The sequence below is a fragment of the Lathamus discolor genome, chromosome 2 (genome assembly GCF_037157495.1).
Source record: "Lathamus discolor isolate bLatDis1 chromosome 2, bLatDis1.hap1, whole genome shotgun sequence".
Classification (NCBI taxonomy): domain Eukaryota; kingdom Metazoa; phylum Chordata; class Aves; order Psittaciformes; family Psittacidae; genus Lathamus; species Lathamus discolor.
In genome coordinates, this window is record NC_088885.1 from 148,147,737 (window position 1) to 148,253,244 (window position 105,508).

General features: G+C 46.2%; 1 protein-coding gene across 9 annotated transcripts; it reads left to right on the forward strand.

The window, feature by feature from the left end:
- Nucleotides 1-19,762: 19,762 nt before the first annotated feature.
- Nucleotides 19,763-94,083, forward strand: ZHX2 (zinc fingers and homeoboxes 2). 9 transcript variants are annotated; one of them, XR_010610279.1, is made up of 5 exons: nucleotides 19,765-19,866; nucleotides 50,906-50,977; nucleotides 84,883-87,574; nucleotides 91,940-92,015; nucleotides 92,804-94,083. XR_010610279.1 is itself a non-coding variant. In XM_065668885.1 (4 exons), exon 3 carries the CDS (start codon nucleotides 85,072-85,074, stop codon nucleotides 87,568-87,570), a length of 2,499 nt encoding a protein of 832 aa, XP_065524957.1. In that variant the 5' UTR covers nucleotides 19,765-19,866; nucleotides 50,906-50,977; nucleotides 84,883-85,071; the 3' UTR covers nucleotides 87,571-87,574; nucleotides 91,940-94,083. The 9 variants fall into 9 exon arrangements, 7 of the variants coding, with proteins under 7 accessions (XP_065524956.1, XP_065524957.1, XP_065524954.1 ...); XR_010610278.1 differs by lacking the exon at nucleotides 91,940-92,015 and having other exon boundaries at nucleotides 84,883-87,751; XM_065668885.1 differs by having other exon boundaries at nucleotides 91,940-94,083.
- Nucleotides 94,084-105,508: the final 11,425 nt, after the last annotated feature.

Sequence of the window (105,508 nt, forward strand, 5' to 3'; positions counted from 1 at the left end):
AGAGTCTGGGGAATTCATCATACAACATGTTGAGCAGCATCCAGTCAATTATATAGGGGACAGCTCAGTGTAGACACAGTGTCTTTATGGGATGAACACTGCACCTATCTGTCCTGGCCCAGTAAAACCGGAGCTGCCGTATTGCTTTCTGGGGAGCAAGTTGAGCAAAAATCCCTGCCACTCAGTAAAACCACTCTGAAGCTCAAGAGAAGCCAGTGAGCTAATCCTGGCCCGAGATGTGCAAGACAGCTGCTCCACAAGAGGGCCCCCAGGCAACAGCACAGCCTGGGAAACACCTCTGCCCCCTTGTACTGCCCACCCAGCGCTGAGATGGAGACCCACCTACCCGTTCCCTTTTCACAGCCCTTGACCCTGTGGCAGTCCCAGAAACTGCCTCTCGATCTGGTGAGAAATGATAAGGGAAAGGAGATCCCGACAGCACCGAGTCTGTGATGGCAAAATTAGTGACTTGCTCCTGAGGACACCCGCACTTCAAACTAGCCCATAAGAAAGTGGGATAAACCAACCAGTAGCCCCATTCATTAGCTGGATTCAGTGCCCGATGCCTCGAGAGATGCAAAAACCAGCCAAGAAAAGAAGTATTTAGCCATGGTTTTCCTACAGCACAAGGATTGCCTCTATGATTGCCAGGGCTCCAGGCTAGAGACAACAGAGCTAGACATGCATATCCAAAGCCTGAGTGGCAGCTTGACTGAAAGACATGCCCCAACGGGAATTGCTTGGCAGCCCTAAACGGATATAACATTAACGTTGGCAATGTTGTGGGTTAAGTCCATCAAACTCTGTTGAGTTTCTGCTTTCAGGTGAGTTTATTCTATTCTAATTCTTGTGTTTACCTTTCTCTACTGAAGTTGCTTTATTCTAAGACGGTTTAACGTTCTTGCAGCTTCTGTCCCTGGGGTAAGACTTGGATCTCTTTGTGTATGGTAATACACCTATTGTAAAAGTCAAAGTGCAAACAGCTAAGGAAGCGAGTGCTACTTCTCTCTCCTCTGATGGCTGGAGAGCTGAGGTCCAAAGAGACTAGCTAGCCAGTGTCACATGTTAACTCTCTAGCAGCAGATATAACTCATTCTTCCTGAGCTTTACCCTTATGATATCCTAACTAGAGCATGGGTTCTACTCAGTTTACAAGGTTTCATGGCTGTTAGTGAAAGAGATGAACCTCGTGGTACCTGTGATGCCAGCTTGGGCTGAACTGGAGTTATGGTGCTCTAATCAGACGTGGATGTGCCTATGCTGTGTCCACTAGAAACTGGTTCCATCCTGGTTATAAGACTTTTCATCAAGTCGTGCTGAATACCCTCAATGCAGATTATGTAATAGCTGCTGGGTTTAGATGTAATCTAGCTCAGAGGCTGTGGAGATGCTGTCCAAAAAGTTCACAAAGCTTGTGCAGGGAAGCAGATACTGTGCTATCCTCAGGTTAGTGCAGCTTTTACTCCTTATCCCAAATAGCTGCAAACAGAGGTGCTGAAAGACTTCTGGAGAGCAAGTGCTCCACTGACGACTTCCAGGTATGTCCCCAGTGAGCAGGGAGGCCCATATCAAGCATCAAGAGCACATGTGAACAGCTGCCATGGGAGAAAACCATTCAAGTTATAAAGTTTGTTTTCAGTTCTTTCCCCAAACTCAGCTCCATATGTTGCTACATTTTTCCAGCCTCTGAAAAGTGATTCATGTGGCATGTTGCCTAACATTGCACAAAGTGTGCCCATACGAGGCCTCACAAGTGTGGGAAGAGCTCTGCACTGAGGTAGGTCCCACCTCTGCAAGGGCAGGCAAGGCTGCCATCACTGCCCATAATGCTCCTGCTCTTCTCCAGCTAAATCCCACAGAGCTCCTGCATTTCCCAATCTGCAGTGCCTCATGGCAAACCCTGTTCGAAGTTCCTGTCCCTTCCTGTCCCTGGTCGTGCTGTTGCATGCAGCTGAGGGAAGACACTGTAACTCTGGCAGCTAACTCTGTCCTCTTGGCCACAACTCTCCGGTATCTTTGGCCCAGCCCCGTGCCTGATGCTCCCACACAGATCTCTTTGTCCAAGATTTACAGAGCAACACAATGTAAACAGCATCTTCCATCCGGAAATGTAATTGCAGACTCTCAATTGATTTTGTGCCAAAAAGATCTACCATAAAACTCAAGCAAGCTATTAATGAGAAAGACATTGCAATAAAAACCTATATAAGTCTGCACATAAACATGAGTGAGCATTATGAGAGTGGGAGATGGACATGCAGACCCTGCATGCTGTTTACTAGGGGTGATTTTGCTAACATTTGGAGGTCTGGTGTAATAACCCTTCACACAAATACTGCAAGATTCTACTACGTAATTATTGCATCTTGAATGTCATCATCTGTACTTTCTCCCAGACTACAAGTGGTTTGGATAATTGGAGGGAATATCTGGGACTCGATTGCTCAGTACTACATTCGATTGCTTTTACAGCAGCATGAGCATATGTTGAAGGTATGTCAGCTCCAAGGGGAGGCAGGGAGACTGAATGAATTTGATCCCCACTAACATCACAGCCTGGAGGGTGGAGAGAATGCAGCGCAAAGCTGGCTGATGCTGTGCCTAAGTTAAACCATGCCTGAGCTAGTAAAAACCTGCTTTCTGCAGTGAGGTGGCAGGCACTCTGGACAAAGAGAAGGAAGTGGATGCTGTACCCTTCGACTTTTGCAAGGTTTTTGGTGCATTCTCCTGTAGTGCTCTTAGCATCAAATTGGTGCAATATGGGCTGGGTAAGAGGACATAAGCTGTGTGGAAAATTGGCTGTGACAACAGGTTGAAGGAGGTGTCACCAGCAATGCAAAGTCCAGCTGGAAGCCAGGAACTGGCAGTGTCCCCCAGACCAGCCCTAGGACCGGTGCTGCTTCTTGTCTCCCCTTATGGCCTTTGTGACCAAACCGAGAGCAAGCTCCAAAGGCTGTGGACACCAGACCAGGCAGTCAGATACACTGGAGGGTGGGATGATGTTCAGAGGGACCTAGAGAGGCTGGAAATTTGGTCTGACCTGTGGGACTTGAAGGGGCTTTCTCATCTCATCTTTTCTCAGCTTTTCAATGGGAAATGGCTGAAAATTATGTTCTGCAGATTAACTGGACACCTTATAACGGGCTTACGGAGGGATCCAGGCACAGTTTAGGAACATTAAATGGGTGCCAAGAACAAATTGTATGGACAGCCACAGCTGTCAAATGTCCCTGTATTTCATAGGATCATAAAAGCTGCCAGGTTGGAAAAGACCTTTAAGATCACCAAGTCCAACCTTTACCTCAGCACTGCCAAAGCCACCACTAAACCATGTCACTGAGGGCCTCATCTACACAGTTTGTGAACACTTCCAGGGATGGACAACACTTCCACCATTGCCCTGGGCAGCCTGTTCCAATGCCTGACCACCCTTTCAGTGAGGAAATTTTTCCTAATCTAATTTTTCCAATCTAAACCTCCTCTGGTGCAGTTTGAGGCCATTACCTCTTGTCCTATAGCTTGTTATTTGAGAAAAAAGATCAGCCACCTCCTCTCTCCATCTTCCTTTCAGGTAATTGTTCTACTACGTTCTCCTGCCCTTGTTGAATACTTTGAGAAAGAAGCTCTGAGAGGATAATAATTGCAAGAATCACCCAATGTATTTCACTACAAGGCTGCACTGATAATGTTTTAGTGAAGCATCAAAACCTGCTTAAATCAGCTGCTTCACTGTGCAGGTAAGACAAGTTGCAACCTAAGCAAAGAGCTAGCAGAGACATTCATCAAGTGCACTCACCAGACATACCACATAGCTCTATCGACCAGCTATCAAGCTCTGCCTTAGAAACTGATAAAAGTTCACAGCCCCTCACTCCTCTGGACAGGTAGGACCTATGTAATCCCTGGCTCCAGGGCCTGGTGGCACAGCAGTTTCGGAAGCAGCAGTAGTAGCCCAGGATGGCACCCCTCTTGTTTGCAATCCCCACTATAGAGAGAAGATGTTCAGGTAGCAAGAAGCTAAGAGTGATTTGCCACAGACATGTAAGATAAGGTTATTTTCAGAGCCTAGTTCTCTGAAGTCCTGTCCCAAGACTTTATCTTCACAGTTAAGCTGCAAAGGAAGCTAAAAAGCCACTGATCTTCACCAGCATTACCCCTACACCGCCACGGCTGTGACATACCTGTAAAAAGAGTATTGTCCTTTAATAAGCATATCTTGACCAACTAAAAATACTTGTCTTTGAGAAGCATCTTCAAAACCTGGCATTTTTAAGGGCCTCCTAGAGGGATGTGCTCAAGCTGTAGTATGATTTGAAAGTTTAGAGAGGTATAAACAAAGAAGATATAAGATCCGCCCCTCAAATTCAAGCAGCAAAAGACAGCTGGGTTGGCCACTGCTTACTGGGACTGTGTACAGCTCACAGAAGCCAGAATTTCACCCTCAGCAGCAGGACTGCTTAGTGAACATATACTCTGGGAAACATGCACTGAAAAGTCCAAGTCAAAGATCAGCTATTTTGGAACTGCTAAAGTGAAAAGTAATGCTTTATTATAGGAAAAGTCCTAGGAGACTTCCTCACACACATTCATCACTCAGAGCAGCTACAAGGAGGTTATTCAAATTTTCCATCCTCACATTAAGCGTAGCAGCACCTGTAGTCCCAGCAAAAAGGAAAGCCAGATTGCAGCAGGCGCTCTGCATGCATTCAGTAAAGGAGACAGTCGGTTTTCTGGGAGTTTACAATGAATCAGATAAGAGAAATAAATAGATCAGCTTTGAAACAGAAAGCAGCATGGAAAGCATCAGGCAAAATTATAATGCTCTGAGTAAGCTGTGAATGTGTGGAAATCGCTTTCTAACTGACACTTTTCCCAAACCCAAACCTCACTGCCTGCCTTCAAGCAGACAGAGCAGTATCTCAAAAACCTCCAGTAGATTCGGCACAAGCTTGACAGCTACCAATTAGCCCAACCATTAACTGAACAGTTCAGGGAAGAAGAAAGAGCCAGAGCATCATGATCCTCACTGATACTGTGCTGATTAAAGTTTTTCTGTAAATCATGTCTGGGTCACCTGTGTCTTGCCTGCTGTTTAAAGCTTCTTTGTTGGTTTTAAGTTCTAACAGAAAAAAATATTGTGATTATCTTAGCATTTTTAAACAATAAATATTCCTTTCTCTGTAACACAAATGAGGGTCTCCAACTCTCGCATAACATCAAAACAAAGCAGGTTTGGAGAACAGAAGCCTGGTTTTATGCCATTTGCTCTGCTAAGACAAGGCTTGCATTCACCTTCTGAGGTCAATGAGAGCCCTCTGATGGGTCTCACTTCACAAAGCTTTATAAAGCAATGGTGTCTTCAACCTTAGTTTTGATAAATCTGCATTCCTGAGTCCTGGGTTCATTTTGTCACACTGGTTTCTACATCCACATGCAAAGCCTTGCATGTAAGTTCTCCAGCTCATGAACAGCAATTACAAAGACCTGGCAGCAGACTGCACTTGTACTTTCAGCAGAAGGTATGTTATAAGAAAGGAGGGAGAGAAGATGAGGGAGTAATTCACATTCCCCTGTTTTATTTTTTAGAACTACAGAAAACAGAGGAAGAAACTTGAAAGGAAAAGGATCCATTTCAGTAAGAGAGAATATTTCTCAGAGAAAGAGTAGAGGTACTCAGAACAGCAGAAGGGAGAGAAAAGAGGGCATGCATCATAGAGGACTAGGGTGTATCTTCTCAGCCAAATGCCCATCACACCACAGGTCTGCAAAGTGGCACACAGTGCACTGCAGAGCATGTCCTGGGCATTCCCCACAGGTGCCAGCTGGGTCTCCCACCATCAGTTCCAAGAGCATCCCATCAGTAGGGAGTCCAGAGTCAACACACTTATTCAGAGCCTCTTGTCAATTCAAGTCCCACAAGATGAGTATAACATGCTCCAGGATGGCTCATCAAGGTGGTGGATGCAATACTACCAGCCTGGGAGTAGCCCCCAAAATACAGGAGAGATGTTGGGAGCTTATGGATTAGCATCCATGACATTATTTCTAGAGGTGCTACAAGTTTACCACCATCACCAGATTTCAAAGGGAACTGACAGCTCTAAGTGCTTTCTGAAAAACGCAATATAGGATTTTAATACGCTTTTCCTGATTCAGAGCATGTGAGGATCTCTCATCATTACATGGATGGGAAGGGATTGCTACTTTTTCAGTGTTTTGGCAGAAAAACAGAAAACTAGATTAAAAGATATAAATCAAGAATTTATTACAAAAGAAAGTCTTCAGCACAACCCCCCCTCAAAAAATTGTATCATTTTAGAGAAGTTGGTCACTAGGAAAGGGCATTGTTTTCTTTCTTTTTTTAAGCACATTAAAAATGGATGAAAATGAGCACACAGCCCTCCAGCAGCTCCCAGCCTGCCTACCCTCTGGGGTTCAATTGGAAAAATGTGCTTGGAAAACATCTACAAAAATGTTGGCAACTGTATATCAGCTTTTCCCCAAAAGACCTAACGGGCTTTTATTATCCAAACAGATCAGATGGCTTGGAAAATCCACATCTGTACCAAGCTGCCGAATGGGAAATGAGATCAAAATGCGAAACTAAGAACTTCCGATAGCTCCTTCGTAAGTGACATTAAAACCAGACAAAGGAGAAGGATTTTTGGCTGCTCTGTTCCCCCACGCTCCCATAGCTGCTGAAGCCCCAGCAGAAGGAGGCTGTTAATGATGGAGCAAGCTCCCCATGGGGCCAGCGAGACCCTTCCCAGACGAGTACACAGGGGAGAAATGAAGAGCTTCCAGCCTTTGTGATGGTCTCAGCTACCACCATTATGCTCAAACAGACAAATTAATTCTTGCAGCCCAGAGAGAGAGGAAAATATCAACAAAAGCACTTTCCACTAGTGGTTTTCAAACCAGAAATAATACCTTTAATATACAGCCTCTTTTTACCAATTTACAGATTCCTTCTTTAACTACCACATCACGGCTTATTAGAAGGAATGTTAAGATTAAACTCAGCACACAAGTTTCTCTGCTTATAGTCTTGCATCTTTCCCCCTCTGGACATTACAAAAAAGATTGCACACTTTCTTTTTGCTCTCACAGTGACCGCTGTTGTTATTATTTTCCACCCTTTCTGCTGCCAGTTGAATGTGGAAAGACACCCGAATGGAGAAAATCAACAGGAGAAAAGGACTGAAGGTCACCTTGCATCACTTAAAGTTGCTAAGACTAGCTCATTTGAACTTCTAAGGAGGTGGGAGATGTGGTGTTTGGAGGTAAATCCAGCTTTTTCTTCAGTGATATGGTTCATTCACTAGAATAAAGTTTCCACCAGGATGAATCTGAGGTTAGCTATAGTCTTGCTAGTTTCTGTTGTTGGGTTAAACACAGAGTGCTCACTGCAAACCTGTATTTTTCCTCAGCACTCAAGAAGGCAGGTCCTAACTCAATCTGAACCCCCAAAAATATAACCAGAGATACGATTTCTGAAATACAAAAATGAATTAGACACATGGAGCCCAGGACGATAAAAAACAGTATGAAGTGGGAGGATTTTAATTTGTGTGAACAACTGACTATTCAGATGGAAAAGCCTCATTAACGGAATACAAAACTAACCAGATTCACATCGAAAGCCAAAATAGTCCTGAGATAAGCTTTCTATATAGTTGTTCTTTGATATGTAGCTGTGATAAAGCACTTGGACTGAATCATCACTTTATTCCCAGAGCCAGATAGTGGGACATACCGTTGCACAAATATTTATCTTCACCCACTTATCAACAGCAAAGCCAATAAATGCTTGATGCATTCTTCATCCCCCTCTCCTGGAGTCTGGGTATTTCAGGGAATGTTAATAGCAACTGGCGGGCTTGTAGCCCAGCTACAGGAATGGTACAAATGTCATGTTTGTACTTCACCCCAGTGCTGGGGGATGCTTCGGCAAAGAGGAAACATCTTGTAGGTGTAAGACTTGTGCACTAAATCCAGACAGACACATCCAAACTACATTGTGGAGACGACAACATTTACTCAAGCTGGACTTGAACCTCTCTCTGGGCTGAAGCTACACAAGGCTCCCCAGCCTTATCCATCCCCTTAGTGATCTAAAGATAAGGTGCATCACCCTACTGATTGTACTCACGTGCTTTACACAGAATTTCACATGACCTCAGTGTTGTTGTTGTGTGACTTCTGGGTGTGTAAGTTCAGAGTATAGCCAGTGCATGGTCATTTTATCCGAGAATTAGCTCCTGTCCCACTGGAGTCCATGAGACATTTGCAATTTTGCTTCACTAGGACCAGTATTTCAGGTGAAGTGCTTATGAAAGTAGGCAAAGAAGCTTTAAACAGCAGGCAAGAAGATTGTTACAGGCAACCTAGACATGGTTTACAGAAAGACTTTAATCAGCACAATATCAATGAGGATCATGATGCTCTGGCTCCCCAGACCTCCAAGCTGAGAACCTAGTAGTGGTAGACAACCAACACTGGGAAAGAGCACTGCTAGGGACCCTCCTCAAGCCTCTCACACACATCCATGCTCAGGAAACATTTCTTCTAACGCTGGCACACATTACTAGCTAAACCGACAGGACATTCCCTCCTAACCATCCTGCTGTTTCTTCTCTTCAGCATCTACTCTATCATCTTTCAACTTCCCTCCAGCAACTAATTCACAAAAACCCTGGATGAGCTTAAATGGTTCCAAAATTGAGATGAAATTCGGGACCACCTTCTCAGCCTGCAAGATCCACTGCTGCACTCTCAGCATCTTCCCTGTCCATATTGTGCCAGATGAAGGAAACCAGGAGTCTCACCAATGCCTGCATTTCTTACCAGCTAGTTCACTGCAGGTTTTTTTCTATAGTCTGAGTTTTTTATCATGGTTTGTTACCTAAAGTGCAGTCTTACACTAACACTACAAAGGTGACCACCCACCCTCAACCTGCTGAGTCAGTATTATTGCATCCTGAAGAAGCCCCTTGCAGAATTCATCTCTTTTTCCAGCTGGGGCTTTGGGCCTTCTTGTAAGTCAGCTATTTCTCCATGTACGATCTGCTGGGACCACAGATGAAGGTGGGCTGGCTGCATTAGGAATCTGTTTTCCATCGCAATCAAGCTGTTTTGCAATCACTTGTCTCTACTGCTGAAGCATTAGTGTTTTACCATCGGCTTCAATGGGAATCACTCTGCCAGAGCAGCAGATGAGGCAGTCACCACCCTGCCCCCTTTTTTTCTATTTTTTTTTAACTTTGCAGTACACACAAATATTAACATACATCCTGATAAAGCCTTGTTTACTGGCACAACTCCAGCCCCGCTGCAGTGCCTCCTGCTCAGCAGCCTAATCTCCTCAAGTTTGAGGGATGCAGGCCAAATCTCTTAGCAACATTAAATCTCATTGAATTAACTTTGTTGGGGAAAAGTTATTTTGTTACCACCGTTTGCCAGTCTGCCCTATACAATATGCTGTCCAGCAGGTAGGCTATTCAGCCTTTAGATATGGCAAGACATAGCACGCTCCAGTGCAGGAGCTTGGCTGGACTGGGTGTCCTGATCTCCAAAATAACTGATTACTCAAAAGTCACACCAAGTAGTACCATAGAATCTTGTGTTGGAAGAGATCGTAAAGATCATTTGGTTCCAACCCCTATGCCATGGGCAGGGACACCTTCCACCAGATCAGGTTGCTCTGAGCTCCATCCAACTTGGCCTTGGCTGGGCCATCCACAACTTCTCTTGGCAACCTGCTCCAGTGTCTCGCCACCCTCACAGTAAAGAATTTCTTCCTGATGTCTAATCTAAATTTAAACTCTTCCTGTTTAAAGCCATTCCCCCTTGTCCTATCACTGCATATCCTTGTAAAAAGTCCCTCTCCAGCTTTCTTGTAGGCCCCTTTAGGTACTGGAAGGCTGCTCATAAAGGCCCACAGTGGCAAAAGGTCCAAGCCACTGCCTTCTGCTGTGTTTTAGTGCCTTCTGTTGGTGCCACTTGTGGTCTGCACACAGCAGAGCCACCTGCTCCAAGCATCATCACTCCCTCTTTGGATTCATATGTCATGCCTGGCTTGAGAGGCACTGGTGCAGCAACCACCAAAGACATGTACCAACGCGGCATGGCCCTGAATCTGGGCCCATCAAGTATGCTGCCCACACTAAGCGTATAAATATATGTCTCCATCTGGAACTGCTCTATAATAAAAGGACATTATTGCCCCCATGGGGATTTTCTTTGTACCTGTAACAAATCAGGGAATTGTATGAGGATGTCTTCTAGGTCCACAAAGAAGAAAATAAAACTGCTGCTGAGCTCAACTAGAAGCTGCTGGGTGCTGTACCCTCCAGGAATTGGTGGGTTAACACTGTAGGCCTTTCCTGTATGCGCTTTTACGCAGTACTTACACATAGTTGCAACACATTAATCTTTAACTACACATACGCAACATTAAAGGGAAATTAGTTTAGTCCAAATTCATTTTCTTTCCAGAACTAGTCAAAATCAACTAAAGAGACAGTAATTTGTTTTCACCACACAGCAGGTGGCATTATATCCTTCATTAAATCATCCACATATGACTAATATTAATCTTCATTTGTATCACTATCCATCAAATTCAGTATCCATCACACCATCCTTAGCATACCATTTGTTTTTAAATTTATTTCACTAATGTGTTAAGGCATCAGCAAAAGCAGTGAGTAGGACCTGGACAGGGAGCAATGCTTTTCCCACATCCCCTCCAGACAGTAGATCCCAGCACTTTCCTGAAGCATTACAGCATTAAGGAAATCATTAATAAAACCTACAAACTGTTGGAAATAAATTCAATAGGTTGGGGAAGAGGGATCCCTAATCTTCATATTCTTTAATACTGAAAAGAGTGGTTCTGAAACCAGATGGGCATTTCTAGTTCACAGCCAGCAAAATGCATGTCCATGCCTTTATAAATATATACGCCTTTCTCAGTTACCCTGCTGGTGTGTTCTCTCCCTGCCTTTTTCAAGCCTCTCCCTGTATTGCCACCCGCCTATTGCAACTTCTAGCTCCCCTCCTGTCTGCTCGGCCCTGGATGAAACACAGTCATTGGCAGCATGATGTTAAATTTAATTTGTGTCTTGTAATGTAAATGTACCCAGAGGTTGAAAAAACAGGCACGTTCTTTATAAATCAAATTTTACATACAGTATCATTTTTTCCCCCAGACACTCTCAGAGTGCAGGAAAATCAGTATTTTAGAGACAGCACATGAGCTGAGTTTAACCATCTCTGTTGAAAAATGTCACCATAAATTTGTCACTGAAAGAGGGTGACATTTAAGGTGGCTACTGTGACAAAATATTTTGCACTGAGAGAGCTCCATTTCTGTGATTTTCAAGATCAGAAAAAAAACACTTCCCTTTAGTTGCAGTAAATACACATAACCTAACCTGTAATTTAGCATGTTCTCCTACAGCTAGCTTTGCAAATCCAGCTTTCCAAAACTTACAGGAGTTATTACTAGCATGGCCTTGCAGCAAAACAAAATCCTGGAGCTACCCCAGCATGCAGGGGAAATCTATGCACTGAAGACCTAAGGGCAGATCTCTTACTAAGAGGATAGGGACTCTTGGCTGAGCCCTGGTTGGATAAAGACTCCAGCTTGTTTCTGTGAAAGCAGGAAAATTCCTACTGCCACTGCTGAGATCCAGGCCAGTCTTACAAACATTTACCATGACATGTAGTGACCCAATGTTAGCCTTTCTGCTGGAGCCAGAGATGGGTGAACAATGGGTGGCATAGCTAAACCAATGGGTTTAGACTCAGGGAAACAGAATATGGGTTCCTTGTGTTGAGTCAGCAAATATCACAACAGTCCCAGCGCTGGCATTGATTTTTATGAATGCTTGGCCGTAGCCTTATAAACGCTTGGCCATAGCCAAAGCCACTGAAGAACTTGATCACCAGATTTCTCAAGCCCCAGTTTCCCACCAGTAAATTAGAATAACCAAAGGGGCTGATAATATGAGCGTGCTGTAAAGCTGATGAAGTTAATCTTCTAAGCACCTTGAAACCGTGGTATGGATGGAGCTGCAGAAGTATTGGACAGCAGAGACCAGTAAACTGATTACATTCACCTTCAGAAAAGAGAGATTTTATTCTTCTCACATTAAACCTGCACAGGGTAAACACGTTTCTGTCCTCCTGCTGTTAAAATATGTTGCCATAAGTGGTTAGTGTAACATCTGACCTGTTTCTCTTGAATCTCCCTAGATGAGAGTCAAGCCATTCACACTTCCAATAGTTTGGGGGCTGCACTGCATTTTGTGGGGTTGGAAAGTAGCTCAGCTATAAAAACTTGCTGGAGGCTGTAAAATGGCATAAAAAGACTAAGCCACGGAGTATTTCTAAAGCCAATTTTGGAAGGAGAAAGTAACTTACTTGATTTCTTCCCCACATACACATCACCTTTTTCTTGAGAGCCTATAAAATCCTGGTGGTCTTCAAGGTTGTCTCTCTAAAATGGCTTAAATACAAAGCTGCAGCCACCATTTGCCAGCTTTCTTACTTGACAGGTAAAGCAGAGAGTCCTCAGTGCAAAATGAAGTGGCCTGATTAGTAATGTACTGGGGCTATATGATTATATATGTTCAAAAAGGGACAGGAGAGGAGCAGATGTGTGAGGCCTGTAAGCCTTATGCACCAGCTCCACCATAAGGGACAGAGGAACCTATAGCAGCTAAAGGCTGCATGCTCTTTTGTCACCATACAGATGCTGGCAGAGCAGACCCACTGTGGTCCCTTATACCTTACCATCATATAGAAGTTTCCACAATCTTGATACCCGAAAGTCTAATTCTATGAAAGTCTAACACTTGTCCTCTGCACAGTGTGCCACTTGAGGAACTGCATCATTTTTCCCAGATTCTCTCCTCCCTTTCCCAAAACAACTCTCAGCTTCGTTATATCATTTAATAGGCACGTATTGTTTAAGTCTTCATAAAGAGCACCATTTCTGTTCAGCAGCAAATAACATAGTCAAACTAGGCTGCCTGTTAACTCTCCCCAGAAAGGTGGCGAACTGTACCACCAGCCCGCTTAGAATTGCCAAATATGCCCATCAGTTCCGTTTGCATCACCAGGCTAAAGTTGCTATATTCTAACGTAAGGGACAGATAAAGACATTCTGAAATACATACCAAAGTACAGATAAATATACAAGCTGTCTCAGTGAATTAGTTACATGTGCGAAGAGCTTCCTGGAAGAGCAGGCTCGGTTTGATGGTTAAAATCTCATCCAAAATCCACAGGAATCACAAAAAAAAAAAAAAAAAAAAAAAAAAGGGAAGAAAAAATCCCCTACTTTGAACCAAAGGCTTTGAACCAGGTCTTTGGTTAATTGGAAATGGATAACGCTGGATATGACACCTGCTGGGTGGTCTTTGGTCACTAATCCCCTCCAGTTGTCCACAAAGACTTGCGACAGTTGTCACCCTTCACGCCAGGCTCAGCAGGGAGGTGTGAAATGAATGTTTCCCAAAGCCATGCCACTCACCCCCAGCCCTGTTATCTTCTGGATGGGGTCCGGGCTAAGTCACCGGAGAACATAGTTGAGGTATGCATTGCCACCGGCCATGCAGTACCTTCCTCCAAACAGGAAAAAGAGAGTTTGGTCTCCAGCATTTTCAATCTACAGATACTGAGGGGGGAGGGAAGGAAAAATGTCTTAAAATTCCAAGGATTTCTACTGAAGAAGTACCATAAACGGGTAGGAAAGACTTCTTAAAGAAAGCAATTTTCTCTAAGGAGAAAAATACTTGATTTCTCCATGGATGCTCCCAGCCCTAGCACTGAAGTCCTGTATAAAGCTCCAGGGAGGACTTTAGCTTGTCTGCTCCAGGACAAATCCCATCAGCTTGTAGCAGAGATCCCACTTTTGCTAACACAGAAGCTGCTTTTCATTCTTCCTGCCAAAGCAGCCTGGCCTGCCTGGTCCCGCAGTGAGGTCATAACTCAGGGTTGATCACATCACAGCACGTTGCCATGGCGATGCTTGAACTGTCACAAAGGATGTGCGCTGTGATTTCACAGCAGATGGGCTGTGAGGGAGGAAGCCCTCATTTAAATTTTAAAAATTGCTTTAGTAATTAGCAAGAGCAATAGAAAAAGACATTAAAGAGAAAAGAAAAATCCCCAAACCGCCACTCTCAACAAAGGTTACACATTCACGTGGGATCTGCAGGTTGTCCACAGGGGAGGACAGCTGAGCTGCTGCTCCGAGTTCACCCAGCTCTTGGGATCGATGATGGATCCATAAAACTCTGGAGCCTTCCTGGCTGCAGGAGGCCTGGTGCAGTGGCGAGCAATGGAAGCCCCCTGCACATCAGTGCATTTCAAAGCACAGAGCTGGGCCAGCTGCCCTTCACAAGCACCTGTTAGGAATGGCAGAGGGCAGGCGGAGGGTGCCGCAGGCTTTATTAACACACAAACTGCCTAGCGGAAAGGGAGGTGTAGCAGCCTGGCTTCAGAAGTTTTTAGCAAGGAGCTGGCTTAGGTACTTCCATGGCCTCTCTGAATACAGCACATGAGCATTCCAGAGTCACACCGGTGTGCTTGCACTTGCGTCCTGTCAGGGACACGGTGAAGTGTTACCCCTCAAAGGTGATAGTGAAATGCCTTGGCCCCCTAATGCTCAGCACTGACATTCCACAGTGGTCTTGCCCTACATCCTCAGCATCTCTCTTGCAGAACAATAGCCCAGTCACACCTATTGCCCCTGAACTTGAGAACTGAGATCAACAGCAAACAACAGAAGCAGAGCCTATGGTGTCATGGTGCAGCCCTGCTCCCTCCTCAGGCTTCTCCATCCCTGGCAGTGACCTTGAGGAAGAAAAGCCCCAGGTCCCCATTGCCATGGCCACCATGGCTGTTGCAGAGACACCAGCATCCCCCGGCTCACTGCAGCAGCTCTCTTCCACTCCACAGCAGCTCAGCAACCTCAAGGCAGAATTAGATCTCACTCTGCTCTGCCTGCAGCAGTCAATGCACGTGGTGTTTCAGGGACCTTGGGCTGAGTCCTCATATTTAATGGGGAGAGCAGACTTCAATGCAGCATGTTCCTCGTTTGTTCAGTGACTAACTGTTGATCTCTCTAAGAATAAGCCAGATGGTTCCCGTGATAAGTGATCAGCTCTCCTGGAGTTTTTGAAACAGAAAAAAGACAGATGCCTGCATGCCTCTTGCCAGGACCCATCTTAGGCTCAGGCAATGCGTGCAAATGCTTAGGGAAGTTGCGCTCAGGGTATTCACTCCATCCAGGCTTAACAACTAATCTCCCCCATCAGCCCTGCGTCCTGAATGGGAGCATCCTGTCTTCTGACAGCTTCCCCCATCTTAAGGACACTATAAATCATAAGATCAGCCTTATAATTGGATCAGACTTTGATATTGCTTTGCTCTTCTGTGCATTTATACTAACATCTCGTTTTGCAGACAGCACATCTGATCAGTCCCTACTACCTGAGCTTGCATTTGCACACCCCAGTGACTGAGAACACTGGTGGGGTCGACAAAGAGCTTCAGCAAAGGAGAAAGCTTGATCTGGGAAGTTGTATTTTTGGGGGAGAAAAAAACCAAAACACACAGTTTGGGGAGTGAATGGCAAATACACACATCTAAAGAGCTTTGTTTCTCTGCCACAACACATGCTGACCACCAGCCAAGCACTGCTTCCTGCCCTCAGCTAAGAGATCAAGATCTCCACAGAAGAGGGAAAAAGAGGTAGCAGTGTTCATGTGCTGACTTCTTTTTATTTAGTTTTTCACCTTAATTTCTACTGATGCCTGTATCGAAGGCCTAACGCTACCTGAGCTGTCACTAACAGCGCCAAATGAGAGCTGGGGAATCACTGTACCTGTGAAGAACTGGGTGAAAGAAAAGTTAGAAGCAAGCTGTAAAAATTAGCAATTGAGGCTGGTCTTGGTTCTTCCCAAAGACAGCTCTAAGGCAGCAGCTTGGCCTGACAGCCTTGGGCTGGGTCACCTCACCCAGCAGAAGTAAACACGTCCTGAAGCTCACAGTCCACCCATTTGCTGATGCATCCTGTAGGCAAAACTCCACTTGATCCCACAGTGTTAGGCCAGGATAAACACGAGCAACATGTAGCCACACACTCAACAGAAAATGACTCTCCAGTTCTTCTATTTACATACCTCTGTTTTGGCTCTTAAAGGATGCACATTCCCTTTGAGGATATTTAACTTAATCTTTTCAGATCAACATTCAGAACTGCACCTCCAAGAGAGGGAATTAGATCTGTAATGCTGACTCAGCCTGCAATTTCACAGGATTAAACAGTCAGAAAGAAACCATTAAGCTAAAGAAGACTGAAACACATGCGACAGTACATATGTCAGACACTCACTCACCTCCTCACCATAAAATATATAGACACACATATCCATAACATATATCAGTACACAGTTCATTATCTCTGACCGAGGTATTATTTCACAGGCAAGCTTGCAACTTCCTCAAAGGGCTTTATGGAGCAGATGTCACTTTAAATCTAGAGAAAGTGTGTCGAGGAAATGGAAAGGGCACTAGATTTAAAGCAAGCAAGTGCTCTGCCCTCACTTTCCTAGGGAATTGTGCACGCATGTTCACTGTGCTTTGTAATCAGAGTGGCTTCCATTTGTGTTCTTAATGAAAACGAGAGCCCTTATGCAAAAGAAATCTAAATTTGCAAATTTCCTTTTTGCATCTCCTTCTGTAAAAGCAGTTCCCATTTTATTGTGTTACCCTGCATCATTTTAATGTTATGTTTCTATAAATGAGTTACATACCGAGACTCAGCAAGATTATTCACCTTGCATTTATCGCTGGTACTTCTATTTTTTAGGGGGGAAGACATGATTTCCTAAGGAATCAAGGCTTTTTTAATTAGAAACTCTCATCATAACGCAGTTCTCTCATCCTTCAGTAAACTTTTTGATCCTCTCACTTCAATTAAATGTAACAGAATTGGAGCTAACTGATTAACCACAAGCTTCCTAAAAGACAGCACCTGGGTGGAGATGCCACACAGCCGCCTGGTCCCACTGCTCAAGGAATTTGATGACCAGGTCGAAAAACATTCACAGAACAGACTCCTGTGTGCCATATTTTGCACTTCGATGTGGGAAAATGCAAAGTCACAGACAAGCAGGTATCCTTAGGCTTACCTCCTCTGTCTGAGCAGCTTGGCCAGCAGTAACATTGAATACACACTGCTTAGAGAAATGTCCTGAGTTTGTTCATTTAGGATGGCAATAGTAACTGGTGCAATTATAAACCCACAACCTCCTCATTTTGAACACAGTGTATTATGCCACATATTCAATTAACTTTCAGCTCCTAATTTGTGTGACATCATCCAGGATTTGGGGGAAGGCAGAAGAGCCCCACTGGTGCCCTTGCTTGTTGCAGGGATCGCTTGGACCTCAGGTTAGAACTGTCTTTGTTACAGCCAGGGCTTAAAGTCTGAGACCGGACCCGGCTCCCACTGACGGCCCTGTTTTGCACTTGAAAGGCAGCATTAGCTGCCGTATCACCCAATCAATCAAAGAGCCTTTTGCATTTGGCAAAGCAAAAGAAGTTAAAGAGGCCTTAAAGTAAGTGTCAATTAGGACAAGCGCAAAAGATGATTCTTCACCTGCTTTCCATTGATCAGCCCTTTCAAACGTATTTGATACTCATAAGCATAGTAGCCTTATTAAAACACTTCGGCTTTTCTTTCTTTTCTAAACCATAGAAACGGAATTTGAGACAGTAGGGAAAAAAGTGTCCTGGGGGAAATATCTTTGCCCCCTAAAATAGGTTTGGTTTTGTTTGTTTATTTCTTTCTTTCTTTCCCAGGCATTCAAAATTCAGAACTATTGTCAGGGCTGAACAGCTACTGAAGAGTTCAACAAAATATATTCTGTAGTATTTATATCAGAAAACGAATTTCCATTAAAAAACCCTGAATGCCACGAGCGTCAGCAAGCTCTAATGGTCATCTTCTATGTGCCCAGCGAGCGCGGAGAAGGATGCCTATGCTTGTCCCTTCCTAACAGCTAAGAGGAAAAGTGAGTGGAAATCTCGGAGCTGGTGGCAGCTAGGAAAGAATCTATTCTGTTATCAAATACTTGCAGAAACTGTACTCAGTCAGGCAGTCAAAAATACGCCTACTCAGATAAGGGTATCCCTGCACAGAAATCTCTTGACACTGCTTTGACATATTTACGTTCTTCCGCGATTATTCAGTTGCAGTAACTTGGAGCTCCTCTGCTGACACTCTCTTACCAGCCGGTCCCCAGCCCTACGCGGGGAAGTGAAACAAAACGTTGCCCAAAGAAGTTACCCAGGTGGGTTGAGGTCTATAGCCCGGCTTTGACTGCACACTGGTGATCCGGGGCAAAGCCTTTGGAGCTTTAACTCTACAATTAAGAGATTGATTTAATGCGCCCTAATCAAAGACACCGCATGGCAGATAGCACACCCCTGAAGTTACGGTGAGATTATTCTACTCGTAAATCCTATTAGCCCGGACTTGTTGGAAGATCTGCTATCTAGGAGCAAGATAAAATCGGTAAATTATTTATTTTAATTAATTCATTGAAGCAAAGAGAAAATAGCCTGGGTCCTATATGTCTACATCTCTTTGGCAGACAGAGGTGCAAGAGTTCAGTGACAGTTTTAAATGGGGGAAAGGATTCCTGCGATGCAGCAGAGGAGCAGAGATTGCAGCAGCAGCATCCCTCGGAAATACACACCACCTTCTGCAAAGCAATAAACACCCATCGCCTGAAGCCCACCAAAATCGGGTGTCTTGGAAAACCTCCATCACAAGCCGAGGATGAAGAAATGCATTCTACCTCCCCAGGTAACCTGCCCCTCTTCGGAGGGGTGGCAGCCCCAGGGACGGGGCACAGCGTCCTCCAGCCCTTCATCATCTCACCGCCGTCCCGACAGCGCCGGTCCAGACCCCGCCGTCTTTCTAACGGGGTTCTAACCTTGCAGCCCCGACAGCGGGGATCCAGCCGGGGTCCAGCCCCCGCCGTCCCGATAGCAGGACGCTAAGATGGGGGTCCTATGCCCACTTCCTACGACGAGAGTCCAGCCTCTCCCATCCCCACACGGAGAGGTCCGTCCCACGCCATCCGGACAGACAGTACTTTCCCCCAGCCCCTATACCGAGGAGCCGTACCTCGCCCCCCCTGCCCCCCCGCTCCCACCACGACCCCCGGCTCAGCCCGGCGGGTCATGAATGGGGACGGGGGTGCGACGGGGACTGGCGATGGCATCTGCCGGGGCGGGCACGGGCAGGGGGTGTCACACACGGGGAGTGCAGCTCGGGGGGCGGGGGGTGTTTAAGGGGCGCGTGTAAACCCGTCGGCGCGGAGCCGGAGGAAGAGCGGCCGGAGCCGGGAGGGGAGAGGGTGGGGGGCACAGCCCCGCTCGCAACTTTCCGCCGCGCCGAGGTACCCCGGCGGCCGCGCCGGCGGTGGTATCGTATGCAAATACGCACGCTGACGTCAGAGATCATGTGGGTTTTGGCGTAGATCCCCACCGATCGAGGGCTCTTTTTTTTTTTTATTATTTTTCCTTTTTTTTTTTTTTTTTTTTTATTTTTTCCCTTTTCTCCCCGTTTTTTTTTTTTTTAATTTTCTTTCCTTCTTTTCCCGTGCGCCGCGCGCGTGGCGGTGCGCGCGTGTTTCCCCCCCGCGTTGCGCGCGGCGCGGCGGGGGCGCGGGGTCCCGCGGGCTGGCGCGGCGGCGCGCGGAGGGGCGCGGAGCGGCGCGCGGAGCCCCGGTGCCGCTCCGCACGGGACTGTCGGTGCCGCCGCCCTGGGCGCAGGTAGGAAAACTTCCCAGGCTGCTTCCTCCCCTCTCACCCCCCCTCCTTTAACCTCCCGCTTCCCCCGGCGGCCCCCGCCCCGCACACGGGCGCTCGCCGGCGCTCCAGCCCCGGCCGCTCGCACCCAACTTTTCCTCCCGCACAAACTGTCCGGTTCCCGGGACGCCGGCGGCGACCGGGAGCGGGGGGAGCGGAGGGGACCGCGGGGGGTGGGAGCCGGGAGGGTTGTTCGGGTGGGCTCTTAATGGTTTATCGCTGTATGTTTAATTTTTCGGCATGCCGCCTCCTCCCCCCCCCCGCCCTCCTCCCCGCTCCCCGCCGCTCCCGATCGCAAGTTTGGGTGAAGAGGGGGAGGCAGCAGGAGGAGGAAGGGGAGGGGGGGGGTGAAATATGTCTACGTTTGTCTGTGTCGACATCAGCAACACAAAATATGGCGTCCGCTTTCGACAGGGCGTTACGTAGAGGCGAGCTGGGCGATTTTGTCAGTGCGGGCTCTAAACCGGAGCCGCCGGTTCCCGCGGGGGGGGACACACGGCCGCGGCCGCCCGGGGGTGCCGCAGGCGCGGGAGGGGCCCCGCCGCCACGCGTGGCTCAGCGGCCGCACTTGGCAGCGGTTCCTCCTGCTTTAATTTGTGATTATGTTTTTCCTCTCCGCCCCCTTTCCTTCCCCCCCCCCTTCCCCCCGATCCTCCCCGCTACCGGTTCCCCCGTGACGCCGTGGCCGGGCTCGGGGGCTGCTGGCGGGGGTTGCGGGGAGCTGCGGGCTGGTGGCACCGCGCCGGGACCGCGGCGGGGCAGAGCCGGGCTCCCCGCTCCGCCTCCCCCCTCACCCCCCCAGCGCCTTCCTGTGGCGTTTTATTTCTCCGGGATGGGGAGGCTGGGGAAACTCGGCCCGTGGCGCGCTGCATCCACTTTTATTGGTGAGGAGGGGTGACTTTCCTTTTGTTTTAGCTGTTTTCCAAAGGCATCACCAGCCGCCTCCTTTTTTTCCTTCCTTCTGTCCCTCTGGGATGAGGGAGATAGCAAAAGACACAGATTTTTCTCCCCTCTTTGCTAGGAATAAAACTTGCAAGTGGAGTTGGGATATGCCTGCCTGACTTCGGGGTATCCTTCTGCCCAGCTTTTCCTTGAGCCCTTTATTTCACTTTGCCGGTGGGAACTCCTCCCGAGTGAAAGACTGCCTGGAAGAGGACATGACCCTGATTTCCTTGCCCCTTGAGTTGCCCAGGCACCTCTCCGATGACAGATCTGATGGTGATGCCCATCCTCTCGGGGCAGGTGCTCCTTCTCAACCATGGGAGCTTGTGAGGGCCTGCTTGGGCAGGGAGAAACTCGGCAAAAGTTTGGGGTTGGAAGGTGGAGAGCAGAAAGGGAAAAAGCATCCAAAGAAGTAGGAATGGGAGGGAAGAAAAGGACTTGGTGTGTGGGAAGGTGAGCTGGTGGTGGGGGTCAGCACCTCCTGCCAGCAGGTCCTGAGGCAGCAGTGAGGGGAGCAGCAGACAAGGGTGGTGAATGAACCAAGGGTGGCTTGTGAGCCAGCAGCTCTGGCACCAGGGGGGGTCTCCCAGCAATGCCAGGAGTGCAGTGAAAGGCTGTCAGCTAGGCAAAACTGCTCTTTCCTGTTAGATCTTCTTTTGTCCCACATGTGTCAAGATCCAAGTTCAGGAAGGGGTTTTAGCGCATCCGTTAGTGGAGCAATGACAGTCATCCCAACAAAAAGAAAACCTTTCAAAATTGGGGCTGAAAACGAAAATGTCAAATGTCTCAATGTAATTCTTTTACAGCAAATGATGGTAAATCTTTACTGCTCTCTGCTTCACCATCCAGCTCACCTACAAATCATCCACATGTAGTTGGTCAGTTAGTTGTCTTTTGTTGTTTGGTTTTGGTTTTAAACTTAGAGCAGGGTTTGTCTCTCCTGGCTCGGGCTGGGATGGTTGTGAAGGCGCAGGTGTGACCAGCAGGGTCTGATGTCTCTAGCAGAAACCTCTTGCATGCAGCCCTATGGGCAATGGCATGTGGAGTAGCACTGCTGTGTGCTGCCGTGGTTTTACTAGACCGGTAGAGGAGTAATTTTGTTGTTTAAGAGGTATCTGTGACTGAAGTGCTTTGCCAGTGTAATGTATCCCTGTCCTGCTGAAGCCTTTCTCATGTAGATGTGACTTCAGTCTCTTGTATGAACCCTGCAGCTCTTTGAAACACAGAATTGCAAATTGATCTCCGGGTCAGGGAAAGCAAGGTACTGGCCAACAGTCAGGGAGAATATAAATGCTAAAAAGCAACAGCACTTTTAAAGTTGTTGTCTGGTCTGTTAGGAGCGGTGTTTATCCCCTTCCAGGCAGAAAGCTCTCCCATGTGCATCCTCTCTTCCCGTACGTATGCTGAACTTGGTGCTGGGAAGCACTTATAGATGTATATAGGGCAGTTAGGAGCTCAAAGCCTGCCTGATTACTCACCTTCGTGAAATGACATTTGTCTTGCCTGCCCACCCCAAAAATTCTGCTGTCAATGTTTCATCCCACAGGACATATTTGCTGTCAGTGTTTAAAAGGTGTGTGCTCCTTCCAACCACTGTCTCTCAAAGTACCACTTTCTTTGTCTTTTACCCTAGTTACAATCTGTAGTTTCTAAGCTGTGTCTGTAAAACCAATAGCCCATTGTATGAGACAGCCCAAGTTGGCAGCATCACATTTGGTTCCTTTTTGTTAGAGAGGGGGAGTTTTATTGAGTTTTTATTAAAAGTCAAAAAAAGCTGACATTCGATATAGGAAAGTTACTGCTTCTCACATTTTCAAACCAGTTTCAAACTGCTGCAGTGAGAACACCACAGGTTTTGCTCATCCTCATACAAGATGAAGATTTTAATGCCAGGCATGACATCACTGTATTCGCATGTGCGACGTCTTCGGGTTTTATTTCTTTTAGCTTTGCTCTAACTCAGATGATCCTTGGCAGTATTATTTGGAGTCTCTCTGGTTGGGATGTTTTGACCCATATCTAAATTATTTTCAAGTGTGGCCACTTAAGGAGTGAAAACATCCACTGAAAATAAATCTAAATCGTATTTTGGTCATAATCTGTTTAGAAATGGACAGTGTCACTTGAAACACTGAGATTTTACCTGCCTGAGTTTTTATGTGCCTGAGATTTTACCATGGCTGTCAGGTTGCCATAAAGCTGCCTTTGCTTTTTAGGTTGAGAAAGTGTAATCCTAGCTTTGAGTTCAAGGGTAATCCAGCAAGTGTGTTGCTTTCCCTAAAAGTTATTGCAGACTGAGGTTTGCAATGTGCACATCTGCATGATAGTATCTGTTCCTGTTGAAAGTAAGTAATAAACAAAAGTTGGCATTAAAATAATCTATGAAGGCTTTAACTTAAAGCCATTAAAGTAATTGCTGCCCTTTTGTCAAGGTGTGTTTCCATGTGTAGCTTCAGCTGGAGCTAATATTAGAGGTGTTAGCTTGTTCTATCAAGCCCTCAAAAATAGGTAGGTCTGAAGTTTACTGGGTGTCACGGTTCAGTTCAGTCCCAGGGCACAGTAACTGGGTTGATCTATGAAAAAGCTGGAAAAGCTGTTGATTTCCATAATGTTGCAAATACTTTTCAAGCAGGGCTGTGTTTGAGAGTTAGGTTTGCAAACATGTAGCAAAATGGGAATGAAGTGAGTCAGGCCCTTGGAAGATGAAGGGACAAGAGCTCAGTTCCAGCCTTAACCATCCCGGGGCAGTTCAGATACCACCGACCCAGGCCTCCCTCCCGCACACCACCTTTGCAAGTCAGAAGGGTTGTTTGTTTTGTCTTTATAAACATGCATTTGGGGTTGTTTCAAGAAACTCTGTGGGTTTGGATATAAGACAATGCCCTTGGCAAGCTTTCCTCCGAACCGAGAGGCAAAATGTGCTTCTGAAGTGAAAACTGGATTTTCCTTAAGCTGAATTTACCTAAAATGGCCAGCATGGTGAGTCTGCTGGTGAAACCAGGAGATCCGGTCACACTGAGGGGGATGTGTGAAGTGGCTTTGAATTGAGCAGTGAAGAAGCCTCAGATGGGTGAGTTTTGTAGTGAGCAGAGGGAGAATGACACGGGCAAGCAAAGGAGGTTTTGGCATTGATAACCAGGAGGGGACTTTAAAGGAGTCCTCCTAGGGTGGGGGTTATTCTGGTAGTTGAGGACATAGGTTGTGGTGCAACGTGCCCTTGAGCTCATGGATGAGATGAATGTGCCCAAACTGCCTGCAGCAAGTGATGCCCCAAGCAGGTCTGGCCATGGGAAAGCTCATGTCAGTGCTTGGTGGAGGGCAGCATCTGGATCTGGAGGGCTGACGGAGAAGGGATGGAGGGCTGGAAAGCAAATGGAGAAGAAAGTGATCTGTAACACCTGTGTGGTCAGAAATCACACACTGGGAGCTAGGGGGGACACGAACGACAGGGATTTCAATTTTTGACAACCTTTTGTGGATCAGCCCAGTGTGCAGGGTACACACCGATGTGCCGGGTCGTGAAGGCAGGGCACATGCAAGGAATTTGGTGTCACTCTGGCAGCAAGCTTCCCCAGCTACATCTACTGTTTATAGCCTCTTTAGGTTGTGGCCCCTGGGCAGATTTCCAGCAGGGACCTACCTGATCTAGCAAAGCAAAGCCTGCTCATCACTTGCTTGCCTCTCAGATTAACTTTTGCACACATTTTGGAAGGATATTGCAAATCCCCCACCCAGCCATAGACTACAGGTTAAGCAGGTCCAATAATCAGGGCTCACCCTTGGGCTCAGTTGTCACCCACACCCTTCATAAGCTCTGAAGTGAGGTGGGTCTTCTCTGTCTCTTGCTGCCCTTCATCTCACAGCCATGTGAAGTTTGCTGGCTGCCCAGCCCCCAGGGGGTCTGGCTTAAAGGGCAGAAGCAGCATCTATAGGATCATAGAACCATAGAAGGGTTTAGGTTGAAAAGGACCTTTAAAGATTATTTCATCCAACATCCCCTGCAACTCAGAGCCCCGTCCAACCTGACCTTGAACACTGCCAGTGATGGAGCATCCACAGCTTCACTGGGCAACCTGTTGCAGTGTCTCACCACCCTCACTGTAAAAAACTTCTTATGTCCAATCCCTCTTTCAGTTTAAAACCATTGCTCTTCATCCGGTTACTACAGGCTTTGGCAAAAAGTGAGCGTAGATATATTTCAGACTACTTACTATCTCATTACACAAGGATATCCAGATCCTGTGAATGCATGAGCACTTTGGTGGGGTCAGCATCCCACAACCACACTGAAAGCTTGCTCCTTGGGTGAATTTGCTGGTTGTAGTTTTATCATCCCAGCCCTGCCTGATGAGTTTGATACGTGACACTAGCAAAATATGTGCTTTTGCTGGTGTAACAGACCTTCTGCTCATGGGTTTTGCCAGCACAGCTGCATCAGTGACATATCCTGCCCTGGGCTGATAGAACCGCATGGTAAGCGTTAGTGGTACAGACCTGACATGAGACATTCCCATGCAGAGATGTCTGCTGTCACGTGCTTGCTCAACTCTTGATGTTTGCACATCAACACTTCGTTCTGGGAAACCCTTTTTACTGCTTGAGTTAAGCCCAAGTTAAGCCCAGTCCTCCCTGCAGGAGCTTGCACTGGGGCTCTGGGGCACAGGAGTGGGTACATCCTGGACCGAACACAGGTGTCTCTGTGCACATCACAGAGTTCCCTCCAGACCAGTGTTATCTAATTTCCCAGATCTCCCACTTGAGAGACTCCTCCAGAGCCTAAAATTCATCTCCTCTCCTGGAAAAAATGTGTCAAAGCTGAAAACCAAAGTTATTTCCCTTGTGGTACTCTGCTCACTGTCCTCTTAGCTATGAGTTTGCATGGAAACAATCTCGGTGAGAACCAACCCTCTGCTTCAGACCCTTCTCTCTCAAGTGATATATAGATATGTATTAGTACTGGGTTTTAACTTGCGGTATTTTGGTGATGTGATTTATGATGTGGTCCCAGTTGGCACCAAGAGAGGGGACGATTAACTTCATGCGAGGAGTGGGAGGCGTGGGACAGGAGCTTCTCTCACTGGTTTCTGTGCCCTATTATGGGCCCAAAAATCTTAGTTTTCCTTCCTTCCCCCCTGCCCCTTCTTCCTGTCCTGCCCTTATTTCTCCTCTTAAATACTAAATATTTTTCTTTAACTCGCAACCTCAAATTACCTGTCAATTTTGGCTTCTCTTTTGTCCTAAATTGTGTGTTGTTCCCACAATGTTCTAGTAAGTGTTAAAACTGCAGTATTTCACTCATTGGAGCTTAAAACAAACAAGCAAACAAAGCTCCAAACACCAACGGGAAGAGGTTGTCTGGCTTGTTTGCAGTCAGTGATCATAACTAAGGCAGCCTCAAGTTCAGGGTTATTTAACCTAATGTCCAGTCAGATGAGTGGAGGAGGAAGTCCTGTGAGCAAAGCTGTATAGGGAAAAATACGTTTCCATTTTAAACAGAAGCTCATTGTTTGTGTTTGTTTGGTTGTTGCTTTTTTAAATAGCAACCAAAAGAAGCAGGTTCTGAGCTGCTCCTTAAAGGCACCCTCGGGTGGGTTTAATAAAATGCCAATGTTTCTCAAGAACTCCATGTGCCTTCCCTTGCCTCTGATGTACGTGTTCCTTTTTCTCACTCTTCAAGCTTTGGACTTCTTATGTATATCCCAGCCTAATTTCGTGCTTATTAGTTTCAGTTACTTCATGTTACACTCACTTGGATAACAGGAGTGGGAAAATGCTTGTTCCTGTCAAAAATCTTATCTGCAAGAAGAAAATCCAGGAGTAAACAGCTGGAGGTAGTAAGTTCTGTTGGATTTCTCAGAGCGCTGGGACAGAGGCCCCAGGAAGCAATGCGGGGAGGTTCTGGATCCTCTCAGGCCGGGGGAAGCCGGTACAAAGCAGACAGTGCCAGCATCGCCGAGCTTTGCTGGCGGAGCGCTGCTGATTCACTCTCGCAAGAAATAAAGGAAAGTCCTGATGGTTCTGGCCTGAAGTGTTTTTGAAGAGATGCCTTCCCCGCCTCTCTTCCTGCCTCCCACCTCTAAAGCAAATATGTTTTGTTGTGGGGTTGTTTTTTTTTCAGCATCCTCTTCAGCACGAACTGTCAGGCACCACAGGGAGTTTTTCCTTGTCTTTTGTCTCTCCAGAAACTGATTTATTTAAATGATATGCTGGGAGCACACTGCTGTTACAGGCTTCGGTGCTTGTCATCTTCCTGGGCTTCGGTACATTTTACTTGAAAACTGTGTAAGATGGGGTTATCCCTGAGGATTGCAGCTCTCCCGAACCTGAGGCTTTTCTGCATTTTTCCAACTAGACTTTCCTTCCCAGTCTTCTAAGAAGATCGTGTTGTATCACATCTCTTTATTTCCATATGACTGAAAGGTGAGGAAGTTGTTTGAATGCTTGCCTCCCTCCTGGGGAGAGTGCTTAGCTGCCTGGCTGGGTATCCATGTGGCTGTCGCTACTCCCACCCTTGGGATCACTGCACCAACACCCTCCTTTTCTTCAGCAAAAGGTGATTGCAGAGTTCTTTATCACTCGTTTATTTCCTTGTCAGTGTCTGGCATCCCCATTGCATCTCTTGCAGCCTGTCACAGTTAAGGTGCTGCCTTTCATTGCCGTCATGTCATGCTTGGTATGAGGAGGAGTCATGACCTCGCGGTTGCACATTTTTGGGATCTGTTTCTCATCACTCAAGACTCAGCAGCCAGGTATTTTTGAGAGCCAAAAGCCGTTTTACCTGGTTCTTAGCCTAAGAAACAGATCTCCCTAGCCTGTGTTCAGGTACAAGCATCTTCCCAGGAAGATGCGTTACCATTTTGAGGGTTAGGTTTCATTTTCTTTGAGAAGCCAGCAGTGATAAGATGCTGACAAAGCCTCACGTGAGGTGTTTGAACCAGGGAAGGTTTGTTGGGATGCTGCACATGAGAGATGGCGAATGCAGCAGAGTTCTCCGTGCAGCCGTGCCAGAATGCTGGGTGCAGGGGCTGGTGGCCACTGAGGACCTGCAGGATTTTGCCCAATGGGTAAGAAGTTTCCAGGTTCAAATGGTGATGAGTAAATTCAGAGGAAACTGCTGCCTTAGGAAACCTTAACCTTCCTCCATCTGCCTGGGATTCTCCAGCATCATTAAGGAAGGAATAAGTTTTGAAGCAATTGGAGTGATGAGGAAGAAGGATATGTTTGGAGGGAACCAAGTTCTTAATTTCTGTTAACTTGGCAGCTTCTCTTTCTCTAGACTTGGAGCATCCTCAGCTTTGCTGTTGCTAAAACAGTTTTACAGGACGCCCCTCCACTGCAATTCTGCTGGCATCTCATCTGCCTGCCTTTGGGGGATTGAGGTGGCTTGAAAAATGCTGTTGGAGGCAAACACAAGTTTCAAAATCTGCAGTTAATCAGATACAGGGGAAAAAAAAGTTAGCTCTCTAAAGTATTTTGCTTTCAAGCCTAAATATACTTGAAGTGCCTTAAATACTGTTTGCTTATCCTGTTGTCCTGGATCTTAGCCTTATCTATAAGTACCTTATTTTCGTGTTTTACCTTATTTTTACATGCTTACCCTCTTTGTGGTGGTCCAGGAGAGCATGCAAATACACAGTGTGTGTCTGAGCCAGAAGAGGAGCGATACAACGTATTATTTATGGCAGAAAGATCTCATACATTGGGATGATTTTAGCTCCAGCCCCATCTCTTCTCCATCAGCAGATCAGAGTGCCAAGCTGATAGATTTAATCTCCTGTATTCTGAACTCCTTTCTGTTCGCTCTGCCCTTGCTTCGTGGTGAGCACCAGTTTAGGAGGAAGCACATTGTAGAGAGCATGGTTTGCATTTTTAACTTCTTTGCAGTACCCTCTTGCTTCCCTTCTTCCCTCATCTGCCTGTTCCCACCATGCCATCACTTCAGAGGGCTCAGTCCACATTCCAGCGGGGAGCCTGCCACAGCAGGGTGCTTGCAGGGCAGGGAAGGTTCCTTTCCATCCACAAGGAAAGAGCTTTGTGCTTGATGGAATGAGGGACCTGCTTTGAAATGTGCTGTTACATGTGAATCACCCCCTGAAAAGTGTGTCAGGTACTTTGCAAGGAGGATATTGGGCATTTAACGTTAGCACTGCTGCATCCAAAAATTGGTAGTGATGTATGCAATATGCAGTACTGTATGACAGCGAATTTGTGGCTGTTTGCAGGCTGCTTTACTTACAGAAGGTAGCAGGATGGGGATTATCACCCCATCTCTGCCATGCTTTCACCTTTTCTTTTGGATATCTTGTATTCAACAATGTGAGGTGTAGTTTGCTGCCTTTGGTGTATTTGTACAGGAAAGCTGAATTCCTCCCTGAGCCTCCTCTCTGTATTGATTTCTGCAGCCAAGGTTAGAATTTGATCACATTTTTCAGTTAGCTGCCTTGGACTCAATCCATCCTTTCCTGTTTGCCTCTCCCTGGCACAAGCAGTGCCTCAGTAGATGAAGCTCTCACAGGATTGCTCAAAATGACTCGTGTTTTTATCAATGTGCTTTTGTTACTTTACTTTAATTGTTAACCTGGCTGCATTTTGTTCGTGTCTCTGTAGAGATGGAGGGTGTATTTGTTCCTTCTCACTCTTGCCATGATTGAATCTCAGGGTGGAGGCTACTACCAGGTGTCGCAAGGTCACTGTCGCTTTGGGTTTGGTTTGTGCATCTTACAGAAGAGTTCCTGCACTGAACTTCTGGCACAGACCAGCCAGGGGACCCTTCTGCTCACATTCATGATCGCTGGCCTGCACAGCAGTGGACTTGCCACCCTGTATTCTTGGTCTTTTACAACCTGCAGATACTCATCTCGAAACACTCTTCACCTTTCACTGTGGCCACTTGGCTTGGTTGGAGTTGCCGCTTGATTAGTTTTTGGCTAGCACATGAATGACACTTGTCCCTTTGATGTGTTTAAAAAGCAGTGAAAAATAAGTACTCAGGAATTTGAAAGCAGCAAGTTTAACACAGAATTAGTACTGAAACTTCTACAGTGTAGTGAAAAGAGGAGGAAAAATATCAAGAATCTTACTACTATTTTTGTTCCTTCTTTTTAAAATGAAACAGGCAGCTAATGGGAATCTGATTAAGACATATGTGAAGATGAGTAGGGGTATTTTAATCATTAACCTTTTTTTTTACTTGTCTTTGGTTTTGAAATATCCATTCTTAAATTATGTAAAATAAATCGTATGAGGGTTAGGAACAGCCCAATGCACATCCGGGTTTGGCAGGGTTCTTCATATGTGAAGTTACATCTTTAATGTGATTCAAATAGTTCAGTAGTAATAGTAATAAAGTCTTTAAATCAAGACTTATAACAACTTTAAGATGTTCCCCACTTAAAGCATGAAGGAATGTGACGTGCTGTGGGTTTTAAAAGGAAGCACTATACATTCATTCCTAGTTATGTACTTTATTATGTCCAAGTAGTTGTGGGGCTTTTTTTCCGAGGCATGTTGGGCAAATTATATTTTTTTAATCAAATGATAGAATAAAATAATTACTTGAAATTTAACACAGTAAACTGATTTTATAGGTCTTAATACAATGAGAATCTGTTAAGGTCACCTTTGATCTGCATTGAAAACAGGCGGGCAGAGTCTTGTTTGAAGGCAAGCAAAGCCAAGGACCACTTTTGTTAAAAATCAGAGCACATCATTCCGGGACTGTTGGAAGATGAGCAGTGGAAGCTTGTTGGAAGCCCACTGTTTAGGTGAGTGTTGGGTGTTGATAGGGAAGTTTTTTGTCTCTTCAGTGAGTGCCTGCAGATAGATAAGGCAAGTCATAGTTAATTATTTAACAAAGGGCTCAGTGCTCAGTTGCCTTTGACTCTTGGCTCTATTTAACATCTCTTGTTTTGAAGGGTGGAATTAAGACTGCAACACTGAAATTAAACTTTTTGTTTCCTTTTCTCCTTCCCGAAGAAAGCAAAGCTCTTGACTGCCAGCTCTGAGCATTATAGCCCTAGCAGCTGAAGTGCAAACTTCTGCACTCTGTGCTAAGGACGCTTACATAAAAGCGAGATATTCAGATTGCTTCCAAACCCCACTCAGTTCATGGGTTTGCTGTTGAAGAAGATGGGCCTGTGCTGTCACTATTCACCTGGAGGTCTTCAGGGAGTCTTTTTGCTACCAGTCCTTGCTACCAATACCTTTTTGTGCAGACCCCTATCAGCTGTTGAGCAGCTTCACATGTGACAAGCCAGATGTGATGTGACCTGAAGTCCAGGAGACCGATTATTCCTGAGGCCAGTGAAACTGATGCAAAACATTTTCCAGTGTGTTTGACTCGTGAGATTGAATTCTTGCATATGCTTGAAGAGGGGTCAGACTAACCCCTCTCCACTTCGTGGCCTGGTGATGGGGATCTCTCCTCCACACCCTGTCAGTTTTCATGAGACTGGTAGGAAGTTACTGCCTTCAAGATTTTCACCTCTGTCAAATGACAATCATTAGCCAGCAAATTAAAAGAACTGTAGTGCTGGGATTGATAGACCCACATGAACATGGAAGCAGCCGGAAACCAATGTCACAAATCCCTTAACAATCAGTGATGCTGGCAGGGATAAAAAGAAGGAAATGGAGTTTGGCAATGACTAAGCTTTTACCCAGTTCTTCTTGTCACCCCCTTTCGTTTTGCCCCTGCCTGGGCTGTAGCACTGGAGTTGCTCCCAGCAGCCTGACTGGCAGGCAGCAGCCTCTTGGTGCCCTTCCTGAGTAAAGCTCCCGGCAGGTGAAGGTACCAAGAGGTGATGTGCTTTTCTGGCTGCACACATACAGGCAAGGTGATGTCAGTTCAGAGGTATGATAGAGTAAGTACAGCAAAAACACCTTTTCACCGCAGTTTTCGATGCATGTGAGGCTGAAATCACAGGAGCTGTTCTTTGAAGTTGGCTGCTTAATTGCATTGTGAATTTGGCTTTCAGGGTGCAGCTTTGAACAAGCAGCTGAGACCTTTAAAAGGCCCAACAACCCCACTCTTTTTATTGGCATAAATGACTACATGCATTGTGTGGTCCTACCCGGGTAAGTGTTTGGGATGTTGCAGTTGTGTTTAAGACGCAGCACTGAGGCCTCTGTGTTCTCGCAGATGTACCCATAGCATCGGAGCAGTTGGTGCAGACCCTATGCAACAGTCTCCATCCCTGCTGGGTGACAACAGCAAGGCTGGGGGCTTGAGGCCAGTTCTGCTGGAGGTCCTGTGATCAAGACCTGGGTTTTGCCATGATGGGGAGGATTTGATAAAAGGATCAAGCCATTCCTTCACATTATCACATTGTAGTGAATGGGCGAACACTGCTGTTCTCGTCTTGCCTTTACCTCTGAGATCACCAGCAGCTGCTTCATTAACTATTAATGGCCTGCTCATTAATGCTGTAAAGGCTAGGACCAATCTTGCAAATTTTCTGGACTTCTTCCCCTGAAATATTTATGACTTGCTCACTGTGCAAAAGGGCAGGAGCAACAGCAAAGAACATGCCTCCAAGTTTTGTTGAGCATTATTAAAGAGCTCATGAATATGAAGAAGCTGGCAGATTCTCTCTTTTTTTTTTTTTGGCTTTCTGAGCTTGTGCTGCATGTCTGGCTGTAGGGGTTGAGCAGGCTGGTGGTTTGATGAAGCATCAGTGGCTCAGTTGGTCCCCTGATAAGCTGTTTCTGCAGGCAACCCTCTGTAACATGTCAGATTCATAACGAGACTAACTATTCTAGGGTCTGGTCTTCTGTCTTCTTAGCAGAGGTTTGGCTGCTTTACTGATGATTCATAGTTCCTGTAGTGCTTTCCTTTGCGTTGTGTTCTACAAGCACCAAGGTGTAAATGATACCTCCAGGGGAGGTTTTATTACTCTTGTTTAATAGGTGGGGAAACTGAAGCACAAAAGTTGAACAGCTTGCCTGGAGCTGAGCAGTGGGAAGCCTGCAGAGGGTGGAAGTGGTTTTGCCCAAAACTGTAATGTTACTTTTGATTAGTCTGGTTAGTGTGAAAGAGGGGAACACTCACCAAGCCTCATCTGAAGACATTGATACAAGTCATTCCTATCCTATCGCAAACAGAGCTCCTGCATGATCGCAGAGAGGAGCACTGAGTAACACTTTCCCTGGGAAGATGCTGGTTGTTTTAGCTCCCTCCAGTACCAAGAAGAGGCAGGGAAGCTATTTTTCCCTTCCATCCAGATTTTGGAGAGAAAATGGTGTTCTTCCCATCACTTTCATCTACAGCAATAAAGATTCTGTCCACCAAATCCCAACTGCAGCTCAGCTGGTGGTGCACCAGGCAGATTAAAATCTATATTTCTTTCCCACAGCTGTCTGCAGAGCAAACCCCAGTGTAAATACATGTGGGAGGCTTTTCTCTGTAAAGCAGGGCTATATGCTTTAAAGAGAACAGGTATGACCCCAGGAGTGAGGACCAGTCTGTACAGAGTTAAACGCCTTTTCCATATGCAGCCAGCTTTTAGAGTAACAAGGCTCCTGTGTGTTTGGAAGATGCAGGGTATGTCAGGAATGACCACCCTTTAACACTGCTTGAGCTTCTGGGCTTGCAGGTAGCACCAGAGTGGAGCCAGGCAGCAAAAAAGATCCGTATCAGAAGCATTTGCTGGTACAACTTTCTCATTATATCTTACAGAGTGTGAATATTCTGTCTCACATTGAATCAAATCACAAGGGATGCTTGGTTTCTCTCCTGGAGCCATTCCTTTCAGTTGATGGAGCAAAGTTATGGTGGATCCAGGATAGAATTTGTTCTGGCCTTCACCAAAACAGCGTTTAAGGGTTTATCTTAACAGCTTCATTTCATGTTGCTAGGACAAGGGGAAGGAAGAGCCTACTCAGGTAGCCCGGTAGTAGCCACAACTTAGCAGTAGAACGTGGTCATATTGTGCCGTGTATGACTGCAGCAGGCCCTGGTGGGACTGCATTAGCACAGTGATCTCCAGGAACATCCCGGCGGCGTGCTGAATGCCATCTGGTTTTGTCCTCAAAACTAGTGTGTCTCTAGGGAAGACCTCTGGGACTCTGCTGCTGCAAGAATAGCATCCAGATCTTGAGCAACCCTTGTCACTCTTTTTTGAAGCAATTCAATAGCTTCAATACCCATCTACCCAGGAAATGGGTAGATGCAGGAGTTGAGTCCCTATCCCTTGGCTCTTCCAGAGACAGCTGCAGTGGAGGCTGCAGAGCACATCGTCATTAATTATTAGTTACCAGTGGTGCTGGTACCTCTCCATCTGCGGAGCTGCTCTCTTCCTCATCTGAGATCTGCCTCCTCATCCCATGAAGCTCCATGTAAGTTTTAGGAGCCCCTTCCTCACTTCTTCCTTGGCGGTTAGTAGGAGTCTGCCCAAACAGACCCTGTTTCCCCTCTCTGAGTTTGGGGTTGAATCACAGGTGAGGAATGCTGGAAAATGTCTGCTCCTGAGCAGAGGGCAGGCCTGTGTAATTCAAAATATTGGGGGTGGTGTCTATCTCTGCTAAAGGCATCAATGATCAAGTGTCAATGGCATGAGAAAATACAGTGATTAATAACATTTTTAATAAGGTCACTGTATTCCGCAAAATAACTGGAAGAGGGAGGGGTTCTGTATAGAAACATGAGATTTTGGTTCCTTGGTGTCATAACGTGACCTAAAAGAGCTGCTGGCAGCAGAGAAGTTCCAGATGTGTCTTCTGTATTCTGCTCAGCTGCGGACTACGTTTCCAAGGAAAAAGCATGTCTGTTCACAGTCTTGGGCAGATTCCTGATTTCAACACGTTTGGTCTGAGGACAGGACCGTGCTTTGGAGGATGCTGCAATTCATTATTCATTTTCCTTTCCTGCCAGTGTACTCATGTCTTGTCAAGATAAAAATGATTGCTCACATTTATGAATAGTGGTTTCTAAAATCTAGCCTTTAAAGTGATGTCTTGGCATCTAAGTGATCAGTGAGGTATCAGTACTTCACTGGGACTTCTGGGTCTCCAGCGTTCTTGGTAGAAACCAAGCTGCATCTTGGGTCCTCAAGGGGGAGGTAACCAGGTTTGGAAATGCAGCTTAAATTCTCATGTGCTTTTAACTTGGTGGGTACTCCAGCCAACAGCCACTTTGGTTCACGGTAAATTCTGGCTCAGGAAAATGTGATCTAAGCCTAAAATTAAGAAGAAGAAAGGGCAAAACCAGACTTACAGTTCATGGGTAGAAATGGGGGAAACAGGACAGCCAGCCAAATAAAATTGCTCTGGGTTGAGTCTAGTATGAAGCTGTCCTGCAAGACTTGCTAACCTTGGACTTTTCAGAAGAATTTCATTTTTCTTTGGGATGTGTTCTCATTTTTGCCATTGATGCTGTTCATTTGTATTGTGCTTGCTTTAGCTTAAGGAGTGCGAATTTGCCTTCCAACTGCCATGCTTGAATAGTTGGGTCCATCCACACTAACATGATGTGATGGGGACCAAAACAGCACTCATCCAGAGTTTGCATATCAATGAAAACTGTCCTGTTGGGCTTCTTATAAAGCCATTTCTTTCAGGGCATCAGCATCTTAACTTGCTTGACATCATCCGATGGTTGCCACCTCCAGTGGACTGAGCAGCTCTGTGTGGAAAGGCACAAAGGCTGGATTTTGTGTTACGTGGGTTGTCGTGTATTCTGGGAAGTTAGCTTGCATCTCACCTCCTTCTGAAAATAGCTTGGGGTTAAGCCATGCCTACACTACAGAGTTCTGCCAGCAAAGCTGTACTGGCCAGGAAGTGTGAAGAGGTGTGATTCCTGAGCCACACAGCCGTGCTGGCACAGCCCTAAGGCACGGAGGCACGGTGTGCATACGCTGGGGAATCCACCCTTTCTCCAGCGTGCTGGGCTCTTGTAGACCTGAGCTTTGTTGCTATGGCCCTATCTGCTGTGTAGCATTTTGACAAGGTTACATGGGTGTTCCTCTGCTGCTGGTGTGCTTCTGGGGTCGTAGTTCCTGTGAATTTTTAACGGGGTGTTTTCATATCCTCCTCAAATAAAGCAGAGGTGAAAGGCACGTTTTAATGTTGCAGGTCCGCTCTCATCGTTCTTTGCAGGGTGGTTTTGATGTTCCCGACGTGCTCCGGAGCAGGGCACGGCAGCTGCTATTCTAGCTCTGTGCCATCGCATGCTGGATAGTGTTGCAAGATCCAAAAATAAAAAGTGGAAAAATATGCGGACAGAGGAAACAAGGCACAAGTTTACCTCTTGGGCAGAGCAACCCCCTTCCCTCCTCCTAGCCCAGATTCACCCCCTGAGTCAGAAAAGACGCATAACTGCTGGGTTTTTACCATCTACCCTGTCGTTGCACAGTTAGTTTTAATCCTTGTTGCCCTTCAAGAGCTTATGTTGTTACACTGCTACTACAGGTCCTTTAGTGAAATAACTGCTCCTTTCTTCCGCCCCAGCCTTTTAGTTACACATTTCTTTGCTTGAGAAAAACACAAGGTCATCCCCAGCCTCTGTGGAAAAGCAGAGAAGAGAGCAGTTTGTTGGTGCTTATTTTATCCCATCTCTCTTAAAATGCAAGCACCCGATACCTGCTTGGTTCTTTTGCATCCTAATAGTTGTAATATTAGTAAACAGAAATACTTAAAAATAATTAGTACATAGAAATATTGTATTGAAATGTTTTGTTTCAAGAATTAGAAGCACTGAAGAATAAAAATTGTTTATGCAGGATCAGGCAGGGAATTAAAACCTCCTTTTCTATAGCCTGGCTGGCACCATACCCTCTTGCTTCGGTGCACCCGTGTCCCTGGGTTATGCGTTGCTACCTGAATAGCTTGGCTTCTCAGTACAGTATAGGATACACCAATTTCTGAATGGGTCCCTAAAGATGTGCCAACTGAGTGCCACAGATGGCAACAGCTACATCAGACCTGCAAGCCTCTTATTTATCTGTTTGCTTGTATGTTTAAAGTTACTGCCTTTGGCAAAAACAGTGCAATCATTCATTCCGTTGGAATTGCCCAATTAAGTCTCTGATCAAAGTCTGTTGAGATGCAATTATAAGCAAGAAAGCATTGAGATGGCCAACTTGGCCTCCATGAGGAGTGTGGGTTCTGACTTGAAACAAATACATGGCGAGGCTGTGATTTCAACTTGGTTTTCTCCCAAAATAAGAATGGTGTCTCACTTTTTGTAACAGTCTTCCCCCCCCAGTGAAACTTGTCATTTTTTCTGCCTGCAAGGGGGACATGATTTTGCTAGAGCAGGGTCCAGTCAAGATGCAGACATGCTATAGAGGAGCCGAGCCTGAAATGTTACTGATCTCTGGCAAGTTTGCTGTATATATATGCCAGTTCTCTTCATACCTATGGAGAGCAGGGATGCCCGGCTTCCCAGGGTATGAGCACTTATGTTTAGCCCATTCCAATAGATCACTGGAGATGGGACCTCAGTGCAGTGTCCTTAATTACATCTCTATTCCCCATTCCTCCTCTTCATCCTGCAGCCGAGAACTCACCATTACTGTAGGAATTTACAGTGGCGGCCCAGCATTAAAAACCAGCACTTGCTATTTTTACCTGTCTGTTGGGGATTGTTTTTGGAAGCAAAATGCTAAAGGCAAATAAATAAGTCAATAAGCAAAGCATTTAAATGAATGTGCAGCCATTATAACTGGTATCAGGGCAAAGGAATGCAAACAGGCCAGTCTGTGGCTTGATGCCTTTAGCTCCTGTCCCTCTTTTTGTTTTTAATTTTGAGCACAGGAAGGGGCCAGTATATGACCATATGCTTACAAAATAGTGGTTACACATCTTCCAAACAATGTTGTCACAGTAATGATATGTCATGTATGTGTCATGTTTTGTAATGCTGTGAATGTACCTTTGTGACTCCAAACCTCACTGTGTTTCCTCCTCATGTTCTTTGTCAATAGTAATAGCAATTGTTTCCAGACAATTCTGCATCTATTCTGAATAAATTGGAAATGTGATTTCACTTCATTCAGTGCCGGTGGGAAATACATATCCTGGGAAATTTGCAAGGGTATTGCAGGGAAAATGTTACGCATGTGCTTAAGCATCATTGATGTTGATCAAGTTGAGTGTGCTTCATTGATGTTGATCAAGTTGAGTGTGCTCTTAAGCCTTAGGAGCTATTGGCTCTTCCCAAGAGTTGGTCTTAATGGGGGGTTCTGAAAGAAGATGAATTGATCTCCACTTGCAAGGCTGTAAAGGCGGAAGTGCACCTTGAGGGAAGGAATAGTCAGCAGAAGTTGATGCTGATATTGCTGTGAATGTTATTGTGGTCATACTTTTTCATTTTCCAAAGAAAATATCCTTCCAGCATGATCCAGAGATTCCTTCAATTTTCAAAAGCTGGTTTTAGGGGTTTTTTTTTCTCTCCTCTTTATTTGTTTTCCCTTAATTTCCTTGTCATGTAGTTGCCTCTGCAGTTTTAAAAAGGTTTTGAAGTTAACACTACTTTGAGGCAGGGATATCTAGGCCAAAGAGGTTCGCACCTCTGGTGTGAGCGAGTTCTTGTGATTTTTGGGGAGGGAGGTCTTGTGATAAGAACATGGAGGAGCAGGGAATGAGGGCTCCTAGGTCCGGATTTCATCTCTGCGGCTTTCCCTCCTGTGAGCCTTTGGCAAATGAGAGATGAATATAACCATCCATATAACCATCTTTAAAATAGATCTCCCTTGGGTAGAGTATGGATTAATTAACATTTCAGAGGCGCTTTGAGTTCCTTTGATAGGTGTTGCAGAAATGCGGAAAGGGTTTTTTTCTTGCTAGACATGGGCTGTCTAAAGGATGGATTCTAATGATGTTGGTTTACCTCCTAAGAGCTCTTTTTCAAATAGAAGGCTATTTATCTTCTTATGTATGGACCGATATGGTGGTTTACTGCCAATTTGAACCAAATAAAATATACAGCATTTGGACCAACACTGGATTCGGTGCTTTCACATCATGAAAGCTCATGCTGATAATTTGCCAGTAGCCTCAGGACTCTGATAGTATAGTGTAGCATCTGATAGCCAGATGCTATACTGAACCTAATTTGCATCTGTATTTACATAAATGCTTTAATTAAAATTATATGCACCAACCTGAGATAGCTGAGCAGCGCTGCCTGCTATTTGTTTACATTCCCTGACAATAAAATTCTGCCTTGGCTGCTTCTTGCTGATTGTACCACTTGACAAGGCTATTTGAGGTGCTGACTAGAAACTTGACAGATTTCCAGTTAGGCTCTGCTGTGAACTGAGGAGCAACCTTAAGCTTCCAGGACCAAATCCTGCCTTTATTTTGCAGTAGAAGTGATTTGAGCATCTTGATTCTAGGGGTCAAATTTGGTCTGTGGATGCTCTAGATTTAGGGTAGTTTTATGCAGTCAAGATTTATAGCTTCTTTCAGACGATGTCTGCAGTGTCACACATGCAGAATGTGAAACCCCGCTGAGCACAGTAGAAAAACATTTTAATACAGTTTCCATCAAGAATAAAATGCCTCATCACTGTGCGTGTCTGAAAGGGGCATTACAGAGCATCTTGTAGGGCAAAGTGCTCTAAATAAAAGGGATTCTGGGGGCCTGAGTGGGATCCTGATTGTTTCAGTAGGCTCATGGCTGAGTTTGGATGAAGACAGTGGAGACTCTGGCTGAGATTTTTGCTTAGACTACACATTCAATATGGAAAATGCAAGCATATGCATATAAATTAAATCCACATTGTGCAGTTTGCCTTTGGACAGCAGAGAATGTTCTGGTTGATGTTGCTGTGCTGCTTCCCAGTTATTCAGAAGTTGTCCTAAAGTGTTGTGAAGAAAAGAAATCGGGTGGCAAAGTTATGACCAGTTTCACAGACCACTATGAAGATACACAAAGGACAGGGTAAAGAGAGACAAATGAACTACCCTGCCTGGATTTGGAGGGTTGCTCAGCTTTATTTAAAGGTGTTTATTTAGCTTGCTTTATACAAAATACTTCAAAGCCACTGTTCTCCTCACTGAGAGATTGTATGTATGTGGAGAGTTGAACTAGATGAGCTCTAAAGGCCCCTTCTGAGGCAAACTGTTCTAGGATTCTGTATAAATGTGGGCTTTACCAGTTGCTTTCTCCAGTGATCTCTGACTATATTTGCCTGGAGTAATTTCTGAATTCAGCTTAAGAGAGTCCATTCAGGTTCAACATATTCAAACATTACCCACTTTCCTGATAGTTCTATTGAAGAGGGTGAGCTGCCTCACACAGTAGGACGTGTCATGGGATGGGTGACCAAAACCTGTTTATTGAAGCCCACATGCAAGAGCACAGACACAAAGCCATGTATATTTGCTGCAAAGTGACCTCAATATTTAAATTAGGTGTTAGTGAGCAGGTGTGGGATGAGTAGCAGGGTGACCTGGTGGCGATGGGAGCCGGAGCCCACCCCAATCCCATGGGCATTGTAGCCCTGTAGCCACCATCCCAATGCAGAAATGGCAGCCACCAGTGCAGGGGTAATACACTGCTTGGCACCAGCACCACCACCATGGTGGTTTCAGCTGAGTAATGTGCACAACAAAGCTGGATTTACAAACTTGCAAAGCTGCAGCCTTAGTGTAAAATGAGGTGACATAAATATATCTGAGCTATCAGTTGTGCTTTACCTCATCCATAATAAGAGGATGAAAATACTTCCCATATTAGATTCATTGTGGTGGGGTGATACTTGAGAGGAAGGTGGGGAAGGCAGCTAAAGGAAAGCAGCCCTTGTTTTCCCCCAGTGTGAAGCAGAGGAGGGGAAAGTACTTGCTGGCTACTCAGTCCTGCTTTTTACGGGCACTAGCTGAAGCAAGGAGGGTGGGCAGAGCTTGGCTCCAATGAAGCATGAACGGAGCAAGTGAAGGGAGAGGGCCTGGGATGTGGCACACAAGGAAAAGAAGCATTCCCCAAGGGAAGTCCTGTTAGGGTGGGATATGTGTTTGTGTTGAGATCTGCTCTGTGGTTGCCTTCCCGAGCAGGGAGGTCCATCAGCCGGTTGTCCCTCCACTTTCGCCTCTGCCAGCCACGTCACATCTCCCAGCAAGGCTGGCACTAGAGCCCAGCCTTGGGAAGGAGCAGGATGGCGGCCAGCAGACAGAAACCTTGGGAATTTGGGGTTTGCAGCCAGTTTCTATGAAAGAGGTGTTGGCACCTCTGTTGGTACCAAGTTTGGCTTTCCCAAGGTGATGTCTCAATGTGTTTTGGGATGGGAGAGCAAGCCAGGGCAGGGGTTCAGCAAGCAGCCTTGCATTTGGAGGTTTCTTTCAAAAATGATTGTACATGTTTGATTTCAAATTCACTGCTAATGCTCCAAGTGTAGCAAGAGCTGCGAGCCAGCCTCTGATCAGCCTGAGCGTGTTTTAAGAATTGTGCCATTCAGAGATACCTGGAGATTTGGTCGAGAGAAGCCTGGCCTAGTTTTCCGGGGTAGCTAGCACTGAGTTTTCATTTCCCTATTTAACGTGAGCTCCCCGGTCTTATTTTTCAAGGCATTTTCTTGGAAAGGTTGCAAAGCTTCAAGCTTACGGATAATGCATGTGGGAGGAGAGAAGTTGAGGTGCAATATAGCAACAATTCTTGCAATTCTTGTGTATTAAGAACTGCACTTCAGCGGTGGATGGCGTACAGCAGGGTGGGGTGCTGGAAGGAGGGTCCTCTTGGGCAAGGAGACCCCGGTGAGCACAGCTCGCTTGTCTGCGGCTCTTTGGTTAAAGATGTGCAACGCTGGAGGCAGCATCCAGCAGCCTAGTGCAGGACTGGCACAGTGCCCCTAATGACAACAAGGCTTAATTGGGTAAAACTGTGGCAAGAAAATGTTTGGCTTTAATCGTTTGCATATCAGAAGTCTGTCAGGCTGGGGGTTTTGCTTGTGCTACACAATGGGTGCAGGGGAAATGACTACTCATCTTTCCATCCCAGCTCTGCAGGCTGGGAAAATGGAATATAAAAAGGCTGAGGGATCCTCCTGATGATCCTCTGGATCTCGAGTGTGCCAGATAGGCATCCCAGAGCCAGGAAAGCAGTGCTCGGCTTAGTCAGACCCCTCTCAGGTTCTGAATGGGAAATGCAAACGGCCCCGCTCGCCATGTGCTGGGTCCCTGTGTTTGGTCTTGCCAAAGCGGATGCCCGGCTTCCAGCAGAAGCACGCTTGCTAATCAGGCTCTTGGGTAATGTGTTGTTATTGCGAGCATCACACCACCACCAGAATATGCAAAAGCATCTCTCAGAAGTGAAAGGACTCCTGGAAACACACTGGAGAGCTGGTTCATTGACTGTTTTCGCCAAAAGTTAGAGTTCCCAAGTACTTTGGTTTTTTGGGCTGTCATCTCGATTGCAAGGAATTGTCTGAGTTGCTCTTACTACAAACTGTCAGCTGTTTGTAGGCATGCTTCTAGAAGTGTCCTTTCTCCATTTCCCACCCGTGTGTACAGGTGAAGCCAATACGAGATCTTTATCCTGTTTGCAACAAGTCATCTCCTCTGAAGACAGGATCCAGCCCTTTGTCACCCAAGACCAGTTCTTATTTATTATTTCTGTTTCAGAGCGCCTCAAGACACACATTGGGTTGATGAAACAACATAAAGCAAAGCTGAAGGCTGTGCCAAATAGTTCATACATGGAGGAAAACTTGGCAGAGAGGCAGAGAAAGGGAGGGATGAATTAATGGTAAAGCGTGCCTGAGTGGTTTTAATGTGTTTGTCAGACATTAGCTTTCCTAGATGTTGTCAGCTGTCTAAGTTTTGTACACCTAACAGCAAAGATGTTAAATAGTATTTACTGAAAACAGCAGCAGTGTGGGGAGAGGGCATTTACTTACTTTAGAAATCAATCCAGATGCTCTTTCACTGTTGGCTATACTTTATTTTATATCTGTATCTATATCTCTCTCTCTATATATATATATCTACTTTCTTGATTTGGAATCACCCAACAAAACTAATCCTTGGCTGAGATGAATGTTTGACTCAAGTTTTGATGTTCTCTCTTTCTTCTTTTTAAACTAATAAAGCCTTAGCTTTAAAGAAAAAAAAATAAAAATGATGTGGTATTTGCAGAATCAATGGAAAAGCTGACCCAGATAAAAGTGCACAAAAATTGGTTTCATGCCCTAGAACTTTTCGTGCATGCTTTTTGATGCAATGTATGTGATCCTTCAAAAAGGAGGTAACACACAGTGATCTCAGCAGCTTTGAAGAATTGTTCTGGAGGAATAACAAGGAGCACTGGAGAAAGGGGTGTGCACATGAACCTTTTTTTCCCCCTCATTAAATATATCATGAGGCATAAGGAATCAATGTCATGTTGCTGGTTTTGAGGAAGGATAGGATAAATTTTGTATGAAATCTGGTTTTGTCTGATTTTTAAAGGGTGAAAGTGCATTTCTCCTGAACAGCTCTTCACAGTAGGATGTGAATTGCATTTTATCTTCTTTGCTTCCAATCTGCTCGTACTGGAGTGAGTGGCAAAGGTGTATCCCAATAGCAGGATCCACTCTCAGAAACGTAGTTGTGCCCTGGATCCTGAATCAGGTAGAAAGATGTAAAAAGTATCTGCTGCCGTAGATGTATTCCAGTGTACATAGGACCCAGATCTTGATTCCAGTTTAGCTCTTGGGTCTGCAGGATTCAGACACACTGTCTGAATCTGTTTTGCTTTGGCTTCCAAAAACATCCCCATCCCAGGCTGTTCAGTGCTATGGACCTGGAAGCATAACACATCAGCGTTCAATGCCAACATAATCACAATGAAGGTAATAAATTGACAGGACAGATTTGTGGGACCGTGAGACTGGCAGGCTGCAAGGAGAAAGTTGTGGTCCATCCCTTTGTTAAAGTCTAGCTGGAGGGGAGGGATGGGCCCAAATCTACCGAGTCTTAACAGAACAAGCAGCTGCAGCGGCCAGGCTGTGCTGGCTATCCCCAGGATAGAGAGACAATGCCACAGAACAGCTGCTTTGTGGGGATTTCCATATGCTTTTCCGGTCCTCAGGGTTGGACGCTGTTGTTCAGTGTGCTTGGTATGTGCAGACTTTCCCCTCTCAACTGCATTTACTGGAGCATGGGGGGGACTGAAGTGTGGGCACTGGGGGCTATGTGGCTGGGGAGCAAGTACAGCAGGCAGGCACATATCCTGGGATAGGCTCCTCTCCAACAGGCTGCTTCAGGAGTTTGCAGTGAGAAAAGAGCTGAAGCTCAGCACCCACCAGGACCATGTGGTAACATATGTGTAGGGCACTCCATCAACCTTTCCTATGGTCTCTTTGTGCCTCCTTGATGACTTGCAGCTGAAAATAGGTCACTTGGTGTGAATGTAGAGGATGCTGACCCAGGTGCATATCACTTCCAGGTACGGACATATGAACGCTCCTACTGAAATAAGAGACTCGATAACACTGAACTGTGCTGGTCTTCAGAAGCGAATTAAGCACAAACACAGTTATTTGAAAGGAGCAAAGTGCTTTCTTGCTTTATATTTACACCCTGTGCTCATTTCGTTTCTTGTACCACTTTTTCACTGACGGCTGCTGTGTTTGGCAGGAATTTGCAAACACATGGGTGCTTACAGCCGAAAGTAGGAATGGTCTAAGCAGCCGGAAAAGGGAAACCCCTTCCTCTTGTATTTATTTTTATAACAGCAAAATGTAGTCGCTGCCTGGCCTTGATCAGCCTGTTTTTTTGTTTTTCCTTTTAAGTTGTCTTTTGATTTTCAGCTTGAGGGTTGAGGGAAACAAAAGAGGGAATGAATTAAGAACAGGAGAAAAGAGTGTCTGCTGTTGGGCTGGGTCATGTGGTGAGGAAATCAGGCTGAAACTGGAGAGACCAGGACAAACCTAACAGCAGTACTGGGAGGCTTTAACTTGTGTCACTCTGACAGCGGATATAAGCAGTGAACATAGTTAGTGATGTTTCTGGCTGCAGTCCAGGTTAAATAGCGTTGTGCACACATGAAGTTGTGCTGATGGGCTGCTGCTCGCTTCGCTTGCCCTATCAGCCTTAGTGACACCTCTTATAGGCAGTCTGGAATGATGACCTCCATCCTTTCCAAATTGGCACACGCATTTAGATCATGGGGCTTGATGTGGGTGAGCATGGTTTTGTATTGTTTGCTTCAGTTCTGTCTCTTGCTCTGTTGATCTTTTCCTCTATAGCACTGCTGTTGTTGTGAGTAAGGGTATTTGGAGGGGAGAGGAGGGTGTGATTCTTGGTTACGTCCTCTGGGTACAGCCTACACCACTTCCCTTCAGCGAACTTGTATGATGACACCTGGATGGATCTGAACACAGGGACTGCAATGCTGTGGGCTTGAGGAAGACAGAGTGGCTGGAAGGCTGCCCATGAGAAAGGATTAGGGATGTTGGTTGATGGCCAGCTGAGGATGAGCCAGCTTGTGCGCAGGCAGCCAGGAAGGCCAACAGCATCCTGGCCTGTATCAGCAGTAGTGTGACCAGAAGGGCCAGGGAAGTGATTGTCCCCCTGTGATCAGCACTGGTGAGGCTGCACCTCGAATCCTGTGTTCAGTTCTGGGCCCCTCTCTACAAGAAAGATACTGAGGTGCTGGAGCGGGTCTAGAGAAGGGCAATGAAGATGGTGAAGGGTGTGGAGCACAAGTATTTTGAGGAAGAGCTGAGGGAGCTGGGGTTGCTTAATCTGGAGAAAGGAGGCTCAGGACAGACCTCACTGTTCTCTCCAGCTCCCTGCAAGGAGGTTGCAGTGAGGTGGGGGTCAGTCTCTTTTCACAAGTAACAAGTGGTAGGATAGGGGGAAATGGCCTCAAGTAGCACCAGGAAATGGCCTCAAGTTGCACCAGGGGAGGTTTAGGTTGGATAGTAGGAAAAAGTTCTTCTTGAAATGGTTGTCAAGCATTGGAACAGGCTGCCCAAGGAAGTGATGGAGTCACCATCCCTGGAGGTATTTAAAAGATGAGTAGATCTCGTGCTTAGGGACATGGTTTAGCGGTGGACTTGGCAGTGTTAGATGAATGGTTGGACTTGATGATCTTACAGGTCCTTTCCAAGTAAATGATTCTATGATTCTAAGACTGGACATCCCGTGATGTTGATAATTAATTATCAGATGAACCATCCACAGCTTAGTTGTTTGAAGATAAAAGTTATTGCTGTGCATATGTCGGGCAGCAAAAGCATCCTACAGCAGTGCTATTGGAGCAACCACTGTGTTGGAAAACAGTTATCAATCATGGTTTTGACAGAGGAGGGTCTAGCAACTGTTTTCCTGTGTGCTTATTACTATGGGCAAGTAGGTAAATAAGCAGAGAGTGGCAGTCTGAAATGCAGTGTTTAAGAGGAATAAAGTGAAATAGTTCAACCCTCCTAAAAGCCAGATAAAATAATGATGAACTTTCTGTTGGCCAGAACCATACAGGACATAGCTCACTCTCTCTGGTTGAATTTTCTTTCGTGATCAAGCATTCTTCTCCTTGCTTCAAAGCCCTTGCTGCCAAAATAATATACGATACTGAGATTTCTCACCCCTCAAGAAAGCACTTTGATTTGTTGAAGGGAGCTAAGAACAGTTAAGGAAAGAATGTAGTATACCTTTCTCTGCTGACATCCACAGCTGGGGGATGTGTTGAAAAGCAAATATAATCCACTTTGAGCAATGCTTTCCCATTCTCTTTCATTTTGGTCAGTGCTCTGGTTCCCAATGAACTAAATTGAACAATGGAAACTGATGTGCAGAAAGGCTGTACAACCCGAGCTCTCATTTACTCTTATTTTGCTGTTACTTGGTCTTCACTTACGCTTCCAAATACTTCCAAAAGCAGGTGGCATTGCAAGAAGGCATTGCAAAGAGGGGTTTGATCTATTCCTGTAGCTTGTAGATGCTTTCCTGGGAGAAGCAAAGGCTGGGGAGCTGCAGAGTGCTATGGCCTTGGAGTGACTTCCGGGGACAGCCTCTGCTCACAGGTACCTGCAAATGGTGCGGGATTAAGACCTCATGCAAGTGCTTGTCACACTGCTGAGGTGGACAAGGTGACCTTTGGCAGGAACCTCCTACTCTTGTGTTTTCCAGGTTGGCGCCAGTGGTTTTCCCAGCCTGTGAGGTGGAAATATTCATCCCGGTTTCAGCTTCATTCAAAAGGCTGGAGAAAGATCCCTGAGCACCAAGTGGGGTAGGGGTTAAGTGCTGGGGATGGAGAGGGGTGAGGGATATCCCCCGACCTCTCCAAGCATCACCATCTACATGGGTTCTGTGTGCTTTCACTTCAGGGCTTTTTAGTAGCTTTCGCACTGCCTATTTAGGTATTCGATGGAATCTCTGGATTGTGTTTTGTGCTTTTGTCATAGAGATGGATTAATTTTATTAGCTTTAAAAGAGGTGTTGAAGGGAAGGATGCTCGTGAGCATGTTGCTCCCTTGCGCTAAGTCTGCCAGGTTTGGTGAATGTTTATCAAGGACCAGACCAGCAGCCAGGAGCTGATGGTGCAGTCGGGATCTGTTGGGATAACTGGGTTTTTCAGCATGTGGAGACAGACGACTTTCAGGAACACTTGTATCTGCTAATCACGCTGTAATAACAGTCTGCAATCTACGGGCTGCAAACCCCCCATTTCCGACACAGCTGTGCATATTTAATTCAATAGAAGGCATTTCTACTCTAGTGTTAGAAGTAATTCAGATAGCTAAGGTGGTAATTTTGATCATGGTAGCTTTTAGGGAAATCTAGGTATAAGGTAGGGGGAGCGGGGACATGGCGGGTGGCTGCCAGCCTTACTGTGTTCCTGCCCCACTGAACCAGCAGAGGAAAGCAGCATCCCTGGGCTCATTAGCTTAATGAAGAAAGTTTGCCCTGACCCATTGCCTGAGCCAGCACATTTTGGGCATTGGGCCAGGCAGGCCATGGGGATAGGTCAATGGCAGTGATGGGGGAGAACCACCAAAGCCTCATGGGGATGCAGAGGGTTGGCATGACCTGCCCAGCAGCGATGCTTTTGTCTGACCCCAGGGTTTAACCCACCAAGTTGGCATCTTTCAGGAAAAGAGGTGGGGAGGAGTTTGGGGTTTGTTTTGCTTCGTTTTCAGCGCAGCTGGGGAAAGCCAAGTGCTTTCAGGGCTCCCATTTCTGTCTGTAAAATGTTCTTTTGCAAAATTGATCATTTCTGTAGGTTGAGAGTCTCAAAGGAACTTTTCTGTCAAGCAGCTAAAAAGTGCCGTTATTTCTCTTCCCAGCCCTAACAGCAGCTCGAGATTTACATTTTAGCTCACTCAAGGTATCTTGGCAATCTTTTTTTGTGAGCAGTTTCGCGGCGAACCAAGCAAATGAATCCCGTTTTCAGGTGGTGCCTGCCGTGGTGTCTGGGGGGCAGAAACCGTGCGAGTGCTGATGTTTCTCAAGTTACCTACTTGAATGAAGTGTTTTAAAAAGTCTTCATTTTGCTTTGTTTTGCCATGTGTTGTTACACACAAGCAATTCCTGTGAACCAGGTGGGGTGTGGTAATTCATGAACCACCATCATCTGTTTTGTATGTGTGCAAGGACCAGCAGATACAGATCTCCCAGGCTGTTGTCCATGAGTCTGCAGGTGTTTATGTTGCATGGCTCGTGTAAGTGAGGACGTGATGTCTGCATGGATGCCCTCCTGTGGAGTGGGGAGGTCTGGTCTGAATTCACCTGACGCTGGAGTTGTGTTGCATTTCAGGGACATGATGCTTTCATGGCAAGGAGAGTTGCCTCCTCTGCCTCGAGCTGGCTTGGAGTAAGCGTGCCCCCGCAGGAGATTGCTCAAGAGCTGCCAACACAGGGATGCTCAGGACAAATAAACTTGGCAAGAGTTTTCATTAGTAATTACATACCTGTTGCAAAAAAAAAATTGCATTTCTCTATGAAATGTGGTGAGACCTCATAGCAATTTCCCAGTATATTAAAGGGGCATACAAGGATGCTGGAGAGGGGTTATTCATCAGGGGCTGTTGCAATAGGACAAAGGGTGATGGGTTTAAACTTAAACAGGGGAAGTTCAGGTTAGATATAAGGAGGAAGTTCTTTACTGTGAGCGTGGTGAGGCACTGGAATGGGTTGCCCAAGGAAGTTGTGAATGCTCCATCCCTGGTGGTGTTCAAAGCCAGGCTGAATAGGGCTTTGAGCAACCTGGCCCCATGGCAGGGGGCTGGAACTGGATGACTTTAAGGTCCTTTCCAACCCAAACCATTCTCTGATTCTGCGAGTTCACTATTGCCCAACTCCAGGCTTTCAAAAGCAGCAGATCTCCCAAAACCATTAAATTGTTTAAAAGATGTGAAATATGTATGTATATATATATATATGTATATGCATATATTACCAACTGATTTCTGAGCTGTTATGTTAAACCCAAATCGTATTCTCATAGCCACAAGGAGTAGAAACTTTTTACACGCTTTCTGAAGAGGAGTGTGTAGTGCGAGTGCACCAGCAAGGGGTTGGATTTAATAACTCTGGAGATGTCTTTCTGCTTTAGGTTTCTGAAAGCGGGGATCATCACAGAAAGTTCGCCAGCTGGGTCTTTAGGAAAAGCACCAGAAATTGTAAGGCTCATTATATAGTCCTAAGAAGCAAAAGCACCATACATACGTGTTTATTTTAATTAACTTTCTAAGCAGAGGTTAGAGATCTGCTTAGAGTTTAGAGGGGAAAGATGGGGCTGTGTTGCACTACAGGTGATTTTGTTGTTCATTTAAAGTGTTTTATCCCTGGGGGTGGTTTTGGTCCTGTTGGCAAGATGCGGGGTCACTTTTGCATGCTGGACACAGCACTGAAAAAGCAGGATTTCAGGTAGTGGTTTTGGTATCAGATAACTAGACTAAGTCCATTAAATACAGGAACAAGTGGGCTCCAGGCTTGCAGCCTACAATGGGAGAATGGAGGATTTGACCCGAAAGAGGGAGGAAGGGCAGCAGAAGGTGGCCGGCTGAGTCCAAAAGCTTTGGAGGTGTGAATAGCACAAAATCAGCAGCTATCCCGTATGTTTATTGCTCTTTTGCAATTCAGTGAAACTGGCAGTTTTTTGCCTTACTCTGAGATGGAGCAAAGCGAGAAGCAGCTTCCCTTTTATCTATGAATAAACATGCAGCTTTTTCTATTCTAAGCGCTTAAAAGATGGTTTTGGTTGTGTAACAGCTCCTGGCCTCCCAGCTCCTCTACTAGCCATGATGTTCTTTCAGGAAATCAAGTTGTATCTTCTTTTGAAAAGAGCCAAAAAACACCCTCCTATACCTGCTGGGAAGGAGCAAAAGACTCCAGGGAAGGAAATTGGGAAGGAATCTGCCCTTCCTCCGGCCAGATAACAAGAGCCTGGAGTTTCACACTCAGGTATTTCAGCTTGAGATGAAAATGTAGGTTGTGCTCTTGGTGCTGCAGAAGCAATTGATAAGCTTCTGCCTCTTTTCTTGAGGAACTAGCAGGACGTTTTGCTGTATTTTACTCAGAGAGGTCCCATGACCATTTATTTTCTCTTTGCTCTTTGCAGACCTGCAGGCACGGTGTTCTCAGGTGTGAAAGGTGAAATATTTTGTATCAGTTCTGCAGTTGCCATTGCTGAAGCTAAACTTTCCTCTCCCATTTCTTTAGGGAAAAAATGAGGAAAGCCGCCTTTAGCTCTGGGAAGCAGCAGGTGAGTCCCTTTAAGGAGGAGAAAGGCAATTTGGATGGCATTTTGTCCAAGTTCCCAGTAGTCAAACAGAGCTTGTTCTCTGCAGCAGCAGATGTTTTGTGGGTATTTCCAGTCCAAACCACAGCAGCGGTATCTTAGGACATCAGTGTGCGAGTGCTCTCCACTGTCTGCTTCGCCTAAGAAATGTGGATTCTTTTTTCCCCAGGAGGCCCCAAGGTTTGTTGTGTTCCTGTAACAGGGCTGGAGGACCAGCTCTTTCAGATTCTGCTTCTGTCAGTGGTGGTCAGTGGGAAAGGGAATCACTGCAGTTCCTGTCAGTCGGCATTCCTGGGTGCTGGCGAAAAGGACAACATTGCCAGTCAGAGAGTGGAAGAGATGTCTGCTATTTTCACCTCTATTTTTCCCCCAACTTACATAGTTTTCCCCTATTTGTAGGTATCAGAAGTTCTGCTCGCCTTCAGAGAGGTATAAGTACTGAGGTTCCTGGGATGTAAGAAATACAGTGCTGTGAGTAGCTTTTTTCCCCTATTTTCACTTAAATGAGAAACACAAGCTCACTTGAACAGAAGGAAGATCTTTTTCTTAATTTCTTTTCCCTTTTTTTAAGACATTTTAAGAAATGTTTACAGCAAGCAAATCCAGTCTTTTGGAACCAGTTGTGTGCCTTTGGCATCTCTTCACAAGCCACAAAATAAAGTCAGCATTGTGTTACCACATAGGCTGAATAATTATCTCGCTGCAGATATGAACCACATGAATGCATTTAACTGAGAATATGGTCAGCAGAATGGACCATTAGCACCATCTGAAGCTTGTTTGTTGTTTCCAAGCTTTACCAGCCATTGAGAAACAAAATCTTGCTGGAGAGTTGATGGAAGGCATTCCTTGGGAAGAAAGTCTGTGAGGGGAGAAGAGCACAGATTGGCTGTGAGGTTTGGTTTTGTGTGCGTGCACACCACCCTACCCGTCATCAAAACAGAAAGCTATCCAATACTTAGCTCTTCCCTGATGTGATAAAGTAACATTGGAGGAACTTTACAGCACGGGAGACACCTGCGTGCTTGGCTCCCTCCCTTGCTCCAAAGCAGCTTGGCCAGAAACTTTACATACAAATGTATAAATATAAAAGTGTGCATATAAATGTATAAATACAGAAGTGTACATTTAAGGAGCAGCTTCACCATGGTGTTTTCCATTGCTAAAGGTCTGGGCTGTGATTTCCCAGCAGCTGTGGCTGGTTTGCAGCTCTTCAGGTGGATCAGCCAGGGCTTCACTAAACTAACCTGGATAGACCCTGGTTGGAGTTCTGGATGCAGCACAGCCTCCTGAAGCAGCTCTTTTGGGCTGGTGCAAGGCTGGATAACAGAGCTCCAGTTTGGATCGGAGGTTGGGATGCTATTGCTCTGGGCTTTGCTGCTTTACTGTGAGTAATTTCTTAGTAGAAGGGGCTGAATATGGGGGCGGGGGGATTGAGGTTTTTAAAATCAGCCCAACTCTCATCCCGTTTTTACCCTGTTCTATGGTGATAGAAATCTATGGTTACTTGGAAATCAGCAGAGTTTTGTTTCCATTTTTATTTCAGTGGCTTACAGCCTGTTTGCTGTTACAGCAGTACAGTTCTATTTGGGTTAGAGCAGAATAAAACCCCAAATTGAAATCAGCCTGAAAAAAGAAAGGGTTATGTTTCATTAATGGGAGAGAAACTTGAGTCAATCGGTGTTTGGTAAAGATGTGGTAGAAAGTCTTTAATAAATATGTAACAAGCATTCAGAAACTGGTAAGCAAAAAAATGAATAAGGAATCCTACTTTCAGCCTTTTGTGAAGGCAGTGAGTGTAGTTACTGGGGGAAAAGGGATGTGAAATTAGGATGATGTTTTGTATTGATCCTCCCTCACTGAAGTCCATGGTTTATATGCTCCCTTTGAATCACAAACATTTTCTCCTCACTCTTTGGTGCTTAAACTGTCACGAGACCCATTAATTGAGCTATGCGGTTTATTTTTTTTCAGTCACAAAGCATTGCACAGGATGGGCTCTGGTCTCCTTTTTACAGCTGTGTTGTTTCCGAATTGATGTGAATAGTAGATACTTATTTAGGTGAACAGAATTCAGCAGAAAGATGCCACATGTACATGTTGTGTCTCTTGAAGTATATCCGTATGCCAGAAATGCTCTTTGTTCATCTGAAAAGTGAAGTTTGCTTGTTTTTCTGTTAAAGTAGGCAGTGTTGAAATTTGGGAAGTGTTTCTGAGATCCTAGTGAATCTGTGTACTAATGTGTCCCATTGGTGGCTGCTTCCACAGAAGGAATAAACAAGAGGAGCTGCTCCTCAAAGGTGGACAGCTAGTCCCAGGTAGCTGTTGACTATGTTGTTAAGTCTAAGCAAAGCAGTGATGCTGAGGGCAGCATGCAGCCTGTGGGTGCCTCTGATACAGCTGTGTTAAGAGGGTAAGAAAGAAAGCAAGAGCGGGCTGCCTGGAAGGCTCTCCAGGTGATTTGTGTATGGTTTCAGATAGCTCTGAAATTATTGCAGCAAGATGTAGTTGTTGCTCAGCAGTGAAAGGAGACTGTAAATTCCCATCTACTTGTCTCATAATGCTCTGCCTGGTGGCAGAAGCCCGAGTGATGAACCGGGGAGTGAGAGATGGCTGCAGTGGGGTGATGCTGATCAAGAAACTCTGTCCTTAGTTGCTCAGAGAGAAACCAGAGCTGGAGGAGCTCCATTCCTGTACATCTGCTCTCTGCATCCTTTCCAAATATTGTCCTGGAAAATGTGTTAGGATCAGGTGTTCAGTGGGAGACTTGATGGCGAGAAGGAAAAGGAGGCTTGCTTGACATTTCCCTTTCTCCATTTCCTACCCAACCCCCACAGGTGAAAATTCCCTATGGCTGCTCCTGGAGGTGCTGTCCCCTGTGAGGGGTGGCAGCATGGGATGCGGCAGTAGTGTGGGGTTGGCTCCAGCTGATGACCACACAGAGGGGACCAGGACCAAGTGCTGATGTGCTGTTATGAGCAGTCAGGGATGGTGTTCCCTGGGGAGTTCCTGCTGCTTCCAGGGGGCTTGGGCACATAAATGAGCACAAAGAGGCAGAGCAGAGAGCGGCGGTGGCTTTACCTGTTAGGCTTTATCCACATCCCCTTTGTAAGGCAGCATCTCTATTCTGCTGTTTAAAAACAATATCCACTTTTTTAATGGGCAAGATCCCCCTGATGTAGTAGTCTCTGGACAGTGCAAGGCAGAGCCATCTCTTTGTGGGGGACCAAGCTTTGGGAGGATTCAGGTTGTATGTGCTTGAGGAGAAGCATCTTCAGCTGCAGCACAATGGTGTGGCTGCTCTCCCACTCTGGGACACTGTATGTGAGGACAGGTTGGTGGGTTGGCTACAGATCAGTGGGGCCTCGGTAGTGCCTGGGGCAGGCTGCAGCATTGTGCTGTGGAGGTACAGTGGGTTTAGCAGGAGAGCACAGAGGGTAGAGGAGCACTTTCCATGTGTTGGGAAAAGTAACTTGGAAAAATTAACTGGTTTGTGTCAAGGCTTCTGGATAAGGGCTGTAAAGTATAAGTGCCTATAAAGGATAAGTACCTATAAAGGTGACACTTGCTGCAGTGGGCTGTTCTCTGACAGATAAGATATAGATGGGATGGGAGCTTTAGGGTTTGGGGTTTTTTGTGCCTTGGAGCTTGAGAAGTGAATTTGCAAACATTTTCTATCAAAGCCCAGAAAGGCTCTGACAGCAGTCCTGGTCATAGTGTCCTATGAGTGCCAGTGCTACTCACAGTAGTGGCTTTGTGAACTGCAGTGGTGATGCTGCCTCCTTGCTCCTAGGTGGGGTGAGCGATTGGGCTCCAGCTGGGGCAGCCCTGTAAGGCTGAAACCATCACTTGTACTTGTCACCAGAAAAGCCACCTCTCTGAGCGCTGCACTCCTCACAAAGTCAGTGCACGTTTCCCCCGTGCTCAGCCAGGCAGCTCTCCAGCAATGCTGGACAGACTGTGCCTTATTTTTAAAAGGGAGGGGGGGGCACTGCTATGACTAAAGAATAGAGACGGGGAGGAGAGCAGGAGAAACTGAGTCAGGAGAGATGAGGCTTAGCCAAAAGCCTCCATTGCTCCCTTCATCTCAGACCTGGAAGCCAGGCTTCAGCTTTGGATCATGCCAGTGGTTCCCAGCTGGGAAGGGGTGAAATGTCTTTCATGCAACTGCAGACTCTTAGTTCATCCTGCAGCCAAGAGACAGAAGAGAGCAGGTTTTCCCAAGTGCTTAACACTGCCCAGGCTTTGGTAAGGACAGGGCTGCTGTTGCCTGGTTCTCCAGCAGCCCCAGTGTGGTGATCCTTTGGGACATTAATCCATAAACAGGAGTTGATGGTGCTTGAAGAGGCAAAAGCAGGTTTTGTTCCATTCTCCTTATTTTTGGTAGTGTCTCTTCTTCCTTTTTGTTTCCATCAAGCATGATGTCACAAATGACATCAGTCCGGTAACTGCTTGTGGTTGTCATAGTCACAGCCTGTGACACCCAAACAAAGCAGCAGGAAACCAAAGCTGGCATACAAATGCTGTAATATTCATCACATTCCTTTCGGTTAATAACTGTGTGTTAGGTACTTATTTTCCATTGGAAAAAAAAAGAGGAAGGGGAATTAAAAGCACAAAATTGAATCATTGAGGGGGAGGAAGGTTGTCCCCAGCCCTGTCTGAGCACCCAGCTGCACTTCTCCCTCCTGGTTCTGTTCCCCCAAGCCAGCGTTGCTCTGGACCTCAGTCACTTGGCTCCCTGCTGCAGCTGTTCCCATATTTGCAGACCATGTGTTGATGCCACAGCATGGATGAAAGCAATGGGGAAAGTCCCATCGCCTCTGACACAAACTGTGTCCACTGGGAAAATCCTCCCCCAAGGCTGGCAGTGCCATGCCATGGGTCAGCCAGCCTTGGCAGCTGGGTGGATGGCTGAGGTTGCCGTCCTTGGTGGTGTGTGGACAGAGTGTAGAAGGGTTTTTTCAGCTTGGGTGGGATGAGGTCTGGGGTTATTTTGTTTGGTTTAAGTCTATAAATAAGCTGTTCTGGGTGGGCAGCTGAGCTGGTGTGCGCTTGCAGGGTTTAATCTCGCAAGGTTAGAAGGCTGTGCGGAGACATCATAGAAGCCTTCCAGTATCTGAAGGGGGCCCACAAGGATGTCAGGGAGGGACTCTTCATTAGGGACTGTAGCGATAGAACAAGGGGTGAATGGATTTAAACTTAAACAGAGGGAGTTTAGGTTAGATATAAGAAAGAAGTTCTTTACTGTTAGGGTGGTGAGGCACTGGAATGGGTTGCCCAAAGGAGTGATAAATGCTCCATCCCTGGCAGTGTTCAAGGCCAGGTTGGATAGAGCCTTAGGTGACATGGTTTAGTGTGAGATGTGCCTGCCCATGGCAGGGGGGGGTGGAATGGGATGATCTTGAGGTCCTTTCCAACCCTAACCATCCTATGATTCTATGGTCTCTGGAGTTTTGCACAGTTGGCCTGATGGTAGGAAGGCACCTGCTGCAGGAGATAATTCCAATAATTAAAAACGCAATCATTTTTACAGAACTGGATCTGATGTGAGCATCACATTTGAGAGACAAGCTCTGGAGGTGGATGGTCAGGGCTCACTGGGAAGGAGCCACATAAGCTCCTTGCTGCTGCAGGCACATGGGGAGCCACCATCCTTGCGTCCCTCACCAAAACCTGCCCTTGTCCAATGTGTCCATAGGGACATACCGACCCTGAGTGCTCCAGAATGGCTTCCCCAGAATATTTGGGCACGTGATTCCTGGGCTGAGCCTGTGTAACTACGAAGCCCTGCAGGTGTGCAGAGTCCATCCAGGAGCAGAACCCAGCTTGGGGCTGTGGGTTCGGGCATTCGGTGCTGTGGCTCCTGTGGGCGCTTGCAGGGGGGTGCTCATTATATAATGGCTGGTGCTTGATTAATATGCTGTGAGTCAGAAACGCCGGGGTATTTTAGCTTTCTCTAGTTGCTATGGCAACATTATTTTAACAAATAGCTTTTTAATATTTAATTAAAACTCAGCTTTTGGCAAGCTGGAGTAGGAACTATTACAATTACTACTACAAAGGGTTAGCAGTGAAGTGTAATTCAGAGCCATGGTTTTTTGGTTGGGGTTCTTCCTCCCCCCCAAAAAAAAATTGTCAGCTTCCAAACAATAATTTTTATAAAGGTGAAAAAGAGATAAAAATCAGTAATTTATTAGTTGAGAAACCCGTGCTTGTTCCCAAGACAGAAAGCAAATGTAATGCAAATCTGCAGTTACCCTTCACAATTGAAGGTTGTTACTTCATTAATGTATAGTGCCAAGCCAGCTCTATCAGGACGGAGTGGTGTGACAGTGTTTATTAAGCACTGCTTTGTCACTGGCATTCCTTCTTGTACCTTTGCCTCCTGGGTGAGATCATTCCCATTTTGTTTGCTTCATGTTCCCTCTGTGTCAGGTTGGATGCTTGGATGCTTTTCACTCACCAGCTTGTCGAGGAGGCTGGTGCTGTGTCCGGATCAGGCTCTGGACTGGTTCCTAGTCTTTTTTTAGGTGAGCTCCTCTGTTCCCTGATTCTGCAGTGGAAACAAGTGAGCAGAGATCTCTGTCTCCAGAGAAAAATAAATATTTAACAGCTCTCTTTGTAAATACCCTTTATTTGTAGAGCAGTTGCAGGTTCTATTGTGCTTAGTAAGCGAGGATGCTTTTTATGCAAGAATCGTGCCTTGAGGGACTTGGTGGATACTTAATGTCATGTGTGATATAATAATGAAGTAAATGTGTCGCTCTCATGGGATTCCCTCCCAGCCGCTATTTTCTGTGATTAATTCACTATTGCACACTTAATCTCTATTCACATCACATTCCTTAATATCATATTGAAACCTTGTTTGGAAGGTAACACCTTTATTTCCTAAGAGGAAGGCTGTTGAATGTTTGTCTTATGCAGAGGAGTCCGAGACTATAGGTGTCACTATAGGCGTCTATCACGTGTCACTGTGGTTTCTTGCCAGGTCCCTGGGACTGATGCAGTTGGCCTCGTGCTCTCCCAAGGCTGGAATGGTGCTGTTATCCCGTCTTGTAAGTGGGGAAGATAGACCTAGGGAGATGGACCAGGATGTGTTTCACCCCAGCTCTTTCTAGGTTAAGCAGTTATTCTATAGTAGCTGTGTAACCACTTCTGGCATCAGTTCAGAGACTGCATCTCTTGCGGAGATGTTGCATCCTGCTTTAGGACAAATGTTTGAAGCAGGTTGCAGGCATAACCCTCAGTTGTCCATCTCTTCCTCAGTCACTCTGAGCCATAAACTAGACGGTGAAAATTAGGTGAGAGAAGTACCGTCCTGCCCCCGAGATCTTTTGTACCTATTTCTACAAGTGGTCCAAGCTGAAGGATGTCTTCACTCGTTACAGTGCTCTGATCATGCAGTGTTGGGTCCTCCTTCCAAAGCAGCACAGCCAGTTTCTGCCACATGTGGCTGACAGGTTGGCATTTGGGATTAAACAGCTCAGAAGGAGATGGAAACCCAGTCCCCAGGCATATTAACTAAGGTGCAAGAGATTTACCCAAACTCCTCCTGCAAGCCAGGAAGAAAGCTAGCCTTAGTCTTTCTTTCTATTTATGCTGACGGTGTGCTGTTGCAACTGAAATTATAGTGATAATATTATTGCTGCAGTAATACTGCAAACAGGATGGGTGTGTTAGGCAGTTCTCCAAAGCATTCTTCTGAGTTACATCCTATGCTTCTTAGTGCAGTAAGTTTTTTGATCTCTGTTTAAACCCTTTTGCCAGCTGATGGCAACCTCAAGGAGTCCAAAGGCAATCTCAGGATGTGATGGGAGCAGAGTCTCTGGGTGGATAATGGCAACCATAGAGCAGCACGTTCTTGGAGCCACCCATGTCAGTGGCTGGTTCTCAGTAGGTCTGGGAAGGTCCTACCAGCAAAGAACTGAAAGGCACTGCAGAAACGAAATTGGACTGATTTGATAGTGGACGTGGGTCTCCATGAGGCTTGCAGGCCAGGCCAGGCTCTGCAGACGGGTGGCATGAGGTCCTGCCGTGCCGGAGGGGCAGCGTGAGGGACGGCAGTGACTATTGTGGGGGAAGCTGAGGAGCAGATGGATGAAGCTGGCATTGCTGGTGGAGCGGAGGAGGCGAGTGCTGCGACGTTAACAAATGCCATCAGGCAACTGCGGAGGGACAAGGGGGGCTGAGAGGTTTGAACCAAACACTGACCAAGGGGAGGTATTCCCTGGGAGGAGGTCGAAAGGGTTTGGTGACGGTGACTAGAGTGGGTAGGGGTCTGAGCAGTGATGCTTTTGAATATCGTAGGGTGAATGGTTAAGTAGCTGAAATGGGAACTATGGTGAGAAGGCAGAGAAATAACATTTCTACTTGGAATTTTCATCTTGTGGCCGTATTTTGGAAAGGATACAGAGAAAAATGCTGCAGGATAGCGATCCTGCTTGGGCTAAGTGCTGGGGTGTAAGAGAAATGTTCCTGGGTTATGGGTGACAGAGCTGTGGCCCACAGCCCAAATCCTTACAGTAGAGCAGATGGGAAAACAGGGAAGGTCAGGAGCACAGCCATCTCCAAGTGGTGGGGGCACATAGGAGAGCAGTGGGCTCCTCGGGAGGGATGGCTGTGCCAGGAGCCTGTGTGGTGGACCAGACCCAGCACTGAGTGATTCAGGGAATTCCTGATGCATATTGCTTGAGTGCCACGGTGGGTGGTAGGTTTGTATGGTCAGATCTACCCTGGAAAACCATTCCCAAAGAGAGAAATCAGGTCCTGAGGTGTGTGTGTGCGGGGGGTGGTGAAACAGAAGAGCCTATGTTTTTGTTTGGGTAGACGTGTACTGGAGTCATACTGGAAAAGCTGAAATGCGTTTTGCAAAGGGAAATAAAAGCTCCAGTGCAGACACAGGCTGGTGTAAAAGAGTTTACCTGCTGCTCCCCAGCTCAGCCTCTCTGTATGGGTGTAATGTGCTATATGGATTTCCAGTTTACAGTGATTTGGGCCTGGCACATCCCCTGGAGAGGCACACTCTGGCAGGTCTGACTTTCCCACCCCTGAGGTTAAGGGTGGATCCAAGCTGGCAAAAAGCCCTGCGTGAGAGCAAAGGGCACATCTCTCCCAAGCGAGTGTTCAGAGATGTTGCAGAAACAAGGACTCCCCTAAATGAAGCCTGAGGGCCTTTTGGTCGGTTGGTTTGTTGGGTTTGGTTTTTTCTATGGAGGTTTGGGATCCATGCAGGCACCTGGTATTGCAAGTCAGTGATCTGTCCCAAATCCCCCTGTAATCAAGCATGGGGTCTCTTCCCTTCACCCAGACTCTCACCCCCTACTTTTCAAGCTAACCCAGGCTTTGCTAGCTTTCCTCTTTACTGGTCCCAGCTGATTTAAAACACACACTGCTACTTCCATGTCTGCCTGGTAAACCAGACCATGAAAGGACAGGAAAGTCAGGTGAATGGAGAGAGATCGAAAGCAACAATAATTGCAGGGAACTTTTCTGGAGCTTCCCATTTCCACCTGTCCCAGACCTTTCTTTTATCTTCTGTGCTGTCGGTAGGTTTTGGTAGTGTTGTCTTCTCAGTGGCTGTGTGCTCGCTAGGGTGCCTGTTGGAAAATCAGGAAGGCTGATACCCTGAAAGCAGGAGTGCTTGAAACCTGTGAGTCTGCTCGTGTGCTGAAAACCTGCTCCTGTCTCCTAACCCAGCAAATACAGAGAGGGGTGAGCGTCATGTGCTTTACATCACAAATAGTTTCATGCAATGCAGCCTGATACTTACATGGGTAATGTGTGCTTATCCCAGTTTTGCTGTTGCTGCACTTAGGGAAGAGCATCGCATAGGCACTGAGCGCAGTAGTGTTCTCTGAATTGTCTTGATTTTCACTGTCAACGTTAATCATGACTCGGGTATAAACAATCTGGCGTGTTTCCTGTCTGCACTTCTCCAAGCATGGTCTTCTGCTTGCATGCCTCAAAGACAGACTGTAACTGTGTTTGCTGCACTCTGCAGTCCAGCCAGGCTTGCTATGGATGAGTCAAACCCTGCAGCACTCAGGGCTCTTGGTTTCAGATGTTGCTGTGAGTGTGTAGGAAGGGTGAGGAGCAAGTGCAGTGCTCAGGGTCTACTACAGGAGACTTGAGCTCCGGTATGATAGAGAATGGTCTTACATTTATTGTTACTGCTTGTTATTGGTAATAGATGTATATGTTACTGTAAGGGTGGTGAAGCACTGGAATGGGCTGCCCAGGGAAGTTGTGAATGCTCCATTCCTGGTGGTGTTCAAGGCTAGGTTGGACAGAGCCTTGGGTGACATGGTTTAGTGTGAGGTGTCCCTGCCCATGGCAGGGGGGTTGGAACTGGATGATCTTAAGGTCCTTTCCAACCGTAACTATTCTATGATTCTATGTTCTATTAGTTATGTATATTTCTATAATCTTATCTAATTGGTATATACTAATTAGGTAGAATAATAGGTGAGAAGCAGCCCTTATGCCTGCGGGGAGAAGGGAGCATGCCCTTTATAGGTGTTGCTTCATTATGGACACGGTTCTTTTTGGTGCATGTTATCAAAAGCAGAGTGCAGTAATGTACCATATTGCCTGTTGCAGCAATAAGTTTTGGTCTGTCACTCTAGAAACTGCCATTTGGAATATGAGATGATCCAAAAGTACCTTATATTGCTCTCTGTGAAAACCTGAAGGGTGCATTTCATGTGTGTTATGAGGCTTTCTGAGCATGTCCTTCAAGCCAAGTCTGGCTGAGTAATTGTGTCATTTGGATGAACTCCTCTCTGCATACCTTAGCCTCTCACTAGCCCTGACCGCTGGAGGTGATGGTGAAATCAGAGGTATGTCATGTGTGTTAAAAGCTTCCGAAGCCAGCTATAACATACATTCAGGGATCCCAGAGAGGGTTTTTGATCATGGGAAGCAGACAGTGCAGGCTGGAAGTTGGGTTTACGTCTGTCCCCTGGCATGTGTTGTGTGTCCATGGTGGTGGTACAGGCAGGCACAAGGGGACAGTGGTCTGCATCTCCCTGTACATGGAGGATGGCTTTGATGTATTCTTAAGCCTGAGGCCAACCAGGCAAAAAGGAATCCTGTGCTCGTCCCCCCATAGTGCCCTCAGTGCTGCTCTGCAGTCTTGATGTATCTGGTCCATGCACAGCTGTGCTTGGGGTTGTGACACATGGAGGAGAGGGAGATGGTGACATCCAAACAGCTGCTGTGGTGGCAGTGGGGAAGAAGACAGTGTTTTAGCTGCTCCTGGTTTTGGTAGAGGGATGGGTGACTCCAAATCAGCATATGCAATTAGCAAGATATTTTGAGGGTTTCATAAGCTAGTTGCAAAAGGAGTAAACATGGAATAAACTCACTTATAAGGATGGGGAGCTTTTAGGCTGCAGCCCTGAGCAGCATCGCTGGGTTAGCTGTGCTGTGTAACACAGTGCTTACAGGTGATGGAGCAATGTTGTCATTGCTGTGTGTTGGTTTGCTTCAGGCTTGTGAAGGTTTGGCTTTACACCAGAGGCACCTGCTCTGCAGGAGGGGCCTTACCGTGCCATTGGCAGTGGCTGGGGCTTCCCATTCAGCAAATGTGAAAAATCAAACCCCAACTAGTAGGTTTAGCTGGTGAATTAGCCCTGCACATCGCAGTCCCTGCTTCTGACACATGGCCTTTCAACTTGTCACTTGTCTCCCAGCAAATACATTGCTGTGCCCATCATAGGTATGTGTCATAGGTATGTGTTGAAACTGTTGCTTCTGCTCTGATCTATTTACTATGCTGTGTGATATGTCAGTGAGACAGAGCACTGGGCTCAAGTGTCATGTCCTCTTCCATGGCTGCCTGAAACATACGCTTGTAAATTTAGCGGCAGTACCATCAATGTAATGAGCCCTGCACCACATACGGCATCAATAGCACAACAGCTGCTGGAAAATTGCGGAGTCCCTTTCCAAGATCTCTTCCCAACACCGTAAGTGCCACAGTGATGCCATACCAACCGCCCGCTGGCTATTGAAAGCCTCCCTTAAAACACACTGCTTTCATGCTGCCTTCAAACCCTGGGGTTTTGTAATAAATGATTTCAAAATTCATCACTTCTTGCCCCTGCAGTGCATGTCTGTGGCCTCATGTGGTCCTGGTGTAGTATCTGCTCAGGTGGAGACTGCTCCTGGGATGCATTGAGCATTACAGCATGCTCACGTTTTGTGTCATGGTCTGTTCTGGGGGAGAAACTACCCTCTTCTGTGCAGCCCCATCAGTTGCTATCAGTCAGCTCACTTTGCTTTTCAGGAGGCTTTAGCAGGATTAATGTTGCTGGCACTGTCCAGCACTGCTCTGTGCCTTTGCTCTTCCTCAAACACTCAGCCTTGAGAACTCTAAAAAGAGGGACAATCTCCACGGATGCCTCTCAGGAAACACTGCTGTTCAAAGAGTTCATGTAATTAGCTGTGCTTTCCTTTTGGGATACCACCTAATCTACTTGAGCGAAGGAGCCAGTTTGTTTCAGTGAGGCGAGCCAGAGCATTATGTAAAGACCTTGGTGTGTGTCCTCGTGCTTTCCCTGGCTCTTCCTGCTGGTGGGAGCCTTGGCTGGGATGGCACCGCAGACCCAGATAACACCATAGCTGACGTGTTGGCCAGGGTTTAGGCACCAGTGCTGTGTCAGACACCTGTATGAAATGCGTAGGACTTCCTTTTTTTTTCCCAGGACGCTGAACTCCTGGGAGTCCCATCAAGTTGTTTGGAGATTTGTGCACTGGACACATCTGAAAATTAGTCTGTGGCTGCTTTACAAAGGCTGGATTTTATCCAAGCAGTTGGAAGCTCAGGAGGGGGAGGCTTTGTATTCCTGTGAGTGAATTTGGTGGATTTTTTTCTTACTTGGTCGAAAGGATGACCGATAGCGTGGCTAGATCCACGCACACTGCCAGCCTGTGTATCCTTTTCAGTGTGGAAAGTGGAGGGTGGCTGGTGTTCCTCTGCTGCTCCTTATCCCCTTATCTGAGACCCTCTTTGGCAGGGGCTGGTTCCACATTGCTCTTTGCACCTTCAGCATTGCAGTGGTTAACCTGAGGCAAACCGTGTTTCATAGGAAGTCCAAGAGGGTAGTTACCCCTTCGCAAAGGTTGACCACATTCTGGTGGACACCACTTGCTCTTTGCCCTCTGCAGAAGCACACTCAGCCCTTTTCCTGAAGGGGTTGACCAAAATTTGGCTGACTGCATGAGTTGAAATGAATGAGTTTAAGGTTTAACCTTAAAACAGATTTGTCCGCAAGGGGCTACTGACAGAGGTAGTAACGTGTTGTGTTGCTTGTTGTTCTTGAGCTACTGATTGTAAAGCATCTAGCTTATTGCTTAAAATTGCTATTTTCATCATAGTGTAAATGGCTGGTAAGGAGTTTTGAAGCATATGTGTTGACTCATGGAGACAGCAATATTTAGCACTTACCTTTTTCTTTTTTTCTTTCACCTTCAAAGAATTCACAGCTAATAATCCTCCTAACTCCCCTTTGAGCAGGGAAATACCGTGTAAACCCTTTGGGACAGGGATTGGGGCTTGTTTAGTTTTGTAGCACTGAAGTTGTGATTGAAGGAAAACTGTTGATCTGGGAAAACCTTCTTGCTATAAAAATCATGCCTAACAGTCATAGAGATACTACTTCACATGAATAGCTCAGAAATGCTCAAGAAGGTCTTGGGATCAGGATGTTTCTAGTGCTAACAGTCAAACCATATCCTGTCATTCTCAGATTTATGGAAAACAGTTTTATCTGTCTCAAGAGGTTTTCTTTTGTTGTTTAAAGTTCCATAAATCTACATGGGAGATCTTAAAATTGGATGGGGACTGTGTGACTGAAGCATTTCTGAGTTAAGTTGTAACTTGAAGCATAAGAAAATAAAGGTTCTCTTGGCTTGTTGCATTAGTAGGATATATTTGAACCAATGTGTTGCATGTCATTAAACATATGGTGAATCACATCTGACATACATGCCAAAAAGAGTCTGAGATAATGGGACCAAAATGTCATGCAGTAACAATATTCACATAACAGAGTCATTTCCTGGAATATAATCCTCCGGGAATGTAAAATTAAATTTGAAAATGTATCCCCATTTCTGTCTTGCCCCTTGTAACATAAAACCACTGGAAATTGTTAACCCCTTACTTGTTCTTACAGCAACTTTTGAATGTTAAGCCTCTTGCTGGGTCTTGTATGCCTTCTTTCTACCCACCATCACCTGCCAAAGGGCAAAGCGAATCCATGCACCATCTATCTATATCGTCACTACACCCATGCTGCCTGTAGTGGAGATTCCTCATAGAGATATGGATGTCCTCTGCTTTGGTCTTCGTGTCTGCCAGCTGTTCAACAGTGGGTAATACCACTGCTGTGTCTAATGTAATGAGAAAAATTCTCTGGGCTTGTTTGGGGTTTATAGGCTATATACAACTATAAAAGGTATTGTGTGTAGCTAAGTGTACTGCATGCAGTTATTATAGTGAATCGGCACAAATGGTGGTGTTCTCCAGGGTTATTATACACCTTAAGAAAAAATATAATCTACTCTAATTATGGTAACCTATCCTAATACTATGGTAATTAAATTAAAGAGATTGCTGAGGTTGTAGGGTAGGCTTTTCTGAAAGCTAGCTTCCAAACCTGCTCAGTCTGTCCCTAGTCTGTGTTTTAAATGTTGACCTCAGCTTCCAGCTAATCTTCTTTAACTTCCACATTGTTAGTCAAGCAGCTAATTCACTGGGAACTCTTACGGGCTCCAGTCTGTTTACACAGTCCTATTGAATTAGATTAGAGAAGCGCTGTGGAATTTGAAAGGAAAGGAGAATGTGGATTCATGCTCTTTCCTTTTTTGTAGCCTTTTTGAAGGAGGGAGCCTTGGGTGTCTTCATCTATGTGTAGATACAAATCTAGAGACCAAAAAGCCAGCAAAAAATGTGTTTTATCATTGCTGCCTTTACCAACATGCTGTTTGTTTCTTTCTCCCCCCTTCCCCTTGTCAACAACCCAAAAACCAGTCAAAGTGCATCCCAACACCTACTGTCTTCTCATCTGCCTATAAATCACCCTTTTTCCCCTGGGAAAACCCTGCACTGTCATCCATGTGCATGTGCACATGCAAAGAATAAACTTACAGTATTTATCCTGTTGGGACTGTATTAAAATGGCACGTGTAACATCATCAAAGCTCTAGTTTAAGCAGGGCAAATGGAAAACACCCTGCTGACCTAATGCCCATTAAAAAAATATATGTATCTGTAGCTGGTGTCAATGGGCTGCTTTCTTCTTTTCCTTTCTTTTCTTTTCTTAGCACTTCTCTGCATTCTCTTCAGAAGAACTTCAGTGCTGTGTTAAAGACATTACAAGTGCTTTTCATCTTTACCTTTTTTCTCCCCAATTTTACTTCTTCCCAGCAAGCCTCAAGGGTTTTTGTTGGTTTTTTATTTTAAAGTGATTGATTTATAGCTCTTCTACCTGCTGGGTAAGATTGACCCACTACAGCACATCTTCAGACTGCCCTTCCTTTGAGTCACTTGGGACTGCAAGCAAACAGAGGGCCAGGTTGAAAGGTGTTTCTTTCCTGGTGCTATTTACACCCTAAGGAAATGGCGAGTGCTGGTTTTGTATAGCTTGATACAGGTTGTGTGTATATGCACCTGCATCTTGAAGTGGGGTTGTCCAAGGAGGAAAGACTTCTTTTTCCCAACACAAACGCCCTCTTGATTTCATCAGGTCAGAATGAAATATCATTGTACTTCCCCCCCAGTCCTCTCCTTTTTCTCTCATAGTATGCTTTTGATGGGTTTTTGCTGTGTGGTTTTGGGGGTGTTGATGGCGGTTTTGTTTCTGCAGGCCTCAGGCTGTGCTTTGGTTCCTCTGAAACATGAGGTGTGGACCCTGTCTAAAACCCCTTTCCGTGGGTTAGGTAATTTATGGTTCTCCTTCTACTTTGCTGCCCCAGTCTCTGTATGCATGTCTGGGGCAGGAGACACCACCATGCCAAGAAGCAAATGGGGAAGGATGCCTTTCACATCACTTCAGTTGGCTGCAAGCTCAGTGGGCCAGGGGGGCTGTCCTGTTGTTTAGCATTTGAAGCCCTGAAAAGATACCTCGGGGCACTCTGGAAAGGGTTTGCATTTTGGTTTTTTTTTTCCCTATTCCTGCCATCTAATACCAACACTAAATTGTTTTGCCTTCAAAAGACAAACTTGACGTGCTGGGATGGCTGTTCTTCATCCTTTCTAAAGGATGAATCAGCCAGCACTGAATTTCCTCAGCTGGGTCTTCTGCTTTTATGCATTGGTCTGAAAACACTGACCTCAGCAGTTAGGCTGATTTATCCCACAAAAGGAGTAAAAATGTCTATTCTTGTTTGAATTCAGTTTTGAAAGAATAAGATCTAGAATTAAAAGCAAATGATGAGAAGAAAACAGAGAGGCCCTTTTTTAACTTGCTTTCCCAGCCCTAATATTGAGGCTCCGTTCTCACTCGCTCATGGAACATTTAAGACCAAGTCCCATGGATGTTGCCCTTGAACTCTTTCAGTTAGTGCCACCTTTCATCATCAGGGAACAGCTAGAGATGCTGTGTTTGAACCTTGGCAAGTGACAAAAGAGACCGGAGAAGATTTAGACACCATCCCTGCTCTGAAGGTAAATCAAACACGGGGTGCCCATCCTGTTTTGTCTCTCTCATCCTTTCTTGCCCAGGGGTGGTTTGGATGCGGTTAACTGATGTGAACCACCAGTATTTGGAGAGGAGGGGTTTGGGAGCCGATTTCAGCAGCTGGATCCAATTTCTCAGCAGCGTCGTGTGCAATTAGGCTGTGTTTCATCATATTCGCTTTATTTTAATAAGTGTTACGAGAGGACTGCTCAGTGACTGAGTGAGGATTTTCCATTACAGGCTTCGCAGCCTTTTCACGCTCCCTGGCTGTCTCTCCTCCTCTTGCAGTACCATGCAAGGGATAATTTTGCTGTAGAAATGAATGTTTTCAGAAGGAGAGCAGGGGCCTGTGGCTTGCATGAGCACCACAAGATTTTATTGGTTTCTTGTTTGTTGCCTCTGATTTTTACCCTTTAATTTACTGTTGTGGGGCCATAGGAGATGCCAGGGGAATTAAATGCTTTGGGTCATATCGGGTTTGATTCCTCCCCTAGCCAGAAGTAGCCCTCATCCACAGGGTCTGTCTCGCAGGAGCGTTTCTAGAGGCCACACAAATCGGGAGCTATGTGAGCAGTTTGTCTGGTTTCTGCTGATCTTCCCTCACCCCTGAACAATTCGGTGTGGGGGTGAAGGCAAAAGGCATTGGAGGAGAAGCAAATCACCACCATGAGACAAAGAAATCAGGAAGAGGAACTTCGTGGGGAGAAAAAACCAAAAGGAATGAAAGAATTCTTGTTTTGGTTTGTTTGGGTTTTTTTCTTGGGCTCCTCTCTCACGTGAGGAGCAAGCAGTAAGTCTTGATCTAGTTCCTTGAATATCACAAGTCCTGAGGCTGGAGTTGCTTCAGGAAACATTCCCGAGCAAGTGTTTCCCCATCAGAAGGCAGCTGGTCTGCTGGAACTGAAGCTCTTCACATAAACATGTGTTTTGCCACTGTGTTTGTTGGGAAAGAGGCTTGAAGCCCACAGTGGATTTGGGAGAGGTGATGGCTGATGAATGCTTCTCTGAGATGCTGTTTCGGATCTCTAACTCCAACCTTACCAACCAGACTGTTCTCTCTCCCCTTCCCCTTCTTATTTGGATTTTGGGGTCAAGTGGCTTACAGTAACAGCATCAGTTCTTGCTGTGGAATGTGTTTTTTCCTAACCCTCAGAAACTGTTGTGCAGCTAATCTTTCACGTAAAGCTTCAGGAGAAATAACCCTGGATTGCTCCAGTCTGGGTAGTCGTAGTGCTTAAGGCACTGTCTTAAGCAGGTGATAAGACAGGGAGGGAATGCTGCAGGGAAGGGCAGGGGCAAAATTCTTGGGAGCTGGCTTGTGTGTCAGCTTTGGATCCTGAGTTAGTTACGCAAAAGGTTTAGCTATGTGGTTAGGTTGAAGAATAGCCAAAGACGTGATGTGACAGGAGGTCTGAGCTCCCACATGTCTGGTGATGCTGAATTTCTGAAGTATTCATCCAAGGGTGGTGGGGTGTGTTTTGGAGGAAAGCTTGGAGCTTTCCTGGGAGCCTGACCCATGTTTAGTTATGCTACATAGCTATGCCATAGCAATGGCAATGGCCGGTTGGCCCTAGCAGAACATCAGGCACAGCATCCAGTGATGGCTGCTGGGGGCAGTGAGGGAGCTCACAAGCACCCTGCCTGCCCTCCACACTGGCCAGGCTGCCCATGGCGATGGTGGGCCCAGCGTGGTTGTCCTGCCAGTGCTGGGAGTGACACAGCTTGTCCTCCAAAAGGAGGTATCCCCAATGAGCATCCTGCTGTTGCATCTGAGAGCATGGCCCAGTTGCCTAATTCTACTCCCTTCTGGTGCGGAGAACAGTTTTGGGACTAAAGAACGTAATTTTCCATGCTGTTTAGGGAACAGAGTACGTTGACTGTAATTTACAAAGCAGGCAAGCCAACCAAACTGCAAATGACCGAGCAGCTGGTTAACAGTTGGAGCTGAGACAGGTTTTAGCAGCAAGGCTGTAGATGTGCTGCCTTTCCCTGGTGCGTTTGTTTCCCTGGGGTGGCAGGATTACCAGGCTGGAGTAGACAGCCAGAGCTTTTCAGCAGGCTCTTTACCTGCGCTCCTTCCCTGTGCAGCAAAGTCCATGCAGAAAAGCAGTTTCAGTGCTGGTGGGTTGCCATGGAAAGAGCTGCCACATTGCACTGGGTTCATAGTGGGGTGTTTGGTGGCTGTTTCATTGCGAGAGAGGGATTTTCACAAACATTACAAACCCAGGAGACAAACTAAATTAAGGCAAGCTGGTCACAAAATCGATGGCTCTTGAAATTATATCATTAAGGATGTCTTTCTTTTCTTTCTTCCCTTGGAAGGAGCGCACATGTGTTTTGGCAAACAAATACTGAATATTAGTGTCACTCTGGATTTTGATGACTGGTTGGTTGGAGCCTGTTTTGCAGCTCAGAGGAGAGGGTAGGAAGGAGGAGGGTTTGCTGGAGCGGGTGGGAGCAAACATAAGCCCTGGGCACACTGCTGCAGACCTGGTCCTGGCCTCCCAGAAATGAGAGAAGAAACCCAGTTTAACAGAAAAGAGAGGGGGGAAAAGGGATTTAGAAAATACTCTTCAGTAAGAAACTGTTTTAAGGAGCAGTTCTCCTCCTTTTCTACATTTCTCAAGTATTGCTCAAGCATCATTGTTACAGTTTGTTCATCTGGACGTGCTATGAAGTAGCCCTGGGGGGGTTGCAGGCACCAGGGAGACAAAGATGCCGATGCCTGCGATGACTCTGGCCCTGTACCGGGAATAGTGAGTATGCCCAGATTAAGCTGTGTGGGAGGAGATGGGAGGAGGCGACTGCCAAATGTACTTTGTCACACTTTAAGGTGTTCTGATGGCATACGCTTCCACTGGTAAGAAGTAAATGAATGGGAGGCTTTGCCAATTCTTTTTTGTTTGTTTGTTTGTTTGTTTTCCCTTGGCAGTTCATTCTCCAGCATAGTAATAATCTGTCTGGGTGCAACATGGTCCCTTTTGTGGTTTGGGAGCATAAGGGGCATTCCAAGCAGATGCCAAAGCATCCAGGCTTTGGATGGTCCAGATCAAACTCGGCTTTGGAAGCAGGAACTGGTTTGTTCTGCATCCCTCAATGTTTAAAACAAGAAGTGGAAGAAACAGAATGTGTCCTTTGTGGTGCGTTCTGTGGCAAAAGTCTGCGAAGGCAGGGACTGTGCTGTTCTGATTGTATTTACGAGTGTGTCTATTATTTTTTTAGTACATAATCGGGTCTTACAAAACTTCATTTGCTTCCAGAGATCCTTTTCTGCATGTTGCCAAAAGGAGCACTGCTTCTTTTGAACTGGGATATTAAATAATTTGTGAGTGACCTGGTAATCATCTCCTCTTTCTGTTGACTGGGTGAAATGAAAATGCAGAGACATTTGCACTGCACAAAATCCCACTCTTTTTCCAACAGCATCATGTCAGGATGTGCTCACCTTCTGTCCCCTGCCCTCTATATTGGCATCCTCTCATGGAGCTCCTGGTTGCTGGTCCAGGGACCCTTGCTGAAAGGGCCAGTTGAGGGAAAGGTTGGACAGGCTGGATTCAGAGCAGTGCTCCAGAGCTGCTGCACTGAAATAAATTCAGATATATATGTAATAATATAACACACATGCACACACAGGCTGTCAGATTAAGCACAAACGAATCACCTAATGTTAGATCAGATCTATCTGCCAAGTTTCTGACCTCTTTGAGGACAAGAATGTACCTGGAAATAGGTGATCCTTATATTCAGGTGGTCTTGTAGTAACCAGATAGCAATAAGCCCCCTTCAAAGAGACTGAGGGCAGAGCTTCAGCAGTCTGCCAGACCCATCTTTGCTGCAAGTCTAGTTATAGTTCACAGGAATTAGTACCCCAAAAAGCACTGATTGCTCCCCTCTTTCTCTTCCGTCCTGCAGTACTTGATGTTGGAAGAAGGATCTCATGTTGGGAATGGGGACAGTATTTGGGTTTGTGGGTTACAGTCACTGGGGAGTGTTTCTAACCCGGCTGTGGAAACCCAACTCTTTGTGACAAGGGGGAAGGATTGCATTGTGTGCCCAACTTCTGGCACGAACAAAGGTCCTTTGTGGCCGTGCCAAATTCTCCCAACAGCAGAACTGTTACTGTGCACAGAGGGCAGTGGCTCTGCCCTGTGACAAATCACAGCAGCAACAGGGTGCTGCGGGGAGGAAGAGGAAGCTCATAGGTCCCGTGATCCACAGGGGCAAAATACGTTTGTTTGCACTGCCTAATAGGTGCATGTAGGGATGATTAATAAACTGTGCACAACCCCCCCCCAAAACCTCGGAGGGACCACATGGAAAGACAGGCCTCATACACAAACACGGTTTTGAAAGGCTTTCTAGTTCTGTTTCTTTCTTTCTTTTAATGTAAAAATTCTATGTCTTACTCTGTGATTTTCATAAGATAAATATTTGATTGGCAGCATATTTGTTGGATGACAAGCAACTAGAGCAGTGTTACTTCATTACTGCCTTCAGCTACAAATAACTGTGAATTCGGTACTTCAAATGGTATAGACATCTGGAACATCAGCTGGCTTCTGATTTCCAATGAAGACAGTTGTTGGTGGCCTTTGGTCTTCTATTAGATGCCTTAAATGCCCTGTAAGCTGGGGAAGGTGTTTTGTGACCTTCAGAGAAGCAAAAGTATGTGGATGTTTCAAAGGATCTTGCTGGACTTGCTATTTATTATGTCTGCCTCTTTTGCTGAACATGTGGTAGGTTCTCTGTCACACAGTTAATAGGTTTATACTAACCCAAAGTGTTTTGTGTAAGTATGAGGTCTGCGTGCTTACTAAAGGAAGGAGAGATATTTAAATACGCTTTGAAAACAAAGTGCTGAGATACAATTTGAAACCAATAAGGGGCAAATGATGTGCAGAGGTGATCTAAGTGGGAATTGCAGAAGATGAAGTACAGCAGATGTAATAAAACAACTTCAACAGCCATAGCATGTGATTAGGATGATGGAAAACAGAGTAGCTAAGCATCTTTTAGAGGGTCACTTTTTCAGTATTGACCTCAGAGCTGACCAAGGAGCTAATGAAGGGATAATGTGGTGATGGTAGGAATGCTCTGCTTGTATTACCAACAGCAGGGAAAAAATATGCCCTTGACTGAAAGAGATGTGGGTCTACTCTTCCGCAGCCTCCAGAGCCAGAGAGAGAAGAGAACAATATGTTGATGGCACCCAGAGATTTCAGATGAGATGGGAGTTTCTTAAGGTCTTCATCACATGGGAACCCTCCCTAAAATACTAAATTTTCCCAGAATTTAGGGAGTGGTTGGAAGAGTTATTGAACTGTAATGTTCAGGCAAAGGAAGACCAGGAAGAATCAGTGCAGCTTCGCTAGCGATGTGCTTTGCTGCAGAGGAAGGTAACTTCTAGCTTGTGTAAGGACACAAGCTAAAAGGGAGGGAGGTTTGGCATCGTCGGAAGCAGACAGGCCCCTCTGCTGCGTGCGTGCACCTGGCCTGATGAGTGATTTCTGAAGGAAAGCAGATAGTTCAGACCTTTGATCTTCAGACTTTTGCTTCCTCCCATGAGCCTGCTGGTGAGAGCTGTGGTGGTTTTCTGACTTCAGTGCTAGTTTGCTGAGAGATTGGATTTGCCAGAGCAGAGTCCCAGCACCTTTATCAGGGGCTGTTAAATATCTTGAACCTGAGAGACAGGAGGAGAACCTGAATTTACTGGAGGATGGAGCAGTAGCCTATAGCACAGGAAACCTGGATGCAGTTTCCAGCCCTGCTGAAGACCTTGGGTAAGGCATGATTTCTGCACTGTCACTACCCCGTCCCTTTGGTGACAGAAAGGTGTAAATTGTCTTGAACATTGAACGAAGCCTTGGCCATGCTGTCTGCATGCCTTAATTGCCCATCTGAGCAGCGGGGATAATAGCAGTGCTTTAATTCACAGGTCTGCTGTGAGGATCGGTGACTTAACAGCTGTAAAGCCTCCAAATATTGGTCCAGAAGGATCCTCTGATCACCACAGGTCGTTAAGTATCTGAGGCAGACTCCTACATGAGGGGAAAGGACCCAGAAAAGATACCTGTTTTACATAGTTAGTGGAAGTCATGTTACTGCTTTTTGAGAAGAAAACCCACCAAATGAGGAACTGTGTCTTTCATGGTTTATTATGAGGCCATTTTTGAAACGCTCTTTCCTTTAAGCAAATAGAACACAATGAAATGTAACGCTACATGCAACGAGACTGAATGTTATTTACACCAAGATACTACCAAAACTCCTCAGCAGAACCAGATCTGCTCATCACCAGGGCAGAGGGAGCTGAGGAGATCAGACCAATGCAAAGCACTGCATTAGGCAAGTACTCTCCTGAGTACCTCATTCTGTACCTCTGGGTTCATCTGTATCACAGGAGTCTGCTAAATAGAGATGTGGGTTGGGAAATGCATGTGCATCATCTGCCAGCAGTTCAAGGTTGTTCATCTGAATTTGGCTAGGAAGGGGAGACCTGACCTGGCTGTTGGCACAGGCAGCGTGAGTGTCTGCAGTGTGCTCTCCTGAGCCAGCACATGCACCCCCAGACAGAAACATGGCATTTTTGATGTTGGATGCCTGAGGTTTGCCCCCTTGGTTCATCAGAGTACTGAACCCTGTGAGTTAGGCCAACAGCTGACTGTTCATGTGCTTAAAGTGGGAGCTGTCCTGAAGTGCTGTGGACTTCAGATTTGTCTGGTACCCTCTGGCTGTGTTAGGAGGACACTGGGTGTTCAGGTCCTGTGATAATCGGTCTGGCAAGTGTTCAGGGGCGGCTTGGCTTCGAAGGAGGTGTGTTGAAATTCCTGCTTCTGGAAATGTCCAGATGAATGTTTCCATTGCATCACTGTGCAAGTATTTAGTGTGGTGGGCTTGAGATGCTGTTCCATACCCCAAACCCAGCTTTTGGCCTCCTTTGATAGCATCTGGCACCATAGCCCAAGAATTCCCATTCAGGAGGTGGATAATTTTAGTTGTTACAATTATAAGCCGTGTTTTAAAAGGGGAAATTATTGTGTACTAAAGCTTTCCCTGGTGATGCAAAAGGTTTAGACTGCATAAGCAGTGTCAGTCTGGATGGCTTGAAGTGATAGTGGATGAGTTCACTGGAGCATAGATGAGTGGAGGGGGAAATGGGGGCAGGAGAGAAGAATGGCAGTGTTTGGGGGACACAGTTAAAACCATCGTGTGGGAGGGAAGACATTACGGTAGTCTGCTTTGTAGTGTTTTATCCTCTGATCCATACTCCTCATCGGGGAATGTGAAGATACAGAGAAGCCCCGGGGGGCGGGAAGGAAAGAGGTACAGTGACTCATCAGCTTTATAAATCACAACCATCTGCGTTTTCCTAACACATCGTGAATGAGTCAAAGGGGGAGGTGTGCAGCTATAGACACACGCAGGTTACTAATGTTTTGTGTTAATTACTGAGCTCCTTCCTCTCTTCTGGGAGCTCCGTAGACTCCGTCAGTGCTGCTGTTGAGTTGGATGAGGCTGATGCAAAGGCTGCTCCCCAGATTGGACAGAGTTGGCTAAAACATCCTGTAAGTCTGCACGTGTTGCCTCTCTTAGGACATGACATCCTGGTGACAGATTTTTTCCGCTTTCTCTTTCCCTCAAATCTAAACCCTTCTAAGAAGTGGTCACCAAATCATGCCCTGGCCTCAGCCCTTACTCCTTCCCCTTGGTCAGGTCCTCTGGGAGCTTTTCTCTCTTTCCTGCTGTGATATGTGTCACGGTGCTGCCTGGCCAAGAGATGTGGGGCTTTAGGGGCTACTTCTTGAGAAGTGAAAGCTTGTTATTGAGAAAGTTAGAGCTCATTTCTCCCCTGCAGCCATGCAAGGAGAGATGCCCAGAATGTGCGTGTGATTTTTACTTGGGTTTCCCCTTTGCAGTTCACCTGCAAAAGCGTTTGTGAGTGCCTTGATAATTCGACTTGGAAGAAACTGACCCTCAGCTGACTAAAGGCAGGGTGCTGGAGGTTACCATAGCAGGAGAGTTTGCCAAGGGAGACAAGCAGTGGGAGAAATACTAAAGCAGGAAATTGTATTGTTTAAGTTTTGTAAGCATGTGGAGTAAAGAAATCAAATTACTTGATTCTGTGATAGCTCATCTGATTTCTGTTTTGAAAGTATTTGACTGATGGCGTCCCTATAATAACAGTAAATCTGAAGAAAGAATATGTAATAACTTATACATTTTGTTACAGGAAATGTAAAAAGCTGTAACCTGCCTAGATGACAGTGTCATGGACTGATGGATGACACAAAAGAGAAAGGGGACTAGATATTGCTGTTATTTGATCTTAAGAAATGGAAAATGATTACTAAAATTTGTTTAAGCAAAGAATACATTTTCAACACCCCTCGCTTTCCCAGGAACAAAAATAATTCACTCTTTCAAAACATATCTGAAAAGAAATAAAGTTGAACATTCAAATAGAATAAACTATTTTTTCCTGCGTAAGATTGAAGAGGGGGTACATCCGGGTTTTACCCATGTAGCTGAAGATAATGCCTACAGCTCATTTTTGGTTTGTGTCTGTGACGATCTCGTCCTCCCACCACACAGTGTGGATGAAAACTCAATAGGAAGAATTACTTCAATCTAGTGAGTTTAATCCAGTCCGATGATGAGCATTCAGTGAGCTGCACAGACAAGTAATTAAACTAATTAGAATGGATGTTTTTATAGTGTTGCTATTTCTCTCTTAAGAAATCTCTTGGTCTTTATTTCTCTCTTACGAACATGCAAGTACCCACCCTAGGAGTAAACACACACTGATTGAAGGAGATGATTCTGACAGGGTACGTGACTCATCTTGGGAGCTCGCTGCCATTGAAAGCCACTGATGGAGGGCGCTGGGCAGAGGTTCAGCCCCCCTGCAGCTGTTGACAATATCTGATGGTGTATCTGGCTGTGTCTTGCATGGGTGGTTCAAACATCTCTACTCTGCTGTGGGGATAGTTCACCTGCAGTACTGTGTCCAACTCTGGAATCCTCAGAACAGGAAAGATATGGACCTGTTGGAGAGGATCCAGGGGAGGACCACAAAAATGATCAGTGAGATTAAGCACCTCTCCTATGAGGACAGGATGAGGGAGTTGGGGTTGTTCTGCCTGGAGAACAGAGGACTCTGGGGAGACTTTATTGTGGCCTTTCAGCTCTTAAGATGGGGAGAGACTTCTTAGCAGAGTCTGTTGAGGTAGGATGAGGGGTGATGGTTTTATACTAAAAGAAGAGAGATTCAGGCTGGATGTGAGGAAGAAATATTTTATAGTGAGGCACAGGTTGTCCAAGAGGTGGTGGATGCCCCATCCCTGGGGACATTGAAGGCCAGGCCGGATGTGGTTCTGGGCAACCTGGTCCAGTTGAAGATGTCCCTGCTCATTGCAGGAGGGTTGGACTAGATGACCTATTTTTCCATACCAAAGGAGGGAGCAAGGCCCCAGGAGTTGCACCCTTTATCTCCCTTTGGGTTTTGAGCAGTCATAGATGTCACTGGGATTTTGGATCCGTTTCTGTCCCGTAGTGTCTGCATGTCAGGTGGAGGACACAAGCTGAGCTGTGTGTTCAGCAGGACACCGGAGCAGGTGCCTTTGGCAGGAGCATGCAACTACAAGGGAAAAGGCTTTTACCAGGTTGCCCCAACTTCAGAAACCAGTGGGAGCTGCAGCCCTTGTGGCTGCCTGTGTGCCCCTTTTCATGTGCAGGCTGTGGGTTACCAGCCCTTATTTGCTGGGAGAAGGCGGCGCTGGCTGGGAAGAAAGGAAACACGGAATTTTGTCCCCACCTTGGCACTCTGGTGCTCTCCCTCTTGCCTGTTGAGTGCCCCATCCACTCTGATGTGTGCCCTCCTGTAGAGGGGCCATCTCCCACCTCACCTGAGGTTAAGGCCACTGTCTTGGCTGGGACAAATGATCTTTGCTACAATATAAATGTATTTTTTTAGGGCATGAAGCAGTCCAAGTAGATTATTCTATCATTTTTCCACTGAAAACACTGAAATCAGGTCTAATCCAGTTTTTAGCAACTAAACTTGAGCCTGCATTTAAAAAAGGGGAGGAAAAAAAACCAAACCCAAGAAGCCAGTGATTGCAGATGAGTGCTTATAATAGAAAATTCACAGCACACAATGTTCAACTTCCCCTTTTCTGGGAAGTGGTTGGCCTCTTGCGTTCATACGCCACGCGGCACAGAAACCCCACCATATTGCCCGTGTCTTTAGCTTTGCAGTGAAGGTTTCAGTTCAAAGGAATAGCCTGTGAGTGGTGTACTCTGAAATGTGTCTCTTGTGTGGCACTGCCTGACACAACCTGTTCTGGTAAAGCCTACAGAGGGATGGGGGTTTTCATTCCAGAATATCTTGTGTTTTCCGGAATAAGCTCCTTTATCTCTACACAGTGGTCACATTGCAGCTGAGCTGTTAATGTAAAGAGGCCGCTTTAATGTGTGTTGGCACAGGCACACGGGTCTCCAGGGATTCCTGCTACTGTTGGTGCCTTTTGAAACCCTGTTTCATCCTCCCCTCAGCCCGGCTCCACCAGAAACCCTCACTGTTGTGTTACCTATGTGTTGTTGCAGTGACCGTGCTGCAGCGGTGCAAGGCAGAGGTGGGATGGTGTGCCGGGTTTGTTTCTGCCCCCTTTCAGATGTGTTGACATGGGGTTTCACAGGACCCGTTGGTGGGGGAGCCAGGCGTCCTGGAGGCAGTTTGATTTGCTGATTGCCTTTGAAAGGTGTGAGCCTCTGGTCCTTAATAAAAGAAAAATGATGATTTGCGGCTTCTCTGTAGGCAAAAATTCATGGCCAGGGCTCCCTGCTATGAACATCTACATGGGTTTGTTGGTTTTATTTTCTAATTAAAAATGTCTACGCTGACCTACGTGAAAATGTATAGGAATTTCAAATGTATTTTTTTACATGTCTGCAAAAATTATTGCTGTAATGATGTGTATACCTCCCCATTAGCCGTGTTTTATTCGGGTTACAAAGAGCTGCGGAAGTGTCGGCGCTCTAGGCTGCTCTCACTTAAATGCCGTTTTAAAAGCTCTGCTCTAGTTCACAAAACCTGCCTTTTTGTGGGTTTCTTCTGCAAATGGTTACAGTCCTGATCCACCACGCAGGAATTATTTGCCCTGGTTTGCTTCTGCTTATTCTCCTGCATATAATTAAGCAATGTTTTTAAAGTGTTTTATCACAGTGGAGAGCAACAGCACTTTTTTTGCTGTGCTAGCTGATGTGCTTTTTGATATTACTGAAGCAGCTGCATGCTAAAAACAGTTGTAAGGAAGGAAAAACATCACCCTAGGCATGTGCCTTTTTTGCACCATGAAATGCGTATCTCACCTCTCATCCTTGGATTTGTAGAATAGTATTACCGCAATGTTAATGAATGTGAGTTCAGCATCTGCGATATGGAGCAGGATGAGAGCTCTGCTCTGTGCTGCATGTGTTTGCATTGCTGCAGCCTTCATGGGTGAAGAGTAGATGGCTGTGTGGGGGTTATGATGCTGTCAAGTAACGTCAATTAATTTCTGCTTTGCTCTAACTCTGAGGATGTTACTTCTGTGCAGCCACTTAGGTTGGAGTCAAGCGTTATAAGCAGAGATGCTCACAGGGGGACACCCTTTTGAGGCCTGGGGGGGGGGGAGCCAGGGACCCCCAAGCTTGGAAGGTCACAAAAGGGAGAGGACCATTGAAAGTAGCCAGAAATGAACACAGTGGGGTTCACCCTGGTGTGGTTGGTCACACGTCCTGGAGGGGGTGGCACATTCTTCAACTCAAGAAAGAAGTGGTGCAGTGGTGTCTTTGCTTTAAGAAGTAACCTGAAGTGTTTGCAAGGCGGTGCGCACCAGGGCCTGACTGGCATCCAAGGGCACGGCATGGTATCTGTGTTGAGGTTTGCTGAGATCCATTTACTGCATGATGAAGTGGGATAACATCCCAAAAAAGAAAAAAGGTGAGACACATGTCTTTCAGTCCCCAAGTCCTTGCTGGTGAGCTCTGATTGGTGCTGTGCTGAGCTCCTCCTCTGTTACATCCCCAAGCTCGAGAAAAGTGCATGGGAAAGCTGTAAGGAGGAGTTTGTACCTCTGTGATATTATACATAATGTTCAGACATAGGGAAGGGTTTTTGAGGGGCAGGGGTGTGTGAAATTACAAGGGTGTCATTTGCTGTTGCTTGTCCGGTGTAGCAGAGAGGATGCTGCTCATGGGGACATGAGCTCCTAAGTAGTAAAAGCAATAAAATGCTTCCACCCTCTTTAAACATCAGCCTGTCCTTGCACATGAGCCCCCTGTATTTCTGCACTTAGCTGCAGGTACCCCTGTGGTGGTGGTTGATTTATTGGCAAAGCACACAAGTGTCACCAAAGAGGTTTTCTTTCTGCTTTGTTTATGAATAACAAGGCAAGGTATATCTGTGAAAAGGAAAGATCCATTTGCAGTGGGTGAGGATTCAGCATGTTCCAGCCTCTCTGGTATTACTTTCTTCCAGCCATTGGCTGAAACGAGATGCAGCATGAAGTGGTGATAGTTCTGGGGTGCTTTTCCTTTTCTACCAAAATTAAGGTTTTCCCTGCTTTTTAATGTGATGTTTCTTCAAATTTGGTTGTCTTTGGACAGCCTTTCTCAGACTCACTCAAGTTTTTGGGCTACGAGAGGAGACAGACAGCATCTTACCCTGTCTCTCCACTGCCCTACCACTTCCCCAGCCACAGCTCACAGGGTTTTGACCAATGCTTTGTGTGACCGGGCTGTGTCCCAGCTGCCATGGAAAATTCCTGTTCTGACACCACCACGGAGGAGCCCATGTGGGAACAGCTCTGCAGAAAAAGAGTTCAGTCTCTACCCAAATATTTGCCTTTTTGGGGGGTGAGTGGTATAAAACTAGTTCTGTGTGCAAGGGGAAGGTGGGAAAGTGGAAAGATTTCAATGCTCAGCAAGAGAGAGGTTTGTGATTAATTTCCCACCCCTTTGTTTAAACTCTACAGTTATCTCTTTGCTGGAAGGCGGCATTGCTACACAGGCAAATGCTTCCAGTGCCTAAAAGCATGGTTTGTTTTCCCTGTGTGGTTCTGCCCCGTCTGGGGCCAAATGACCAGGTACCAGTCTGGTGTTTGCTCAGTTGTGCACAGATTTGCCAAATAAGGTCCCACTTCATTCCCACGTCAGAAGCTGTGGAGCCGTTCTCACAGGGGTTTGAAAGATCAGAGGGCTGGGGCTGGGTTAGGTCGTTAACTGAACAGATTTCACAAATTAAACAAAGCCAGAGGAGGGTCTCGCTCACAACTGCTGTGGCGCACTGTTGGGGATATAGGTATAAAACAACACGCAGCTTCTGACCTGTGTGCTCATGTCCCAGGTGGCTTTACTGAAGCAAATCAAATCAAAAGCTCTTGTTCCTGCACACAAGCTCTCTGTGGTTTGGTTTGGACCTCGTTCACAATGGCACCTGTCTGCTTGGAGCTGAGCACTTCTGGTTTTCAACTGGTTGCCCTTCACTGCTTTGTGTGTTCATTTAAAAAATCAAATCAAAAAATTAGGTGGTTTGAGTTTTTTCAACCCCTCGCAGTGTGGCAAAACCAGCAGAAGCAGCAGGGGAGCTGGAGGGGTGAGGGCTGCCTTCCTTCTCTATGTCTGGCGGGACTGGCTGCATCTCTGCACCCCATGCCTGTGGGCACGCTGCAGTGGCAGCAACCCAAAAAGGAGGTCAGTTGTCCAGGGCCCTGTCTGTAACAACACATGAAGAGTGAACCAGGCCAGCTGTAAGGGTGGGTGTTGACCTGTCCATAGTGCAGACCCATTCATTGAGCATCAGATGTGAATTTTGCCTCTCAAAAGGATGGGTGTGCTGTGGGTTGGCTTACATGATGATGTATAGCTTGGGTTCCCATTAGGATGCACTGGATGCCAAGCCTTGGCTGTTGCTGAATGGTATCTTCTCTCCCCCATGCAAACTTTGGTAGCCGTCACTAGCTGGAGGAACAGCCATCCATAGGTGAAGTGTTATCACTGTGGTTCAGAATTCTTATCAGGAACAACACCGTGTATCTAAAGCTGTCTGCTGGGGCTTTGATGTTCTGGCGAGTGGCTCATGTTTGAAACCTCCTGCTGCTCTCTGATGTCCTCAGATGAAACGTGGCAGCCCCTGCAAACACACGAGGTGACTCTCAGAGATGTGTCAATGGGGGGCGGTCCATCCTCCTTAGCAACTGTGTATTGATTTATCCCCAATGACATCCTTACCGAGGTCCTGAAGGGGACGTGGGTTGGAGGTCCCAATACACTCTCGTTGCTCATGCTGGTGTTGGCTCTCATCTCTTCTCTCTTTCATGACACGGATTGAAGGGACAGTCTCTGGCTGCTCACGAGCTCCCCAGACTGTGCATCTTGGACCAAAATGCATTTGGGTTTGTTACAGACCTCCAAAAAGAAGCGTTTGACTTGGGCTTGATTTCTGTGGAGGGTAGTGATTCTCATGTGGCAGAAAAACTATGCAAAGTGTAGGGTTAGCAAACCAGCAATTAGATGTGCAGAAAACCACCCTGTGGAGTAGAAGATGGAAGAGAAGCAATAGTTTGATGATTTTCTAGTAAAACTGTAGCAGAGAGCATTTTTCCTCTGTCTACCCGTTGATACAAGTCTTGGATGGACCTTCACTCTTCTTCCTTATCAGAGCATCCTTGCTTGGGGCTGATCCTCATGTGCTCGTGAGAGGTGGGAGCTCAGCACAGCAATTTAGTGCAGCAGGGAGCTTACTGGGCTTCCAGAGACTGTGGAATTCAACATTAGTCTGCCTCTTAGGAAACCTATGATTGATTCAGAGTTGTAACCTAGATGTTTCTCATTCTCCCCTCTTTCTCTTCCATCCCATTCTTTTCTGTTTTTGTTCTTGGCTCTTTCTTCCTTTGTGTGTGGGGATATTCAGTGAAATATAAATCAGCCTTGCTCTGCCTTTGATGTCTTTTGAATTTTCTTCCTTTTGCTGATGTTGCCACATGAATTTTGCAGAAGGTCACACATCAGAAAAGCAGCAGACCATTGGGTACAGCTGCATGGCTTGGGAGGGAGAGCAACTAGCAGAGGAGCATCCAGGGAGATGTGGCTCCATCCCCGTCTGCACCACCCTGTCCCCAGGCACTGCCTTGCACCTCTCTTCCCTCCTCTATGAAAGTCAATGGTGCAAACGCAGTGGGATCTGAAGGGCAGAGTGTGAGGTGACCTGATTGCCTTCACCCTGCTTCTGGAGCAGCCAGGCTGACAGAGCCCATTGTGCCCCTTCTCATCTTTTGGCCTGTTTCTGCTAAATTAGGCACAAAGGAAAAAAAGCTTCAGAGATGATTAATTTTCTGCAAGTATCATTAAAACGGGTGGCCAGGAAGACAGGTATTTGGACAATTTCATGTTTGCCTTTCATTTCTGATCGCGTCTGCAGTGGGATGCAGCCAGCCACAGATCGCAGCCAAAATACTCTGCCAGAAGATGTTTGTGAGAGGAAGTAGAAGGGAAGTTTGAAGGAATATGGGGAAATAATAGAGAATATTCAGTGTGATCTAGTTTAAAGATCAGTCAGCACAACTCTGTAGAAAACCAGGCATCATTTCTTCCACCGTTCATCTGCTTGTTTATTATTAAAAGGGAGAAGGGAAAAAGGAAACGAGAGAGATTACATGGGCTCAGAGGTATGCTGATGCTTAGAGGAATAACAATGACAATGTTGGTGATCCCAGGTTAAAGGCAAATGTCACTGTGCTGTCCTGAGTGAGGCAGCCCCATCCCTGTTTCACAGAGCTGAGCAAAGATACTCTGTTCCCAAGGGAGAACCTTTAAAGGCACCCTTGAAAGTCAACTACATGCTCCAGTGCTTCACCGAATCAGAGTGAGTGTGTGGGAGCATCCCTGGTCTCTGTCAGGCAGTGGTGGCTGTGAACACAGCACTGTGTGGCTATGCTGGGGTATCCACAATATAACAAATAGCACCTCTGCACAGCGTCTGCTCTGTGGTGCACACTTAACTGTTTCACAAGGCACTGCATAGAGAATTTGTATAGAAAGTTCTTAGTTTATGGAGAATTGCTTCACACTGGGTTTTATGTACATCAGACTGGAAGCTGCCATCCAGGCTCTTGTACTCAGCTGGAGCTGCTTCCTCTGGCAGTGTATCATGAGGTTCCATATGTACATATGGTGTGATCTGTGATGGGGAGAGTGGCAGAAACATGCTCTGGAGACCTGCAAAGTACTCATCAGCTGCAAACAGAACTGAGAAGTTAGTGTCTGCTTTCACAGTGACTATTTCTGGCTCTCGTGCCAGTGCACAAGGAAGAGGGGTAGGTTCAGGGACAGCGCTGAGGTGGCTATAAATTGTCTGCGAATGTTGGATGTGTCTGTCCAGATGCGATTGCAGTGGGATTTTATCTCATTTGATCTTTGTGTCTGCTGGGTACTGGATGCATTTAATCATTTACAGGCTTCACAATGAGAAAATCTTTGTTTGGTTAGACATGAGAGGATAGAATCACAAAGTGGTTGGGGTTGGAAGGGACATTTAAAGACCGTCTAGTCCATGCCCTTGCCTTGGGCTGGAGCATCTTTCATTAGATCTCTAGCTCAGATTCTCCATTTAATACACTTCCACAGTAATCAGTGCAGGTCTTACCTTTTGTTTTTCCCCCAGTTCATGAAACTGTTTTGACAACTAAATTCCTTTCCTTCCCTCCACCCACTCCTGGTGAGCAGAGATGGATCCTAAAACAGCTGGTGCAGTTTTTTCTTTGTGGTGGTTCTGATGTTGATCTCAGATCCTTTTACAAATGTTTTTTTCAGAATTGTTGCATTTGGGAGCTTCCAAAACCATTTCAGGGCATAGATCATGCTGAAAATTGATTTAATTCTGTAGAGAGTGAAGGACACAGTTTGGTCTTGCTGAGAATATCAAGAGAGTCACAGGCAGGGACCCTGTTTAAAAGGTGTCTAAGGGCTTCTGTGACCTTTGCTAGCTACCTCTGTCAATATTGAGTGGAAAGTGATGTTTTAAGGAAACCTTAGTTCAAGAAAAGGCTTGATAGGGCTCATAGATGTGCTGCAATTTCTCTGAACCCACCTCTCATCAAGACACAGAGCTTTGAAAGTTTTGATTTGCATTAAATCTTTTTTTTTCTGCCTTTACTTTTACAACTGAGGCAGGCCCTATAGCTTTATTTAGAAATCACCCATCATTAGTAACCACAATCATTTAGCAGACATATTTACACGGTAAGTGACAGTGGGAAGTAATTAAGTTTAATATAAATCACACTCAATTTAAAATCTGCAGGCTTCAAAATAATAATTAATAGAAACTGTGGGTTCTATAAAAAGATGCAGTATTTATAGCAGCATCTTCTTGCTTTTCCAGCTAAACACATTGAGTGGAGATTAAAATCCCCTGTCTGTTCATCTTACTTGTTTCAAAGCCATTTTCTTCCCATGGCTCACTTCATTGCGAATTACCCACTGCTTTTATTCTTTGTGGGGAGATTTTTAACTCTTAAGTTGATAACGGGGCAAGAAGAATTCAGCATTGTCCAAAATGGGCTTTGTAAATGGACATATCCTGAGCTGTGGCTTTCTGCTGAATCTGATTGCTCAGTGCCTAATGCTGTGTGCTTTGTTTTGCAGGTGTCATGCAGCTGACAGGTCTACTGGAGGAGCTGATGGTCACAGCTGGGACAGAAAGTCTTCATTAAGTAAAACAGAGTAAAATAATCAAGGAAAGTTGGAGCTGTTTGCAAGATCTGTTGAGTTTTGACAGCTCACCCTCTCAAAAAAGCCATCGTCTGGGACGGCAGTGTGCTGCCAGCGGCTGTGATGGCTAGCAAGAGAAAATCAACAACTCCCTGCATGGTGCGAACTTCGGAAGTCATGGAGCAGGAAGGCACTGAAGGCGCAGAGGTTCCTAAAGAGAAGGAGTCTAGTGCACCGCAGCAGGACTCTCAAAAGAACTGGCCTTCAGAAAGCTCAGTCAAAGACTGCGAAGTGGTTGAGGCAAAGCCCCCAGCTGAAAGTCAATCCAAGAAGCCCCAGGGTGGTTATGAGTGTAAATACTGCCCTTACTCAACACAAAACTTAAATGAATTTACAGAGCATGTTGACACTCAGCATCCAAATGTCATTCTGAACCCCCTGTATGTCTGTGCTGAATGCAACTTCACAACCAAAAAATACGATTCTTTATCTGACCACAACACAAAATACCACCCAGGGGAGACTAACTTTAAACTGAAATTAATTAAGCGTAATAATCAGACTGTTTTAGAGCAGTCTATTGAGACCACTGCTAACGATGTCACTGTCACAAGCGGTGGGCTAGAAACTGCAGAGTGTGATGATTCACTTCATGGGGGAATTAGTGCAAATAAAACACCAATGATGAAACTGGGAAAGCCTAAAGGGGAAACCAAGAAGGGACCCAAAAAGCCAGAAGAGAGAGTTACAGAAAACCATGTGGACGGCACTCTCCCCCGTATCATAACTGAAGCCACTGAAGCTATTGCTTGTATAAATGGAGACCTTCTCCATGATGTGTTAGCCCATGTTATGCCCTCTGTACAGCTGCCACCAAATATTAACCTTCTCCCCAAGGTCCCGGTACCTCTGAACAGTACCAAATACAACTCTGCACTGGACACTAATGCGACCATGATCAACTCCTTTAATAAATTTCCTTACCCAACACAAGCAGAATTGTCATGGTTGACAGCAGCATCAAAACATCCCGAAGAACAAATCCGAATCTGGTTTGCCACGCAACGTTTGAAGCATGGTATAAGTTGGTCTCCTGAAGAAGTGGAGGAGGCGAGAAAGAAGATGTTCAATGGTACCATCCAGGCAGTCCCCCAAACCATCACCGTCCTGCCAGCTCCTTTGACAACTGCAAAAATGCCCCAGCCCATCATCCAGACAGCTTTGCCTTGTCAGATACTGGGCCAGACTGGTCTGGTTTTGACTCCTGTGTCAAATGGTTCAACTGTTTCCTGTTCACCGATTACTCTTGCTGTTGCCCCAAACCAGGGGCAGAAGAGGGCGATACAGACGTTATCAAGTGCCCCAGAGGCCAAGCGTCCTCATGTGGTTCAGGTGCCCGAGATGCCTGCCAAGCTGACTGCTGTACCATTGACGCCAGCCAGTGAGCGAAAGAAGACGAAGGAGCAGATAGCAGAGCTGAAAGCCAGTTTCATGGCAAGCCAGTTTCCTGATGATACAGAAGTCTACCGGCTGATAGAGGCAACAGGTCTCTCCAGGAGCGAGATCAAGAAGTGGTTCAGTGACCATAGGTACCGAAGTCAAAGGGGTATTGTGCACATCCCTGGTGATGCTTTAGGGAAGGATCAAATAGCACCTTCAGCTGGTCGACACAGCCGCTCATTTCACCCATACACAGATTTTGCTCCTCAGAGATTCAAAGAGAAAACCCAAGAGCAGCTTAGGGCCCTTGAGGAGAGCTTCCTAAGATGCTCTTTTCCTACCCAAGGAGAATTGGACAGGCTTCGAGCAGAAACTAAGCTGAGTAGGAGGGAGATAGATTCATGGTTCTCTGAGCGGAGAAAGATAAGGGACAGCATGGAGCAAGCTGTCTTGGACTCAATGGGATCATATAGAAAAATTAAGGAGCAAGGAACTCCCAATGGTGCAATAAGCCAAGCAGAACTGCTGAGTAACTCTCAGCTCCCTGGTGCTTTATCTGGATCCTCCACCACATTGAAGAAAACTCAAGAGCAGAGTCACCTACTGAAAAGCACATTCGCAAGGACCCAGTGGCCGTCGCCCCAGGAGTATGACCAGCTAGCATCTCAGACTGGGCTCACAAGAACTGAAATAGTTCGCTGGTTCAAGGAAAACCGGTCTTCACTAAGAACAGGGTCGCTTAAATGGATAGACCAGTACCAGAAGCAGTATGTTGTTGATGGTCATAACGAGCAAAGCCAGAAAAAGGGCTCAAAACACATGGAGAGTGCAAAGAATGGTAATGAGGTGTCTCGGCAGCATTACCAGGAGCATAAAAAACTGAATGAAGAGAATGGGGGGAAACCAGTGGTGAGAGCAAAAAGAGACTGCGAACCCCTGAAAGACTCTTTGTTGGGGAATCAAGCGGAGGGAATGGACAGGTTGGAGTGCAACAGCCACGACGGCCACGGCAGCGAGGAGAACGAAGAGCCAGCGGAGGTCAACTGGGTGGAGGTGACGGTAGGTGAGGATGATGCTGCATCGGACTGTACGGACAGCTGGAGCCAAACGGCACCCGAGGGCCAGGCAGAGCTGGCGGACTTTGACTCTGAAAGTATATCTGGAGAAAATGCCCACGTATAGACAGGTAATGCTGATGGTGCCCTGTTTCTCTGAGCCTGCCTCTGTCTGGGTGTGCTTCCAGCATCCTGTAGCCCCTCTTCAGTATAAATCCCTGGAGCCCATCCCTGCCGGATCCTTGTGCCTGCTGGATGCCTGAACAAAAGGGAGACCCATCCTGCTTGTAAATTAAAGCAACTGCATGGTAGGGGAGGGGTTAGTGCCGTTTGCCTTGTTTCTTGTTTCCTTGTGGGTCAAGCCCTGGATAAGGGAGATCTTTTATTTCTTTTTTCCGATGAGTGATTAAACATTAAATTTTCTGCCTTTGATTGACCTATGTAACCTCTGCAGCACTTGATGTACAACATGCTAGCTGAGCCACACAAAGAAATAGTGGCACTGGTTGCTAATAGCCCCCTTGCTAAAAGATCATTGATCTCCTGTGAATAGAGGCTGTGCCTGGTTTTGCACCTCAGGTCCTTCCTTTGCAGCATCCTGCCCTGCTCAGAATAAAAGGTCGCTAGGGGAAGGGCTTAGGATGGAGATGCTTCTTTACGCATCAGCAAGCAAAAACAGTGTGCTCTCCTCCTCTTGCAGGTGAGAACTGTCTCCGACCTCGCTTTGTTCTGCTTGCTCACTCCGGAGGCTTAGGAAATGCCCCAGACTAAGCTGTGTGGGTGTTTTAGCAGCTCCTCTTCACAGGACCTTGAATTTAAAAGCAGGCTGCAGGGCCTTTCTTTAAGGGTGTTTTATATGATCTTTCACAATGTGAAAGGACATGTTATTTGGGGACCTGAAGCCTGTTTCTGTTTCAGTTGCACAGGTACAAATCTGGAGCAACCACCGTCAGCATTTCTGGAGTTGCATGTTGAATTGAGTTCACTGGAGCCTGTAACGGTTTGTGCTCAGTATAACTGAGTCTCTCTTTCCCAGACTGGAGTCTCTTTAAGCTAGAACATACCCTGCAGAAAGCTCAACTCCTGTATTAACAACCACAGTGAGAGAACACCTATTTTAGAAAGAGATTGTCGTTTTCTGGTGTCTAAGAAGTAGAACATACTTCATTTCTTAAATAATAATTGATTTTTTTGGGGGGGGGGGGGAAGCTAGGACTTGCAGAAGTCCCTCTACACTTGCACTGAAGACTTTTACTAGTGCAGCAGGCAGTACTTGAATTGAACTACTATGTGTTGCAGAGGTGCAGTGTTTCTAAGCAAGCCCTGCTGGCTAGCATAGAGCCCTCCACTCTCTCCTTGTGAAGTACTTGTCCAAAAGTCTCCTGGATTTTTCTTCCGAGTTGAAGAGGGAAACTCTGCCTTGGTTTTCTTTTGAACTATGTGTTTGGTGTCTGATTTTGAGAAATCGCAGTGTTTGTATCACAAGGTATCTTACAGAATCTTACAGCTCCAGACGGCAATGCAAGGTTCTGTTATGCTTGCAGAAGTTGGTAATAGAGGGTGTGAGGAGCAGGTTGTGTTACCTGTGCGGCAAAGGCAGAGATTAAGGGAGGAAGGAGGTGGGAACATCAGCCGGCAGCACACTGGGGTGCCACTGTTGTGCAGCCACGTAAGAAAGGAGAGGCAGGATCTGATCTGCCTTTCAAAATGAAATGCGTGATGAACAAATGCATTGTGGGATTCTTTTTTCCAAGGTTATTAAGTCCAGATCATTTCCCCCTTCCAGCTGTGGGAATGGGGAGCAGGGCAGAAGAGGGGGCTTGCCTGAAATCACTGTTTCTTACAAACCTCTTGTACCATGAAACCAAGCTCTGCAACAACCCTCTTCCAGCAGTGCGGGCTTGGTGCATTTTTGTGCTTGCAAGCGGTGTTACTGGAGTGGTGGTCCATTGGAGTGAGCCTCCTGCCTTTGTGCCCTGACATAGACGCTCTCCATAAAGCTCCAGGGCTGTGGAGGTGCTTAAGTGCTGTCAGAGAGGAATTTTAATAAGAACTTTGATCTCGGTTAAACTTTTGCTGGTTTATTCTTTTGATGAGGAGCTTTCCAGTGCCTGGTTGTAAAATACACCACCTGAGAAGAGACCCACTGGAGCAGGGCATCCACAGCCCAGACTGTGCAGGGAGATCAGAGGACCAGTTTGTTGTCTGCTCTTTGCCAGGGGACTTGACGAAAGCCCAAAGTCTTTCTTCTCTTTCATTTGTCTTTATTCTCCCTCTAAATCTCAGCCCAGTTACACAAGCGCCTCCGGTGCCCTCTTGAAGGCATTGTCGCAAGCACTGTGACACAAAAGCACCCCATGCTGATGGGACACATGGAAAAATCCCAGCTACTGGTTCCTTTTTCCTTCAGGATAAGCTTTCACTCTTACCTTCGCAAAGCCTATCTCATGTAAGTTTTAGCTAAAACTTTGGTGTTAAATTAACAAGGTGTTATCTTAGGTGACATCCAGAGTATGACTCCAAAGCAAAGACTGCATAAGACCTGAGGGAGAGCTTATTTTTGCCTGTTGTTGTATAAAAGTCTGATTTTATTTTTTTTCCTAACATCATGCTTTTCCATACCTTAGAGGGCTCCCATTGTTCTGGTCACACATAGGAGGTGGACTGGAGAGCTGATAAGGGATTTCTCCTCCTCTTGATTCTCACACCGCCACAGTCATATGTGAAATGTTCACTGCTGAAGCCTACATTAGTCAGAGCCCTCCTTCGATGTACACAGTGTGGCTAGTTTCTTAGTTGTATGTAGTTTAAAGTGAACGTTTTTTGGTGATCGATCTCCATACTTCTGTTGTTGGCTGAATTTGTGTGTGGCTTCTGTAAAACCAGAGCTCTTCCAGACCATGCTGGTCACTCTCTGCTATGGTGCGTAGCTTTGGGAGTGTCAGAAACTCCGTCAGAGAGTGTCTGTGTTACAGCCTAGACAGACTTGGGCCTTAGGAAAATTGAGGTTTTTCGGAACTGATCTGTGTTCGGATGTACAACATACTAGCTGGGCCATGCACATAAATAGTGAGGCTAGTGGGAGCTTCGTAAGCACTTGGCCTTGGTGAGAGCAGGATTCATGTCAGGCTATGATATACCATCCCTGGGCTAAGAAAGGGCTCTGTTATTGAGTACATATCAGAAGCTTTTGGCAGAATTGGATTTATTCCATGGAGCAGGTCAGGTTTCCTGAGCAGTGAGGCTGGGAGACCTGTTCCCATAGGGTATCAGGGCCTTCAAGACTCCGGGTGGCTGCTGTAGGGTGCACTAAAGCCATCCCTGAAGATGCTCCAGATGAAGGCTTGCATTTCTCTTGCAACTGCTCTGTCAAGAGTGTGCTTTAGTTATCTTTCCATCGATAGAGATATTTTGCCTTCCAACAGCCTGAGTCAAAGTTAGGTTTCTTTCCCCATTTGAACAAGCTTGACAAACAGCAACTGATCCTAAATTAAATACAGCAAATTGCAGCTCAGACATGAGAGCGGGGCCAGAGCGTGCCGGAGTGGTTGGCAGCTACCGCTGGCTTTCTTCACAGCATTGTCTCCCTGTGGGGTTTTCCCAAGGTCAGTGTTTCCTCAGCCCAGAGCTTTTGTTCTGTTTCTCAGAAGCATACTTGGTATTGTCCCCACCACCACCTTCTCTGCCATAAACTTTCTTTTTTAGAGTTATCTCATGATCTCCATTTTGAACCCAAACCCTGCAAGATGTAGGCACCAAAGTTGGTGGCTCACGGTGGAGCGAGGTAGGTGGATACCCCAAAAGATGCGTGCCCTGGCTCTCAATGGCTGTGACCACTGTTCTGTGGAGATGTGCCAGTGGAAAACCATGTCTGGGAGTTGCACACCAGAAAAAGGAGTCCAAAGGAAGTCACCCCTTGCTTCTGCTGTGTGCAGTGTACACTGGCATGTACTGGGCATCAGAGGTGGCCTGGGTCCTTGGTGCCTTCAACCCGTTCTGTACCACTGTAGGAGCTGAGATCCTGGTGGCCCATTGCGTTCCTTGCTGTCTGAAACTGGTAAAAGTGGACAGCACTGGGGTTTACCTCTTTTTCTGTTCAAGTTCCCATTTTTCTTCTGGTTTAGAGTTTCAGCCATAAGGCTAGCTATAGTGCCAGTAGCTTGTGGTGGGCTACAAGGCTCCATCCTGAGGTCAGAGTGGGATTGACCAGTGGTTTTTGTGGAACTCTGGTCACCCTAAAGAATTTCAGGGAGTGAGGCCAAAGTATGGAGGACTTGCAATTCCCTCTGAAGCCCATGAGGGCTATGTAACACAGTAAAGAACTTCAGAAGGGGAAGCAGAACCCAACGCAGCAATTGATATTTTCCAGTGAGTTAGGAGGAGCAGGAGGCTATTTGAGGACAGGTCGCAAGGATGGGGAAGACTTTTGCCTTTGATGTTGGTGCAAGCCCATGTCCTTTTGCAGAGCTTGAACTCCATTGCTTTCTGCATTGCAGGTGCCAAGTAGAGCTCACTGCTTTTGCGGGAATAACAGACCTGGTAGCAACAATCATAAGAGGTGTGAAATAACAGGTTAGCTCAGATCTCGGTAAGCACTGCTGCAGGATGGGTGAGGAGGATGGTGCAGGAAAGCCACCTTGCCCTGAGTGCAGCTTCAGTCTGAGTGCATGCTTGCACTTGCACATTTACACTTCAGTGGGGAAAACATGCTGAACATAATGGCTGTCACAGAGCCCTTGCTCTGTGCTGGGAACTGCTGGGGATAAGTGTAGGTAGGTGTGTATTTAATGGTTGGTTTTGGGGTGTTAATTTTTTAGTCTCCAGTCCATGGTGCAGCCTTTATGTAGACGCAGGAGTTGTAGCGGAGCCAGGGACCTGCTCTGCAGAGTACAAGCACATGCAGTTTTTCCCATTGTCTTGCAGTTTGTTGAATTATTTTCTAAAACCGTGCAAAAACAAGTATTTAGTGAGAGGATTTTACTGGGGAAAGAAGACCTGAGGTCTTCTTACCTCTGGCCGCATCCATCCTGTGGTTGCAAAGTAGCTGCCCCAACCCATGGGCACATCGTCTTTGAGCAACGTGAGTGAGGATCTGTCCAGGGTATGTAGTAGTGAGGGCTCAGCAGAGCCAAGGGGGGTGTGTGTGCCTGTCAGAAATCTATAGGGGGTTATTAGCTGGGTTACTTACAGGAGCAGATCCAGCACCTTACTGCAGCATCGTGCTGTGACAGGGATGGGTTTCAGGGTACAGTTCTATTGCCTGTGCAGGGCTGTAAACTGGACGCTGTATTTCATTGACAGCTCAAGTACTTGTTCATAGTGCCTTCAAAAATAATATGCTGCTTTTATACTTTTTGCAGGGGTACTCCTCAGCTGCACTGTCCTGATGGTGAAGGGGAAATGCTGTCTGAAAATAGAAGAAAACTCTATTTTCCTGCCTGGGGTGAGGTAGCGTGTTGCGACTCCAAGTCTCAAACCCTGCTTGTGGAGGCACAGCGAGAAATACTCTTATAGAGCATCATCATGGGATCGTTTATAGTGCCAAAGTCCTACTACTGCATTAAAAAAGCAAAGAAAGAAAGAAAGAGAAAAGGGTCCTTGTACATAAGTTTCTCCTTTGCTTTCCTCCCACCCACTTTCCTGCCGAGCCTCTTCCTCTACTGGACCAGATTTGTACAACGTGGAGATTTTGTTAACTTTTTAATAGATACAGGTTATTCCTGCATATAATGCCACTGCAAAATTTGGGGTTGGGTTGGGGGAGGGAGGTATCTTCTGTGGGCAAGGGAGAGGAGATTGCTTTTTTCCTGAAGTGTTTCAAGACAGATTTTTGGAGTCCTGTTGGTGCGGATCAGCATCTGAGCCCAGATCCCCAGCCCAGTTTACATTTCAGCCCACTTAAACACGTTATGGGGTTGGGGAGGGTCCTTCTTGAGTGGTTGGGATTTGGGTTTTTTTCTTGTTGTTTTGACTTGTTTTGTTTTATGGCCACCAGCTACTGGTTCAGTATTTAAATCTCATGCTTTTCCTTGCTCCTACAAGGCGAGTCTTCTCTCACTCCCATAATTCAGTCTTCACAAGCCAGCCCCAGCTGTGGGTCTCTGAAGATTTGGCTAGGATGCCTTTTTTGTTTGGGTTTTTTTTAGCACTTTTTGTTCAAAAACGCAGTACAGCCCCCAGAGGGGTTGCAGCGAGGAAATTAAGATGCTTCATGATCTGAACTTGGTTTGTGTTTCTTTGGCTGGTACAATGATGGACGCCATAGGCAGCAGCCTGCCCTCCAGCTTTAGATGTTGTAGCGCACAAAGACATTTTTGATTAACCCTTGCCACTAAATTTTTAGGTCAGTCCTAGGTTCCCGAGTGCACTTTTCCTACCAATACTGCTACTTTGGGGTTGTGTGGAGGTGTCTGTCCGTGCACGTGTGAGGAGGAGGAGGGAGATGGGGATTGTGGGTGCATAGGTGAGCGGGTGCTATTGCTGTCTGGTGCATTCCTCTGATGAGCTGGGTTCAGAAACCTTGCCCACCTTTCAGTACGCTGCACAAATAGGATGCTAGGGAGTTTGAATAAATCCAACTTTTCTAACTTGTTGCTCATTTGTTGTAACTCAATAAAACAAAGGCTGAACATTTTGGTAACATTTTCTCTTGTTTCTATTTATTCCATTTAGAACCCCAACTCGGCCCCCACCAGCTCTCCTTAGTGCACAAGAACTCAGTGTCTTTAGAACTGCAGTTAGGGTTTTAACTGGTTTTGCAGTAATCAGCCTGGCAAACACTAAAGTGAACTCAGTGAACTACTGGTGTTTATTTCTCCAGTACTGGAATGCTCTTCCCTGTGTGAGGGGATCAGATAGCACCTGGAAATGGGGATGTGGGGACACCTTTATTTTAGTGGCAGTCGCAACCTGAATGAATGAAAGAAACCATCCCCATAGCTCACTTACATGGAGTTATTGTTATTGATCATCAGCACAACATTTCTATATCAAGGGATGTTTGCAGTGGGCAGCAGGAAGCACTCAGAGACTTTCCTTACTTTGAAGTTGTCCAAGTGCATTGCCAGAGGAACGACTGGATGGGGCAGCACTTGCTATGTTTGCATGCTGCAGGCCAGTGGCAAGAGATGGGGAAGCAGCCTTGGCTCTTCCACAGGCAGAAGCAGCCTGGCAGTGAGTGTACACATGTCCCATCACACATGGTGTTGTGTATCATATTCCTGCACATGTGGAAGCAGATACCTGCACAGTCATGTCCGGGTTATTACATCGATGGATGCCAGCATCAGGTGGCCAAAAAGAAAATGCCTGTGAGGATGCTCCTCCAGAACTCTGAAGTTGTAACTGAAACTAATTGCCACTTCTGTCTGCTTTGTTTACATGAAAGGATGCTAATACTTTAATTGCCCTTGTGCAGTTTTTAACAGCCACTTGGCAGCTTAATATTCCAGTTTGTATCTCTCCTGTCTGATGTGCATGTACTGCTGTGTGTCTGGAGTGCTGACCTACTTTGCTTGACTAGCAGGGCTCCCAGTGAGCGCTTAGGAAGAACAAAACCCACCTGAGGGTTTTTGTTTGGCCCCACCACCCAGACACGGTGGGATTAAGGCCCAGGACTGGGGCTCTTTAAAATCTCTGCAATTCAAATAAAACAATAGCAGTGGCCCTGGGGTCTGTCACTGCACAGATAATAAAGCTGAAGTTCTCCCCCAGCAAACAGGCTTGCAAAAGACTGACACAGCCTTGCCAGCGCTGGCAGACCGGAGGCGCTGAGCCGCTGTGCACAGGCAGGTTGTGTGGTGTGCTACCCAACCTCCCGAGGCCAGGTTTCACCGGGGAAAGCTGATCCCATGGCCACTGTTTGCTTAGATTTAAGCTAAGATTGCTGCCGGAGCGGGTTCCCAAGGCCGGCGCTGTGAGCGGGCTTTGTTTCCAATTAATACGGCCGCAGTGGCTGTGTTTCTAGCAGAGTCCAAGCGGCGAGGCACAATCGGGACATTGTTTGTACGTGGCGGCCATCAGGGACGGCCTTGGCTGCGGGGTTTCATTGCACATGGATGAAAATAGGCTGCTGACACCGAGTTTCCTCCCACACAGCCTTGCCCCTGTGCCTGGTAAAGTCCTGCAGCGAGGAGGCGGCTCAGGAAAAGCCTTTCCTGGGCAGGGTGCCCCGGCAGCCCCTGGTGCTCAGGTTTTGATTGGCATCTCCCATAAGCTGTTTGAGCCCAGGTCTATGGAAATGTTGTAATCAGAGAAATCAGTGCAAAACCATACAAAAATTAAAATAAAAGTCAGATTTTTGCACTTGGGCAACACCTTTTTTTAAAAAATGTGGCTTGTAGAAAAATCCATCACTCAGAAGCCAGGACTGAGTTGGACAGCCTCTACTTTCTTAATGGAGACTGATCGCACCTTGGCAAGAGGATGGGTTTTCATTGTATACACACATTACTTCTCCTGCCTGGTCTGTGAGAAGGGTGCTGCTCTGTAAGTCAGCTCCATACCGCTGTCAGAGAGCTGGGGACTCCAGCATGCAATAACACAGCTACGATTTAGGACAGGTCAGATAGAGGCCTTACTAAATGGGATCATGGTGAGAAAGGACTCAGCAGAGATTATCAGCATCGCAGAGTGGTTTGGGTTGTAAGGAAGCTTCATAGATCGTCTAGTTCCAGCACCACTCTCATGGGAAGGGACGTCTTTCAGTAGGCCAGGTTCCTCAAAGCCCCATCTAGCCTGGCCTTGGGGAGTTTTGCGGCAGAAACTTCTGCATATTTGACCTCGCTGCAGAAAAATGATTCGTTTTTCACAAATCCTGGGTTGGTTGGGGGTTTTTTAAGCTAAAAGAAAGGTTTTCACTTTTGAACCACATCACTGCAGTGGCACCATTGCTAACCTCACATCTGCTGTAGTGACCTCTGGGAATGTCATTTAATGCATCACTTTGAGAGTCAGATAGTGAGCAGTACAAGAAGTCTGTGTCTGCAGGGTGAAACTCAGCAGCTACAGGGATCGCTCTCATCCCAGTACATGTGGACCTTCACAGGGTAGGGGGGGAGTGCTGAGTTATGCAAGAAATCTGAGTTATTATGATAATTGTCAGCATGATGATAATGATATGGTGATAACTTAAAAACCTAGAGAAATATACAGGTAAAGAAGCAATCAAGATAAGTAATGGTAATGTGTTATTTGCCATTAGCGGAAAATTTAACCACGGAAACTTTCCCTATCATCTTCTTGTAGCCCTCACATCTTGTTAGGTAACAGAAAGAGACATCCTGAAATCTTATTAGCTTACAGAAGGTGGGGGGAAGGATTCATTTCAAAGGCACATAAGGCAACATTGTAGGAAGTCATTTGGCTTGCTGATAGCAAGGAAGGAGCACACCAGTGATGGAAATGAACTTTTTTTATCATCTCCTGAGTAAAAAGAAACCTGAAACCATTTAGATCAGCAGAAGGGAGAACTTCTGTACTCAGTAACTAATGGAAATTGTTTATGAATGGGGCCTGTGGCTCTTGAGCATAATTCTGAATCTCATAATACAGCAGAAGTGAATGTATCGAGAGCAAGAGAATGTGAGGTACACAACAAAGGAATGAAAAAGGAAGCATAAAAACACCAACTTGTGTGCTGCACAGTTGAACCATATCCCAATCAGATTATTATAAGCTCTAGCAAGGATGGAGGTGAGAGCTGAGTGACCGGGTAATTGTCAGACCTAATCACACACCACATACCTTGAGCACACTAAGCAAAAGCAGGGGTTTTCCGCAGTTTTCTGATTTCCATCAGACCTGATGCTCCAAAATGGTAGTTGTAATTCTATTACAATCTCATCATTTAAGTTTACTGTGAAAACCACACAGCCAGCAAACTGGCTCAAGCACAGTAAATGAGACATCTGTGAAGCTTCTTCAGGACATAAAATCACCCTATCCTTGCTCTTTTTTTCTCTCTCTCTTAAAAGCCTAGATCATCCCAGTGCAATATATAGTGTAAAAATTCAACATGCAGCAATCTTAATCTAAAAAACATCATTGGTTTTGCAACACAGCTATGAAAAAGCAAAGGAATAATGCCATTAACCTGAGTTTATGGACAGCAAAACTGAGAGATGTATGCATTATTCACAAGACTGCAGAACAAACACGCTAAAGGCAAAACCTGGAGGTCAGCTTGGCCTTGTCTTGACTGCTCAGCAGGGAAGCTTCATTTTATGTTAGTATCAAATCATTGCTGTTTATTGGCATTTCTTACTCTTTCACCCAAAGCCTTTCCCTTTCCAACAGACAAAGCCATAAGGGCAAAAATGAGCAGGCTGGGACTGGGGTCCTCAGGGACCTGCATCCTGCATGATCCCACCAGGGCATCCCTCTTACCCAGCACAGCTCTTTGGGCAAAGCTTTCACTTTTCTGCCTTGATTTCCTCCACCTTTAAGTCTCATAAACATCTTCCCCCAGTCTCCCACCTACAGTGACTGTCATTCTGGGGGTTCTCATGGGTTCACCCCATCCAGCAGCTAAGCCCCACACAGCCACTCACTCACTCACTCTCCCCCAGTGGGATGGGGAAGAGAATCAGAAGAGTACAAGTGAGAAAACCTGTGGGTTGGGATTAAGGCAGTTTAATAGGTAAAGCAAATGCCATACGCACAGGAAAAGCAACAGAAGAGATTCATTCACCGCTTCCCATGTTAAGGTGGGTGTTCAGACATCTCCAGGACAGCAGGGATCCATCATGGTGTCCTCAACATAGAAAGGACATGGAACTGTTGGAACAAGTCCAGAGGAGGGCCACGAGGATGATCAGGGGCTGGAGCACCTCCCGTATGAGAAAGTTGGGGCTGTTCAGACCTGGAGAAGAGAAGGCTGCGTGGAGACCTCATAGCAGCCTTCCAGTATCTGAAGGGGGCCTATAGGGATGCTGGGGAGGGACTCTTCACTAGGGACTGTAGTGACAGGACAAGGGGTAATGGGTTCAAACTTAAACAGGGGAAGTTTAGATTGGATATAAGGAGGAAATTCTTTCCTGTTAGGGTGGTGAGGCACTGGAATGGGTTGCCCAGGGAGGTTGTGAGTGCTCCATCCCTGGCAGTGTTCAAGGCCAGGTTGGACAGAGCCTTGGGTGACATGGTTTAGTGTGAGGTGTCCCTGCCCATGGCAGGGGGGTTGGAACTGGATGATCTGAAGGTCCTTTCCAACCCTAACTGTTCTATGTTTCTATGGTTCTATGTGTAGTGGTTACTTGGGAAGACAAATACCATCACTCTGAACATCCTGCTGTTTCTTCTTCCCCCAGCTCTATATGCTGAGCATGATGCCATATGGTACGGAATATCCCTTGGGTCAGTTGGGGTCAGCTGTCCAGGCTGTGTCCCCTCCAACTCCTTGTGCACCCCCAGCCTGCTCGCTGTGGGGTGGTGTGAGGAGCAGAAAAGGCCTGTGTAAGCACTGCTCAGCAGTAAGGAAAAGATCCTTGAATTATCAACACTCTTTCCAGCACAAATCCAAAACACGGCCCCATACCAGCTACTGTGGAGAAAGTTAACTCTACCCCAGGCCAGCTGGCAGTTTTGGCCAATGCTGCAGCTGCTCTTCTGTTCCCACAGAGTGGGAATTTCTCCTCTCTTTAAAGCAGGAGCTCGTGGCGGGCCCCGGGGTGCTTTGTAACACATTAGCACGCATGTGTGATTAAATCCCTCTTGGCATTAAGAACATTGCTATCTCTTCAGCCTGAGAGGAATGGAGCTGTTCAGCCTCTGTGGCCTCCCCGAACCATTCATGCAAAGTCACTAATACCAAAAGGCGTTTTGCCACACAGTGGCATTCAACATACATCTGTACCTAAACGGTTCAGATTTGACATATTTGGGGTTTTTTTCACCACGGCAGTCCCTCCCACCTCAGTGTTGGGGTGAATGACGGTGCAGTTCTCCAGTGACATGGAAATACTCGCCTTTGCCTCCTGCCTTGACCTGCTCCCAAGACACACATTAAACAGCAGCATCACATCACCCAGCTGTTAAACCTTTTCATAAAGTGATCTTCCCCAGGGCCTGCTCATTGTAATGGGGTTTCACACAGCTTCAGGTTTACTTGGACGCTCTTTGATGGTTTGCTGTCTACTGCTCTGCTCCAAGTTCTCCCAAGGCACTTCTGAACATCAACCTTCCATTGGGCTGGCCACAGCTTCAGTTGTTGAGCCCTAAGGGCTGGCTGCTGCCTCACCTGGAGGGCCATGTTCCCCCCATGGTCACCACAAAGGCTGGGGGGATAAAAGCCAAGGAGGCTCCTTGCAACCAGGAATTTAAACCACCACTGAATTTGATCCACTGATGTAGTTATTAGTTATTCCTTGTGACACATTTGGAAATGGGGATGGGCATTGCACATGCTAAGAGCATGGTGACACATCTGGAGCAGCTGCAAAAGAAAGAGAATGCCAGAGATTTTGGCACCATTATCCCCATTATACAGAAGGTGACTGGAAGTACCCTGGACTGGGACACACAGTGCTATCCTCCAGCCCAGACTCAGCTACCACCAGACTTCAGCCACAACGGGGCACACAGGGCACACACAACACTGGGGAGTCCATGGGTTTGACCCACCTTCCCAATGCCAGAACAGCCCAGGTGAAGAGCCCAGTGCCAGCAGTGCAAGAAGCCAAGACACATGCCCTCCTCTGAAGGGCAGCATGCACTAAAGCTCCCTGTTAGGGATTTAAACAAAAGGAATTTTAATCTTTTATTTTTCTTTTTTCATGCCAGCATTTGAATGTGGGGGGATGGAAATTTTAACACGCAGCCACAGGCTGAAGGTCACGGAATGGCAAGGCAGACATTGTCTTCAGTAATATTAAAAGGAAGACCAACCCTGCTGTGTCAGAGCAAAGAAATGAATACTTCTTTTGATTGGAAAGAAAGTTTCTCCATGCCTGGTTGCGGTGCAGCATTGCACAACGGAGACTGCTGCGGCTGGCAGCAAGGAGAATTAATTACTTTGCTTTTTGAAGCATGGGCTGCTCTGCTCTGCTGTGCCAGCTTCAAGAACGATAAGGGCTTATCCAAAGAGCGTGGTCTTGGCCTCCAGCACAGGAGTTTTGCCCATCTAAATCACAGGAGGTGCTGAGGGTTTGTTTTGTTTTCTTTGTACTTGGTCTGCACTGGAACCTGGGCAATGCTGCTCTCTTTTCGGGCTCACAGACATCAATGTTATGCTGTGTGAGGGAAGGACGCTGGACTGAGCATCAGTGCTGGCCATGGCTTAATTGCATTAAGCTCCATCCCAGAGTGCCGGCTACCATCACCATGGCATGTCACAGTCCCAAGCACAGATTTATCCCCAGGCCACCTTCTCTCAGGGGATTTTGCATTTCAGCGTGTAAACAAAGACCAAGCACAGCCCTCTCTGAGCAAGCAGGCAGTGGGGTGGTGGCACTGAAGGATGTCTTCAGCTGGGCAGTGGCAAGTCATGCTGCAGAACAGGGTTACTGATGAGGTGTTTGGCCTTTCAGGGGTTGAATTGCTTTCCTGGGTTTCTTACACATTCAGCCCTTATTCGATTAGAAGTTGTTTGCGTGTTTTTTAACACGAGTGCCTTGGGAACTGAAGTCATACAGGGTGCAGAAGTTTTCCTCCGCTGCTCACAAATAACTTCCAGGTGGCCCTTGGCAGGAGAGAAATGGTTTTGCTCAGTAGAAGCACCACCCACCAATTCAGAATAGCTGCGGACGCTGCGCGCTGACCTTCAACAGGCAAAACTCACACGGTGCTTCAACTTTCACTGCGGTGTTGATTCCCCTCGGGAAAAGAGCCATTCCCACTTCTCCCAGAGCCGCTGTCTGTGGCCATCTGCAGACTCAGCCTGCCAGGGTCGTAACTCCAAGCTCTCCTCCTAATCCCAATTTCTTGGCAGGAGCTGCTGATTTACCTGAACAGTTGCAAAAGAACTGAAGGACACAGGCATGAGGCGGCTCAGACGCTAACAGCTCCTGCTTGCCTGTTGTTAACAGGCTCTTCCAGCAACACTCAGCAAGCCCCATCTCAGCTCTCCGACAGTGGAGCCAAACCCGGTATCTCCTCAACATCCTGCACATTGAAGCTGTTAATTCATCTTCACAGCATCGGGGTTTTTTAATGTAACAAGCATAAGACTAAATATAAGAGCTACTCAGAGCTTATGAAGCTTTTACCATCCATCTTTTGATGCACGCTGCAACTGCCCTACTTCCCTTGCCTTGCATAACTGATTTCAATGTGCTGCTCCTGCACCACAGCAGCCAGCGCCTAAGCAAACCAAGAAACAAACTCACAGACAAGAAAGATCAGCAGTTCTTTGGAATGACATTCTTCCTGAATTACCACGTGTAAATAACAATTCATTAATTGACATTAATGCTTTATGCACTGTAGATCAATGTTTCAAATATGATTCAGACTACAAGCTTCCTAAACCCATCACCATTCAGGTTGCAAGACAGAGGTACAGGGGTAGAAGGGGAAATTATGCCCATCCTATCTGTTGCAGCTGCTATTCAGAAAGAGGGCTTGCAGATCCAGGGCATTAATATAGAACTTTCTTCCAGTCTTCTCCTTTCCCACCCATGTTCACCAGCTCTTTGGTGCGGCTGCAGTACCAGTCAGTGGCTGTTTTCTGGCAAACGCAGCAAAGCTGAAGCCTGACACACAGTGGCATACTCAGAAATAAATGCAAGCCCACAGAATTGCCCTCATTTGAGCAACATACAGTTTACAGTTGCTTCCTGCCCAGCAAGGAACACCTAAGACTACATAAGCTTACCTTCAAGCATTTACTTTAACACAGCTTGCAATTTCAAGATACTCCTCTGAAAGGGGAAAAGATTAAAGCTTTATAGGCCAGAGAGCGAGCGATTTCACCCACAGATTAATTCTCACTTTGAATCAAACAAACAGCAGCAATACAGCAAGGTGCATATCCAGTGTGAGTGATCCTGACGGTGAGAACAGCACTGAGTTAAAGAGCACCACATACAAAGGAGATGGCTCCCTGCTGTCCTGCCCTTACTCTGGCTGCAGGGAGAGGCACAGCCCTGACCTGCTGCTCCAGGCCCCGCCAGTGCCAGCACTTCCAGGGCAGGGTGCTCCTCTCAAGCTTCTCCACTGCCCTGCCCCTCGCGTCCCACTGAAACCCCCCAGAGAAAGCAGGAACAAGCCCACCTCCATGCATTAAAAGCCCAGATAAACCCATATGAGTGTGACTGAATTCCCTCTGGCCTTTCCACTATGGAGGCATCAAGTCTATATCCTTAGACAGCCTTCCCCAGGGTCACAGAGGTGCAGTTGCTTTTCTGCTTGCTACTCTTCTCCCCTAGATTCCTCCTGCTTTCCCTCCCCTTACGTAACATGCCCACACATCCTCTTTGGAGTGTTTTTTTCCCTCTGAACAATGCAGCCAAGGGTCATGATTAATCACAGGGTTTTCCATACTCCATTTCCTTGCTCATTGTCCCGTGCCACTTCTTGAGAGCCTTATCTTTATTAGCTAGTCTTATCACAACTTGATTACACATTAACAGAAACTCTCCTTACTCAGCAGCATTTCCTTGGGATTGCATTGCTTTCAGCTTCAGAAAGCAGCTCTGTGGAGTGAGCCACTCCACTAGAGCCAGCCTAGGAAGTTATCGATCTCATTTAAGATGCACAAGGGGACATGCAAAGCTGTAGAATGACTTTGAGGAACTGGCAGGAGCATATTTAGAGGACAAAACATTTCTATAGGGGAGCAGATGCATTAGCTTACATTGTTTGCATTGGCATTAAATTATACAGTAATTATTTGCTCCCAGTGAGCTGTGCTCTAATAGAAGCTTCAGAGCTATCTGAGATCCTTCAGCACAGGGACTGCATCCAGCTAAAACGTGCCACTATCCACTTAGCTACTCAACCAACTAATACAGCTGTAGGGCCTATTGTTATCTGTCCGCTTTGAAGAAGTTAGACTGATAGGATTCTTAGAGATTTACTAGACCTTCAAGTGCACTATCACCACACCACGTACACCTCTGACAGTAGCAATGAAGGAGAAAAATCCTCCATCACCTTGCCCAGAAAGGTTAAATGGCATCAACTTGTATCAATTGCTCTTGCCTTTTCTTCTGTTTTGAAATCATACATTACATAGAACTCATTGTTTGAAAAAGGCAGAGTGATGGGTGCAACAGAGGGGAAATTGCGTTGTTAGAGATGAGAAAAGCTGTTTCTTAATACATGGCTCTCTGAACCCCAAAAATCCACCTCTTGTGAAGGCGACGGTCCATCCAAGAACTCCACAGCCTGGTGGGAACTCCCAGTGCCAGACAGTCCAGGGAAGAAGCAAGCAGAGGTCACTGGTTAGGAACAGCCTCCCCTCTGCTTGGGAACAGTGGTATCTTTGCAATGACACGCTATTGCCATGGCCTTTCACACTCTCCTCTGTTCCCAAAACCAGCTCACACACATCTTCATGGGGTGACTCTGGGGAACAGAAACAAGGCGAAGGTATGAAGAATTCATTAGACATTCAGTTAACACAGCTAGGGAAAAAAATGAGCAAGACTGAAAGCACAAAAGCTCTTCTGAAATAGCCTGAACAGGCTATTTAAGCATGTGTTGTATTTGAGGACAATTACACCGAGTTTAACTAGTTACATTCATCGGGCCATCTGAGAGAGCAAGTAGCTGATACCTGGAAAACAGAGATGGATGTAAGCAATGGAGAGGTATTAAACTGGTTATCACCTGCAGGGGAGGAAAGGGGGGGAAGAGAGAGAGAAAAATTGGTAATTTACTGCCTGTATGACAGCCAACAGAGGAAGCAAGAAAAGACTATAAATTGCTATAAAACCAAGATTGCTACTGGGCACATGATCTTAAGTACCAAGACTCAACTTCTCAATAAGGTTCGGAGCACTTCTTTATATACGATGGCTGTCACAGGAGGCGACGGATGAAGAATCGCTATTACAGCCTGCTCAGGCTTTCTAAATTGATGAGGATTTACATTTTGCAGGTGCATATGATGGTTCCTGTAAGTCTTCCCTGCCTCTGCAGAACACCAGCAGTGGGTGCAGGTACAGTGCAGTGGAGCTGAGAACATCCCTCTTCCTCCTGTGCTATTGAGAAACATTAAATTTGGCCTTAACTCTTTGAGTGCAGTTTCAGATCAGAAAGAGGAAAGGGAGATTTAAGTGAAATAATACTGCTTTAACTAAAACATACAGGAAAACTGGAAGTGGGGCTGTACCTACCCCAGTGAGGGCAGCAGACGTGCTAGGAAGCTTTCAGCAGGAATGCAGAAACTCTCCGCCCAGAAGCTATAGGTTCTAAAACCTCTCCAGGTTCTCCCTGCTCACAGAGCAAAGGAGTTAGAAACCTGTTGACATTGATCCAACATGCATGTCCCATCTCAGGCAAGAGACACAAATATATATGTTTGATTTATTTACTGCAGTGAAAAGTCACCATTACAGCATTCCTGGCAACAAAGGCTGCAGAAGTGTTTTGCCCCAGTCAAAATAGCAGGCTCTGATTTCAGCTTTTAAGGGTTGATTTGAGCTCTAAAAGCAAACAGAAAACCCATTGTATCTTCTAACCTAGCTGAAAAAGTCATTTTAGATGGAAAAACCTGAAGCATTTAATCCTCACCAGTATAATCCAATTGAAATATTCTCATGTTGCAAAATCTGCCCCCTACACGCACAATTCCAGTGCGGCACATGCAAGTCTGCTCTCCAGCTAGGAATCTTCCCTTATTTTCACACTAGGAGTCACCTTCCCCTCTACAGCCTTCAGGAACAGCAGTTTACTTCCCAAGAGGCTTCCCTGAAACTCCTTGGGAAAGGCTGTACCCAGGAGGTGCCAAACAACCGCATCTTCATCCTTGCCTGTCCTACTACTCCCTTCTGGGTTGTGCAACCCCACCAGCTCAACACAGCCAACTCAGGGAAGTCAAATAAAGCAAGCTGACTGTCAGCTCACGCCTGGCACTCTCCCTCCTCTTAACGCAGTTCCCACAGACCCGAGTTTTGTGTGTAGGT

Excerpts from the sequence above, each read along its gene's own strand:
- ZHX2 (XM_065668884.1), top strand. The coding sequence starts at position 85,072 with ATGGCTAGCAAGAGAAAATCAACAACTCCCTGCATGGTGCGAACTTCG.